Below are 144,179 nucleotides of genomic sequence, written 5' to 3'. Positions count from 1 at the left end.
AGACATAAATTGGAACTATGTGTGGTGACAGATGTTAACTAGATGTACTGTGGTGATCATTTAGTGATATAAACAAATACTGAATCAACATGCTGAATGCATGTAACTCATATGTTGTTATATGTCAGAGAAAGGAAGTGAAAGTCTCTCAGTTGTGTCTGACTCTTTGAGAACCCATGAACAGACAGTAGCCCTCCAGGCTCCTCTGTCCATGGAACTCTCCAGGCAAGAATACTGAGTGAATTGCCATTTCCTTCTCCAGGGGGTTTTCCCTTCCTAGTGATGGAACTCTGGTCTCCTGCATTGCAGGCAGATTCATTACCAACTGAGCCACAGTGTCAAATTACCCAAATTCTTTCTGAAAAGTGATGAAGAGAATGCTATATTTGACAGATTTGACTGAAATAATTTATGAATGCTTATACAATCCCCACAGATATATCTATACATATATAAAAGCACTAAATGATGTTCAGTTTTTTTTTTTTTCTTTTTTTTTTAATGCTGCTTCATTCTGGTTTTTTTTTTTTTGCTTTTATTTATGTATTCTTTTTTTTTTTTTTTTTTTACTTTACGCTATTGTATTGGTTTTGCCATACATCAACACAGTTTTTTGTTTAAAAAGCTATTCTTTGTTTCAAAGAATTAAATTTTAAAAAGGAATAATAGTACTCTGATACCGCTACGTAAAACAAAAGTTACAGAGATATTTTTCAGTAGAGAAACACTCAACGCCTAACAAATCCACAAATATATTCAGCCTCACAGGTAATAAAATAATTGAAAAGTAAACCTCTTGACATACATCTTTTCACCTATGTAACTATGTTTTTTTTTTCTTATGTGAATACCCACTGTGAGAGAAGATACTGTAATATGTAGATTTCATTCACAGGTGTTGCAAGGGTATATTTGCAAACAGTCTTCAGTTTAGATCTTTCTCCTCCATGTGAAAACAGAATCTAATATATCCCATCTTACAATAAAAAGAAGTGTCCTTACCTCACTGTCTGACCCTCCAGGTAATACCCTATTTGTCCTGGTAATCAACAAGATTCCTGGACTCATGTTCTACTTTTACTGGTAGCAGTTTAGGACTCCCATTCCTTCTTCTATCGGGCTTCCACTAGCATGATTTAATTGTTAAAAGTGACACTCATGTTTCCAAGCACAACGTTTACTTGGAAAGCCAGCAAACAGCCACAATGATCTCTGACCTCTGGGCTATGCTACATTGGTCCTCAGGTGACCTCAGGTACACATTCCTGGCTTCCCTCTTCTCTGATCCTCTCCCAGAGTATCTGTGGGGCTCGCAGACTCACCTGCTTGGAAACTCTGCATGGAAGTTTTCCCTGTGAAGGTCAAAATCCCCCACCCCCTAAATAATTGGTGATGGAGACCAAAGTTTGTCCCTAAACAAGACAACAACATTGGTCTCTCAGCCAGATTTAGGACTGTATAAGCGAGGACCATGTGCTATCCAACCACAGTGGCACAGGCTGAGGGACTGCAGCAGAGGAGATATTTACAGCTTCCTCTGGCAGCTCATTAGGCATGTTTCTTCTTGTCACTCCAACCTCTATATACATGATTTTCCTGGGAGATATTGGTCTGGACAGAATGGATTTTTTTCCTGCTGATTCTCTGTTCCTAGGAGACTGCATTATAAGTTAGGTGAATTCAATTTTTATCACTCCTTCTCACTTAACTCTTCTGCTTCCAAAAGGCTAGGCCTCCCAGAACCTCATTACATCCCTGAGTTCAAATTTTCTCATATGGGCATATGTCTTGACTAGGTCCTTAGGGTCTTCAGTGCTTTGATTAGTGGTTGCAATACAACTCCTGAAATATCTGAGAATTACTATTTCTCTCTTCAAAATGGGGGCTAACTCCACTTCTTTAATGTAAAACTTGGATATTAAAATCTTTGGTTTCAAGAAAGTTTTACAAAGGCAATAAGGATTTATTACTGATAGTAACATCTGTCATTTGCCCTCATTATAAAACATTAAAATTATAAAATATATATTTAGATGTTGTTCTGTAGCACTGATCTGATCTGATCTGTAGCACTAGTTTAGAAAATTACAGGGACTGTCAAGTTTAATCTTGACAACTGTGTGTTCTATGAGTTAGAATGTATAAGCACTCCATTCAACACTGCAGAAATGGTACTCAGAGGGATTTAATGTTCTGCTTAAAGGTATAAACCAAGTAAAGGATGGAATCTTGATTGGAATTGGTCAAGATACTTTCAGTTCTCAAACTCTGGGCAGTGATTCTCAATCAGAGATGATTTTGTCCCTGGGGATATTTGACAATGCCTAAAGGATGCTACAATCCAACCCACTCCAGTATTCTTGCCTAGAGAATCCCAGATATGGGGGAGCCTGGTGGGCTGCCATCTATGGGGCTGCACAGAGTCAGACACGACTGAAGTGGCTTAGCAGCAGCAGCAGCACCAGTAGCAAAGCATGTTTCTAATCCCCAGTATACAGCAGGATAGCACCCTGTACCTTTCCTGCCTCAAATGCCAACAGTGAGAATGTGTGCGTGTTTAGTTGCTCAGTTGTGTCTGACTCTTTGCGATGCTATGGACTGTAGCCTGCCAGGCTCCTCTGTCGGTGGGATTTCCCAGGTAAGAATACTGGAGTTGATTGCTATTTGCTTCTCCAGGGGATTTTCTCCACCCAGGGATCAAAGGGTCACCTGCGTTGCAGGTGGATTCCATACTATCTGAATCACCAGGGCAGCCTGTGAGTAGGTAGGGAAATCTATCTTTAGACCAGAACTTCTATAGGTTCTTTGTGTACACAAATCACCAAGGTTTGTGGTTCAAATGCACATCGTGACTCATCAGGTCTCTAGAGGGCCCAGGGACTGCCTTTGCAGCAAAATTTTATGTGTTGAAGCTGCAGGTCTTTTCTGTGGACCACAGTTTGGATATCATTGCAGTGGTCCTGTGTTAGAGTCAAGTACACTTAGCTTTAGTCTTCTCCATGAAGGAAGGGTCATTTGAAAGAATCATTTTCACTCACTTCATAGGTGATGATAATTGTGTCCAGATCTCTAAAATATTATAGCTCTTGAGTGACATCAAATACAATATATATTAAAAAGACTTTAGGTCCTCCCTGGTGGCCCAGTGGCTAAGATTCCACATTCCCAATACATGGAGCCAGAAATCAATCCCTAGTTGCGGAACTAGATCCCATATGCTACTTAGAGTTCTCATGCCACATCAAAAAGATCCTGCATGCCTCAACTAAGACATGCCACAGCCAAATAGTTTTTAAAAGGGAAAAAAAAAGAAGATTTTAGGGTAGGCAGCATAAGGGATTCCAAAAGATTTCATATCCTAGACCAAAGAACTTTGGAATATATTTATTACACAACAAGGTAATTGAGACAGTAGATGTGATTCCCTGGTGGCTCAGAGGTTAAAGCGTCTGTCTGCAATGTGGGAGACCTGGGTTCAATCCCTGGGTCGGGAAGATTCCCTGGAGAAGGAAATGGCAACCCACTCCAGTATTCTTGCCCAGAGAATCCCGTGGATGGAGGAGCCTGATGGGCTACAGTCCACGGGGTGTCAGACACAACTGAGTGACTTCACTTTCACTTTACTTTCATATTTAAGATAAGAAGATTATCCCAGATTATCCACCTTGAAAGTGAAAGTAGCTCAGTCCTGTCTGACTCTTTGTGACCAATTCTCCAGGCCAGAATTCTGGAATCGGTAGCCTTTCCCTTCTCCAGGGATCTTCCCAACCCAGGGATCAAACCCAAGTCTCCTACATTGCAGGCAGATCCTTTGCCAACTGAGCTATCAGGAATGTAAACACAATGATCCTCTAAATGTGGAAGACAGAGGAAAAATTGGGGTCAGAGATTTGAAGATGCTGTGCTGCTGGCACTGCAGATGGAGGAAGGATCATAAGCCAATATATGAAGATGTCCTCTGGAGACTGGAATAGAAGAAGGAATTCATTCTCACCTGGAACATCTTAAAAGATCCAAACTCTCCAGATGTCTTGATTTAAACCCATTAAAAACCTATTTTAGGCTTCTGACTTCTAGAGGTTTAAGATAGAATGTTTATTTAAGTCACAGTCTGTTAATTTCTTACAGCAGCAGGAGGCATCTAATACAGATACTTAACCAAGAAAATATTGTTGCCAGGAAATGAGTTTAAGCTTCTCAAATCATTCACCCTTGGCATGTCATTCTATATTGAAATCCCTTTTCAATAAAAGAAATTAGAGTTAATTTGGAGATACTCAATACCATTACCTGGTATAGAGAATTTCTTGTTACATAATGTAAATGTGGTTCTGACTTCAAAGGCTTTGGGAATTTAAGGTAGTAAAAAAGCAATCCCTTATTCAAATTAAAGTAATATATTCTACTTTAAATCTTCTAGGTTGTGTTTATTCAAATGTCATACCCTTCAATCTCTCTCTCAGGTTTTCTTTCAACATGGTAGATGAGATGATGAATGAATCTATGTATATATGCATATGTGTGAGTGTGTTTAATTGAAAGAACAATATGTACAAATGCACACACATACATACATTCACACATTAGCTATTCTTGAACGCTTTCTTTGGACTCATCAAAATAAATCAATATATATCTAACATTCATTTATTCCTTACAGCATGCACCTGAATTAAGTTTTACTATTAAGCTTGTTCACATTTTGAACTCTAAAAAATGAACCATGTAGTGTGTACTGCTAATTTTTGAAATTTAACAAATTGTATAGTTTAAAACTTGCAGTTTATTGTATGTAATTATACTCCAATGAATTAGTTAGAATTTAAAACTTCTGGTTTTGCATGATTCAAGGTAGTAAATAAATCCCATGTAGTTGATTCACACCTAAGATTGGGAGATATCTCTTCTACTAAGGAAGAAAACAAAGTGTCCTATATGGATATAAGAACAGTCAAATTAAAATAAAGCAGTTAACATTTGATAAACCACTTTTTTTTCTGTAAATTAAAGACTAACCTACAAAGGTCCATATAGTCAAAGCTATGGGTTTTCCAGTAACCATGGATGGATGTGAGAGTGAACCATAAGGAAGGGTGAACCACAAAGAAAGTTCAACCATGAAGAATGCTGAAGAATTGGTGCTTTCAATCTGTGGTGCTGGGGAAAACTCTTGAGAGTCACTTGGACTGCAAGGAGATCAAACCAGTCAATCCTAAAGGAAATCAACCCTGAGTGTTCATTGGAAGGACAGATGCTGAAGCTGAATTTCCAATACTCTGGCCACCTGATGTGAAGAGCCAACTCATTGGTAAAGACCCTGATTTTGGGAAAGACTGAAGGCAGGAAGAGTAGGGGTCAACAGAGGATGAGATGGTTGGATGGCATCAACAGCTCAATGGACATGACTTTGAGCAAACTTCAGGAGCTAATCAAGGATAGGGAAACCTGCACACTGCAGTCCATGGGGTCACAAAGAGTCAGACACGACTGAGTGACTCAACAACTACTACATATATAAAAGGAAGAAATTGGCATAAAGTGGCTCAAGAGAGAAGAGCACTACAACCACACACAACATCATGGAGGCGCCCTTAAAACACGAAATAGAGCCTGACAGTAGACCCATGAAGAAGAGATAACCTGTCTCAGAACTTCACCCCATCATATATTCCTATGTGATAATAAGTGCGTTAATAACCATTTGCTCTTAGGACAACTTGTTATGCAGCAACAAACTGATATAATAATCCAAGTGAAGAGAACTGAGGAAATTAAATTAATATATTGCTTCTCATTCTAGGCAGTTCTGATACTGAATAGCACTCTGGTTTTCCAGTCTATTTTGTATAACTGTGACTCCATTAAAAAGTAACTCCACTGAGATTTTCTTTTTTTTTCTTTTTTTTTTTTTTAGCTTTTTTAAAAAAATTTATTTTATTTAACTTTACAATATTGTATTGGTTTTGCCATATATTAACATGAATCTGCCACAGGTATACATGTGTTCCCCATCCTGAACCCTCCTCCCTCCTCCCTCCCCATACCATCCCTCTGGGTCGTCCCAGTGCACCAGCCCCAAACATCCAGTATCGTGCATCGAACCTTGACTGGCAACTCATTTCATATATGATATTATACATGTTTCAATGCCATTCTCCCACATCATCCCACCCTCTCCCTCTCCCACAGAGTCCATAAGACTGTTCTATACATCAGTGTCTCTTCTGCTGTCTCGTATACAGGGCTATTGTTACCATCTTTCTAAATTCCATATATATGCATTAGTATACTGTATTGGTGTTTTTCTTTCTGGCTTACTTCACTCTGTATAATAGACTCCAGTTTCATCCACCTCATTAGAACTGATTCAAATGTATTCTTTTGAATGGCTGAGTAATACTCCATTGTATATATGTACCACAGCTTTCTTATCCATTCATCTGCTGATGGACATCTAGGTTGCTTCCATGTCTTGGCTATTATAAACAGTGCTGCAATGAACATTGGGGTACACGTGTCTCTTTCAATTCTAGTTTCCTCAGTGTGTATGCCCAGCAGTGGGATTGCTGGGTTGTATGGCAGTTCTATTTCCAGTTTTTTAAGGAATCTCCACACTGTTCTCCATAGTGGCTGTACTAGTTTGCATTCCCACCAACAGTGTAAGAGGGTTCCCTTTTCTCCACACCCTCTCTAGCATTTATTGCTTGTAGACTTTTGGATAGCAGTCATTCTGACTGGCGTGAAATGGTACATCATTGTGGTTTTGATTTGCATTTCTCTTCTAATAAGTGATGTTGAGCATCTTTTCATGTTTTGTTTTGTGTTTGCTTTTTTTGTTTGTTTGTTTTTGTTTTGTTTTGTTTTCCTTTGCCTTAGGAGACACATTGAAAGTAAAAAAAGAAATATTGCTATGATTTATGTCAAAGAGTCTTCTAAGTTCTCACCCAGGAGATCCATGATTTGTCTGATGTTTGGATCTTTATACCATTTTGACTTTATTTTTGTACATGATATTGGAAAGTATTCTAATTTCGTGTTTTTGCAGATCATTATTCGGTTTTCCCAGCATCACTTATTGAAGAGATTGCCTATTCTCCATTGTATATTTTCAATGTCTGTCTCATATATTAATTGAACAAAAGTATTTGGGTATATTGCTAGCCCTTCTGTTCTGTTCCACTGGTCTATATGTCTGTTTTAGTGGTGGTACCATGATGTTTTGTTTCCTGTAGCTTCCAACTATAGTCTGAAGTCAAGGAGAGACTTGATATTTCTACCTGTATTTGGAGAAAGAGAGAATGAAAGAAAATGGAGAGAGAGTGAGATGGAGGAAGAATGAGGATTTCTTTAATGTATAATAGAAAATATAGTACAGGTAGCTCTTCAGTTTTACAAATCTATTTGATTTGCTAAATTATGGAAAGCAAAGCAAGAATAATTTGAGTTCAGAAAAAAACTATAATTTTCATAAATCATTATATTATTATTCTATGAATTAGTAATCAAATCAGTGGAGAAAAGATGAAAGTACCTATGCATATATGTTTAAATATCTTTATAGTTTAAGGCTTTAGTTTTTATTCTGAATATTTTATTTCCATTTGTACATCACATGAAGATACATACTTGAACAAGTGTATATCCTATGGTGTAAATTTAGCTGATGTGTGCATGCTCAGTCACTCAGTTGTGTCTGACTCCTTATGATTCCATGGGCTGTAGCCTACCAGGCTCTTCTGTCCATGGGATTCTCCAGACAAGAATACTGGAGTGGATTGCCATTTCCTCTTACAGAGGATTTTCCTGACCCAGGGATGGAAAATGTGTCTCTTGTGTCTCCTGCGTTGCAGGTGGATTCTTTACCACCTAGCCACTACAGAAGCCTATTTAGCTGGTATAGCAATATTAATTAATGCAAAACATCATGTAAAGGGTTGTAGTAGTCAGATTTTCTGTGATAACAAATAACTTTTCAAATCACAACACCTTAAAATAGCAAGTTTATTTATTATCACTTTAGATGCAGCATAATATAAGATATCTATGACTCTGACCTGACCATGCTAGGCTACATGCACATCTTCATTCTGGGAGCCATGCAAATGGATTTTATATTAGAGGTCCTTATGTGGGAGGTGCCCATTCTCATGATGGAGGGGGACAGTAATACAAAGGGTGTAATCTCATAAAGCTTTCCCAGGCGGCTCAGTAGTAAAGAATCCTGCCAATGAAGAAGATACAGGAGACACAGTTCCAATCCATTAATCAGGAAGATTCCATGGAGGAGGAAATGGCAACCCTCTCCAATATTGTTGGCTGGAAAATCCCATGGACAGAAGAGTCTGGTGGGTACAGTCTACAAGGTCGCAAAGAGTCAGACATGACTTAGCAACTGAGCATGCATGGACTCCTACAAAGCTTCTTACAGCTTATCCTTAGACACTGAGCATGTCAACTCTGCCCACATTCCACAGACTCAAGGGTGTCACATGTCCAAGTTCTAAGCTGAAGAGTGGTGACATGCACTCCTCCCACACTTTCAAATCTCAAAGGAATGGATGCGTGAGTAAGATATCCTAAGGTAATGAGGAGGTGAATCACAAATGGTGAAGAATAAGACAAATTCAACTTGCAGAAGAAAAAAACAAGCAAGCATTTCATACTCCTATTGGTATCAAATGTTTATGAATTCTATACTATAAACTTGCAACAAAGGAAGATAAGAAGGGCTGGTGGAAACTATAATTCACCAAGGAATATGAGCTTTACACACATTGTTGTTCAGTTGCCTAGTCGTGTCCAACTCTTTGTGATCCCATGGACGACAGCACACCAGGCCTCCCTCACCATCTCCCAAAGTTTGCCCAAGTTCGTATCCATTGCATCACTAATGCCAATCAGCCATCTCATCCTCTGATGCCCTCTTATCCTTCTGCCCTCAATCTTTGCAAGCATCAGGGACTTTTTCAATGGGTTAGCTATTTGAATCAGGTGACTGAAACACTGGAGCTTAGTTTCAGCATCAGTCCTTCCAGTGAGTATTCAGGGTTGATTTCCCTTCAGATTGACGGATTTGATCTCCTTGCTGTTCAAGCAACTCTCAAGAGTCTTCTCCAGCAACACAGTTAGAAGGCATTAATTCTTTGGCATTCTGCCTTCCTTAAGGTCCAGCTCTCACAACTGTACATGACAGCTGGGGCAATTATAGCCTTGACACATATGAGTAAATTATAGAAGCAAAGTAAAAAAGCTTAAAAGAGTCTAATTTTTTTTTTTTTAACTGAACTGGTACAGAGTCGGTGTGAGGGGCTCTGATTTTATGTCCCCACATGGAAAAAGGCATGTAATTGTGGCTCTTAAAACTCTCTGCTCCCTGCATGGGACCCTGGGAGATCTTTAAGATGGTGACTCTGTCTCCTATATCAGATAATCCTGGGCTCACTTCTTAGCCCAGAAGATTTTCTGGAGTCCAAGTGATCTTAGTAAATGTGGAGCTCAGTCATAGTTATTACAGCTGCTTGTTGATCTGTACCTGCTCTGTGTCAGGTAATTTCCTGTGAGCTCTACAATATTATCAAGCTCTCAACTCCTTAAGCAGCATTTCCCAGTTTATAGATAAGGAAACAAATGTCTGAAAGGTTTATTTCCTGTTAAGAGGGAAATACTCAAGAAGCTCATGTAAACTTGTGTATGCAGAAGCTGAATGATTGAGTCCACCATTTACATCAGACACGAGGTGGGGAGGAAAATTCTTGATGGAAGAGCCTAAACTACCTACACCTGACTCTTAACACTGGACCACAGTCTTGATACTCACAGAGTGGTCCACAGAATAGGACCTGCAACATCAACAACATCTGGGAGATTATTATAAATGCAGAGTTTCTGTGACACCCTAGTCTTCTCAAATGAAAATCTGTATTTGAATACTATGCCCTAGTGATTCATATACACATTGATGTTGGAGAACTGCTTGTTTAGAATAGTGTTTCTCACCCTCACCACTATTGACATTTGTGCTGGATAAATCCCTATAATGAGAGCTGTCCTGTGTTTTGCAGTTTGCTGGACTGCATCCCTGGTCTCATCACACCACATGCCAGAGCACTTTCCCAGATGTAACAATCAAAACTTTCTCCAGATATTGCCAAGGGTCTTCTGGAGGCAGAGTCATCTCTGATTTAGAACCACTCACCTAAAGCAAGAGAACTAGAAATAGATTCTTTAATAATCAAAGCACACACCTTAATCAGCTTCTAAACTTGGGCCTTTCAATTGTGGTGCTGGACCCTTGAACAGGAAGGATATTAAACTTTGCTTTAAATCCTAAAACCTTAGGATTAAGTCAATCCTAAAGGAAATCAACCCTGAATATTCATTGGAAGGACTGGTGTTAAAGCTGAAGTTCCAATACTTTGGACACCTGATGGGAAGAGCTGACTCATTGGAAAAGACCCTGATGCTGGGACAGATTGAGGACAGGAGGAGAAGGGGACAACAGAGGATGAGATGGTTGGATGGTATCATCGACTCAATGGACATGAGTTTGAGCAAACTCTAGGAGATAGTAGAGGACAGGGAAGCCTGGCGTGCTACAGTCTGTGGGGTTGCAAAGAATCAGACACTACTGAGCAACTGAACAACAATAGTAACAACTCTGGGCCAGTCACCTAATTCTGAAAATTGAGAAGGAAGGTCAGAATTGCAGAGCCCTCATAGGATGGGCCTTTGCAAAAAATAAATGGGACAATATGTGTAAGATTCTAAGCCCAGCCCACCATATATTAAGTGATCTAAACTTTTCTCTTATAATTTTTCATAAATAAGAGAAAATGCCAGCTTTTCATTTGTAATAAAAGGATGAAACTCCTAACTGATGTGTCAAAAGCATTATGAAATCAATTATTTTTACCTATGGTTTTTAAAGCAAAGGAACACAGCTCACTCATTTATTAAAGAAGAAATAGTAAATTTCTGGTGGTATTGGGGGCTGTGTTCCCACCACAAGTCAATCCTTTTGAGATGCAAGTGAATTAGTCAGGTTCCTCAGCCTTAGATTTGGAGAAAACTTGGTCTAAGGGTTTTGTAAAAAGTTTAAATGTTAACTGGAAACCAGAAGTGTTGATGGAATAGTATGATAATAAGAATTAAATACACTTGATGTTTAAGCTCATCTCTTGGGAACTGCAAATCAATAGGAAAATTTTCCTGTTTTATCAGACCAGTTCCCATGGGCAAATGTGCTCAGAGGTCAGAGTAACAGTGGAAATGTGTTAGTGAGCAGATGTGGTGAGCAGATAAAGAATATATAGAGCTGTAAATGTCTCCACTGTTGTAATGTCTGAGCAGTTCCACCTTGAGCTGGAGCGGTCATGGTTTTTGCATCTGGATTCCTAGGTCTGGCTCTGTTTAACTCCTTCCTGGTCTCTTGCTGAGACAGAACTTCAATCTCCATCATCAACTATCCAGTGAGGAATTTGAACTTCCACACAGAGGTCTAACTCTGAGTTACCATCCAGGTGGTTACAAGACACACATGTACACCCATGGCTGATTCATGTCAGTTCAGTTCAGTTCAGTCAGTCATGTCTGACTCTTTGCGACCCCATGAATCGCAGCACGCCAGGCCTCCCTGTCCATCACCAATACCCGGAGTTCACTCAAACTCATGTCCATTGAGTTGGTGATGCCATCCAGCCATCTCATCCTCTGTCATCCCCTTCTCTCCTGCCCCCAATCCTCCCCAACATCAGGGTCTTTTCCAATGAGTCAACACTTCACATGAGGTGGCCAAAGTATTGGAGATTCAGCTTTAGCATCATTCCTTCCAAAGAAATCCCAGGGCTGATCTCCTTCAGATGGACTGGTTGGATCTCCTTGCAGCCCAAGGGACTTTCAAGAGTCTTCTCCAACACCACAGTTCAAAAGCATCAATTCTTCGACGCTCAGCCTTCTTCACAGTCCAACTCTCACATCCATACATGCCCATGGGAAAAACTATATCCTTGACTAGATGCACCTTTGTTGGCAAAGTAATATCTCTGCTTTTGAATATGCTATCTAGGTTGGTCATAACTTTCCTTCCAAGCAGTAAGTGTCTTTTAATTTCATGGCTGCAAGCACCATTTGCAGTGATTTTGGAGCCCCAAAAAATAAAGTCTGACACTGTTTCCCTATCTATCTGCCATGAAGTGATGGGACCAGATGCCATGATCTTCGTTTTTTGAATGTTGAGCTTTAAGCCAACTTTTTCACTCTCCACTTTCACTTTCATCAAGAGGCTTTTTAGTCCCTCTTCACTTTCTGCCATAAGGGTGGTGTCATGTGCATATCTGAGGTTATTGATATTTCTCCCAGAAATCTTGATTCCAGCTTGTGCTTCTTCCAGCCCAGCATTTCTCATGATGTACTCTGTATAGAAGTTAAATAAGCAGGGTGACAATATACAGCCTTGACATACTCCTTTTCCTTTTTGGAACCCGTCTCTTGTTCCATGTCCAGTTCTAACTGTTGCTTCCTGACCTGCATACATATTTCTCAAGAGGCAGGTCAGGTGGTCTGGTATGCCCACCTCTTTCAGAATTTTCCACAGTATACTGTGGTCCACACAGTCAAAGGCTTTGGCATAGTCAATAAAGCAGAAATAGATGTTTTTCTGGAACTCTCTTGCTTTTTTGATGATCCAGTGGATGTTGGCAATTTGATCTCTGGTTCCTCTGCCTTTTCTAAAACCAGATGAACATCTGGAAGTTCATGGTTCACGTACTGCTGAAGCCTTGCTTGCAGAATTTTGAGCATTATGTCAATGTATGGCAAAAACCACCACAATACTGTGAAGTAATTAGCCTCCAATTAAAATAAATTAATTAATTTTTAAATACCCCAATTGATGCTGCAGAAGAAAGAGAGACTAAAACCCAAGAATAAGTACTTGAGTTTACCTGAAAACCCAAACACCTGGCTCAGAATGGAGAGACCTTCATGTTTGTTTACTTGATAAAATATTTAATTCAGAATCAATATATTTAATAAGTTGAATAGAGAAGTGTCTATTGGATTCAGAAATTCAAGGACTATTGTTGACAGTTAAGTTTGGGAATGAAAATTTAGTTGAATGAGACTCAAATGGGAAACGTAGTGTTGTCAGTAAAATTTGAACATTTCCGAGATGAGCAATTAGGGAAGCAGAAAAATAATTAGGTCAGAAACATTTTTCAGTGAAGTGATTATATTTTATTTGTATACTTTTTATTTTAAGATGTATATGAGCATCAAATCAATGGACATAGCTGCTGCCTTGTAACTACAGTTCTTGAGATACATATTTCACAGAATCATCTCTAACACTGCATATTTACTTGAAAAATAGTATTTCATATGCAAGCAGGTATATGGTACAGGGCTTAACTTTGCAATTATTTTATTATGTGAGAGGCCAAATATATTTTGGGGTTTATTAGCCATTTTTCAATACTTTGCTGCAAACTGTCTATGCACATTTTTTGCTTTATATACTGCGATCCGAGTGCTTTTATTTATTTTCTTTTTTGTCCATATCATTTCCTTCATAGTTTATTTCAATCTCCAGCTCTCAGAGAAAAAGCCAGGAACTTCAATCCAACATATGGAGCAAGGGGAGGATGAGACATATTTTTAATGCTTTGACAAGATTTCTATGCTAAAACTAGAGAAATGTGCTCAGATGCTCAGTCATCTCCAACTTTTTGTGATCCCACAAAAAGTAGCCCACCAGACTCCTCCGTCTATAGGATTCTGCCAACAAGGATACTGGAGTGGACTGCCATTTCCTCCTCCAGGGGATCTTCCTGATCCAAGGATCAAACTCACGTCTCTTATGTCTCATGCATTGGCAAGTGGATTTTTACCACTAGCAAAGGGCTTCCTTGGTGGCTCAGAGGGTAAAGCAGCTACGTGCAAGGTGGGAGACCTTGGTTCAATCCCTGGGTGGGGAAGATCCCTTGGTAAAGGAAATGGCAACCCACTCCAGTATTTTTGCCTGGAGAATCCCATGGATGGAGGAGTCTGGTAGACTACACTCCACGGGGTTGCAATGAGTCAGACACGACTGAGTGACTTCATTTTCACTTTTCACCTGGGAAGCCCTAGAGAAATATGTCAGATATCATTTCTATGACACCATTTCACCTCAAACTTCTCTAAGCTGTAACCACTTCCCTTTGCATCTCTAAATTCTATATCCAAGTTTCTCTTTATTCTTATTTTTATTGCATTCTTTCAAACAAAAATTACAGTTTTTCAAAGGAATTTGCTATTTGACATTTAATTTTTATATGTGTGTATTTTTGTTTAATGTATTTGTTGGGGTGTGTGAGAGTTTTTATGGGTATGGTCAGATCTAATATTTGGTTATATTTTGTTCTCCCTCCCATCGCATTTTAAACATAGAATGTTCTCCTTATCTGTAGCAGTAATAAATTACCTTTTAATATGAATTGTTGTCTTATTTCATATGTTTTAGCAGTAATGCAAACTTTTGCCTTTAGTGGTTAGATCTATTTTTAAAACTTCCATCATTTGCTGACATCTTGTGGAATATATGCTTTTGCTTTCAACTGAAGATAACTTACATCTTCTTCATAGTCAAGTTAAGCCTATATATGTTTATTTAGGTTAAAATTAAAATATTAGTTACTGCTTCTCACACAATTTTACAATTACATTTCATATTCTTTGTTACTTTTTTATATTAAATTTGTATTTGAAGCCTGTGTTAATGTGACTATTGTTATTTTATATTTTCCCTTCAGATATTCATCTTGCTATTTCATTCAGTTTTGTTTAACCGACTTGTTTTCAATCAGGTGTATTTAACCTGGTTTTATCCCTCATGCTAGTATTTTTATTTATAAATTCCACTTCCTAAAAATTTATTTTTATATTAAGGCCCATATTGATGAAACCACAGAGTGAATAAAGCATATGGGGTCCCCGCCCATCCGGGCTCACATTTTAATGGAGAAAGAAGATGTGGTCTCTTGCGTCTGAACATCTTGCTGCCTGTTCTCTCTGTAACCTGCCTGTTCTGCTGAACTCAGTTCACATTTCTTTTCCCTCAGCAGATACTGGTCTTTTGTGAAAACTATTCTTGCAATTAAGCAACTCATTAGAAAGATTTCTGGACTGTGTCCCATAGCAAAACATACCTTTTACCTGTGATCCAGCATGTGTGCACGCAAGCAATACATGTTTGCACATGCCAACATACACACATGTGTGTGCGCACACACACACAGCTGAACAAAGAATACCAAAATACCCTGATGTGATATGCTGCACTCTGGATTATCACTGAACTGGTATGGGAAACAGATACCGGAAGTCCTATTCAGAGATGGCATGGATGATCCCTTGACATGGAAATTTCATTGAAAAATAGGGATACTGAGTTTTTGAGTGCAAAATATAAATTGTAGAATTTCAGCTGTGTTTGCAATGCCAATTTTTGAGAAAACTGTACTATTTTGTCACACTCACCACATGAAACCAGGGAATGATACGCAAATAGCAAAATTTCTTCTCCTGGGATTATAAAAGAAACCAGAGCTGCAACCTCTCATATTTGGGCTTTTTCTCCACATGTACCTAATCACTGTGTTGGGAAAACTGCTCTCATCATCCGGGCTGTCAGCTCAGACCCCCACCTCCACATACCCATGTACTTCTTCCTCTCCAACCTGTCCTTTGTAGACATCTGTTTCACCTCCACCTCCATTCCAAAGATGCTGAATAATATACAGACAAAGGACAAAATTATAAGCTAAGAAGGCTGCATCATCCAGCTAAACTTTTTCCTACTCTTTGTTGGACTGGACAATTTTCTCCTTGTTGTGATGACCTAAGTGATGGCTTTTGTGGGCATCTGCCATCCTGTGCACTACACAGTCATCATGAACCCATGGCTCTTTGAACTGCTGGTGCTGATGTCCTGGATGATGAGTGTCCTGAATTCCTTGTTACAAAGTTTAATGGTGTTGTGGCTGTCCTTCTGTATAGACTTGGAAATCTACCACTTTTTCTGTGAAATTAATCATGTGGTTCAATTTGCCTGTTCAGACACATTTCTTAATGTTTTGGTGATGTATTTTGCAGCTGTGATGTTGGGTGGTGGTTCTGTCATTGGGATTCTTTATTAAAATTCTAAGATCAGTCAGTTCAGTCACTCAGTCGTGTCCAACCCTTTGTGACCCTATGAATCGCAGCATGCCAGGCCTCCCTTGTCCATCACCAACCCCTGGAGTTCACTCAAACTCATGTCCATCAAGTCGGTGATGCCATCCAGCCATCTCATCCTCTGTCATCCCCTTCTCCTCCTGCCCCCAATCCCTCCCAGCATCAGAGTCTTTTCCAATGGAGTAAACTCTTCGCATGAGGTGGCCAAAGTATTGGAGTTTCAGCTTTAGCATCAGTCCTTCCAATTCTAAGATAGTTTCCTCCATAAGAGGAATCTCATCAGCTCAGGGGAAATATAAAGCATTTTCCACCTGTGCATCTCACCTCTCAGTTGTCTCCTTATTTTATTGTACATGCCTAGGAGTGTACCTTGTCTCAGCAGCTAGTCACAACTCACACTCAAGTGCAACGGCCTCAGTGATGAACACTTTGGTCACATCCATATCCTTCATCTATAGTCTGAGGAACAAAGATATAAAGAGGGTTCTGAGAAGAATCAATGAGATGGCAGTTTTATAAAAGCCAGTTGTCCTGGGGCTGATGAAATACCCATGATTTAAGGGCTCTAAGACTCAGAGCCATAAATTGCTATTTTTTTTAATCAGATTGTTGAAATACAACTTGCTGTTTCTGCTTACTTTCTGGAATTTCCCTTTGTTTGTATTCAAGTCCTCTACACAATTTGCCCCTCCCTTACATACATAGTCTTGCCCTATGTCCATAGAAATAACACATTTAGATATTCCCAAAATTTTTCCATGACTGGATTAAAACTATTTGAAAATTTAATATCTTACCTGGGGAAACAGATTTCCTAAAACTTACTTCTTCTCAGATGACATATATATGTCAAATAATTTCCCTGAAAGAATAATCTTGTTTTCCTCATGCAGAAAACAAACAAACTAGCCTGGCAATTAAGGCCATTTGTATAATTTCATTGTAGAGGAAGGCATGAAGCTACAGATTTGACTTCAGACCATCATTTTTGTCATTGCTACCATATCTTCTATTCATCATAGTATAGACATTAACTTGTCCGTTTAAGTTTCAGCCTCTTAGTAGATATGCTCTTGGCTAACTATGTTTGAGGCACTTAACTGGCCTGCATTATGTACTGCAAGACTACACAGCCATTTTCCTCCCAAGTCTATAATGTGGTTGGATAGACCCTTGTGGTATTTATTACGATTGTAGTATGACCCTCAGCAATATGAGTGCCGAAGAACTGATCCTTTTGAACTGTGGTACTGGAGAAAACTGGAAAATTCTGAAAGAGATGGGCATACCAGAGAAACCTGTATGCAGGTCAGGAAGCAACAGTTAGAACCAGACATGGAACAACAGACTGGTTCCAAATAGGAAAAGGAGTATGTCAAGACTGTATATTGTCACCCTGCTTATTTAACTTCTATGCAGAGTACATCATGAGAAACGCTGGGCTGGAAGAAGCACAAGCTGGAATCAAGATTGCTAGGAGAAATATCAATAACCTCAGATATGCAGATGACACCACCCTTATGACAGAAAGTGAAGAAGAACTAAAGAGACTCTTGATGAAAGTTAAAGAATAGAGTGAAAAAGTTGGCCTAAAGCTCAACATTCAGAAAACGAAGACCATGGCATCCGGTCCCATCACTTCATCAGAAATAGGTGGGGAAACAGTGGAAACAGTGGCTGTCTTTATTTTTGGGGGCTCCCAAATCACTGCAGATAGTGATTATAGCCATGAAATTAAAAGACACTTACTCCTTGGAAGGAAAGTTATAACCAACCTAGACATGATATTAAAAAGCAGAGACATTACTTTGTCAACAAAGGTCCATCTAGTCAAGGCTATGGTTTTTCCAGTAGTCATGTATGGATGTGGGAGTTGGACTATAAAGAAAGCTAAGCCCAGAAGAATAAATGCTTTTGAACTGTGGTGTTGGAGAAGACTCTCGAGAGTCCCTTGGACTGCAAGGAGATCCAACTAGTCCCTCCTAAAAGAGATCAGTCCTGGGCGTTCATTGGAAGAACTGATGAAGCTGAAACTCCAATACTTTGGCCAACTCATGTGAAGAGCTGACTCATTTGAAAAGACCCTGATGCTGGCAAAGATTGAGGACAGGAGGAGAAGGGGACAACAGAGGATGAGATGGTTGGATGGCATCACCAACTGAATGGACGTGAGTTTAGGTGAACTCCAAGAGTTGGTGATGGACAGGGAGGCCTGGCATGAGGTGGTTCGTGGGGTCTCAAACAGTCAGACACGACTGAGTGACTGAACTGACTGACTGGAGAAGACCCTTGAGACTCCCTTGGACTGCAAGGTGATCAAACCAATCACTCCTAAAGGAAATCAACCCTGAATATTCACTGGAAGGACTGATAGTGAAGCTCCAACCCTTTGGTCACCTGATGTGAAGAGCCAAATCATTGGAAAAGACTATAATGCTGGGAAAGGAACACAATTGAGAAACTAAGCCCAAGCACAAGAGGAGAAGGGGGAGACAGAGGATGAGATGGTTGGATGGCATCACTGACTCCATAGACATGAGTTTGAGCAAACTCTGGGAGATAGTGAAAGACAGGGGAGCCTGGTGTGCTGCAGTTCATGGGGTTGCAAAGAGTTGGACTCAGCGACTGAACAAAACCTCAGCAATATCTATTGGCGAACTGAAAAAAAATTACAGTAATAACAAATCCTGGAAGGTACACAGCATGACCAAGATCGATGTACTTAAGTATTATGTAGAGAGACAGATGGAGAGAGAGAAAGATCCAGCTGGGGGCTGTGCTTTATTGAGTTCTGAGGGTAAAGTGGCTAGGATTCTGCTAGTTCATTATTTAATGATGAATACCTAAGGCGGAATGAGGGCATAACCAAGGAAAAGCAGGCACTCTTGAGTTCATTTATCTATTTACTCAGGGTTTTCTAAAGGGATACCTTATAGGCTTGGGTCTTCTGGGTGCTTGTCTAGTAGATGCTGTCATACAGCTGGCAATATATTTATTTAATGTATTATCTTTTAAAAGGATGCCTCAGCAATCCAAAGCTGAATTACTGGCTCTTAAATTGTAGTTGAAACCTTAATGCCAGATATTTAAACTGCAAACTTGCTAGTGTCTCATAACTGCACTTCTAGTTTCATTCAATTATTCACCTTGGTGATCACAAGTGTTCTCAGTCAGTCAGTCATGTCTGACTCTTTGTGACTCCATGGACTGTAGCCTGCCAGGCTCCTCTGTCCATGGGATTCTCCCAACAAGAATACTAGAGTGGGTAGTCATTCCTTTCTCCAGGGGATCTTCTCAACTCAGGGATTGAACCAGGGTTTCCTCCACTTCAGGAGGATTATTTATTATTCAAGCCACTGGGGAAGGTAGCTGCTGGAAAAAAATTTTTTTTGATTTTTAGACACACATATATATACCTCCCAGTGAAATCTACATGGAAAGACAAACTGGAATAAATTTACCTGATACTATCTTTGTGTCACAGATGACCATAAATGTGAGGAAAAAATGTTAAATCACACATTTCATTATGATGCAAAATGTTTATTTTTCATGCCACACATCTATTAATTAAAGCATGGAAGATAGGTGCCTACAAGTGAAGGGGTTTATTCATTGAAGTGGGGATAGGATACCGTATTTTATTAATAAATTATTATCCTCTTTCTCCTTGAAAACTTCTAATGCTACCTACTTATATGACTCTTCTTATTGTTCTAAAACTAACTCCCCTTTCCTAATATTTGTAATAAACACTAAAAGGGATAGCGATTGAACAGTGTTAGTTCATCCATTTCCGATCTCCTTTATGTTCAGAAATCAGTCCATTCTTTGTGATCAGAGGATGATCCACACAAAAGAGCTTGATATCCTGCCCAGACATTGATATCTAGCCCAGGTCACCAGTTTTTCTCCACAAACATGCATGTCTATCTACCTTTCCTAGTTACCTAGAAGAGAACCTCAAGGTAGTCACTTGTTACTACACTGATCTGAAATATATTTGCATAACAGAATGATCATGAATGTTCTTCTCAAATATCAGAATATATGCCAAAAATAAAACTACATACTATTAAAATTGCCCTCAGTTCTATTCATTTTCATTATTGTGTCAGTTAGCTATTGATGCCTAACAAGTCATTCTATAGCAAAGGGATATTTAATAGTACATTTCTTTTAACCAAAAGAAATCACATAATGTAGAGTTGTACTGATTTTTTTATGCACCACATGAGTGTATAAGTAAGATCTCAATCTCTACATTGTATTTGTCAGGCTCATCCATGATGTTGAGTAGGACTGTATTGATCTTCTCTCTTGAATCAATTTATTATCAGTTTACTGCATTTCTATATCTAGGTTAAGCTTTTATTTACAGATAAAAATGTTTATCACTTGAATTACTTAAATTTAATAACACCCATTCTACATCCATAACTGAGACTTGGCTTCTTTCCCAGTTAGAAGATATATCTTCCACCCTTTTTAAGTGAGAAACTGCTGCCTTTGTTCTAGATTCAAATCTTACTCATGCACCTTTAGATTTTTTACTATTTAGTTAAATTAGTGGAGTACAGTTGTATTCAATAAACTGAGTATTTAAAGTGAGCAACTTGATGAATTACAAGGTCTCTACAAAAATTAAGAGAACATTTGTTGTTGTTGTTCAGTGGCTAAGTTGTGTCTGACTCTTTGAAACCCCATGGACTACAGCACACCAGTCTCTTCTGTCCTTCACTATCTCCCAGAGTTTGCTTGAATTCATATCTTTTGAGTTGGTGATGATATTTAACAATCACATGCTCTGCTGTCCTCTACTCCTTTTATCTTTGATCTTTCCCAGCATCTGGCTCTTTTCCAGTGAGTTGGCTCTTCACGTCAGGTGACCAAAATATTGGAACTTCAGCTTCACCATCAGTTTCTTCCAATGAATATTCAGGGTTGATTTCCTTTAGAATTGACTAGTTTGATCTCTTTGCAGTCCAAGGGACTCTCAAGAGTCATCTCCAGCACCAAAATTTGAAGCAATTCTTTGGTGCTCAGTTTTCTGTATAAGAGAATATACTGCATGTTTATGTGTATGTATAATTTGACAGTGATACTAGTTTTAAATGCTTTGTTATGTAGTTGCAAACAAATTATGCTCTCTGAACTTCTTGTCTCCTTATTTCTGAAGGCAATGGGGGATACTAAATGTAACTTCGTATAGATGATTTGAGAAATAAACAAAATTAATATAGAAATTCATGAATTTCTATATTCATTTTTTAGTCTAAAGAAAACACTCAAGTGCAAATGTTCTGTTTCTATGTGTGCATGTTTGGCTACAATTTTCTTTCAGATAAGCACAATCTTATACATAAATGTAAGGGCTTCCCTGGTGGCTCAGTGAAAAAAATCTGCCTGCCAATAAAAGAGTCCATACTTCAATCCCTCGGTAAGAAGATACCCTGGAGAAGGAAATGACAACCTAACCCAATATTTTCATCTGGGAAATCCAATGGACAGAGGAGCCTGCTAGCTACAGTCCATGGGGTAGCCAAAGAGTTGGACATGATCTAGTGACTAAAACAACAACAAACAATACACATGTGTACATACATTGATAGGATTAGGATTCCATCTTTTCTTTTTAAAGGAAACTAAAGAGAGAAGTAGAGAGAATAGAATCAAAATGAATGCATATTTCAATTAATATAAAATAAAAGAATATAGAAATATAGACACAAAAATTTTAAATACAATGGGTGACCTCTATCTTCATACTGGATTACATTTCCTGCCTCAATGTCACAAGGCATCATAGTCAGGCAACTTTTACAGTTATGTAATGCATAGATAATTGTATCAGCTAATGGTATGAAATAACGTCATACTGATTTAAAAGGTTTTTTCTACTTAATGTGGGTTTTCAACATAAAATGCTCTTATTAAAGTAACTAATGAATGAGTTGAGAATGTTAAACTCAGTTTTTGCCAACAAATTTTATTGAATGAACATCTATATTAGGTTTCTGTTCCTGTTGTAAAATATCCCCAAACTATTGGTTACAATAAACAAATATGTGCTGTTACGGTTCTGGATATCAGAAGTGTAAAATGAATGAATCTCATTGGATCAATATCAAATGTTAGAAGGTGGTTCAAGTTGGCAGCGCAGGAAGATCAGACACTGACCTCAATCCACAGACACACAAAATGTGCAGCTACATATCTTCTGAAATTGTCTGGTTCTGAACCAGTACCATACTGTTTTGTTTACTGTAGCTTTGTAATATATGTTGATATTAGAGACTGTGGCAACTCCAGCTTATCCTTTCTCAAAATTGCTTTGGCCATTTTCAGTCTATTGTTTTTATCCATATGACTTTTAGAATTATTTTTCCTAGTTCTGTAAAAAAGAAAGTGCCTTTGTTATTTTGATAGGGATTCCATTGAGTCTGGAGATTGCTTTGGGTGGTATGGTCATTTTAACAATATTAATTATTTCATTGTATATCTTTCTGCTTTTTGTGTCATCTTCAGTTTCTTTCATGAAAGTTTTCAATTTTCAAAGTTCAAGTTTTTTGCCCCTTTATTAAATTACTCTTCAGTTATTTATTCTTTGATGTGACAGTAAATTACATTTTCCCATCTTTCTTATAGTTCATTATTGACAAATAGAAACTTAACAGATTTCTGTATATTAATTTTGTACTATGCAACTTTACTGAAAACATGTGTTATTACTGGTGGTGTCTTTAGGATTTTCTATATACAGCATCAGGCTTCGTGGTGGCTCAGTGGTAAAGAATCTGCCTGCCAATGCAGGAGACATGAGTTTCATCCCTGGGTCAAGAAGATCCTAAGGAGAAGGAAATGGAAACCCACTTTCATACCTGGGAAATCCCATGGATAGAGCAGCCTAGTGAGCAGCCTAGTTTGCTACATGAGGTTGCAAAAGAGTCAGACACGACTTAGTGACTGAACATGTACACATAAAATAGCATCATGTCTGTTGCAAACAGTAACAGTTCATCCTTTCCAGTTGGATTATTTTCATATCTCTTTCTTATTTGATTGCTCTGCCTAGGACTTCTAATATTATGTTGAATAAAATTGTCAAAAGTGGGTATCTTTGCCTTGTTCCTGATTTTAGGAGAAATATTGTTAATTTTTCACCAGTGAGCATAATATTGGCTATTGTTTGGTCATAAATGGCCTTTTTTATGTTGAGGTATTTTCCTTTATACCCACTTTGTTGAGAGTTTTTATTATAAATACATATTGAATTTTGTCAAAATGTTTTTTTGTATCTATTCAGATGATACTACAAATTTTATTCTTCATATGTTAATTAGAAGTACCACACTGTTCAGTCTATTGGTATTTAACCATCCTTGCATCCCTGGGGTAAATCTCAATTGTTCTTGGTGTGTGACTCTTTTAACATATTGCTGAATTTGGTTTGTTAATATTTTGTTGAGCATTTTTGCATCTATATTCATTGGTGGAATCAACCTGTCATTATCTTTGTTGTGGTATGCCTGGCTTGTTGGACAATGAAATTATAAAAGCCTCTGGAATGAGTGAATACAATATGCATTCAAAATAACATGCAAACATGAATTGTCATTCAGAATAGCTAAAACTACCTACACCTGAGTTGCATAGGCCCACAGCCTGGCTACTCAGAGTGGTCCACAATCTGAATATCTGGGCCCTTCAGGACCTAATGAATCAGAACCTGTATTACAACTACAACCATAGGTGATACCTATGCACACTGAAGTTGGGGAAATGATGGTCTAGAAGAGGTTTTTCTCATCTTCTTATGATGACAGTTGAAACAGGACAATTATTTGTATTGATAATTGCAGGTGTTTAGCAGCATTCCTTCAGACATTGACAAATATTCCCAGGGGCAAAATGATCTTGGGCTGATCAGTCTACAGTTTGATAGCTGGATGCATCCTGGCAGAATTCTGATTAAGGTCTTTTCTATACTCAGTTTGAACCTTTAGGCATATCATTAAATTCCTTTAAACATATTTCTGCCATGTGGAATGGTGCTCATAGTAATACTACCTCATAATATAAAGTTTTCTAAAAGGTAATTTGGACAATGCCTAAGAGATGCCAACCTCAGGTGAATAGTAGTGAAATATCTACACATAACATCTACAATTAACAAAATATTTTATAGTGAGGGGCTAAGTATCAGCTCTTAGCTTGTGATGAAATTTGAAATCCCTAATTCTTGGACAAGTGTTTTAAGAAGCCAGAGATTGTGGTGCCCCAAATTGCATTTCAGTTCTCCCCTTTGCTGAATAGAGGAATAACAATTTTCTGAGGACAACAAGGCTGTGTGCTGACTATAAAGCAACCTTTTAGGGATCAAATGTACCTAGTCCTGACAAGTTCCTTCATGTCAGACTTTGAAGAAAATATTAATTCCAGGTTGGGATAATGTGATTGAGGTTAGATCTCTAAAAATCAGGAAAGATTGAGGACAAGTATAATAAAAGACTGGATTCACTTGACTTCTAACCTGATCTCTAGGGAACAGAGAGCCATTAGGAGAAATTGCCTTTGTGTTTACTCCAGATGCCCAAAGGGAAATCATGTGCTTAGCGATTGGAATAATGGGAAGGAAATGTGCCTAATGAGCAAGTATAGAGAGTTATTAATATCTTCCCTGCTGAAGTCCCTTAGTGTTTGTATCCCTAACCTGGACAGGACACGACAGGTGTTTTGGAATCATAAGTCTGGATCAGGAGCCAATGTTTTACCACTACTCTCTGCTGTCTTGTCTGGTGACAGAGCTTCAGTTACCACCATCAACAATTCAGAGTAATGCAGATTTCAACCAGAAAACTCCCTCTCTGAGACCCCATCTAGGTAAGTCTGAGAACCCAGCAGATGCTCCAGGAAAGATTCAGAGAAAATGGAACCTGAGAACTTTTATCTTAAATCATCTGAGAACCTAATCAGTCTAGCCCAGAAATGAGAGCTCACTGAGTTTGTATTCTTGATTAACTAGTGAAGTATAATTGATTTATGTACTATGTTAATATGAATGTGTCTGTTTGAATCTGCAGTGCAAGCTGACAAGGAAGTGATAGGAATGGAGGTTCAATATGATGACGTTGTAAAATAAGTGAGATAAAAATATGGTTCCAATAAAGTTAAAACATACGTGAGATTTGCTCTTCAGAGGAGTAGGAAAGTACAGTATTACATGTGGAGGACTATGCAGGAAATAAAGAATATTTTTTAAATTTCTAAGTTGCAGTATATTTGAGCATATTCTGCATTCATTAAGAAAGTCCAGGTCAAAGGAGGTAGACATTACCTTCCAACAGCAGTTTTGTTCGGTTGCTAAGTCATGTCCAGCTCTTTGCGACCCATTAACTACAGCATGTCAGGTCCCTGTCCTTCACTATCTCCCAGAGTTTGCTCAAACTCAAGTCCATTCAGTTGGTGATGCTATAAAACTGTCTCATCCTCTGTCGTCTTTTCTCCTCCTTCCTCAATCTTTCCCAGGACCAGGGTCTTCCCAGGTGGCTCAGACAGTAAAGAATCTGACTGCAATGTGGAAAACTTGGGTTCAATCCCTGGGTCAGGAAGATCCCTGGAGAAGGGTGTCAAACTACTCCAGTATTCTTGTCTGGAGAATTCCATGGACAGAGAAGCTTGGGGGGCTACAGTCCATGGTGGGCAAAGAGTCGGATATAACTGAGCAAGTGACAGGTTTACATTCTCTATTGCAAATTGATTGTAAAAATTATTAACACAGTTTATGTATAAGGGTCTAAATGGCTCAGTGGTAAAAAATCTGCCTGCCAATGCAGGAGATTCAGGAGACTTAGTTTTGATCTTTGTCTAGGGAAGATCCTCTGGAGCAGGAAATGGCAAACCATTACAGTATTCTTGCCTGGAAAATCTCATAGACTAGAGGATCCTGGAGGGTTATAATCCATAAGCGGACAAAGAGTCAGACACAACTGAGCACCCACCTTTGCAAGTTTTTTGAATATTTTTTTCATGTTTTCAGAAAAAAGTGATTTTTCCCATTAAGTTTATTGTTTGACATAAATTATTTTAAATATAAATTTAGATCTATGTGGGAAGTGTGTGAAAATGTACACATTTTGTATGATCAGTTCTATTAGTTAATCATGTCACACTCTTACATATAATTACATTTTATATGGAGAAAAATTTTCTGCATCCCTGATAATAATAGCAGATTTTTATGTGCATTGTGTTCTTATTTCACATCTGTACTTCCTTAATGGTAGCTTTTTTGCCTTTTGTAGTTAGATTTGTTTTTAAGAATAGTAATCATCTTCTCCCCTCTTGTGGAAGACATTTTTGGCATTCAACTGGCTACTGCTCTTTTTAATAAGCATATTGGAATCTGTTTATGTTTTTATTGATAGAAAGTTTAACTTAATATAGTTTCTTTTTCTACTTTTCAAAAATGTATCTTTATATTTCGTATATAATCTTTAATTAAGAGACCCATGTGGGTGTGATTAAGTTTTTACTTTATATGTCTTAATTCATAATCAGTCTTAGATTTTTATTAAATGCCATTTTATACAATTGTTTGAATCCACTAGTTTTCACATGGCTTTATTTTCCTTACCATATTTTTTATTTTGTGAATTCTCATTTTTTTAATTATTTTCTATATAAATGCATTTATTTTGTAAACACAAAAGTGAACAAAATATGAAGTCTCTGTTTCTTTGGACCTTAAATCATAATGGGAAAGGCCTATTACATAATATAAATGCATGGATATGACATACTGTCCTCAGAGATAAATCATGTTAAAAGACAAACTTTATAGCCTATGCAGTATTTTATGGAGTATGGTGTAGAGAAGCCTCTGCATGTTAAGCCTAGGAACAGAACCAGGTCTAGAGCATGCCCATCGGATGTATCAAAAATGACCAAAGCCAAAGCTAAAAAAAAAAAAAAAAAACACAGAAAGGAATACCACAAAGAAAAAAATGAAAGAAGGGCCAGCACATCCACAGCTGCATGATTTTTTTTTAAAGTGCTGTCAAATAAACAAAGATAGGTATAAAAATCTCAGTAAGACCAGTGTCATGAGATGGATTCCATGGTGAAGCAAGTGGAGCAATAAAGGTCCAGTCAGTCTTTGGTCCCTCGAGACTGAGGTGACGTCAGCACCCACACTGTTGCCTGTTCTATCTGAAACCTGGCTCCTCTGTTGGGCTCTTCATTTATGTTGCTTTCCCCTCATTATTAGAACATCTCTTCTTAAACTTTTCTTGCCTTTAATGCATTGGATTCTAGATGTTTTGGGCTATGTATCAAATCCATTCCTTTATTTTGTGATCCTGCATGCTTGCTCACAAAAACTTCAAAAAGTGAACATATGCACATACACACAGAACAGGACAAAGAGAACCATGGAGCAATTTTTCAGGGATTATGAATGATACTCCCCAAGTATTTGATTGTATGTTAAGTGTGTGTCTGCAACACTAGTGAAGTGAAGTTGCTCAGTCGTGTCTGACTCTTTGCGACTCCATGGACTGTAGCCTATCAGGCTCCTCCGTCCATGGGATTTTCCAGGCATGAGTGCTGGAGTAGATTGCCATTTCCTTCTCCAGGGGATCTTCCCGACCCAGGAATCGAACGCGGGTCTCCCTCATTGCAGGCAGACGCTTTACCATCTGAGCCACCAGGGAAGCCCTAATGGGTCTCAATCTTAGAATATGGGAAACATTTTTCTGGCATATCCTACCCTCTTACATTAGTTCATTTGGTTCTCTGAATTTGTGGGTTCCACTTCTATGGATTCACCCAACAATAGATAAGAAATATTCCAGGAAATCCCAGAGAGTTCAAAAAAAAAGCAAGATATGAATTTGAAACTCACCAATGTTCTTAATTATAGGTACCACATTTTCTTCATCCATTCTTCTGTTGATGGACATTTAGATGACTTCCATGACTTGACTATTTTAGATATTCTACAATAAAAATTGAGGTGTATGTGTCTTTTGAATTATGGCTTTCTCTGGATATATCCCCAGTAGTGGGATTGCTGGGTATTGCATGCGTGCATATTCAGTTGCTTCAGTCTTGTCCAACTCTTTGTGACACTATGGACTGTAACCTGCAAGTCTCCTCGGTCCATGGGATTCTCCAGGCAAGAATACTGGAGTGGGTTGCCATGTGCTCCTCCAGGGGATCTTCCCAACCCAGGAATCCAATGAGCATCTCATTCATCTCCTGCATTGCAGGCAGATTGTTTACTGCTAAGCCACTGAGGAAGCCCCTTGCTGGGTCATATGGTAGTTCTATTTTTTTATTTTTTAAGGAGCTTCCTTACTGTTCTCATAGTGTCTGTATCAACTTACATTCCCACCAACAGTGCAAGAAGTTTCCCTTTTCTTCACATCCCCTCCAGCATTTATTGTTTGTAGATTTTTTTGATAATGTTCATTCTGACAGGTGTGAAGTGATAACTTATTAGTTTTGAGTGCTCTGTGGTGACAGAAATGGGAAGGAAATCTAAAAAAGAAAAATATATATGTATAAATACAATTGCTTCACTTTGAAGTACATTAGAAACTAACACAACATTGTAAGGGAAATATACTCCAATAAAAATTAATTAAAGATAAAAATCTCAAAATGCAACTAAATAAACTATGGAGTCATTACATCCCAATGACAATTTATATAACTGGAAGTTTGCATATTTTTACTTCTTTTACCCATTTTACTCATCTTTCTCTGGAAACCACCAATTTTTCTCTTTTCTATGAGCTCATTTTTTGTTAGGGTTAGGTTTTTTTGTTGTTGTTATTTTAGAAACTGTCATGGTCTGTGTGCAGGTTGGAAAAGAATTTCCAGACATGAGGCACAATGAGAGGAGAATAAAGTTTATTAGAGTGGGAGATGCTGTTAGAACTGTGGGCCAGCTCAAGGGAGAACCAATGTTGAACAGGGGTACTTAGTCCATTTTTATACCAAGGGTACAATGAGCAGGATAGGGGTCTTATGGGTCATTTGCTGGTTGGATGAGGTGGGGGAAGAGTAAGGCAAACGCCTTCTCCCTATGGGTAGGAGGGGAGACAGGTTATACTGCTCAGGAGCACCTGAAATTCTTTAATAGTTACAACATGGGGGAGGAAGGGACAATAAGAGTCTGTTTTTTCCTGTTCCTGCATTCCAAGGCCCTCCTTGTTTTTCTTCTGTTCTTTTTTCCTTGGGACACCTCAGAATCCACACATGAGATTATATAGTATTAGTATTTTTCTTAGTCCATTTAACATAAAACAGTCAAAGTCTATCCATGCTATCACAAATAGCAATATTTCATTACTTTTTATGGCTAAATTAAAAAGACATAGCTTATTTTTTCATTTATTCATTGATGGAAATTGTATTGAATCTATAGATTTCTTTGGGTAGTATGGGCATCTTAACGACAGTAATTCTTGTGGGAGAAGGCAGCGTGGGACGAATTGAGAGAATAGCATTGAAACATGTATATTACCATATGTGAAATAGATCATCAGTCCAAGTTTGGTGCATGAAACAAGGCAGCACTCAAAGCCGGTGCACTGGGACAACCTTGAGGGATGGGATGGGGAGGGAGGCGGGAAAGGGGTTCAGGATGGGGGACACATGTACACCCATGGCTGATTTATGTCAATGTATGGCAAAAACCACCACAATATTGTAAAGTAATTAGCCTTCAATTAAAATACATTAATTAATTTAAAAATAATATTAATTCTCTTCGTTATGAGTAGGGTGTATCTTTCCATATATTTGTGTCCTCAATTTCTTTCACCAATGTCTTATACTTTTCAGTGCACAGGTCTTACACCTGCTTGATTATTCCTAGGTATATTATTCTTTTTGATGCAGTTGGAAAATGTGCTATTTCCTAATTTCTATTTTTGATAGTTCATGATTAATGTAGAGAATGCAACAGATTTGCAACTGATATTCATAGCAGCATTGTTCACAAAAGCCAAGATATGGAAATGACCTAAGGTTCAATGGATGGATGAGTGGATAAAGAGGTTATGGTGAATGTACACAATGAAATAACACTTAGCCATAAAAAAATGACACACAGAGGAAATCCTCTGGCTTATGGCAGCATGAATGAAATATGGAGGCATTATACTAACTGAAAGATGTAAAACAAACAAAAAAAATCAAATACTATATGATCTCACTTATATGCTGAACTTTAAATAAACAAAAACAACAGAAAACTCATAGAAAAATCAGACTTGTGTCTATCAGAAGCAGAGTATTGAGGCTTAAGAAAATAGAAAAAAGTTACCAAGATACAAAAACTTCCAGATATAATTACTAGATGTAGATGCAATGTAAAAAATGATAAGTATAGCTAATGTTGGACTTCGCTGATGGGTCAGTGGTAAAGAATCCACCTGCCAATGTTGGAGACGTGAGTTTGCTCCCTGGGTCAGGAAGATACCCTGGAGGAGGAAATGGCAACCCACTCCAGTATTCTTGCCTGGTAAATCCCATGGACAGAGGATTTTGGTGGGCTATTGTCCATGGGGTCACAAAAGAGTTGGACACGACTTAGCAACTAAACAACAACCTAACTAACATTGCTGTACAATATATAGGAAAATTGTTAAGAGAGTAAATATAAGAATTCTAATCACTAGGAGGGGCTTACCTCATGGCTCAGATGGTAAAGAATCTGCCTGCCAGTGCTGGAGACCCCAGTTCGTTCCTGAGGTGAGACTTTTTTTATTTTCTTTTTTATTTCTTAGTTTATTTTTTTGTATCTATATAAGAAGATGGATGTTAGCTTAACCCACTGTGATAATCATTTCAAAATATATGCAAATTAAACCTTCATGCTATATTCCAAGAACTTACATAGTGGTGTATATCAATTATTTTTTAAATGAAACTGGAAAATAAACAGCTGACTTTTGTCTTGCTCCTGTTCAAAGAGGTAAAGCTTTTCTTCATTGAATATAATGTTAGCTCTGTGCTTGTGATACATGGCCTTTATTATTTTGAGCTCTGTTCCTGCTTTATCCAATTTGTTGAGAGCTTTTAATCATAAAGATATGTTGGATTTTGTCAAGAGGTTTTTCTGCATCTGTTGAAAAGATTATACAAGTTTTTTCCTTCATTTTGTTAATGTATTATATCACATTGATTGATCACGACATTGAACCATTCTTGCATGCCTGAAATAAATTCACTTGATCAGGATACATGATCCTTTTTATGCATTATTTAGTTTTGCTAATGTTTTGTTGAGAATGTTTGCACTGGGAATATTGGTCTTTAATTTTCTTTGCTTGTAGAGTCCTTGTCTGATTTTGGTATAAGGGTAATGCTGCCTTTATAAAATGAGTTTGGAACAGTCTCTGTTCCTTATAGTTTGCAAATACTTTCTGAAGATTGATATTAATTCCTTTTTGAAAGTGTGGTAGAATTCACCAGTGAAGGTATCTCATCCTAGACATCTGTTTGTTGGGAGGTTATTTATTATTGATTCAACCTCCTTACTAGTGATTTGTTTCTTCACAGTTTCTGTTTTATAATGATTTAATCTTGGGAGGTTGTATTTTTCTAGACATTTTTCCATTTTTTCTAGATTATCCAACTTGACATATGATTGCTCATAAAAGTCTCTCATATCCTTACATTTCTCTAGTATCAGTTGTAAAATCTCCTCTTTCATTTTTGAATTTATTTATGTGAGTTCTGGACATTCCTTCTGCCAGGTACACACTTCCACACACAGCCTTTCATTTCTCTCCTCTTACATGAAATTACGGCTCAAATGTCACCTTGTTTTCAGGTCTTGCCTAAATACCCATGACAAAGTGAATGCACTATTCACTGTCTCCTTTATAGCTGCTCTAGATTTATTTATACCACTTGTTGCCATCTGTAAGTATTGTATAATGGTATTAATGGCTTACATATTTTTATCCATCATTGAACTGTAGGTACTTTTGCTCTTCAGGACCTTTGAAGAAATTGCCTAGATAGTAACTATTAATGAATCATGGTCAGACCTCAATTTACATTCCTGAAATCATGAAGAATTTTTCATTAAAAGTGTAGAATACATAACTTCTTGGGGGTAAAGTTGATTGGAACAAAAATTTCAAGTCACAGGTTGCAGAGGGAAAACACTAAATCAGATCTGCACACAGAATATTAAAATTAGTTTCTTGATGGCCAAGCATAAGGCCAATTTTAATTATATATTCCATTCAAGTTTGTGTGAATATTTGTAATATCATTTTTTTCTTTCCTAGTGGTTACTTCAAACACATGGAAGCAGGCAATGATACAAAAATTTCAGAATTTATTCTCCTGGGATTCTCAGAGGAGCCAGAGCTACAGCCCCTCATATTTGGACTTTTCCTCTCCATGTACCTGATCACCGTCTTTGGAAACCTGCTCATCATCCTGGCTATCAGCTCAGACTCTCACCTCCACACCCCCATGTATTTCTTCCTCTCCAACCTGTCCTTTGTAGACATCTGTTTCATCTCTACCACTGTCCCAAAGATGTTGTGGAACATCCAGACCCAGAGCAAAGTTATAACCTATGAAGGCTGCATCACACAAATTTATTTTTTCCTACTCTCTGCAGTGTTGGACATCTTCCTCCTGACAGTGATGGCCTATGACTGCTTTGTGGCCATCTGTCACCTGCTGCACTACACAATCATCATGAATCCCCGGATCTGTGGACTACTGGTTTTGGTGTCTTGGATCATGTGTATTCTGAATTCCTTGTTACAAAGTTTAATGATGTTGCAGCTTTCCTTTTGCACTAATGTGGAAATCCCCCACTTTTTTGTGACCTTAGTCAGATGACCCAACTTGCCTGTTCTGACAACTTTCTTAATTACATGGTGATTTATTTTACAACTGTCCTGCTAGATAGTGGTGCCCTGACTGGTATCCTTTACTCTTACTCAAAGATTGTTTCCTCCATACGTAGAATCACATCAACTCAAGAGAAGTATAAAGCATTTTCCACCTGTGCATCTCACCTCTCAGTTGTCTCCTTATTTTTTTCTACAAGCCTAAGAGTGACTTTAGCTCTGCTGCTACCCACAGCTCACACTCAAGTGCAACAGCCGCGGTGATGTACACTGTGGTCACACCCATGCTGAATCCCTTCATCTACAGTCTGAGAAATAAAGACATAAAAGGGGCTCTGAAAAGACTCTTTGTGATGGTGAGTCCAAAAAGACAAATAATTCTAGGTCTGGAGAAATGCCCATCATTGCAAGGCTCAACGCCTCAAGGTCAGTTGTTGTGATTCTTTAATCAGACTGTGGAAGTGAAAGTTGCTCTTTTATTTATTTCCTGAATTTTTATTTTTTCAACTATCTGGTACAGTGGAATTACCTCATTTATTAATGAGGATATGCAATGGCTTTCTTCTCTTTTTTTTCTTCCTGTTTCCTTACTTTTTTTCTCAAATTTTGATATGAAAAAGTTGAAAAATCCTATGTATTGCAAGGAACTGCCTTAATTTACTAAGAATCAGTTCAGTTCAATCCTTTGAAACCCCATGGACTGCAGCACACCAGGCTTCCCTGGCCATCACCAACTACCAGACTTTGCTCAAATTCATGTACATTGAGTCGGTGATGCCATCCAACCATCTCATTCTCTTTTGCCCCTTCTCCTCCTGCCTTCAGTCTTTCCCAGTGCAGTCTTTTCCAATGAGTCAGTTCTTTGCATCAGCTGGTCAAAGAATTGGAATTTCAGCTTCAGCATCAGTCTTTCCAATGAGTATTCAGGACTGATTTCCTTTAGGATTGACTGAGTTGATCTCCTTGCAGTCCAAGTGACCCTCAAGAGTCTTCTCCAGCACCAGAATCCAAAAGCATCAATTCTTCAGTGTTCAGCTTTCCTTATGGTCCAACTCTCACATCCATACATAGCTAGTAGAAAACCACAGCTCTGACTAGACAAGCATTTGTTAGCAAAGTAATGTCTCAGCTTTTTAATATGCTGTCTGGGTTGGTCATATCTTTTCTTCCAAGGAGCAAGCATCTTTTTACTTCATGGCTGAACTCACCATCTGCAGTGATTTTGGAGCCCCAAAAAATAAAGTCTCTATTTTCATTGTTTCCCCATCTATTTGCCATGAAGTGATGGGACCAGATGTCATGATCTTAGTTTTTTGAATGTTGAGTTTTAAGCAAGATTTTTCACTCTCTTCTTTTGCTTTAATCAAGAGGCTCTTTAGCTTCTCTTCACTTTCTGCCATAAGGGTGGTGTCATCTGCATATCTGAGGTTATTGCTATTTCTCCCAGCAATTGTGATTCTAGCTTGTGCTTCATCCAGCTGGCATTTTGCATGATGTACTTTGCATAAAAGTTAAATAAGCAGGTGAAAATATAAAGCCATGATGTACTACTTTCCCAATTTGGAACCAGTCTGTTGTTCCATGTCCAGTTCTAACTGTTGCTTCCTGACTTGAATACAAATTTCTCAGAAGGCAGGTAAGGTCATCTGATATTCCCTTCTCTTTCAGAAGTTTCCACAGTTTGTTGTGATCTACACAGTCAAAGGCTCTGGTATATTGATAAAGCAGAAGGAAATGTTTTTCTGGAACTCTCTTGCTTTTTCAGTGATCCAGCAGATGTTGGCAATTTGATCTCTGGCTCCTCTGTTGAACATCTGGAAGTTCACAGTTCACATACTGTTGAAGCCTGGCTTGGAGAATTTTGAGTATTACTTTTCTAGCATGTGATTTGAGTATTACTTTGCTAGCACGATTGTGTGGTTTGAGCATTCTTTAGCATTGCCTTTCTTTGGGACTTGAGTGAAAACTGACCTTTTCCAGTCCCGTGGCCACTGTTGAGTTTTCCAAATTTGCTGGCATATTGAGTGCAGCACTTTCACAGCATCATCTTTTAGGATTTGAAATAGCTCACCTGGAATTCCATCACCTCCATTAGCTTTGTTAAGGCCCATTTGACTTCACATTCCAGGATGTCTGGCTCTAGGTGAGTGATCACATCATCATGGTTATCTGGGTCATTAGGTTTTTGTTTTTTTTTTTGTGTAGTTATTCTGTGTATTCTTGCCACCTCTTCTTAATATCTTCTGCTTCTTTTAGGTCCATACTGTTTCTGTCCTTTATTAAGAAACATTTCTTCTCAAATGACAAATATCACCCTAGTTTACTCTGTCACTTGTTTTACTAAAAGAATCATCCATTGGAAAAATTAATTTGGAAGCTAGGCCACATTTATAATATTATAGAAGAGGAAAAACCAGAGAGTACAGTTTTTCACTTCTATGTCCATCATCCCTTTTTATATCATTCCTGAACTGGTGTTCTTGATGGTCTAGACCTTTATATAATTATGTGTTCTATAACAGTCCATTGAGTTTATTCTCCTAATGAGGATTTTGTTCTCTCATCCACATTGGCTACCAAAGTTGCTGGCAAATCTGATTATCAAATACATATCTGCCCTTATAGTCTACACAGAAGCGTGAGTGAAAGGAAAGTCACTCAGTCTTGTCTGATTCTTTGCACTCCCATGGACTATCAGGCCAGAATACTTGAGTGGGTAGCCTTTCCCTTCTCCAGAGGATCTCCCCAACCCAGGGATCAAACGCAGGGATCCCACATTGCAGGCAGATTCTTTACCATCTAAGCTACAAGGAATTGACTTAGTATGACCTTCAAGTCAGAGATGATATTGAATATAATAATGTAAACTTTATACTTTATAATATTATGCATGGCATTCATTTTCAGTCTGTACATATACCCATTAAAGTAACAAATACCTCCTTACCCATAGGTAGAGACAGTAAGGAATAGAGGTATTAGCATAATATATAGGTGGTGCTAGTGGTAAAGAACCTGCCTGCCAATGCAGGAGACAGAAGAGACCTGAGTTTGATCCCTGGATCAGGAAGATCCCCTGGACGAGGGCATGGCAACCCACTCCAGTATTCTTGACTGCAGAATCCCCGTGGACAGAGGAGCCTGGTGCCTACAATCCATAGGATTGCAAAAAATCAGACACGACTGAAGTGACTTAGCACACATGCACACATAGGAAGCATAGACTACTGAGAAGGGAGTATACAAGAATCCCATAGACTAATAAACAGGCAGTTCCTCTCCTAGACTATATGCTGGGAATCAAACAGAGACATTCACAACATCCAGCAATATCACATTTATGAATGAAATTTACACACTGCAAATGAAAATAAATGTTTCAGGGTCTATATTTCAGATTCAGTTACAATTTTCTGTCTAGATAATTAATTAAAAATTAAAACATGTTTTTAATGAATCTGGCTAAAGGCTTGTCAATTTTGTTTATCTTCTTAAAGAGCAAGCTTTTAGTTTTATTAATCTTTACTATCGTTTCTTTCATTTCTTTTTCATTTTATTCCTGCTTGGATATAAAATGGTATGCATTTGAGTCAGTTCTGATGAGGTGCATGAACCTAGAACCTATTATACAGAGTGCAGTAAGTCAGAAAGAGAAAGATAAATATCATATTCTAACTGAATATAGGATATATAGAATATAGAAAAATGGTACTGAAGAATTTATTTACAGGGCAGCAATGGAGAAACAGATATAGAGAGTAGACTTATAGACATAGGGAGAGGGGAGAAGAGGGTGAGATGTATGGAAAGAGTAACATGAAACTTACACTACCATATGTAAAATTGATAGCCAAAGGGAATTTGCTGTATAGCTCAGGAAACTCAAACAGGGGCTCTGTATCAACCTAGATGGGTAGGACGGGGAGGGAGATGGAAGGGAGGTTCAAAAGGGAGGGAATATATGTATACCTATGGCTGATTCATGTTGAGGTTTGACATAAAACAACAAAATTCTGTAAAGCAATTATCCTTCAATAAAAAAAATTAAAAATATGCTTTTAAATTATAAAAGAAAAACTTTTAAATAGTGTGGAACACTGGTTTCATTGCAAAGGGCAATTTATTCATTAAGGTGAAAGACTGATGAAACTGTTTTTTTGTTTTCTTATTGAATTATCTTACAATTTCTGCTTGAAAACTTTCAGCAATGCCTACAACTATGATTTTTCCCATTTTTCTAAATAAAAAATCTCATTCATTCTAAATGTTGCCATAAAATGAGCAGTGAACAAGTGATAGCATGCACTGTATATCTCCCATATGATGTGGTAGAATTTCCTCAACTTTCATGATTAAAACTGACTCATAAAAGAACTTGAATTTCTGCCTACTTATAAGGTTCAGAGTCAACAGTTTTTGTGTACAATTATGTATGCGCTTGCAAGCTCTCCTTGGAACATCAATTAAGTCACTTTTTTTTTTTTTTTATTCTTCCAATTTTATTTTATTTTTAAACTTTACATAATTGTATTAGTTTTGCCAAATATCAAAATGAATCCGCCACAGGTATACATGTGTTCCCCATCCCGAACCCTCCTCCCTCCTCCCTCCCCATACCATCCCTCTGGGCCGTCCCAGTGCACCAGCCCCAAGCATCCAGCATCATGCATCGAACCTGGACTGGCAACTCGTTTCCTACATGATATTTTACATGTTTCATTGCCATTCTCCCAAATCTTCCCACCCTCTCCCTCTCCCACAGAGTCCATAAGACTGTTCTATACATCAGTGTCTCTTTTGCTGTCTCATAATCGGGTTATTGTTACCATCTTTCTAAATTCCATATATATGCGTTAGTATACTGTATTTATGTTTTTCCTTCTGGCTTACTTCACTCTGTATAATAGGCTCCAGTTTCATCCACCTCATTAGAACTGATTCAAATGTATTCTTTTTAATGGCTGAGTAATACTCCATTGTGTATATGTACCACTGCTTTCTTATCCATTCATCTGCTGATGGACATCTAGGTTGCTTCCATGTCTTGGCTATTATAAACAGTGCTGCGATGAACATTGGGGTACACGTGTCTCTTTCCCTTCTGGTTTCCTCAGTGTGTATGCACAGCAGTGGGGTTGCTGGATCATAAGGCAGTTCTATTTCCAGTTTTTAAGGAATCTCCACACTGTTCTCCATAGTGGCTGTACTAGTTTGCATTCCCACCAACAGTGTAAGAGAGTTCCCTTTTCTCCACCCTCTCCAGCATTTATTATTTGTAGACTTTTGGATCGCAGCCATTCTGACTGGTGTGAAATGGTACCTCATAGTGGTTTTGATTTGCATTTCTCTGATAATGAGTGATGTTGAGCATCTTTTCATGTGTTTGTTAGCCATCTGTATGTCTTTTTTTGGAGAAATGTCTATTTAGTTCTTTGGCCCATTTTTTGATTGGGTCGTTTATTTTTCTGGAGTTGAGCTGTAGGAGTTGCTTGTATATTTTTGAGATTAGTTGTTTGTCGGTTGCTTCATTTGCTATTATTTTCTCCCATTCTGAAGGCTGTCTTTTCACCTTGCTAATAGTTTCCTTTGATGTGCAGAAGCTTTTAAGGTTAATTAGGTCCCATTTGTTTATTTTTGCTTTTATTTCCAATATTCTGGGAGGTGGGTCATAGAGGATCCTGCTGTGATGTATGTCGGAGAGTGTTTTGCCTATGTTCTCCTCTAGGAGTTTTATAGTTTCTGGTCTTACGTTTAGATCTTTAATCCATTTTGAGTTTATTTTTGTGTATGGTGTTAGAAAGTGGTCCAGTTTCATTCTTTTACAAGTGGTTGACCAGATTTCCCAGCACCACTTGTTAAAGAGATTGTCTTTAATCCATTGTATATTCTTGCCTCCTTTGTCAAAGATAAGGTGTCCATATGTGCGTGGATTTATCTCTGGGCTTTCTATTTTATTCCATTGATCAATAATTCTGTCTTTGTGCCAGTACCATACTGTCTTGATAACTGTGGCTTTGTAGTAGAGCCTGAAGTCAGGTAGGTTGATTCCTCCAGTTCCATTCTTCTTTCTCAAGATCGCTTTGGCTATTCGAGGTTTTTTATATTTCCATACAAATTGTGAAATTATTTGTTCTAGCTCTGTGAAGAATACTGTTGGTAGCTTGATAGGGATTGCGTTGAATCTATAAATTGCTTTGGGTAGTATACTCATTTTCACTATATTGATTCTTCCAATCCATGAACATGGTATATTTCTCCATCTATTAGTGTCCTCTTTGATTTCTTTCACCAGTGTTTTATAGTTTTCTATATATAGGTCTTTAGTTTCTTTAGGTAGATATATTCCTAAGTATTTTATTCTTTCCGTTGCAATGGTGAATGGAATTGTTTCCTTAATTTCTCTTTCTGTTTTCTCATTATTAGTGTATAGGAATGCCAGGGATTTCTGTGTGTTGATTTTATATCCTGCAACTTTACTGTAGTCATTGATTATTTCTAGTAATTTTCTGGTGGAGTCTTTAGGGTTTTCTATGTAGAGGATCATGTCATCTGCAAATAGTGAGAGTTTTACTTCTTCTTTCCAATTTGATTCCTTTTATTTCTTTTTCTGCTCTGATTGCTGTGGCCAAAACTTCCAAAAGTATGTTGAATAGTAATGGTGAAAGTGGGCACCCTTGTCTTGTTCCTGACTTTAGAGGAAATGCTTTCAATTTTCACCATTGAGGATAATGTTTGCAGTGGGTTTGTCATATATAGCTTTTATTATGTTGAGGTATGTTCCTTCTATTCCTGCTTTCTGTAGTTTTTATCATAAATGGATGTTGAATTTTGTCAAAGGCTTTCTCTGCATCTATTGAGATAATCATATGGTTTTTATTTTTCAATTTGTTAATGTGGTGTATTACATTGATTGATTTGCAGATATTGAAGAATCCTTGCATCCCTGGGATAAAGCCCACTTGATCATGGTGTATGATCTTTTTTTAATGTGTTGTTGGATTCTGATTGCTAGAATTTTGTTAAGGATTTTTGCATCTATGTTCATCAGTGATATTGGCCTGTAGTTTTCTTTTTTTTTGTGGATCTTTGTCAGGTTTTGGTATTAGGGTGATGGTGGCCTCATAGAATGAGTTTGGAAGTTTACCTTCCTCTGCAATTTTCTGGAAGAGTTTGAGCAGGATAGGTGTTAGCTCTTCTCTAAATTTTTGGTAGAATTCAGCTGTGAAAGCCGTCTGGACCTGGGCTTTTGTTTGCTGGAAGATTTTTAATTACAGTTTCAATTTCCATGCTTGTGATGGGTCTGTTAAGATTTTCTATTTCTTCCTGGTCCAGTTTTGGAAAGTTGTACTTTTCTAAGAATTTGTCCATTTCTTCCACGTTGTCCATTTTATTGGCATATAATTGTTGATAGTAGTCTCTTATGATCCTTTGTATTTCTGTGTTGTCTGTTGTGATCTCTCCATTTTCGTTTCTAATTTTGTTGATTTGATTTTTCTCCCTTTGTTTCTTGATGAGTCTGGCTAATGGTTTGTCAATTTTATTTATCCTTTCAAAGAACCAGCTTTTGGTTTTGTTGATTTTTGCTATGGTCTCTTTTTGTTTCTTTTGCATTTTTTCTGCTCTAATTTTTAAGATTTCTTTCCTTCTACTAACCCTGGGGTTCTTCCTTTCTTCCTTTTCTAGTTGCTTTAGGTGTAGAGTTAGGTTATTTATTTGACTTTTTCTTGTTTCTTGAGGTGTGCCTGTATTGCTATGAACTTTCCCCTTAGGACTGCTTTTACCGTGTCCCACAGGTTTTGGGTTGTTGTATTTTCATTTTCATTCGTTTCTATGCAAATTTTGATTTCTTTTTGATTTCTTCTGTGATTTGTTGGTTATTCAGCAGCGTGTTGTTCAGCCTCCATATGTTGGAGTTTTTAATAGTTTTTCTCCTGTAATTGAGATCTAATCTTACTGCATTGTGGTCAGAAAAAATGCTTGGAATGATTTCTATCTTTTTGAATTTACCAAGGCTAGCTTTTTATGGCCCAGGATGTGATCTATCCTGGAGAAGGTTCCATGTGCGCTTGAGAAAAAGGTGAAATTCATTATTTTGGGATGAAATGACCTATAGATATCAATTAGGTCTAACTGGTCTATTGTATCGTTTTAAAGTTTGTGTTTCCTTGTTAATTTTCTGTTTAGTTGATCTATCCATAGGTGTAAGTGGGGTATTAAAGTCTCCCACTATTATTGTGTTATTGTTAATTTCTCCTTTCATACTTGTTAGCATTTGTCTTACGTACTGTGGTGCTCCCGTGTTGGGTGCATATATATTTATAATTGTTATATCTTCTTCTTGGATTGATCCTTTGATCATTATGTAGTGACCTTCTTTGTCTCTTTTCACAGCCTTTGTTTTAAAGTCTATTTTATCTGATATGAGTATTGCTACTCCTGCTTTCTTTTGGTCCCTATTTGCATGGAAAATCTTTTTCCAGCCCTTCACTTTCAGTCTGTATGTGTCCCCTGTTTTGAGGTGGGTCTCTTGTAGACAACATATGTAGGGGTCTTGTTTTTGTATCCATTCAGCCAGTCTTTGTCTTTTGGTTGGGGCATTCAACCCATTTACATTTAAGGTAATTACTGATAAGTATGTTCCGTTGCCATTTACTTTATTGTTTTGGGTTGAGTTTATACACCGTTTTTGTGTTTCCTGTCTAGAGAATATCCTTTAGTATTTGTTGGAGAGCTGGTTTGGTGGTGCAGAATTCTCTCAGCTTTTGCTTGTCTGAAGAGCTTTTGATTTCTCCTTCATACTTGAATGAGATCCTTGCTGGGTACAATAATCTGGGCTGTAGGTTATTTTCTTTCATCATTTTAAGTATGTCTTGCCATTCCCTCCTGGCTTGAAGAGTTTCTATTGAAAGATCAGCTGTTATCCTTATGGGAATTCCCTTGTGTGTTATTTGTTGTTTTCCCTTGCTGCTTTTAATATTTGTTCTTTGTGTTTGATCTTTGTTAATTTGATTAATATGTGTCTTGGGGTGTTTCTCCTTGGGTTTATCCTGTTTGGTACTCTCTGGGTTTCTTGGACTTGGGTGATTATTTCCTTCCCCATTTTAGGAAGTTTTCCACTATTATCTCCTCAAGTATTTTCACATGGTCTTTCTTTTTGTCTTCTTCTTCTGGAACCCCTATGATTGAATGTTGTAGCGTTTAATATTGTCCTAGAGGTCTCTGAGATTGTCCTCATTTCTTTTAATTCGTTTTTCTTTTATCCTCTCTGATTCATTTATTTCTACCATTCTATCTTCTAATTCACTAATCCTGTCTTCTGCCTCTGTTATTCTACTATTTGTTGCCTCCAGAGTGTTTTTAATTTCACTTATTGCATTATTCATTATATATTGACTCTTTTTATTTCTTCTAGGTCCTTGTTAAACCTTTCTTGCATCTTCTCAATCCTTGTCTCCAGGCTATTTATCTGTGATTCCATTTTAGTTTCAAGATTTTGGATCAATTTCACTATCATTATTCGGAATTCTTTATCAGGTAGATTCCCTATCTCTTCCTCTTTTGTTTGGTTTGGTGGGCATTTATCCTGTTCCTTTATCTGCTGAGTATTCCTCTGTCTCTTCATCTTGTTTAAATTGCTGAGTTTGGGGTGTCCTTTCTGTATTCTGGCAGTTTGTGGAGTTCTCTTTATTATGGCGTTTCCTCACTGTGTGTGGGTTTGTACAGGTGGCTTGTCAAGGTTTCCTGGTTAGGGAAGCTTGTGTCGGTGTTCTGGTGGGTGGAGCTGTATTTCTTCTCTCTGGAGTGCAATGAAATGTCCAGTAATGAGTTATGAGATGTCTATAGTTTTGGGGTGACTTTGGGCAGCCTGTATCTTGAAGCTCAGGGCTGTGTTCCTTTGTTGCTGGAGAATTTGCTTGGTATGTCTTGCCCTGAACTTATTGGCCCTTGTGTGGTGCTAGGTTTCAGTGTCGGTATGGAGGCATTTGATGAGCTCCTGTCAGTGAATGTTCCTTGGAGTCAGGAGTTCCCTGGAGTCAGGGTTTGGACTTAAGTCTCCTGCTTCCGATTATCAGTCTTATTTTTACAGTAGTTTCAAAACTTCTCCTTCTATACAGCACCATTGATAAAACATCTACATTAAAGATGATAAGTTTCTCTACAGTGAGGGTCACTCAGAGAGGTTCACAGGGTTACATGGAGAAGAGAAGAGAGGGAGGAGGGAGTTAGAGGTGACCCAAATGAGATGAGGTGAATCAATAGTGGAGAGAGTGGGCTAGCCAGTAGTCACTTCCTTATGTGCACTCCACAACTGGACCACTCAGAGATGTTCACGGGTTATACAGAGAAGAGAAGAAGGAGGAAGGTAACAGAGGTGGCCAGAAGGATAAAGGGGGAATGAAAAGGAGGGAGACAGATCCAGCCAGTAATCAGTTCCTAAGTGTTCTCCACCATCTGGAACACACAGAAATTCACAGAGTTGGGTAGAGTAGAGAGGGGTTAGGGAGGAGACACAGGCGACCTGGTGGAGAAAAAAAGGAGGGTCCAAAGGGAGAGAGAGCAGTCAAGCCAGTAATCTCACTCCCTAGTGAAAATGGGTCCTGAAGATTGGGTCCTTAAAGGTACAAAATTGGTAACAAATACATAAAAGCAAAAATCAAAAATCTAGAGTAGAGTTTGGAATTTCAAAAAATACGATGTTAAAGAAAAAAGAAGAAGGAAAAGAAAGAGAGAAAGAACGAACAAACAAAAACAAACAAGGTCATGAAAATTATAAAGAAAGTACAGGTACAAAATTGATAACTAATACCAGAAAGTTTAAAATTAAAAATCTAGAGTAGAGTTTGGAATTTCAAAAATACAATGTTAAAGAAAAAGAAGAAGGAAAAGAAAGAGAGAAAAACGAACAAACAAAAACAAACAGGGTCATGAAAATTATAAAGAAAGTACAGGTACAAAATTGATAACTAATACCAGAAAGTTTAAAATTAAAAATCTAGAGTAGAGTTTGGAATTTCAAAATACAATGTTAAAAAAAAAAAGAAGAAGAAGAAGAAGAAGAAAGAGAGAAAACAAACAAACAAATATGAACAATGTCACAAAAATTATAAAGAAAATACAGGTACAAAATTGATATCAAATACCAAAAAGCATAAATTAAAAATCTAGAGTAAAGTTTGGAATTTCAGATATACAATGTTATATAAAAGAAGAAGAGAAAGAAACAGAGAAGAAGAAAAAAAAAAAAAAAAAAGTCACAGAAATTATATAAAAAAACTATAGGTACAAAATTGATAACATATACCAAAAAGCGAAAATTAAAAATCTAGAGTAGAGTTTGGAATTTCAAAAATACAATGTTAAAGAAAAGAAGAAAAAAACAAAAACAAAAACAACCAAACAAAAAAAACCAAGGTCAAAAAATTATAAAATATATATATGTGAAGTTTGCTGAAGAAGAAAAAATAGGGTCTTTTTTTTTTTTTTTTTTTTTTTTGCAAAGTAATAGGTTATAAAAGTGAAAATTAAAGGAACAATAGAGGACTTAAAAAATTTTTTTTTTAGTTAAAAAAAAAAAGAAAGAAAGAATGATCGTAAAAATAATAAAAATATATCTAGGACTTTTTTTTTTTTTTTTTTTTTGTGGGTGTTGTGGGTTCAGTTCATTTTTGGCTAGTTCCTTGGTCAGATTTATATTTCTCAAGATCTATAGGCCCCTTCCTATGTAGTCCGTAGTAACCACAGGGTTTTGATCTATTGCCTGTAGCTTCCAAGGCGTTTCCCTCTGTTATATCTTCTTCTGTTTGCTAGTCTCTTCAGTATCTGGTTTCCGCCCTGACTCAAAGGGCACGGTGGAGGACACTTTTTTTTTTTTTTTTTAGGCTTACTTGTTCAGTCGCGCTGTGGGGATGGAGGGAGGGATGCTGCAAACAAATAACACTGGCGTGGGCTTGCAGTGCCTCAGCCACCCTGGGTCTGCCCCCGCCACGGCACGTGTAGCCTCCCTGTCCACACTGCTCGGACTCTAGGTTGTTCTGCCGGGAACAATCCGAGGCTGGCCCTGGGCTGCATGCACCTCCCAGGTCCAAGCCGCTCAGGTTCAGGCACTCGGGTAGTCCTCAGAGGCGCAGACTCAGTTGGGCCTGCGTTTTGTGCTCTTCCCAGGTCCGAGCGCCAATTTGCTCTTCCCAGGCGAGCGCCAATGCTGCGACTTATCGCCTCCCCGCCACTCGGTTATCTGGATGTAAAACCGGCGCACCTTCTCAGGCAGATGTTGACCGTCCAGACCCCCAAGAAGTTTTAGTTAGCAAAGAAGCCTGCTTACAGTTTTATAGATAATGTCTCTCTGGGGCTGCGATTGCCCCCTTCCGGCTCTGGCTGCCTGTCACCGGGGGAAGGTCTGCAGCCGGCTATCTCTGTTCAGTCTTTTGTTCCGTGTGCGGGCCTGGCGGTCTTAGGTTAGGGCTGGCACCGCGTGGTAGGTATCCCACAGTCTGGTTTGCTAGCCCAAATTATTTCGCTCAGATAGCGCTCCAGGTATTCAGGCCAGATTCTTACTCTCAGCGATGCAGCCCACGCCGCGCCTCCCTGCCCAGCCCCGGTTTGCTAATGGCGGATGCAGGCGTCTGCGCTGCTTCTCTGCTGGGGAGTTACCGTAGGGGCTCACAATCTGCGAGTTTTAAATTGTTTATTTATTTTTTCTCCCTGTTATGTTGCCTCTGTGCTTCCAAAGCTCGGCACAGATTCGGCAGTGAGAAGGTTTCCTGATGTTTGGAAACTTCTCTCTTTTTAAGATTCCCTTCCCGGGACGGAACTCCGTCCCTCCCTCTTTTGTCTCTTTTTTTTTGTTTGTTTTTAATATTTTTTCCTACCTCCTTTCGAAGAGTTGGGTTGCTTTTCTGGGTGCCTGATGTCCTCTGCCGGCATTCAGAAGTTGTTTTGTGGAATTTACTCGACGTTTAAATGCTCTTTTGATGAATTTGTGGGGGAGAAAGTGTTCTCCCCGTCCTACTCCTCCGCCATCTTGGCTCCTCCTCCCCTTAAGTCACTTTTTAACACAGTTCTGTGAGCAGTCAGAATAGCCAAGTGGTCTAAGACACCAGACTTAAGCTAACATATTTCTGTGAAGAAAAACTTTTAAAAAAAGAAACTTGAGTAACAAAATAATCAGAAATGCTGTCCCCAGGTGTCAGAATATGATCAAACAGGGAAAATAATCCAAGAAAGAGTGAATTATGTATATGTATAACTGACTCACCTTGTTGTACACCCAAAGCTAACACAACATTGTAAATCATCTGTACCTCAATATTTTTTGAAAGAAGCAGTAGATTATTATTGCCCACATCATTCATTTTGATTATTGCAATTTTAGTGGGTTGCATTATCAACCACTCTAAAATAAAATGTAAAACATAATGTGTGTGCATGTGTGCTAGGTCTTTTCAGTCATATCCAATCTGTGAGACCTCATAGACTGTAGTCCACCAGGCTCTTCTGTTTTCTCCAGGCAAGAATACTGAAGTGGTCTGCCCCATTCCGGGGGAATCTTTCCAACCCAGGGATTGAATCCACGTCTCTTATGTCTCCTACTTGGCAGCTGGGTTCTTTACCACTAGTGCCACCTGGAAAGCCCAAAACATAATGTATTTCTTTTCAGAGAGATGGTATGATTTGGAATTGTTCAAGCTGTTAGGTTCCTCATGATGCCAGATCCTGGCATCAACAACATCTGGGAGTTTGTTACAAATGCAGAATCTCTGAACCACCCTAGTTCTCCCAAATTAGAATCTCTATTTAAAGAAGATCCCCTAGTGATTCACATACACTTTCATATTGGGGAAGTTCTGGTCAAAAACACCATGAAGCCAAAATCAGAGCATCCATGATTTTATAGGAAAGAAACACATCTCTTTTCCAAGTTGAAGAGAGGAACAATAATTTTCTAGAGACACTGACAGGCATTCACTGTCACAAGGCAGTACCTTGGAGATCCATGGGACCTAGAAAACACAGGTTAGCAGTCTCAGATTTGGTAAAAATATTAACTCAAGCGTGGGAGAAAGTATAAGCAGATGAGACCTTTGGAAGGCAGAAGAGTTCATGGAAATGGAAAATAAAGACTGAATTCACCTGACTGGACTCTAATCTTGTCTCTAGGATACAAAGACTCAATAGGAATCATTTTTCTTTGTATTCAGACAGGGAAATATGAGCTTACAAGTTGGGGTAACAGTGCAAACAGTGCATAAGTAACAGTCTAGGGAGTTGTAACTATCTCCTCTATGTGCCTCAGTGTGTGCATCCCAGGTGCCGGACATGATTTGGGTGGTGCCTTGAATCCTTCTCATAGCTCAGGAACCAAAGTTGTACTCTTCCTTCTGGCCTAATCTGGGAGCAGAGCTTCTGTCTCCATCATCAACCCTCCAGGGAGTAATTCAGACTTCCACACAGAAAATTTCCTCTTAGAGCCAGGTAAGTCTGAGAGTTCAGTATGTACATGAGGAAAAGTCTAGAGGAAATTGAACCTGAGATCTTCTACCTGAAGTCACTGAGTGAAAGAACACCTAGCCCAGAATCAAGAGACTGTCAGGTTTCTATGACAGACTGACTAATTAGTCTATAATTAATTTATTTAATATGTTGAAAAGAAAGTGTCTTTTGAACTCAGACATACAAGGATCATTCAGCTAATTGATGGCAAAGGAAATTCAGATTAATGAGAATTAAGAAAGAAAAAGAGGCATAAAGTGGTTCCACTAAAATTAGAACATAGCTGAGGAGATTTACATTTAAGAGACCTAGTAAGCTAGAATATTAAGTTTGGAGGCTTATAAAGAGAACTGAAGCCATTTTTTTAACGTTTAAGATGGGTTGTATTTATTGAAAAATAAAAACCATATGATTATCTCGATAGATGCAGAGAAACCCTTTGACAAAATTCAACATTCATTTATGATAAAAACTCTCCAGAAAGTAGGAATACAAGGAACATACCTCAACATAATAAAAGCTATATGTGACAAACCCACAGCAAACATTATCCTCAATGGTGAAAATTGACAGCATTTCCCCTAAAGTCAGGAACAAGACAAGGGTGCCCACTTTCACCATTACTATTCAGCATACTTTTGGAAGTTTTGGCCACAGCCATCAGAGCAGAAAAAGAAATAAAAGGAATCCAAATTGGAAAAGAAGAAGTAAAACTCTCACTGTTTGCAGATGACATGATCCTCTACATAGAAAACCCTAAAAACTCTGCCAGAAAATTACTAGAGCTAATCAATGAATATAATAAAGTTGAAGGATATAAAATCAACACACAGAAATACTTTGCATTCCTATACACTAATAAAGAGAAATTAAGGAAACAATTCCATTCACCATTGCAATGAAAAGAATAAAATACTTAGGAATACATCTACCTAAAGAAGCTAAAGACCTATATATAGAAAACTATGAAACACTGGTGAAAGAAATCAAAGAGGACACTAATAGACGGAGAAACATACAATGTTCATGAATTGGAAGAATCAATACAGTGAAAATGAGTATACTACCCAAAGCAATCCATAGATTCAATGCAATCCCTATCAAGCTACCAACGGTATTCTTCACAGAGCTAGCACAAATAATTACACAATTTGTATCGAAATACAAAAAAACTCGAATAGCCAAAGCAATCTTGAGAAAGAAGAATGGAACTGGAGGAATCAACCTGCCTGACTTCAGGCTCTACTACAAAGCCACAGTCATCAAGATGGTATGGTACTGGCACAAAGACAGAAATATAGATCAATGGAACAAAATAGAAAGCCCAGAGATAAATCCACACACCTATGGTCACCTTATCTTTGACAAAGGAGGCAAGAATATACAATGGACTAAAAACAATCTCTTTAACAAGTGGTACTGGGAAAACTGGTCAACCACTTGTAAAAGAATGAAACTAGAACACTTTCTAACACCATACACAAAAATAAATTCAAAATGGATTAAAGACCTAAACATAAGACCAGAAACTATAAAACTCCTAGAGGAGAACATAGGCAAAACACTCTCCGACATACATCACAGCAGGACCCTCTATGACCCAACTCCCAGAATATTGGAAATAAAAGCAAAAATAAACAAATGAGACCTAATAAAACTTAAATGCTTCTTCACAACAAAGGAAACTATAAGCAAGGTGAAAAGACAGCCTTCAGAATGGGAGAAAATAATAGCAAATGAAGCAACGGACAAACAACTAATCTCAAAAATATACAAGCAACTCCTACAGCTCAATTCCAGAAAAATAAATGACCCAATCAAAAAATGGGCCAAAGAACTAAATAGACATTTCTCCAAAGAAGACATACAGATGGTTAACAAACACATGAAAAGATGCTCAACATTACTCATTATCAGAGAAATGCAAATCAAAACCACTATGAGGTACCATTTCACACCAGTCAGAATGGCTGCGATCCATAAGTCTACAAGCAATAAATGCTGGAGAGGGTGTGGAGAAAAGGGAACCCTCTTACACTGTTGGTGGGAATGCAAACTAGTACAGCCACTATGGAGAACAGTGTGGAGATTCCTTAAAAAACTGGAAATAGAACTGCCTTATGATCCAGCAATCCCACTGCTGGGCATACACACTGAGGAAACCAGAAGGGAAAGAGACACGTGTACCCCAATGTTCATCGCAGCACTGTTTATAATAGCCAGAACATGGAAGCAACCTAGATGTCCATCAGCAGATGAATGGATAAGAAAGCAGTGGTACATATACACAATGGAGTATTATTCAGCCATTAAAAAGAACACATTTGAGTCAGTTCTAATGAGGTGGAGGAAACTGGAACCTATTATACAGAGTGAAGTAGGCCAGAAAGAAAAACACCAATACAGTATATTAACGCATATATATGGAATTTAGAAAGATGGTAACAGTAGCCCTGTATACGAGACAGCAAAAGAGACACTGATGTATAGAACAGTCTTTTGGACTCTGTGGGAGAGGGAGAGGGTGGGATGATTTGGGAGAATGGCATTAAACATGTATAATATTATATATGAAATGAATCTCCAGTCCAGGTTCAATGCACGATACTGGATGCTTGGGGCTGGTGCACTGGGACGACCCAGAGGGATGGTACGGGGAGGGAGGAGGGTTCAGGATGGGGAACACGTGTATACCTGTGCCGAATTCATGTTGATATATGGCAAAACCAATACAATATTGTAAAGTTAAAAAATAAAATAAAAGAAAGTAAATGCTTTGCCAAAATCCTTCTGGGAGCTCTGGGTTTTTCTGTGGCCTGAGCCACCTGCCTCCTTGCATGGTCCTTCAATAAACCTTTCTCTGCTCAAAAAAAAAAGGGGGGGGGGTGTATTTGAGCAAATCTGTGTGTTTTTTAGAAAGACTCATTTTTTGATTGGGTTATTGTTTCATGGTATTGAGTTACACAGCTATTTGTAAATTTTAGAGATGGACCCTATGTTGGTTACATATTTCACAAGTATTTTCATGTTTGTGTATGTATCACATGCACATATTTTCATGTTTGAGAATGTTTATTAGAAATCCTCAGACTAAGGGAAACAGATATTAGCTTGCAACATCAGTTCCCAAGACAAAGAATTCACAGATACCCTCATGTTGGGTAGTCATACGAAAAACAAATTGTACTTAATAAGAAAAAGGATTAAGCTAACAGGCTTTACTTTACAACTATTTCATTATCTAGAGGTGGGGAAGCAACAGCGACTTTTCAAACGGAGAAGAAGCAAAAATCAGCCACATTTCATCAACAGTGATAACCACTAATCTATTAACAGAAAGAAACTATTCTAAGCTTTTTACACACATTGAATAAATCTGTCAAGCATCTCCAAAGAGTGGATACTACTGCCCTTACTACTTCAAAGAGAATATTAGCATTTACAGTGTTACATAAACAACTATGAATAACAGGTGGTAGATCTAAGATTCAAAACTTAGTTTTCTGATGCCCAAAGTTTTGCATGCAATAGTTTTTTTTAAAGATATCTCACTTTTCAACTCTAAAAAATATTCCAACACTATTGTACCTTGTATATTTTCTATTATAAACTATAAGTTTATTTCCTAATACCTTTTATCTAATGGAATGTATAATCAGTAAAAGCCACAACATAAGATATTATTTGTTTCTCTGGAGAGAAAAAAAAATGTGTGTTTTTCCCCTGCTTTATTAGGTATTCTGGGATTTAAGAGGATATAACTAGGGTTGGAATGCTGCCAGAACAAAAAAAGATTTCTCATCACAATCTTCCAGGAACCATCTGAGCATTCTAGATCTTTTTGCCCACTGATGTGTAGGTCTCTCCTCTCACTCCCTGTTTTTGAATTGCCTTTTTTTTTTTAAATTTTCTTAAATACCAGATATAAAATGAGTGTATAAATATGGATCTCCTTGCTTACATGTCCTTGAGAGACTTATTAACTGGAATTTGTGTATTATTTCTGCATTCTTTTTGTAATGAGGTGACATCGGTTTATAACATTACATAAGCTTTAGGTATACAAGACATTTTGACTTCCACTACAACATGCTCACCATCAAAATGTTAGTTTCCAACCATCACAACATAGTTGTCCATCTTTACCCATTTTTTCAGCCCTCTTTTCTCCCCTTCGACAGCTATTCTGTTTTCTGTATCTGTTTGTTTTTATTGGAACTTTTCATTTAATGTTTTTATTTATTTAATGTATTTATTTATTTTTAATGTATTTTTTAAATTTTTATATTACAGGCATGAGTGAAATCATACGATGTTTGTCTTTTTCCATTTGACATCTCCTTCCATTATTCCCTCAAGATCCAAATGGACATTTGTTACAAGTGGCAAGATTTCTTCTTTTATTATGACTCAGTACTTCTCCACTGTAGACCCACACCACATTTTCTTTATCCATTCACTTATCAATAGACACTTAGGCTACTTCTATACCTTGGCTATTATAAGTAATGCCACAATAAACACTAGTATGCAAATTAGTGCTTCAAGTCAGTACTTTGGGCCTTTTTTCTGAGGAGCCTAAATACCCAGAAGTTGAGTTGTTGGATTCTCCTGGAGAACAGAATGGCTACCTACTCCAGTATTCTTGCCTGGAGAATTTCATGGATAGAGAAGCCTGGCGGGCTACCGTCCATGGATTCACAGAGTTGGACACACCTGAGTGACTAACACTTTCACTACACTTTTTGTGGTAATTCTGAGGCTTCCTTGGTGGGTCAGCTTGTAAAGAACCCACCTGCCAATGCAGGGGATGCAAGAGACATGGTTTCAATCCCGAGTCAGGAAGATCCCCTGGAGAAAGAAATGGGAACCCTCCCCAGTACTCTTGCCTGGAAATTTCCATGGACAGAGGAAACTAGTGGGCTACAGTCCATGGGTTTGCAGACTCTGGCATGACTGAGCACATGTGCACAACATGATAGTTTTATTTTTTTTTAATTTGATTTTATTTTTAAACTTTACAATATTGTATTAGTTTTGCCAAATATCGAAATGAATCCTCCCCAGGTATACCCGTGTTCCCCATCCTGAACCCTCCTCCCTCCTCCCTCCCCTACCCTCCCTCTGGGTCGTTCCAGTGCACCAGCCCCAAGCATCCAATACCGTGCATCGAACCCGGACTGGCAACTCGTTTCATACATATTATACATGTTTCAATGCTATTCTCCCAAATCTCCCCACCCTCTCCCTCTCCTACAGAGTCCATAAGACTGATCTATACATCGGTGTCTCTTTTGCTGTCTCGTACACAGGGTTATTGTTACCATCTTTCTAAATTCCATATATATGCGTTAGTATGCTGTATTGGTGTTTTTCCTTCTGGCTTACTTCACTCTGTATAATAGGTTCCAGTTTCATCCACCTCATTAGAACTGATTCAAATGTATTCTTTTTAATGGCTGAGTAATACTCCATTGTGTATATGTACCACAGCTTTCTTATCCATTCATCTGCTGATGGGCATCTCAAATAGCCAAAGCGATCTTGAGAAAGAAAAATGGAACGGGAGGAATCAACCTACCTGACTTCAGGCTCTATTACAAAGCCACAGTTATCAAGACAGTATGGTACTGGCACAAAGACAGAAATATTGATCAATGGAACAAAATAGAAAGCCCAGAGGTAAATCCACGCACATATGGACACCTTATCTTTGACAAAGGAGGCAAGAATATACAATGGATTAAAGACAATCTCTTTAACAAGTGGTGCTGGGAAAGCTGGTCAACCACTTGTAAAAGAATGAAACTAGAACACTTTCTAACACTATACACAAAAATAAACTCAAAATGGATTAAAGATCTAAACGCAAGACCAGAAACTATAAAACTCCTAGAGGAGAACATAGGCAAAACACTCTCCGACATACATCACAGCAGGATCCTCTATGACCCACCTCCCAGAATATTGGAAATAAAAGCAAAAATAAACAAATGGGACCTAATTAACCTTAAAAGCTTCTGCACAACAAAGGAAACTATAAGCAAGGTGAAAAGGCAGCCTTCAGAATGGGAGAAAATAATAGAAAATGAAGCAACGGACAAACAACTAATCTCAAAAATATACAAGCAACTCCTACAGCTCAACTCCAGAAAAATAAATGACCCAATCAAAAAATGGGCCAAAGAACTAAATAGACATTTCTCCAAAGAAGACATACAGATGGCTAACAAACACATGAAAAGATGCTCAACATCACTCATTATCAGAGAAATGCAAATCAAAACCACTATGAGGTACCATTTCACGCCAGTCAGAATGGCTGCAATCCATAAGTCTACAAGCAATAAATGCTGGAGAGAGTGTGGAGAAAAGGGAACTCTCTTACACTGTTGGTGGGAATGCAAACTAGTACAGCCACTATGGAGAACAGTGTGGAGATTCCTTAAAAAACTGGAAATAGAACTGCCTTATGATCCAGCAATTCCACTGCTGGGCATACACACTGAGGAAACCAGAAGGGAAAGAGACACGTGTACCCCAATGTTCATCGCAGCACTGTTTATAATAGCCAGGACATGGAAGCAACCTAGATATTTTTATTTTTAAAATTTGAGGAACCATCACACTGTTTTCCATAGTGTGTCTAATAATTTACATTCCCATCCACAGTGAATGAGGGTTACCTTTTTTCTCCAACTGTTTCCAACATGTGTCATTTCTTGTCTTTGGGATAATAGCCATTCTATTTTTACTGGAATATAGTTGATGTACTTTCTAGTATGTGAGATGAGTGCAATTGTGTGGTAGTTTAAGCACTCTTTGGCATTGCATTTCTTTGAGATTGGAGTGAAAACTGACCTTTTCCAGTCCTGTGGCCACTGCTGAGTTTTCCAAATTTGCTGGCATATTGAGGGCAGCATTTTCACAACATCATCTTTTAGGATTTGAAATAACTCAACTGGAATTCCATCACCTCCACTAGCTCTGTTCATAGTGATGATTACTAAGGCCCACTTGACTTCACATTCCAGGATACCTGGCTCTAGGTGAGTGATCACACCATCATGATTATCTGAGTCTTGAAGATGTTTTTTGTACAGTTCTGTGTATTCTTGCCACCTCTTCCCAATATCTTCTGCTTCTGTTAGGTCCATACAATTTCCATTCTTTATTGAGCCCATTTTTGCATGAAATATTGCCTTGGTATCTCTAATTTTCTTGAAGAGATCTCCAGTCTTTCCCATTCTATTGTTTCCCACTGTTTCTTTACATTGATCGCTGAGGAAGGCTTTCTATCTCTCCTTGTTATTCTTTGGAACTCTGCATTCAAATGGGTATATATTTCCTTTTCTCCTTTGCTTTTGACTTCTCTTCTTTTCACAGCTGTTTGTAAGGTGTCCTCAGACAGCCATTTTGCTTTTTTGCATTTCTTTTTCTTGGGGATGGTCTTGATTCCTATCTCCTGTACAACGTCACGAACCTCCATTCATAGTTCATCAGGCACTCTGTCTATCAGATCTAGGCCCTTAAATGTATTTCTCACTTCCACTGTATAGTCATAGGGATTTGATTTAGGTCATACCTGAATGGTCTAGTAGTTTTCCCCACTTTCTTCAATATAAGTCTGAATTTGGTAATAAGGAGTTCATGATCTGAGCCATAGTCAGCTCCTGGTCTTGTTTTTGCTGACTGTATAGAGCTTCTCCATCTTTGGCTGCAAAGAATATAATCAATCTGATTTCAGTGTTGACCATCTGGTGATGTCCATGTGTAGAGTCTTCTCTTGTGTTGTTGGAAGAGGGTGTTTGTTATGACCAGTGCATTTTCTTGGCAAAACTCTATTAGTCTTTGTGCTGCTTCATTCTGTATTCCAAGGCCAAATTTGCCTGTAACTCCAGGTGTTTCTTGACTTCCTACTTTTGCTTTCCAGTCACCTATAATGAAAAGGACATCTTTTTTAGGTGTTAGTTCTAAAAGGTCAAAGATTAAGTGTCTGTAATTATGTGGGTTTATTTCTGGGCTCTCTATTCTGTTACATTGTTCCACTTGTCTGTTTTTGTGCTAATACCACACTGTTTTTATTGCTGTAGCTTTGCAGTATTGTCTGAAGTTTGGGAGAATTATTCCTCCTGATTTGTTCTTTTGTTCTCAGGATGAGTTTGTCAATTGTGTTTCATTTATGGTTCAATTACCAAATTCAGACTTAAATTGAAGTAGGGAAAACCACTAGACCATTCAGGTATGACTTAAATTAAATCCTTTATAATTATACATTGGCAGTGAGAAACAGATTTAAGGGACTAGATCTGATAGATAGAGTGCCTGATGAACTATGGAATGAGGTTTGTGACTTTGTACAGGAGACAGGGATCAAGACCATCCCCATGGAAAAGAAATGCAAAAAAGCAAAATGGCTGTCTGGGGAGGCCTTATAATAGCTTGAAAAGAAGAGAAGTGAAAAGCAAAGAAGAAAAGGAAAGATATAAGCATCTGAATGCAGAGTTCAAAGAATAGCAAGAAGAGAGAAGAAGGCCTTCTTCAGCGATCAATGCAAAGAAATAGAAAAAAACAACAGAATGGAAAGACTAGAGATCTCTTCAAGAAAATTAGAGATTCCAAGGGAACATTTCATGCAAAGCTGGGCTTGATAAAGGACAGAAATGGTATGGACCTAACTGAAGCAGAAGATATTGAGAAGAGATGGGAAGAATACACAGAATAACTGTACAAAAAAAGATCTTCACAACCAAGATAATCATGAAGGTGTGATCACTCACCTAGAGCCAGACATCCTGGAATGTAAAGTTAAGTGGGCCTTAGAAAGCATCACTACGAACAAAGCTAGTGGAAGTGATTCCAGTTGAGCTCTTTAAATCCTGAAAGATGATGCTGTGAAAGTGCTACACTCAATATGCCAGCAAATTTGGAAAACTCAGCAGTGGCCACAGGACTGGAAAAGGTCAGTTTTCATTCCAATCTCAAAGAAAGGCAATGCCAAAGAATGTTCAAACTACTACACAATTGCACTCATCTCACATGCTAGTAAAGTAATGCTCAAAGTTCTCCAAGCCAGGCTTCAGCAATACATGAACTGTGAACTTCTGATGTTCAAGCTGGTTTTAGAAAAGGCAGAGGAACCAGAGATCAAATTGCCAACATCTGCTGGATCATGGAAAAAGCAAGAGAGTTCCAGAAAAACATCTATTTCTGCTTTATTGACTATGCCAAAGCCTTTGACTGTGTGGATCACAATAAACTGTGGAAAATTCTTCAAGATATGGGAATACCAGACCACCTGATCTGCCTTTTGAGAAATCTATACGCAGGTCAGGAAGCAACAGTTAGAACTGGACATGGAACAACAGACTGGTTCCAAATAGGAAAAGGAGTACATCAAGGCTGTATATTGTCACCCTGTTTATTTAACTTATATGCAGAGTACATCATGAGAAACGCTGGAGTGTAAGAAGCACAAGCTGGAATCAAGATTGCTGGGAGAAATATCAATAACCTCAGATATGCAGATGACCCCACCCTTATGGCAGAAAGTGAAGAGGAACTAAAAAGCCTCTTGATGAAAGTGAAAGTGGAGAGTGAAAAAGTTGGCTTAAAGCTCAACATTCAGAAAATGAAGATCATGGCATCTGGTCCCATCACTGCAAGGGAAATAGATGAAGAAACAAGAAACAGTGTCAGACTTTATTTTTGGGGGCTCCCAAATCACTGCAGATGGTGACTGCAGCCATGAAATTAAAAGATGCTTTCTCCTTGGAAGGAAAGTTATGACCAACCAAGATAGCATATTGAAAAGCAGAGACATTACTTTGTCAACAAAGGTCCATCTAGTCAAGGCTATGGTTTTTCCTGTGGTCATGTATGGATGTGAGAGTTTGACTGTGAAGAAGGCTGAGCACCGAAGAATTGATGCTTTTGAACAGTGGTGTTGTAGAAGACTCTTTAGAGTCCCTTGTACTGCAAGGAGATCCAACCAGTCCATTCTGAGGGAGATCAGCCCTGGGATTTCTTTGGTAGGAATGATGCTAAAGCTGAAACTCCAGTACTTTGGCCGTGTCATGGGAAGAGTTAACTCATTGGTAAAGACTCTGATGCTGGGAGGGATTGGGGGCAGGAGGAGAAGGGAACAACAGAGGATGAGATGGCTGGATGGAATCACCGTCTCGATGGACGTGAGTCTGAGTGAACTCTGGGAGTTGGTGATGGACAGAAAGGCCTGGCGTGCTGTGATTCATGGGGTCGCAAAGAGTCGGACACTACTGAGCGACTGAACTGAACTGAACTGATAAATTGTAGGATAATTTTTTTCTATACCTGTGACAAATCTCATGTAGATTGCTTTGGGTAGTATGGGCACTTTAACAATATTAATTCTTCCAACCCAAGAGCATGGGATATCTTTCAATTTAACTTCTTTTATTAATGTTTTGTACTTCCCAGTGTATAAGTCTTTTGTTTCCCTGAAAGTGAAAGTCAGTCAGTCATGTCTGAATCTTTGTGACCCCATGGACTATGCAGTCCATTAAATTCCCTACTCCACTGGATCTTCCTGACCCATTAATCCAACCAAGGTCTCCTGCATTGCAGGCAGATTCTTTATCAGCTGAGCTATCAGGGAAGCCCTTTGCTTCCTTGTTGAGATTTATTCTGAAGTGTTTTTATTGAGATTTAGGTGAGTTTTTTGTTTGCATTCCATTTCTGATATTTCACTGTTAATATAAAGAAATGCAAGTGGTGTCTGTATGTCAATCTTATATCCTGCTACCTTGATGAATTTATCTGTTCTACTAGCTTTTGTCTGGGATCTTTAGGGTTTTCTATATAGATAGAATCATGTTATCCATGTTTAATAACAGTATTACCACTTCCTTACCAATTTGAATACTTATTAATTTCTTTTTCTTGTCTGATTACTGTAGGTAAGAATTCCAATACTATATTAAAGAGAAGTGGTGAGAGTGGGAATCCTTATCTTGTTGCAGATTTAGTGGAGGCTTTCAGCTTTGCAATGTTGAATATTATATCAACTGTGCATTTATCATAAATAGTCTTATTATGTCCAGACGTGTTCCTTCCATACCTACTTTCGTAAGAGTTTTTATCACAAAAGGATGTTGAATTTTATTAAACAACTTTTCATTATTTCTGCACTGATTTTTATTATAGCATTCTTTTATTATTTTCTTCCTTCCTTCCAACATTAGTCTGTTTCCTTTTCTTTTACTACCTCCTTTAGATATAAATATAAATTCTTTGTTAGAGATTTTCCTTGTTACTTGAGGTAGGCATGTAATAATACTATAAACTTCTCCCTTATTACACTGATTTAAATATATCATATTTTCATTTTCATTTGTCTTCTGGGTTTCTTAGTCACTCCATTTATTTATTTATTTATTATTTTAAATTTGTTTACTTTTTCATTAAAGGATAATTGATTTACAGAATTGTGTTGGTTTCTGCCAAACATCAACATGAATCAGCCATAGGTTGACCCAATATTGTTCAGTAACATGATGTCTGGCTTGCATATATATGTGATTTTCCACCTTTTTTCTTATAGTTGATTTGTAGAGGGTGGGATGATTTGGGAGAATGGCATTGAAACATGTATAGTAGCATATAAGAAATAAATCACCAGTCCAGGTTCGATGCAGGATACAGGATGCTTGGGGCTGGTGCACTGGGATGACCCAGAGGGATAGTACGGGAAGGAGGTGGGAGGGGTTTCAGATGGGGAGCACGTGTACAACCATGGCAGATTCATGTTTATGTATGGCAAAACCAATACAATATTGTAAAGTAATTAACCTCCAATTAAAATAAATAAATTTAAATTTAAAAATAATGCAAAAAAAAAAAGATTTGTAGTTTCATACCATTATAATGGAAAATGCTTGACATAATTTCAGTATTCTAAACTTATTGAGACTTGTATTACATCCTGGCATATGGTCTATTCTTGAGAATTTTACATGTGCACTTTAGAAGAATGCATATTTTACTGCATTTGGATGGAATGTTGCTACTCTAAATATGTTCCCCAGAATAAGACCTGTAAAATCAACTTTACCCAGCAGGCTTTTTTTTTTTTTTTTCCCAGAATCTCTGTGCCCACCAGAACCTGATGAAATCTTATCTGTATCAGAGCTACAATCCTGCATGATTCCTACACGCAATTAAGTTGGGGAAATGCAAATCTGGAACAGGTTTTCTCACCATCTCTGGTTGACAAATGAGGCTGGATAATTACTTGTATTGAGTACTGTAAGTGTGTAGCAGTATTGCTTCATATATAGACAAATATCTCAAGGGCAAAATTATCTCTGGTTGGGAACCAATGACTCACAGTTGAAACATGGAAGTATCCTGACAGAATTCTGGTCAAAGCCCTTTCCTGCCTCAGTTTGAGCCTTTCAACAAATCATTTAACTGCTTCAGGCATACTTATTTCTGCAGTGGGAAATAGAGCACAACATATGCCATGAAGTGCCTAAAAGCTATTAGTCTCAGGTTAAATAACATTAAAACATCTAATTTTTAAAAAACAATTAACAAATATTTTATGTGAGGGAATAAATGACAGTTTTTAACTTGAAATAAAGGAGGACACTCTTAAATTTTTGGACAAATGTTATAAGAAGTCATCAAATGTGGTTACATATCAAAGGAACACTTTCTTCTTGTTGAAGAAAAAAAGCAATTTTATGAAAATTAAAGGACTTCGTGCTCACCACAAATTAATCTTTTCAGGATCAAAGGGACCTAGTCCTAACAATTCCCTTAGTCTCAGGGTTTGGAAAAAATTAATTTAGGATTAGGCTACAGCTGTCCAGGTTAGACCTCTGAAAAACAGACAAGATCAAGCACAAGGAGTAATAAAGACTGGATTTACTTTACTTTGAAGCTGATCTCTTGGGATCAGAGAATCATTAGGAAAATATTTCTTTCATTTTATTGCAGTAGCCCAGAGAGAAATCATATATGAAGAGGTATAACTAACTGGAGGGAAATATGCCTAATGAACAGGTATAGAGAGCTATTAATATCTCCCTTGCTGAGGTCCCTTAGTGTTTGCATCCTTAAGCTGGACAGGACACAGAGTTGCTTTCAGAGTCAAAAGTCTGGATCAGGGGCCAATGCTTTACTACAGTCTGCTATCTTGTCTGGTGACAGAGCTTCAGTCTTCATCATCAGCCACCCAGTGACTCAGATCCCACAAGAGACCTCCTTCTAAGAAACTCCATCTAGGTAAGTCTGAGAGCAGAGGAGTTACTTCAGGAAAGATTCCAGTATATTAAACCTGAGAACTTTTATCTGAATTCAGCTAAGAGCCTAAACAGCCTAGCCAGGAGATGAGAGAAGACTGTGTTTATATTCTTAGTTAACTAATAATGTACCATTTATTTACTTACTCTGTTAATTATAATGTGTTTTTTTTTTTGAATCTGCAATGCAAGTTGACAATTAAGTGATGGGAATGAAGGTCTAGTTTGATGACAATGTAACATAAGTGAGATAAATAACATATTTCCAGTAAAATAAAAATATATATGAGTCTTGCTGTTCAGCAGAATAAGAACATATATAGTATTATATGTGGAGGCCTATGCAGCAATTTGAATATTTGTTTTAATTCTTAGAGGTTTTATTTTCTGTAGTTATTTAAAATTGTTTTAAGATGACAACTTTTTATTTTGAAATTGGAATAAGATTAGAAATTATGATTACCACTAGTAGAAAAAAATCAATTATTTTGGAATATGCTTAATTGGGGAATACAGTATTTTCTTGTTATCCTCGTACACTTAGAGTTCCTTTTCAGTTTTAATAGATTGAAGATGTACATTAAAATAATGTCACATCAGTTAAATCCTAGTTTTTGTAATGTTTTTAAATTTGAGCATATTCTGTATTCATTTTAAAAACATCCAAATCAAAGGAGGTAAATATTACCTGCAACATCAGTTTGTGAGACATCTATTTCACAATGTCTTCTCTTATGCTGTGTGCTCACATGAAAAAAAATGCATTTAATAAATCTGAAGAAGAATACTGAATACTTTTTCTTTGCAGTTATTTCATTACTGATGAGTCCACATATATTGATATTTGGGGGATTTTTATACATTTTTTTCTATTATACATTGAATATGAAAGTTTTTTCCACAGTTTATATACAGTTGCCTGAGTTTTCAAATATTGTTTCTGTTCCATATTTTCAGGAAAAATGGAATTTTTGCACTAACTGCTCTTTGACATTAATATATATATCTGTGTATGTGTGTGTGTGTATGTGTGTGTGTGTGTGCTGACATATGGTCTATTCTATACTATTTCCCAGCACAAAATTTCCTAAACTTAAGTCACGCAGTGCCTATAAGATGTTAATCTCAGGTTAAATAATATTAAAATATCTAAATTTTTAAAAATAGTTGACAGATACTTTATATGAGAGCATAAATGACAGCTCTTACTTTGCAATAAAGGAAGGCATTCCTAAATTTTTGAACAAATGTTTTAAGAAGCCAAAAAATGTGGTGCCCATGATTACATAATATGTATATGTTTTAGAGCGAAATCTGTAAAAATATATACATTTTTAGTGGTTCACTCAATCAGTTCAGTTGCTAGTCGTGTCTGACCCTTTGTGACCCCGTCGACTGCCACAGGCCAGGTTTCCCTGTCCATCACCAACTCCCAGAGCTTGCTTTATTGAGTGGTTGCTGCTGCTGCTGCTGCTAAGTCGCTTCAGTCGTGTCTGACTCTGTGCGACCCCATAGACGGCAGCCCACCAGGTTTTTCGGTCCCTGGGGTTCTTCAGGCAAGAACACTGGAGTGGGTTGTCATTTCCTTCTCCAATGCATCAAAGTGAAAAGTGAAAGTGAAGTTATTCAGTCGTGTCCGACTCTTAGCGACCCCATGGACTGCAACATACCGGGTTCCTCCGTCCATGGGATTTGCAAGGCAAGAGTACTGTAGTTGGGTGCCATTGCCTTCTCCAATTGAGTGGTTAGTTCTATTATTTAATCATGTCACGTCCTCTCATATTATATTTTATATATTTGGAATTTTTTTCTGTATCCTTGGCAGTAATAACAGTCCTTTATATGTATAGTGTTCTTATTTCACATTTGCATTTCTTTAATGGTAGTTTTTTGCCTTTATGCTTAGATTCGTTTTTAAAAATAGAAGTCATTTTCTTCCTTCTGTGGAAGGCATTTTTTTTTTCATTCAATTAACTACTGCTTCTTTTTCATAAGCATTCTGGAATCTTTTTATTGTTATATTGATAGAAGTAAAATTTTAGATAGTTTCTTTTTTACTTTTCAAGTATTGAGTCTTTACATTTTTCATTAATAGGCCTTTGCCATTTTGAACTATAATTAAAGACTCAAGTAATACAATTAAAATTTTATTCTATATGTCTTATATCATATCAGTCTTATTCAGTTCAGTTCAGTTCAGTCGCTCAGTCGTGTCCAACTCTTTGTGACCCCATGAATCGCAGCACGCTAGGCCTCCCTGTCCATCACAAACTCTCAGAGTTCACTCAAACTCACATCCATCGAGTCAGTGATGCCATCCAGCCATCTCATCCTCTGTCGTCCCCTTCTCCTCCTGCCCCCAATCCCTCCCAGCATCAGAGTCTTTTCCAATGAGTCAGCTCTTTGCATGAGGTAGCCAAAGTATTGAAGTTTCAGCTTCAGCATCAGTCCTTCCAAAGAACACCCAGGGTTGATCTCCTTCAGAATGGACTGGTTGGATCTCCTTGCAGTCCAAGGGACTCAGTCTTATTAAATGTCATTTAATACAATTAAATGAAACCACTAGTCTTCACATGTTTTTTTTTTTCCTTTGCACCATTTTTATTTTATGAATTGTCATTTCCTCAATATTTTTCTTTTTTTTATTTTTTAACTTTATAATATTGTATTGGTTTTGCCATATATCAAAATGAATCCACCACAGGTATACATGTGTTCCCCATCCTGAACCCTCCTCCCTCCCCATACCATCCCTCTGGGTAGTCCCAGTGCACCAGTCCCAAGCATCCAGTATCATGCATCAAACATGGACTGGTGACTTGTTTCATATATGATATTATACATGTTTCAATGCCATTCTCCCAAATCATCCCACCCTCTCCCTCTCCCACAGAGTCCAAAAGACTGTTCTATACATCAGTGTCTTTTTTGCTGTCTCATATACAGGGTTATTGTTATCATCTTTCTAAATTCCATGTATATGCGTTAGTATACTGTATTGGTGTTTTTCCTTCTGGCTTACTTCACTCTGTATAATAGGCTCCAGTTTCATCCACCTCATTAGAACTGATTCAAATGTATTATTTTTAATGGCTGAGTAATACTCCATTGTGTATATGTACCATAGCTTTCTTATCCATTCATCTGCTGATGAACATCTAGGTTGCTTCCATGTCCTGGCTATTATAAACAGTACTGCGATGAACATTGGGGTACATGTGTCTCTTTCCCTTCTGGTTTCCTCAGTGTGTATGCCCAGCAGTGGGATTGCTGGATCATAAGGCAGTTCTATTTCCAGTTTTTTAAGGAATCTCCACACTGTTCTCTATAGTGGCTGTACTAGTTTGCATTCCCACCAACAGTGTAAGAGGGTTCCCTTTTCTCCACACCCTCTCCAGCATTTATTGCTTGTAGACGTTTGGATTGCAGCCATTCTGACTGGCATGAAATGGTACCTCATAGTGGTTTTGATTTGCATTTCTTTGATACTGAGTGACGTTGAGCATCTTTTCATGTGTTTGTTAGCCATCTGTATGTCTTCTTTGGAGAAATGTCTATTTAGTTCTTTGGCCCATTTTTTGATTGGGTCATTTATTTTTCTGGAGTTGAGCTGTAGGAGTTGCTTGTATATTTTTGAGATTAGTTGTTTGTCAGTTGCTTCATTTGCTATTATTTTCTTCCATTCTGAAGGCTGCCTTTTCACCTTGCTTATAGTTTCTTTTGTTGTGAAGAAGCGTTTAAGTTTTATTAGGTCCCATTTGTTTATTTTTGCTTTTATTTCCAATATTCTGGGAGGTGGGTCATAGAGGATCCTGCTGTGATGTATGTCGGAGAGTGTTTTGCCTATGTTCTCCTCTAGGAGTTTTATAGTTTCTGGTCGTATGTTTAGATCTTTAATCCATTTTGAGTTTATTTTTGTGTATGGTGTTACAAAGTGTTCCAGTTTCATTCTTTTACAAGTGGTTGACCAGCTTTCCCAGCACCACTTGTGAAAGAGATTGTCTTTAATCCATTGTATATTCTTGCCTCCTTTGTCAAAGATAAGGTGTCCATAGGTGCGTGGATTTATCTGTGGGCTTTCTATTTTGTTCCATTGATCTATCTTTCTGTCTTTGTGCCAGTACCATACTGTCTTGATGACTGTGGCTTTGTAATAGAGCCCGAAGTCAGGCAGATTTATTCCTCCAGTTCCATTCTTCTTTCTCAAGATTGCTTTGGCTATTCGAGGTGGTTTTTTTTTTTTTTTTTTTTGTATTTCCATATAAATTGTGAAATTATTTGTTCTAGCTCTGTGAAAAATACCGTTGGTAGCTTGATAGGGATTGCATTGAATCTATAGATTGCTTTGAGTAGTATACTCATTTTCACTATATTGATTCTTTCGATCCATGAATATGTTATATTTCTCGGTCTATTAGTGTCCTCTTTGATTTCTTTCAGCAGTGTTTTATAGTTTTCTATATATAGGTCTTTAGTTTCTTTAGGTAGATATATTTTTAAGTATTTTATTATTTTCGTTGCAATGGTGAATGGAATTGTTTCCTTAATTTCTCTTTCTATTTTCTCATTATTAGTGTATAGGAATGCAAGGGATTTCTGTGTGTTGATATTATATCCTGCAACTTTACTATATTCATTGATTAGCTCTAGTAATTTTCTGGTGGAGTCTTTAGGGTTTTCTGTGTAGAGGATCGTTTCATCTGCAAACTGTGAGAGTTTTACTTCCTCTTTTCCAATTTGGATTCCTTTTATTTCTTTTTCTGCTCTGATTGCTGTGGCCACAACTTCTAAAACTATGTTTAATAGTAGTGGTGAAAGTGGGCACCCTTGTCTTGTTCCTGACTTTAGAGGAAATGCTTCCAATTTTTCACCATTGAGGATAATGTTTGCTGTGGGTTTGTCATATATAGCTTTTATTATGTTGAGGTATGTTCCTTCTATTCCTGCTTTCTGGAGAGTTTTTTTTTTTTTATCATAAATGGATGTTGAATTTTGTCAAAGGCTTTCTCTGCATCTATTGAGATAATCATATGGTTTTTATTTTTCAATTTGTTAATGTGGTGTATTACATTTATTGATTTGCGGTTATTGAGGAATCCTTGCATCCCTGGGATAAAGCCCACTTGGTCACGGTGTATGATCTTTTTAATGTGTTTTTGGATTCTGATTGCTAGAATTTTGTTAAGGATTTTTGCGTCTATGTTCATCAGTGATATTGGCCTGTAGTTTTCTTTTTTTGTGGGATCTTTGTCAGGTTTTGGTATTAGGGTGATGGTGGCCTCATAGAATGAGTTTGGAAGTTTACCTTCCTCTGCAATTTTCTGGAAGAGTTTGAGTAGGATAGGTGTTAGCTCTTCTCTAAATTTGTGGTAGAATTCAGCTGTGAAGGCTTCTGGACCTGGGCTTTTGTTTGCTGGAAAATTTCTGTTTACAGTTTCCATTTCCGTGCTTGTCATGGGTCTGTTAAGATTTTCTATTTCTTCCTGGTTCAGTTTTGGAAAGTTGTACTTTTCTAAGAATTTGTCAATTTCTTCCACGTTGTCCATTTTATTGGCATATAATTGCTGATAGTAGTCTCTTATGCTCCTTTGTATTATTGTGTTGTCTGTTGTGATCTGTCCATTTTAATTTCTAATTTTCTTGATTTGACTTTTCTCCCTTTGTTTCTTGATGAGTCGGGCTAATGGTTTGTCAATTTTATTTATCCTTTCAAAGAACCAGGTTTTGGCTTTGTTGATTTTTGCTCTAGTATCTTTTGTTTCTTTTGCATTTATTTCTGCCCTAATTTTTAAGATTTTTTTCCTTCTACTAACCCTGGAGTTCTTCATTTCTTCCTTTTCTAGTTGCTTTAGGTATAGAGTTAGGTTATTTATTTGACTTTTTTCTTGTTTTTGAGATATGCCTATATTGATATGAACTTTTCCCTTAGGACTGCTTTTACAGTGTCCCACAGGTTTTGAGTTGTTGTGTTTTCATTTTCATTCGTTTCTATGCAAATTTTGATTTCTTTTTTGATTTCTTCTATGATTTGTTGGTTATTCAGCAGCGTGTTGTTCAGCCTCCATATGTTGTAATTTTTAATAGTATTTCTCCTGTAATTGAGATCTAATCTTACTGCATTGTGGTCAGAAAAGATGCTTGGAATTATTTCAATTTTTTTGAATTTACCAAGGCTAGACTTATGGCCCAGGATGTGATCTATCCTGGAGAAGGTTCCGTGTGTGCTTGAGAAAAAGGTGAAATTCATTGTTTTGTGATGAAATGACATGTAGATATCAGTTAGGTAACTGGTCTATTGTATCATTTAAAGTTTGTATTTCCTTGTTAATTTTCTGTTTAGTTGATCTATCCATAGGTGTGAGTTGGGTATTAAAGTCTCCCACTATTATTGTGTTATTGTTAATTTCTCCTTTCATATTTGTTAGCATTTGTCTTACATATTGTGGTGCTCCTATGTTGGGTGCATATATATTTATCATTGTTATATCTTCTTCTTGGATTGATCCTTTGATCATTATGTAGTGACCTTCTTTGTCTCTTTTCACAGCCTTTGTTTTAAAGTCTATTTTATCTGATATGAGTATTGCTACTCCTGCTTTCTTTTGGTCTCTATTTGCATGGAAAGTCTTTTTCCAACCCTTCACTTTCAGCCTGTATGTGTTCCCTATTTTGAGGTGGGTCTCTTGTAGACAACATATGTAGGGGTCTTGTTTTTGTATCCATTCAGCCAGTCTTTTTCTTTTGGTTGGGGCATTCAACCCATTTACGTTTAAGGTAATTATTGATAAGCATGATCCTGTTGCCATTTACTCTATTGTTTTGGGTTCAAATTTATATACCCTTTTTGTGTTTCCTGTCTAGAGAATATATTTTAGTATTTGTTGGAGAGCTGGTTTGGTGGTGTTGAGTTCTCTCAGCTTTTGCTTGTCTGTAAAGCTTTTGATTTCTCCTTCATATTTGAATGAGATCCTTGCTGGGTACATTAATCTGGGCTGTAGGTTATTTTCTTTCATCACTTTAAGTATGTCTTGCCATTCCCTCCTGGCTTGGACAGTTTCTATTTAAAGATCAGCTGTTATCCTTATGGGAATTCTTTGTGTATTATTGTTGTTTTTTCTTGATGCTTTTAGTATTTGTTCTTTGTATTTGATCTTTGTTAATTTGATTAATATGTGTCTTGGGGTGTTTCGCCTTGGGTTCATCCTGTTTGGGACTCTCTGGGTTTCTTGGACTTGAGTGATTATTTCCTTCCCCATTTTAGGAAAGTTTTCAACTATTATCTCCTCAAGTATTTTCTCATGGTCTTTCTTTTTGTCTTCTACTTCTGGGACTCCTATGAATCGAATGTTGGAGTGTTTAATATTGTCCTGGAGATCTCTGAGATTGTCCTCATTTCTTTTAATTAGTTTTTCTTTTTTCCTCTCTGATTCATTTATTTCTACCATTCTGCCTTCTAATTCACTAATCCTATCTTCTGCCTCTGTTATTCTACTATTTGTTGCCACCAGAGTGTTTTTGATCTCATTTACTGCATTATTCATTATATATTGACTCTTTTTTAATTTCTTCTAGGTCCTTGTTAAACCTTTCTTGCATCTTCTCAATCCTTGTCTCCAGGCTATTTATCTGTGATTCCATTTTGATTTCAAGAGTTTGGATCAATTTCACTATCATTATTCAGAATTCTTTATCAGGTAGATTCCCTATCTCTTCCTCTTTTGTTTGATTTGTGGGCATTTATCCTGTTCCTTTACCTGCTGGGTATTCCTCTGTCTCTTCTCCTTGTTTATATTGCTAAGTTTGGGGTATCCTTTCTGTATTCTGGCAGTTTGTGGAGTTCTCTTTATTGTGGAGTTTCCTCACTGTGTGTGGGTTTGTACAGGTGGCTTGTCAAGGTTTCTTGGTTAAGAAAGCTTGTGTCGGTGTTCTGGTGGGTAAAGCTGGATTTCTTCTCTGTGGAGTGCATTGAAGTGTCCAGTAATGAGTTGTGAGATCTTTATGGTTTTGGAGTAACTTTGGGCAGCCTGTGTATTGAAGCTCAGGGCTGGGTTCCTGTGTTGCTGGACAATTTGCTTGGTATGTCTTGCCCTGGAACTTGTTGGCCCTTGTGTGGTGCTTGTTTTCAATGTAGGTATGGAGGCGTTTGATGAGCTCCTGTAAGTTAATGTTCCCTGGAGTCAGGAGTTCCCTGGAGTCAGGGTTTGGACTTAAGCCTCCTGCTTCCAGTTATCAGTCTTATTTTTACAGTAGTCTCAAAACTTCTGCTTCTATACAGCACCATCAATAAAACCTCCAGGTTAAAGATGAAAAGTTTCTCCACCATGAGGGTCACCCAGAGAGGTTCACAGTGTTACATGGAGAAGAGAAGAGGGAGGAGGGAGTTAGAGGTGACCCGAATGAGATGAGGTGGAATCAGTAGAGGAGTAAGTGGGCTAGCCAGTAATCACTTCCTTATGTGCATTCCACAACTGGACCACTCAGAGATGTTCACGGAGTTATACAGAGAAAAGAAGAGGAAGGAAGGAGACTGAGATGGCCAGGAGGATAAAAGGGGGGAATGAAAAGTAGAGAGACAGATCAGCCAGTAATCAGTTCCCTAAGTGTTCTCCGCCGTCTGGAACACACAGAAATTCACAGAGTTGGGTAGAGTAGAGAGGGAGGAGACACAGGCGACCTGGTGGAGAAAGAGGACAGTCCAAAGGGGGAGAGAGCAGTCAAGCCAGTAATCTCACTCACTAGTGAAAAATGGGTACTGAAGATTGGATTCTTAAAGGTACAAAATTGGTAACAAATACCTAAAAGCAAAAATTAAAAATCTAGAGTAGAGTTTGGAATTTCAAAAATACAATGTTAAAGAAAAGAAGAAGAGAAAGAAAGAAAAAAAAGTCACAAAAATTATTTAAAAAGAATATAGGTACAAAATTGATAATAAATACCAAAAAGCATAAATTAAAAATCTAGAGTAGAGTTTGGAATTTCAGAAATACAGTGTTAAAGAAAAGAAGAAGAGAAAGAAAGAAAGAAAAAAAAAAGTCACAAAAATTATTTAAAAAATATGTATAGGTACAAAATTGATAACAAATGCCAAAAAGCTAAAATTAAAAATCTAGAGTAGAGTTTGGAATTTCAGAAATACAATGTTAAAGTAAAGAAGAAAAAAAAAAAAACAAGAAAAAGAAAAAAAAAAAAAAAAACAAGGTTACAAAAATTATAAAGAATATATATATGAAGTTTGCTTTAAAAAAATAGCGTCTTTTTTTTTTTTTTTGCAAAGTAATAGTAGGTTATAAAAGTGAAAATTAAAGGAGTAATAGAGGTCTTAAAATTTTTTAAAAATTAAAGAAAGAAAGAAAGAATGATCGTAAAAATAGTAAAAATATATCTAGGACTTTCTCTGGTGTTGTGGGGTCAGTTCATTTTCGGCTAGTTCCTTGGTCCGGCTTATATTTCTCAAGATCTATAGGCCCCTTCCTATGTAGTCCGTACTAACGACAGGGTTTTAATCTATTGCCTGTCGCTTCCAAGGCGGTTCCCTCTGTTATAGATTCTTCTGTTTGCTGGTCTCTTCAGTGTCTGATTTCCGCCCTGATACAAAGGGGGCGGTGGTGGACACTTTTTTTTTTTAGGCTCACTTGTTCAGTCGCGCTGTGGGGAGGGAGGGATGCTGCAAACAAATAACACTGGCATGTGCTCGCAGTGCCTCAGCCACACTGGGCCTGCCCCCGCTCACGGCGCGTGTAGCCTCCCTGCCCACACTGCTCAGGCTCTAGGTTGCTCCGCCGGGAACCATCGAGGCTGGCCCTGGGCTGCTGCGTCTCCCAGGTCTAAGCTGCTCAGGTTGAGGCACTCGGGTAGTCCTCAGAGGTGCAGAGTCGGTTGGGCCTGCGTTTTGTGCCCTTCCCAGGTCCGAGCAGCTCAGGTGATGAGGTGTTTGGCAAGCATGCTTCCTGCGACTTATCACTTCCCCACCGCTCGGTTTTCTGGGTGTACAACTGGCACACCTTCTCAGGTGGATGTTGACCGTCCAGAACCCCAAGAAGTCTTAGTTAGCAAAGAAGCCTGCTTACTGTTTTTTTTTTTTTTTTTTTAAACTTTACAATATTGTATTAGTTTTGTCAAATATAGAAATGAATCCGCCACAGGTATACCTGTGTTCCCCATCCTGAACCCTCCTCCCTCCTCCCTCCCCATACCATCCCTCTGGGTCGTCCCAGTGCACCAGCCCCAAGCATCCAGTATCGTGCATGGAACCTGGACTGGCGACTAGTTTCTGGCTGCCTGTCACCAGAGGGGGATGATCTGCAGCTGGCTATCTCTGTTCAGTCCTTTGTTCTTTGCATGGGCCTGGCAGTGTCTTAGGTTAGTGCTGGCTTTTCGCGTAGTAGTTAACCCACAGTCTGGTTTGGTAGCCCAAATTAGTTTGCTCAGGTAGCGCTCGGGGCATTCCGGCCAGATCCTTACTCTAAGCAATGCATCCCGCGCCTCCCTGCCCAGCCCCCACTTGCTAGTGGCGGGTACTGGCATCCGTGCTGCTTCTCCACTGCGGGAGTAACTGTTGGGCTCATAATCTGTGGGTTTTAATTGTTTATTTATTTTTCCTCCCTGTTATATAGCCCTCTGTGCTTCCAAGGCTCAGCACAGGCTCGGCAGTGAGAGTGTTTCCTGGTGTTTGGAAACTTCTCTTTTTAAGACTCCCTTCCCGGGATAGACCTCTGTCCCTCCCTCTTTTGTCTCTTTTTTTGTCCTTTATATTTTTTCCTACTTCCTTTCAAAGACAATGGGTTGCTTTTCTGGGTGCCTGATGTCCTCTGCTGGCATTCAGAAGTTGTTTTGTGGAATTTACTTGGCGTTTAAATGTTCTTTTGATGAATTTGTGGGGGAGAAAATGGTCTCCCCGTCCTATTCCTCTGCCATCTTAGCTCCTCCCCCAATATTTTTCTATATAAGTGTACACACTTTAAAACACAAATCTTAATAAAATATGAGGCCTCTGTTCATTTGAATAATAAATCATAAAAGAAAAAGTTTATTGCAATCATATAGATGCATAAATGTGATATACTGTCCTCAGAGATAAATCATATGTTAAAAGGATATATTATCTTGGCCTCTGTAGGATTTTATGGAATCTGGTGTGGGGAAACCTCTGCATGTTGGACTAGCAATAGAATCAGGTCTAGACTGTGCCCATAGCTATTGTAAATAGTGCTGCTATAAACATTGGAGTACACTGTCTTCTTAAATTACGGTTTTCTCAGGGCATATGCCCAGTAGTGGGATTGTTGGGTCAACTGGTAATGTTATTCTTAGTTTGTAAGCAATCTCCATACTGTTTCCCATCACAATATTATAAAGCAATTATACTCCAATTCAAATAACTTAAAAAAATAAAAATAAACAAAAATAGAAACACTTCCATACTGCCATGTATTTATTTTGACTATGTGGAGAAGAACACATGCCTCATACATTGTTTTACATGCCTTTTACATTGCATATTGCAGTATTTGCAAATATAGAAATAAACACATAGGTACATACACAGACAGATATACTAACATACAAAGGACTGAACAAAGAGACCCTGATATGATTTTGTCTGTATCCTTTCTCTGAAGGATGCTCTTTGGTAAGTTATTTTGTGTTTTATTTAATCTATTATATTTAATTCTTAGGAAAGATAGTTTAATTCCCTAGTAGGTCCTCCCCTCAGAATATGGAAAATATTCGTTTTGTGTGTCCTCCATACCTATTTTAGCATTTCCCTGCCTCTATTCATCCTTTCATCATCTTTCAGCCTTGGCAATTTTGTGGGACCATAATCTTTCAAGTTCAAGTGATTTATATTTATTCATCTGCCATTTCCAACTAAGTCTGATGTGGGTGGGGTCAGAATGGCAGTGAGTAGCATCATTACATGTGTCAAGATATTCACAGCATAGGAAAATAACAAGGAATTAGAAGTAGACATTGATGGCTTATACAATTAAATTAAGTGTGTGAGGAAATGTCCCTTTCCTTTAGAATTATTAATTTTAAAAATGGTTCGTGAAAGAGCTTCCTATAAGCAATGTGAAAGCATAGATGAAGATTTTGAAGACAAAGGAGGCGTGAACATTTCCCAGTAAGAAAGCGACTGAGACTCAAAAAAAGGGAAGAAGTATTATAGTGACTCTGAGCATTAAAGCTTTCACATCTGTGAAACAGTCAAGTTCAATGCTTACTAGATCTATGTGGCCGAGAGCAGGGCAATGTGAATGTGAAGTTTATAGAAAGTACACAAGATGAGCATCCTTTTAAGCTACAGAATTTTGGCTTCATTCTCCAGTGGTGATTCGCTATTCTGAATTATATGTTTATTCATTTTACTCATTTTCCTACTTCATTCAGTAAACTATCTTTGCATCATAAGGATATCAGTCCTTTTCTTTTGAATAAATTGATATTTTTCTGCTTTACTGGTTATTCTGGGCATCACGGGGCTTCTTTGGTGGCTTGGTGGTAAAAATCCTCCTGTAAGGCAGGAGATGCAGGAAACACTGACTCAACCCCTGGGTGGGGAAGATCCCCAGAGAAGGAAATGGCAACCCGCTCCAGTATTCTGGAAAACCCCATGGACAGGGCAATAACAGAAGTTGCAGCACTCCCCAAACTAAAGAAGATTTCTCCTCATCTCCTTCTCTCAGAGACCACCTAATTTTATTAGGTTATTTTTCTCCCTCATGTCTATTTCTTTCTTACAACTATGCTTTTTGAACTTTTTAAATGTTTCATCAAATAAAGAGGGAAAATAGTCATATTAAAATGGAGAGCCATGTTTCACTGTCCATAGAAAACTTAATAACTGGAATTTGGGTACCACTTCCCCATAATTGAGGTTATAGATAATCTGGTTTTGACAGCTCATCTTGTATTATTTCTGTTCTAATTTTGCAGCTGAAGTTGAGAGTGTGTGTGTGTTTGTGTGTGTGTCTGTGTGTGTGTTGTGAGGTATGAGAGTTCTTATGGCAAGAGGAGCTGAACTCATATACACAAATTATTCTCCTTAAAATACAGACAGCAGAGAGTAACATGGAAACTTACACTGCCGTATGTAAAATAGACAGCCAATGGGAATTTGCTATATGACTCAGGGAAATCAAACAAGGCCTTTGTAACAATCTAGAGGGGTAGGATAGGGAGGGAGATGGGAGGGAGGTTCAAGAAGGAGGGGACATATGTATATGTATGGCATCATGTTATTTGGCAGAAAACAACAAAATTCTATAAAGCAATTACCCTTCAATTAAATACAAAATCAGAATGATGGCCATCATAAGATTAGAGCAAAAATATATTAAATAAAATAAATAAAATTTATAATGCACAAGAACAACATGTGAATGATGGACTCCCTGTATCTTCATTCCTTAGCACTCTGCCCTATTTCTCATCACTCTCCCTCTTGGTCATTTCCCCTTGACATGCAAACTTCCACTTGAACCTTGACTATCAGAAACTTCCAATTGAGCCTTGACTATCAGACCCTTCCTCAGGGTCTTTGCACTGGCCCTTCATCCTTCCAGGCCCACATTTCCTGAGATAACCTTGACACCCCAGACCCTCTTCCTTGATATCTCTGTTCAAATGTTACGTTGTTTGCCAGCCTAGCTGGACACCCAGTAAAATATAACACCTTTACTACTACCTTCTATATACCTTCTCTACTTTTCTTCATTTGACATCTTATTATATTTCTACTTGTTTACATTCTTTCTCCATCATTAAACTGTAGGGACTTGTGACTCTCAGCATACTCTGCTTATTCAGGAGATGGTGAGTACTCAATATATAGCCTCAATACTTTGTCAGAATCCCTCATTCAAAGTTTACAATACATGACCTCTTGGTGAAAAGACAGAGATGAACAGGAATTTGTAATCAGAGGATGTCCCAAAAGGGAAAAGTTTCACACCAAAACTGTAGGTGTGGATTTCTTGACCACAAAATATAAATTGTACATTTTAAATTATACCAGTAAGGTCTGTTTTTGTTAAATCAGTCTTATTATTATTTTTATTGCTAGGTAGAGCCCTGCACTACATGGAATCGGGAAACGATACACAAATTTCAGAATTTCTTCTTCTGGGATTTTCAGAGGAACCAGAACTGCAGCCCTTTATATTTGGGCTTTTCCTCTTCATGTACCTGATCACTGTGTTTGGAAACCTGCTCATCTTTCTGGCTGTGAGCTCAGACCCCAAACTCCACACCCCCATGTACTTCTTCCTTTCTAACCTGTCCTTTGTAGACATCTGCTTCACTTCCACCACCATCCCAAAGATGCTGTGGAACATCCAGAGGCAGAGCAAACATATAAGTTATGCAGGCTGTATTAGCCAGATACACTTTTTCCTACTCTTCGCAGGGCTGGATAACTTTCTCTTGACTGTGATGGCCTATGACCGCTACCTGGCCATATGTTACCCTCTGCACTACACAGTCATGATGAACCCCTGGCACTGTGGACTGCTGGTTCTGGTGTCCTGGGTGATGAGTGCTCTGAATTCCCTGTTACAAAGCTTAATGATACTGCGGTTGTCCTTCTGCACAGGCTTGGAAATCCCTCACTTTTTCTGTGAACTCAATCAGGTTGTCCAATGTGCCTGTTCTGACACCTTTCTTAATGACATAGTAATATATTTTGCAGCTGCAATCCTGGGTGGTGGTGCATTCACTGGAATCATTTATTCATACTCTAAGATAATCTCCTGCATACGAAGAATTTCATCAACTCAGGGGAAATATAAAGCATTTTCCACCTGTGCATCTCACCTCTCGGTTGTTGCCTTATTTTATTGTACAGTCTTATCTGTGTATCTTAGCCCTGCTTCTACCCACAGCTCACAGTCAAATATAACAGCTTCAGTGATGTATACAGTGGTCACACCCATGCTGAACCCTTTCATCTACAGTCTGCGGAATAAAGACATAAAGAGGGCTCTGAGAAGATTCATTGGGGTGTCATCTTTAAAAATGCCAACTTACCTCTGGTTGAAGAAGTGTAAATGATTGCCATGCTAAAGAAACTGGAGTAAGAAATCACTATTTTTTTGACCAGATTGTAGGTGTAGATGATGCTTTTTCTATTATTTCCTGGTATTTCCTTTGCTTTGACCTTAACTTCTATCTACACTTAAGAGATTCAATTTTTTAAGATTTCCACTCTAACATATAAAATATTTTTCTGCTTTCACACAGTCAGAGAATAATAAATAAATGATCATGATATCTGGCTATTAGTCATTTATTAATGATATAGACAGGTGCAGATTAGTTTGCATTAATGGTGGAAGTTAGATTGGGCAAAAAAATAGATAAGGACTTTTTTCCAAGCAGAGAAAGTGCCCAGGGGTTTATAAAACATGGCAGATTCATGTTGATATATGGCAAAACCAATACAATATTGTAAAGTAATTAGCCTCCAATTAAATAATTTATTTAATTTTAATTAATTTAAAGAATTTAACTTAATTTATTTATCTATAAAAATAAATAAAGATGACCTGAAAAAATTCAAATCCACCACATGTAGAAGAAAAACTAGTTCTTTCTTAACAAGAAAATGAAGCAAAATTTAGCAGACATGCAGGACCATACGTATGGAGAAAAATTTGGTTGCCAACTAACTGAGTGCATCAACTAGGTAAGAATGGGCTAATTTGAAGTAATTGATAGGACAAGGAGTAGAATTGTGATGGATGCCGGATCAAAAGTGTGTGGTCTTGGTGGGAAGGAAATGAAACTGGGAGGTGACTAATGAATTGAGAATGAAAGGAAGACTTGAAAGCCCTGAATTTTTGCTGGGCATATGGTTGGATGGCATCACCAACTCAATGTACATACATTTGAGCAAAATGACCTTCCTTTCAAAATCTTTTCATACACTAGGATTGTAATGCCTCCTTCCCTTCATCCCTCCCTCCCTTTCTTCCTTCCTTCTTTCCTGAGTTCTTTTCTTCCCACCATTCTCCTGTTTTTTTTTTAACCCCACAATGACTATTTCTTGTCTTCTGTATTGTCATACCTTAAACACCATCTTCCCCCATCCATATGTAAACTGATACCCTTGACCCCTAACTACTCACTGAGAAATCAGAAGAACTTAGAAACAATTTTCCAAAGGGATGCACCTCCATAACAATCCACCCACCAACTCTACCACTAAAATCTCTGCCTTCCTACCTGTCACTCTAAACACTGCTGCTATGAAAGCCAGTATATATATATGTAGAATCTCATCAGCTCAAGGGAAGTATGAAGCATTTTCCACCAATGCATCTCACCTCTCAATTGTCTCCTTATTCTTTTGTACAAGCCTAGTAGTGTACCTTAGCTCTGCTGCTACTCCCAGCTCAAGTATACTGCCTTGGTGATGCACACTCTGGTCACACCCATGCTGAAACCTTTCATCTACAGTCTGAGAAACAAAGACATAAAGGGGGCTCTGCAAACACTCTTTGTGATGGTGAGTCCAAAAAAGCCATTTATACTGGATTTGAAGAAATGCCCATGACTACAGAGCTCAAAGTTTGAGAGTCAGTAGTTGTGATTCTTTAATCAGATTGTAGATGTAGAAGTTGCCTTTTTATTTGTTTCCTGGAATTTTTTATTGTTTTCACCTGCTCTGTACAATGTAATTACCTCATTATCATGAAAATATCCAAAGGCTTTCTCTTCTTTTTCTTTCCTCCTGTGTCCCTTCTTTTTTCTCAAACTTTGATATGAAATGTTGGAAATTCCCATGTATCTCATGGAACTGCCATAATTTATTAAGAATCATTTCTTATTAAATGACAAATATCACCCCATGTAATATGTCTTCAGTTTTACTAAAAAGACTAGTCATGAGTTACCACTCTATTGGGAAAAAAAAAAAACACCTAAGCTTGGAAACTTGGTCGTGTTTATAACATTACAGAGAGGAAAAACCTGAGACTACAGTTGTTTTATGTCTATGTCCATTGTTCCTTTTTAATATCACTTTCTGAATAGGTGTTCCTGATAATGAGGACTTTAATGTACTAGTGTCTTTTTTTTATAATAAGCCATTGAGTTTTATTCTCCTAAATAGGATTCTGTTCTCTTAGCAGGCTCTATATCCACACTGAATACCATAGTTACTGGAAAAAAACTTATTATCAAATACATGTCTGACAGTTTCAGTCTATACAGAAACAGAAACCACAGTAAACAGATTGACTTCATATGACCTTCAAGTCAGAGAAGACATTGAAAATCATGAAACAAACTTGAAATTATATTTTGTAATATTATGCATGTCATTCCTTTTCAAACTATACATCTACTCAATAAATTAAGGAAAATGTCCTTACCCGTAGGTAAAGACAGTACAGAAATAGAGGTATTAGCATAATATATAGGAAGCAGAGAATACTGAGAAGTTAATATACAAGAATTTCACAAACTAATAAACAGGCAGTTCATCTCCTAGACTATATGTGGAGACATTCACAACATCCATAGTTTTATCCATTTATGAATGGAATTTACATACCAGAAATGAATGTATGTTTCAGGGTCTATATTTCAGATTCAGTTGTAATTTTTTGTCTAGATAGTTCATTAAAGATTAAAAATGTTTTTAAATTGTAAGAAAAATTTTGAAAATAGTATGGAACATCAGTGTCAATGTATAAGATGATTTCTTCATTGAAGTGAAGGACTGATGAAACTGTTTTATATTTTCTTATTGAGTCATCTTATTCTTCCTGCTTGAAAACTTGTAGTGATGCCTACAACCATTATTTTCCCCATTGTTCTACATAAAAAACCTGAATCATTCTAAATACTGTCATAAACAAAATGAGCAGTAAATGATATTATCCACTTCATATCTCCCATATGATACAATAGAATTCCTTCAGTTTGCATAATCAGGATTCATGAAAGAACTCGAATTTCTGCCTACTCAAATCATTCAGGGTCAACAGATTTTGTGTACAAATATGTATGTCCTTGCAAGCTGTCCTTGGTATCTGGACAGAAATATCAATGAAGTCACTTTTTAATGCAGTTCTGTGGGCTATCAGGATGCCCAAGTGGTCTAAGGCATCAGACTCAAGCTAATACAATTTTGTGAAGAAAAATTTAAAAAAAAAACAAAACTTGAGTAACAAAGTAATCAGAAATGCTGTCTCCAAATGTCAGAACATGGTCTAACGTGGGGCCAGTAATCCAAAAAAGACTGGATATGTGTATGTATAACTGATTCACTTTGCTGCACACCTGAAACTAACCCAATATTGTAAATTAACTGTATTCCAATAAAACATTTTTTAAAAGAAATAGTAGATTCCCACTTCATTCACTTTGATTATTATATCTTTAGTGGGTTGCTTTATCAGCCATCCTAAAATAAAATGGTAAAACATAATGTGCGTGCATGCTAAGTCACTTCAGTCGTGTCTGACTCTTTGTGACCCCATGGACTGTAGCCCACCAGGCTCCTCTGTACATGGAATTCTCCAGGGAAGAATACTGGAGTGAGTTGCCATGCCTTCCTCCAGGGCATCTTCCTGACCCAGGGATTAAACTGGTGTCTCTTATGTCTCCTGCATTGGCAGCCAAGTTCTTTACCACTAGCACCACCTGGGAAGCCCCAAAATATAATGTATTTATTATTTAATGGGATGGTATGGTTTGGAATTTTTCCAAGCACTGTTAGTTTCCTCATGAGCCTGTAATTAGCTGTCTATCTCTACATAGGGTTTCTAAGACTCATCTGTGCCTGGCTATAGTGCTCTTCCATCTTAAAATAAATTATAGTTAGTTTGTTCATTTCTATATCTAGTTAATCTAGTTTACAGGAAAAAAATATTTTATCATATGTACATTGCCTTAATTTATTCCACTGCTGCTATGGTCATACATAACACTTTACTTTCTTCCCAGTTAGAAGACATATCATCCACACTTGTTCAGTGTGGCTCAGCTACCTGTATTCAATCTTACCCTGAGTCATGCATCTTTAGATTTTTTTTCCCCTTTAACTAATTACAGTATGCCATGGATGGCATCACTGACTCGATGGACATGAGTCTGGGTGAACTCCAGGAGTTGGTGATGGACAGGGAGGCCTGGCGTGCTGCGATTCATGGGGTCACAAAGAGTCGGAGACGACTGAGCAACTGAACTGAACTGAACTGATGTGATAAACTGGAGAAGGAAATGGCAACCCACTCCAGTTCTCTTGCCTGGAAAATCCCATGGATGGAGGAGCCTGGTAGGCAGCAGTCCATGGTGTCGCAAAGAGTCGGACAGGACTGAGCAACTTCACTTTCACTTTTCACTTTCATGCATTGGAGAAGGAAATGGCAACCCACTCCAGTGTTCTTGCCTGGAGAATCCCAGGGATGGTGGAGCCTGGTGGGCTGCCGTCTATGGGGTCACACAGAGTCAGACACTACTGAAGCGACTTAGCAGCAGCAGCAGCATGCGATAAGCTGAATATATTTAACATGTACTAGTAATAGAGGTGGAGAAGGAAATGGCACCCCCACTCCAGTATGCTTGCCTGGAAAATCCCATGGACAGAGGAGCCTGGGTAGGCTGCAGTCCATAGCATCGCTAAGAGTCGGACACGACTGAGCGACTTCACTTTCACTTTTCACTTTCATGCATTGGAGAAGGAAATGGCAACCCACTCCAGTATTCTTGCCTAGAGAATCCCAGGGATGGGGGATCCTGGTGGGCTCCCATCTATGGGATCGCACAGAGTCGGACACGACTGAAGCAACTTAGCAGCAGCAGCAGTAATAGAGGAAGTAGAGGGACATTCTCAGGGTGACATCGAAACAAGATGGCAGTGTAGGAAATCCTATACCTGTCCCCTCCCAGAAACATCAAATTGGATAACTATCCATTCACCAGAATACCTTCATACAAGCAAAGCATTTCTGGTGAGGCTTTACAGCACCTTGATGAAGGAAACTACTTTTTTTAAAGATGCATTGAATAGAATAGGAAGGACAATTTCATATTATCCTTGCCACTCCTACCCCAAATCTAGGCATCTCAGGACCAAGACAGAAACATCCAAGTGGGGAAAGACAAGTGAAGGAGGTATTTGACTTCACTTCATATTCCAGTGCCATGTCTTTAGTAGTGTCAGTCTAGCCCTTGTGGTCTAGACCCCAAACAAGTTCCTGCAAACACAAGATCTGAACTCACTGCAGCACCAGGCTATTCCTCATGCTTTCAGTGTCCATGCAAGCTCCAGCAGACAGCTTATGCTGTCTCCTTCAGACACAGGCTTGTGGCTCATCTAAGCATCAAGGCTGGCCCCTGAGACCCAACATCCAGGCTTGACATGGAACCAACCCAGCATATGGTCCCCATTCTCTAGGAAATCTCCCTCAAACTAAAGATCTCAGCCTTCACCAGAACAAAACCAAACTCTACCAATTGAAATGTCAAGCCCATAGCAGGGGTCCCTGACACATGGTTGGCAACTTTGGACAAAAATTTCATTCCTGATCATAGAACTACATGTCATGCTCACCACCACAGACTCAAGCAGGTGATTTCAAGATCCAGCCCTTGCTTGTATGGTCTCAGACATTGGACAGGCCACAGGGACCTGAGAATTAGGCAACTTGATTACTCAGACCCCAGGCCTGCCCACCCAAGGACTCCAGAAGCACTTCCACCTGTGGACATCATCAGGGAACTCACTCAGTATCTTTTGTAGGATGACTGCAGAAGGACTTGGGCTACTATCAGGAAGAAATTTTTTAAAATCTGTTTTCAGATTTTACTGTTTTCTACAGCAGATGCACCAATTTACATTACCACTAACAGTGTAAAGAGGGTTCCCTTTCCTCCAGACCCTCTCCAGAATTTATTAGCTGACTTTTTAAAGATGACATTTCTGACCAGTTTGATGTTGTACCTCATTGTTGTTGATTTGCACTTCTCTAATACATAGAGATGATGAGCATCTTTGCATGTGCCTATTGGCCATCCTCTGGAGACATGTGGATTTATGTCTTCTGTGCATTTTTCAATTGAGTTTTTTTTATTTAATTTGAATGTTTTTGAAATGAACCCCTTGTTAGTCACATCTTTTGCAAATATCTTATCCCTGTCCATAGGCTGTCTTTTCTATTTATTTATGGTTGCCTTTGGAAGCAAAAGCTTATAAGTTTGATTAAGTCACACTGGTTTATTTTTGCTTTTATATCTATTGTCTTGGAAGACTGACCTAAGAAAACACTGCTATGATTTATGTTGGAAAATGTTTTGCCTGTGATCTTTTTTAGAAGGTTCATATAAGTGTATTCACTTATATTTAACTCTCTAAGCCATTTTGAGTTTATTTTTGTGTATAGAGTAAAGATATGCTCTCACTTCATTGATTTACATGTGGTTGTTCCAGATATCTCAACACCACTTGCCAAAGAGACTGTCTTTTTCCCATTGTTTCTGTTTTCAAAATTTAAGTGTACATAGGTCTGTGGGTTTATTTCTGGGCTCTCTACTGTATTATATTGATCCACATGTCTGATTTTTGCCAACAGCACAGTTTTGATAACTATAGCTTTATAGTATTGTCTGAATGTGGGAGGGTTCTGCCTTCTGCTTTGTTCTTTTGTCCTCAGGATTTCTTTGTCAACTGTTGGTCTTTCATGGTTCCATATATATTGTTGGATTATTTTTTCTAGATCTATGAAAAATGTCATGGGTATGTTGATAGGGATTACCTTAAAACTGTAGATTGCTTTGGGTAGTATGTCCATTTAACAATATTAATTCTTCCATTCCAAGAGCATGAAATAATTTTCAATTTCTTTAAATCATTTTTGTTGTTGTTCAGTTACCTGGTCATGTTTGATTCTTCATGACCCATGAACTGCAGCACACCAGGTTTCCCTGTCCCTCACCATCTCTGGTTGTTTGCTCAAGTTCATGTCCATAAAATTAGTGATACTATCCAACCGTCTCATTCTCTGTCACCCTCTTCTCCTCCTGCCTACAATCTTTGCCAGCATCAGGGTCTTTTCCAATATTGAATCATTTTGAATTTTCTTTCTTAATGTTTTGTAGTTTTCAGTATATAAGTCTTTTTCCTCTTTGGTGAGGTATTTTCCTGAGTATTTTTTAGATGCAATTTTAAATGAAATTGCTTGTTTACATTCCCTTTCTGAGATTTCATTGTTAGTGTAAAGAAATGCGACTGATTTGTGTATGATAATTTTGTATCCTGTTACCTTGATGAATCTGTTCATCAGTTCTACTACTTTTTGTATGGAATATTTAGAGTTTCATGTGTATATAGAGCATCATGTTGTCTGTGTTTAATGACAACATTACCTTTTACTTGAAAATCTGAATAAATTTTATTTCTTTTTCTTGTCTTCCAGTTCTATATTAAAGAGAAATGGTGAGAGTGGGAATCATAGTCTCGGTCTAGATTCTAGTGGAAAGTCATTCCGCTTTTCAATGTTGAGTATCATATCAGTTTTCAATTATCATAAGTAGTTTTTATTATGTTGAGATATGTTACTTATATGGCATTCCTACTGATTTAGATGGTAAAAAATCTGCCTGAAATGCAGGAGACCCAGGTTTGATCCCTGGATCAGGAAGATGCCCTGGAAAAAGGAATGGCTATCTGTTCTAGTGTTCTTGCCTAGAGAATTTCATTGACAGAGGAGTCCCGTGGGCTACAGTCCATGGAATTGCAAAGAGTTGGACATGACTAAGCACTAACATTTTCCCTATATATTTACTTTAATAAAGGTTTTTATTATGAAAAGATGATGAATTTTATCAGTACTTTTTCATTTTCCTATTATGATTTTTATTATTTCCTTCCTTTTATTATTTTTTTCCTTCCTTCCAACTTTGGGCTCTTTGCTCTTCTTTTGCTACTTCCTTTAGATGTAAAGTTAAATAGTTTGTTAGATATCTTTCTTGTTTCTTGAGTAGGTATGCATTACTATGAACTTTCCTCTTGTTAACACTATTGCTTTATCTCAGAGGTTAATATATGTCATATTTTGATTTTCATTTGTCTTCAGGGTTTTTTATGACTCCTTTGATTTCCTAAATGACTCAGTATTGTTCAGTAGATCATGTTTAGCTTGCAGATATTTGTGATTTTCCAGCTTTTTTCTTATAGTCCATTTGTAGTTTCATGCCATTACAATCAGAAAAATGCTTAATATAATTTAAGTCTTCTAAATTTATTAAGATTTGTATTGTGTCCCAACATATGGTCTATTCTTGAGAATGTTACACATGCACTTATGAAGAATGTGTATTCTGCTGCATTCCATTTGGATGGAATCTTGCTACTCAAAGAGTGGTCCACACACTAAGACCTGTAGTATCAACACGAGCAGAAGGTTTCTTTGATTTTCAGAATCTCTGGGCCTATCAGAACCTGATGAATCCCAATCTACATCAGAACTACAAACCCACATGATTCTTATGCACAATGAAGTTGGGGAAATGCTGGTCTGGAACTGGTTTTCTCATCATCTCAAGTTAACAATTGGACTGCATAATTATTTGTATTGAGTACTGTAGTTGTCTAGTAGTATTGTTTCAGACATTGACAAATATCTCCCAAGGGAAAATTATCTTTGTTTGAGAACCAGTGGCCTATGGTTGAAACATGGTGCATCCTGACAGAATTCTGACCAAAACCCTTTCCTTCCTCAGTCTGAGCCTTTAAACAGATAATTTAACTGCTTAAAACGCATTCCTGCAATGGAAAATTGAGCTCACAATACTACTTCTGAGCACAAACTTTTCTTAAACTTAAATCAAGTAGTGCCTATAAGATGCTAATCTCAGGTTCAGTTCAGTTCAGTTCAGTCACTCAGTGGTGTCCAACTCTTTGCGACCCCATGAATTGCAGCACACCAGGCCTCCCTGTCCATCACCATCTCCCGGAGTTCACTCAAACTCACATCCATCGAGTTGGTGATGCCATCCAGCCATCTCATCCTCTGTTGTCCCCTTCTCCTCCTGCCCCCAATCCCTCCCAGCATCAAAGTCTTTTCCAATGAGCCAACTCTTTGCATGAGGTGGCCAAAGTTCTGGAGTTTCAGCTTTAGCATCATTCCTTCCAAAGAACATCCAGGACTGATCTTTAGAATGGACTGGTTGGATCTGCTTGCAGTCCAAGGGACTCTCAAGAGTTTTCTCCAACACCACAGTTCAAAAGCATCAATTCTTTGGTGCTCAGCTTTCTTCACAGTCCAACTCTCACATCCATACATGACCACAGGAAAAACCATAGCCTTGACTAGACAGACCTTTGTTGGCAAAGTAATGTCTCTGCTTCTGATTATGCTATCTAGGTTGGTAATAACTTCCCTTCCAAGGAGTAAGCATCTTTTATTTTTATTTTTAAAATTTATTTATTTTAATTGGAGGCTAATTACTTTACAATATTGTATTGGTTTTGCCATACATCGACATGAATCTGCCATGGGTATACACGTGTTCCCCATCCTGAACCCCCTTCCCACCTCCTTCCCCATACCATCCCTCTGGGAGTCTTAATTTCATGGCTGCATTCACCATCTGCAGTGATTTTGGAGCCCCCCAAAATAAAGTCGCATTAAAATATATAAATGTGCTCTTTAATAATTAACAAATATTTTATAGTAAGGGACTAAGTATCAGATCTTAACTTGTGACATTCCTAAATTTTGGGGCAAACGTGTCAAGATGCCAAAGAATGTACCATCCATAAAAAGTGTAAAAGTTAGTCACTCATTGTGTCCAACTAATTGTGACCCCATGGGCTTTAGCCGACCTGGATCCTCTGTCCACAGAACTTTTCAGGCAAGAATACTGGAGTGGGTTACCACTTCCCAGGAGATCTTCCTGACCCAGGGATCGAACCCAGTTCTCCTGCATTGCAGGCAGATTCTTTACCATCTGAGCCACCAGGGAAGCCACTTTTTTGGGCAATTGTATCAAGAAGCCAAAGAATATGGCATCCATAACTATATATCAAAGAACACTGTCTTCCCTCTAGTTGAAGGAAGAAAGAACAGTTTTCTGACAATAAAGTCCAGTGTGCTCACCATAAATTAATCTTTTAAGGTTCAAAGGGACTTCAATCTGAGAGTTCCCTTAGTCTCAGCCTTTGGAAAAATATTAAACCAAATTCTCCAAAGAAGACATACAGATGGCTAACAAACACATGAAAAGATGCTCAACATCACTCATTATCAGAGAAATGCAAATCATAACCACTATGAGGTACCATTTCACACCAGTCAGAATGGCTGCGATCCAAAAGTCTACAAGCAATAAATGCTGGAGAGGGTGTGGAGAAAAGGGAACCCTCTTACACTGTTGGTGGGAATGCAAACTAGTACAGCCACTATGGAGAACAGTGTGGAGATTCCTTTAAAAACTGGAAATAGAACTGCCTTATGATCCAGCAATCCCACTGCTAGGCATACACACTGAGGAAACCAGAAGGGAAAGAGACACGTGTACCCCAATGTTCATCACAGCACTGTTTATAATAGCCAGGATATGGAAGCAACCTAGATGTTCATCAGCAGATGAATGGATAAGAAAGCTGTGGTACATATACACAATGGAGTATTACTCAGCCATTAAAAAGAATACATTTGAATCAGTTCTAATGAGGTGGATGAAACTGGAGCCTATTATACAGAGTGAAGTAAGCCAGAAGGAAAAACATCAATACAGCATACTAACGTATATACATGGAATTTAGAAAGATGGTATCAATAACCCGGTGTACGAGACAGCAAAAGAGACACTGATGTATAGAACAGTCTTATGGACTCTGTGGGAGAGGGAGAGTGTGGGAAGATTTGGGAGAACGCCATTGAAACATGTAAAATATCACGTAAGAAACTAGTTGCCAGTCCAGGTTCGATGCACGATACTGGATGCTTGGGGCTAGTGCACTGGGACGACCCAGAGGGATGGTATGGGGAGGGAGGAGGGAGGAGGGTTCAGGATGTGGAACACATGTATACCTGTGGTGGATTCATTTTGATATTTGGCAAAATTAATACAATTATGTAAAGTTTAAAAATAAAATAAAATTTTAAAAAAAGCGTTAAGATAAGGTGGTCCAAGTTAGACCCCCGAAAAACATACATGATTGCATTCAAAGAGTAATAAAGACTGGATTCACTTGACTTTGAACCTGTTCTCTTGAGAGCAGAGCATCATTAGGAGAATTTTTCTTTCATTTTATTCCAATTACACATTAAGAAATCATGTACATAGAAGTAGAAATAGTGAGAGGGAAAGGTGCCTAATAAGAAGGTTCAGTTCAGTTGCTCAGTCATGTCCAACTCTTTGCAACCCCATGAACCGCAGTATGCCAAGCCTGCCTGTCCAACATCAACTCCCAGACTCCACCCAAACCCATGTCTATCCAACCATCTCATCCTCTGTTGTCCCCTTCTCCTCCTGCCCTCAATCTTTCCCAGAATCACAGTTTTTCCAATGAGTCAGCTCTCTGCATCTGCTGGCCAAAGTATTGGAGTTTCAGCTTCAGCATCAGTCCCTCCAATGAACACCCAGGACTGATCTCCTTTAGGATGGACTGGTTGGATCTCCTTGCAGTCCAAGGGACTCTCAAGAGTCTTCTCCAACACCACAGTTCAAAAGCATCAATTCTTCTGGGCTCAGCTTTTTTTACAGTCCAAGTCTCACATCCATACATGACTACTGGAAAAACCATAGCCTTGACTAGACGGACCTTTGTTGGCAAAGTAATGTCTCTGCTTTTGAATATGCTGTCTAGGTTGGTCATACGTTTCCTTCCAAGGAGCAAGCATCTTTTAATTTTAATAAGCAGGTATAGAAAGCTATTAGTATGTCCCCTGCTGAGGTCCCTTAGTGTTTGCAGCCTTAAGCTGGACACGACACAGAGTTGCTTTTGGAGTCATAAGTCTGGATCAGGGGCCAGTGTTTTACTACACTCTGCTGTCTTGTCTGGTGACAGATTCAGTCTTCATCATCAGTCACCCAAGGAGTGACTCACATTCCACAAGAGACCTCCTTCTACGAAACTCCATCTAGGTAAGTCTGAGAGCACAGGAATTACTCTAGGAAAGATTTAGAGAAAATAAAACCTGAGAAGCTTTACCTGAAATAAGCTAAGTGCCTGAACAGTTTAGTCCAGAGATAACTGTTTGTATTCTTGGTTAACTAGTAATGTATAATTTGTTTATTTAATATAATAATAAGATGTGTCTGTTTGAGTCTGCAACACAAGCTGACAATTAAGTGATGGGAATAAAGGTCCAATTAGAGGACACTGTAAAATAAGTGAAATAAATTACATGGTTCTGTGAAAATTAAAACATATGTGAGTTATGCTGTTCAGAAGAACAGAAACATGTATTATGTGTGAGGGACTATGCAGAACATCAAGTATTTTTTTAATTTCAAATTTGGGGTGTATTTGAGCATGCTCTGTATTCATTGAAAAGATCCAAATCAAAGGAGGTAGCTATTACTTTGCAACAACAGTTATTGAGATATCTATTTCACAGTATCTTTTCTCATGCTGTGTGCTCATATGAAAAAAAATGCAATTAATAAATCTGAAGAAGAACACTAGGTACTTTTTCTTTGCAACTATTTCATTATTTGTGAGTTTGCATGTATTGATATTTTTAGTTTTTTTACACATTTACTTTTTATATTTTTATTTTATATTTTTATTTTATAGTATAAAGAGTTCTTGCACAGTATATGTGTGTGTGTGTATATATATATATATATATATATATATATATATATATATATATATATATACACACACACACACACAAAATGGTCTGAGTTTTAAAGATTCTTTTTATTCCATATTTTCAGAAAAATTGATTTTTCCACTACTGCTATTTGACATCAATTCACTTACATATATATATATATATATATATATAGAGAGAGAGAGAGAGAGAGATGTGAGAAACTGTATATATTTTGCATTGTTAGTTATAAAAATGTGAGAAACTGTATATATTTTGCATTGTTAGTTATATTAATTTTGTCATGTCTTACCATGTTACATTTTATGCAGAGAAAGTTTTCCTCTATGCTTGGTAGTAATAACAGCCTTTTATATGTATAACACTCTTCTTGTATGTCTATATTTCTTTAATGATAATTTTTTTTCCTTTTTCGATTAGATTTGCTTTTATAAATATCAATGCAGGGGACCTGGTTTCAATCCCTAGGAAGATTCCCCAGAGAAGGAAATGGCTACCCACTCCTGTATTCTTGCCTGGAAAAATCCATAGACAGAGGAGCCTGGTGGGCTACAGTCCATGGGGTCACAAAGAGCTGGATACGGCTGAGCGACTAAGCATAGCACAGCAAGCAACTAACACTTTCACTTTCCTCTAATTTAGGGTATAGATTATCTGCTTTTGAGAGCATGCTTTGTATTATTTCCATCCTAATTTTGCATCTGGAGGTGAAATGATGGTGTGTGTGTGTGTGTGTGTGTGTGTGTGTGTGTGTGGTGTGTGTGTGTGTATGTTGTGAGGCATAAGAGTCCTTACAACAGAAGGACCTGAACTCATTTAAGCAAATTATTCCCCTTGAAATGCAGACACCGGAATGTTAGCATAGTATTAAAATTAAAAGTGGATCCAGTCCCATGTACAGAATTCCTTGGGAATAAAATCAATAAAGTGTAAGAACAGCACGTGAATGAGGGACTCCCTGTATCTTCATTTCTTAGCATTGTCTGTCCAATCTCTCCCTCTTGCTCATTCCCCTTGACACTCAAACTTCCACTTGAGCCTTAGTATTAGAAACAATTGCTTTCTTCAAGGTCTTTGCACTACCCATTCTTCCTGCCAGGTCAACATTTACTGAGATAACTTTGACATCCCAACCTCTCTTCCTTGAGGTCTCTGTTCAAATGTTACCTTGTTTGACAGCCTAGCTATATACCCAGGAAAGAATATCACCTCATCCACCACTTCCTATATATCTTCTCTGTTTTTCTTAATTTTATTTATCAGTATTTGACATGTTATAAGATTTCTATTGTTTATATTCTTTCTCCATCATTGAACTGTGAGGACTTTTGTCTCTCAGCACACTCTACTTCTTGCTTAGGAGATGGTGAGTACTCAATATACACCTTCAATGTTTTGTCAGAATTTCTCATTCAAAGTTTACAATGCATAATCTCTTGAGGGAAAGACAGAGATGAACAGGAATTTACAGTCAGAGGATGACTGAAGGGAACAAGATTCACACAAAAATTATAGGTATTGATCTCATGACTGCAAAATACAAATTGTAGAATTTCAACTATGTCAGTAAGGCCCAGTTTTGTTAAATCTATTTTTTTTTTATTTCTAGGTAGTGCCCTTCAGCACATGGAATTAGAAACTGGAGCCTATTATACAGAGTGAAGTAAGCCAGAAAGAAAAATACCAATACAGTATACTAACGCATATATATGGAATTTAGAAAGTTGGTAACAATAACCCTGTATGGTTTTTGGACTCTGTGGGAGAGGGAGAGGGTGGGATGATTTGGGAGAATGGCATTGAAACATGTATAATACCATATATGAAATGAGTCTCCAGTCCAGGTTCGATGCACAATACTGGATGCTTGGGGCTGGTGCACTGGGATGACCCAGAGGGATGGTATGGGGAGGGACGAGGGTTCAGGATGGGGAACACATGTATACCTGTGGCGGATTCATTTTGATATATGGCAAAACCAATACAATATTGTAAAGTTAAAAAGTTAAATTAAATATAAAAAAAAAGAAAGGAAATGATGCACAAATTTCAAAATTTCTTCTTCTTGGATTTTCAGAGGAACCAGAACTGCAGTCCCTCATATTTGTGATTTTCCTCTCTATGTACCTGATCACTGTGTTTGGAAACCTGCTCATAATCCTGGCTGTCAGTTCAGATCCCCACCTCCACACCCTACGAACTTCTTCCTCTCCAACCTGTCCTTTGCAGACATCTGTTTCATCTCGACCACCATCCAAAATATGCTCTGGAACATCCAGACAGAACAAAGGTATAACGTATGAAGGCTACATCAGCCAGATAAGTTTTTTCCTGCTCTTCGCAGGGCTGGATAACTTTCTCCTGACTGTGATGGTCTATGCCTGCTACCGGCCATATGTCACCTTCTGCGTGACATAGTCATCATGAACACCAGAATCTGTGGACTGCTGGCGCTAATGTCCTAGATCTTGGGTGCCCTGAATTCCTTGTTACAAAGCTTAATGATGCTTCAGTTGTCCTTCTTCACAGACTTGGAATTCCCTCACTTTTTCTGTGAACTCAATCAGGTTGTCCAATATGCCTCTTTTGACACTTTTCTTAGTGACACAGTAATATATTTTGCAGCCGCAATCCTGGGTGGCAGTCCATTCACTAGAATCATTTATTCAAACTCTAAGATAGTTTCCTCCATATGACACAATTCATCAACTCAGGGAATGTATAAAGCATTTTCCACCTGTGCATCTCACCTCTTGGTTGCTACCTTATTTTACTGTACAGTCCTATCAGTGTACCTCCTACCCACAGTTCACAGTTAAATATAATGGACTCAGTGATGTACACAATGGTTACACCCATGCTGAACCTCTTCATCTACAGTCTGTGGAATAAACACATAAAGAGTGCTCTAGAGAAGGCAATGGCACCCCACTCCAGCACTCCTGCCTGGAAAATCCCATGGACGGAGGAGCCTGGTAGGCTGCAGTCCATGGGGTCGCGAAGAGTCAGACACAACTGAGCGAATTCACCTTCACTTTTCACTTTCATGCATTGGAGAAGGAAATGGCAATCCACTCCAGTACTCTTGCCTGGAGAATCCCAGGGATGGGGGAGCCTGGTGGGCTGCCGTCTGTGGGGTCGCACAGAGTCGGACACGACTGAAGCGATCTAGCAGCAGCAGCAGGAAGATTCATTGAGGTAGCATCTCTAAAAATGCCAACTTATCTGTGGTTGAAGAAGTGAACATGATTGCAGGGCTCAGAAAATCAGAGCCAGAAATCGTTATTCTTTTATCAAATTGTAGGTGTAGACTATGTTTTATCTATTTTTCCTGATATTTTCTTTTTTTGTATATTTTTTGCTTCACACAGTCAGAGAATAATTAACACATGATCATGAGGTCTGGTTATTAGTAAATCATTAGTGGGATATGTATCGGAGAAGGCAATAGCACCCCACCCCAGTACTCTTGCCTGGAAAATCCCATGGACAGAGGAGCCTGGTAGGCTGCAGTCCATGGGGTCGCTAAGAGTCGGACACGACTGAGCGACTTCACCTTCATTTTTCACTTTCATGCATTGGAGAAGGAAATGGCAAGCCACTCCAGTGTTCTTGCCTGGAGAATCCCAGGGACGGGGGAGCCTGGTGGGCTGCCGTCTCTGGGGTCGCACAGCGTCGGACACGACTGAAGCAACTTAGCAGCAGCAGCAGCAGTGAGATATGTATGTATATATATATATACATGCTAATACACCTTTATATACATACATATACAGGTGCAAATTCAGTTCAGTTCAGTTCAGTCTCTCAGTCATGTCTGACTCTTTGCAACCCCATGAACTTCAGCATGCCAGGCTTCCCTGTCCATTACCAACTCCCAGATCTTACTCAAACTCATGTCCATCGAGGGGCAAATTAGTTGAGATTAAATGTAGAAGCCAGATTGGGGGAGAAATAGATGAGGACATATTACCAAGCAGAGGAAGTTCACAGGAATTTATAAAGCATCAGAATTCAAATCCACAACTATAGAAGAAAAACTAGCTCTTACGCAATGAGAAAATGAAGTAAAATCTCCCAACATGTAGTCCTGCACTTATGGAGAAGAATGGTTTGCAGCAAATTGAGTGTATCAGCTGGGTAAGAATGCACTGATGTGAAGTAATTGATAAAACAAGGAGTCGAAAATGTGATGGATGTCTGACCAAAAGTGTGTGGTCTGGGTGGGAAAGAAATGAAACTGGGAGGTGACTAATGAAATGAGAATAAAAGGAAGAGTTGAAATCTAAATTTTGCTGGGCAGATGATTCGATGACATCACAGACTTAATGGGCAAGAGTTTGAGCAAATTCTGGGAGATAGTGAAGGATAGGGAAGCCTGGTGTTCTGCAGTTCATGTGGTGTCAGAGAGCTCAACATGACTTAGTGAGTGAACAACAACAACAATCAGAAGAAGAGAAACAAGAACAGATAGGAAGCTGTGATAAGAGTACAATATAGGAAGTTATTCATAGGATTGAAGAAGATGCTAAGACCCAGGGGATTTTCCTTCCAAAATCTTTCCACACACTAAGATTATAATGCCTCCCTCCCCTCATCTCTACCTCCATCTCTGCCTCTCTCTCTTTCTTCCTTCATTCTTTCCTTCTTCCTTTTCCCTTTCCTCTTCTTCCCACCATTCCCTTCTTTTTTTTTAACTCTTGATGACTATTTCTTGTCTTCTGTATTCTCATACCTTAAACACCATCTACCCCATCCTTATTTTAAACTGATACCATTGGCTCCAAACTTGCTGAGAAATCATAATAATTCAGAAGCAATTTTCCAAAGTGATCTGCCTCCATAACAATCCACCCACCACCTCTATCACTAAAATCTCTGCCTTCCTCCTATTACTAAAAACACTGTTCCTATGAAAGCCAATATCTACACAGATTCTCTTCCCCTACTAAAGAAAATCTTCAGAAAATCTCCTGTCTTTTGAGCATCAAATTTGCTGTCACCAGTAGATTACACACCAAATTATCCAAACACTCTGCCACTTTCTCCATATTTCTTGATGAAGTTTATAATATGTGATTTGTGTGTTAATAAAATTGTGTTATGGTACCTCATAGTGGTTTTGATTTGCATTTCTCTGATAATGAGTGATGTTGAGCATCTTTTCATGTGTTTGTTAGCCATCTGTATGTCTTCTTTGGAGAAATGTCTATTTAGTTCTTTGGCCCATTTTTTGATTGGGTCATTTATTTTTCTGGAGTTGAGCTGTAGGAGTTGCTTGTATATTTTTGAGATTAGTTGTTTGTCAGTTGCTTCATTTGCTATTATTTTCTCCCATTCTGAAGGCTGTCTTTTCACCTTGCTAATAGTTTCCTTTGATGTGCAGAAGCTTTTAAGGTTAATTAGGTCCCATTTGTTTATTTTTGCTTTTATATCCAATATTCTGGGAGGTGGGTCATAGAGGATCCTGCTGTGATGTATGTCAGAGAGTGTTTTGCCTATGTTCTCCTCTAGGAGTTTTATAGTTTCTGGTCTTACCTTTAGACCTTTAATCCATTTTGAGTTTATTAGAACAGTCTTATGGACTCTGTGGGAGAGGGAGAGGGTGGGAAGATTTGGGAGAATGACATTGAAACATGTAAAATATCATATAAGAAACAAGTTGCCAGTCCAGGTTCGATGCACGATACTGGATGCTTGGGGCTAGTGCACTGGGACGACCCAGAGGGATGGTATGAGGAGGGAGGAGGGAGGAGGGCTCAGGATGGGGAACACATGTATACCTGTGGCGGATTCATTTTGATATTTGGCAAAACTAATACAATTATGTAAAGTTTAAAAATAAAATAAAATTTAAAAAAAGAAGCATCTAAAAAAAAAAAAAAGAAAATTGTGTTATTTTGACCCCACATTCCCCTCCAGATACTGCCCCTGTATCTCTGGTCTCCACTTCATGAAAATTTCTCCAGAGAGCATTCCAAAAGTACTAGCTCCTCTTTCTCTCCTCTATATAACAGAATGTGAACAGAGAACTGCAAGATGTACAATCTGGATTAAAAAAAAAAAAAAAGCAGAGGAACCAGAGGTCAAATTGCCAAGCTCCATTGGATCATTGAAAAAACAAGAGAATTCCAGAAAAAAAATTTACTTCTGCTTCATTGACTATACTAATGCCTTTGACTGTGTAGTTCATAACAAAACTGTGGAAGCTTCTTAAATGATGGGAATACCAGACCATCTTTCTTGCCTTCTGAGAAAACTATATGCAGATCAAGAAGCAACAGTTAGAACTAGACATGGAACAACAGACTGGCTCAAAACTGGGAAGGGAGAAGGTCAAGGCTGTGTGTTATCATCCTGCTATTTAACTTACATGCAGAGTACATTATGCAAAATGCCAGATTGGATGAAGCACAAGTTGGAATCGAGATTTCCAGAAGAAATATCAATGACCTCAGATATGCAGATGAAAACACCTGTATCATAGGAAGTGAAGAGGAATTAAAGAGCCTCTTGATGAAGGTGAAAGAGGACAGTGAAAAACCTGGCTTAAAACTCAGCATTCAGAAAACAAAGGTCATGACACTCAGTCCCATCACTTCATGGCAACTAGATGGGGAAACAATGGAAACAGTGACAAAATTTATTTTTGGGGGCTCCAGAATCACTGTGAATTATTACTGCAGCCATGAAATTAAAAGATGCTTGTTCCTTGAAAGAAAAGCTATGACCAACCTAGACAGCATATTAAAAAGCAAAGACATTGCTTTGCTTACAAAGGTCCATCTAGTCAAAGCTATGGTTTTTCCAGTAGCCATGTACAGATGTGAGAGATTGACAATAAAAAGGGTGAGCACTGAAGAACTGATTAATTTGAACTGTGGTGCCACAGAAGACTCTTGAGAGTCCCTTGGACTGCAAGGAGATCAAACCAGCCAATCCTAAAGGAAATCAATCCGAATATTCATAGGAAGGACTAATGCTGAAGTTGAAACTCCAATACTTTGGCCACCTGATGAGAAGAACTGACTCATTGAAAAAGACCCTGATTCTGGGAAAGTTTGAAGGCAGGAGATGGGGACAACAGAGGATGAGATGGTTGGATGGCATCACTGACTCAACGGACAGGAGTTTGAGCAAGCTCTGGGAGTTGGTGATGGAAAGGAAAGCTGGGCGTGCTTCAGTCCATGGAGTCAGACTCGTGCACAATGAGCAACTGAACTGAGCTCAGATCATTTATGATTAGATATCTATTTGCACAAAAGGACAGAAATGGTATGGACCTAACAGAAGCAGAAGATATTAAGAAGAGGTGGCAAGAATACACAGAAGAACTGTACAACAAAGATCTTCACAACCCAGATAATCACGATGGTGTGATCACTCACCTAGAGCCAGACATCCTGGAATGTGAAGTCAAGTGGGCCTTAGAAACCGTCACTACGAACAAAGCTAGTGGAGGTGATGGAATTCCAGTTGAGCTATTTCAAATCCTGAAAGATGATGCTGTGAAAGTGCTACACTCAATATGCCAGCAAATTTGGAAAACTCAGCAGTGGCCACAGGACTGGAAAAGGTCAGTTTTCATTCCCATCCCAAAGAAAGGCAATGCCAAAGAATGCTCAATCTAGCACACAATTGCACTCATCTCACATGCTAGTAAAGTAATGCTCAAAATTCTCCAAGCGAGGCTTCAGCAATACATGGACCATGAACTTCCAGATGTTCAAGCTGGTTTTAAAAAAAGACAGAGGAACCAGAGATCAAATTGCCAACATCTGTTGGATCATGGAAAAAGCAAGAGAGTTCCAGAAAAACATCTATTTCTGCTTTATTGACTATGCCAAAGCCTTTGACTGCATGGATCACAATAAACCATGGAAAATTCTGAAAGAGATGGGAATACCAGACCATCTGACCTGCCTCTTGAGAAATCTGTATGCAGGTCAGGAAACAACAGTTAGAACTGGACATGGAACAACAGACTGATTCCAAATAGGAAAAAACAGTATGTCAAGGCTGTATATTGTCACCCTGCTTATTTAACTTCTATGCAGAGTACATCATGAGAAACACTGGACTGGAAGAAGCACAAGCTGGAATCAAGATTGTCAGGAGAAATATCAATAATCTCAGATATGCAGATGACACCACCCATATGGCAGAGAGTGAAGAGGAACTAAAAAGTGATGAGAGTGAAAGAGGAAAGTGAAAAAGTTAGCTTAAACTCAACATTCAGAAAACGAAGATCATGGCATCTGGTCCCACCACTTCATGGGAAATAGATGGGGAAACAATGGAAGCAGTGTCAGACTTTATTTTTGGGGGCTCCAAAATCACTGCAGATGGTGACTGCAGCCATGAAATTAAAAGACGCTTACTCCTTGGGAAAAAAAAAAAAAGTTATGAGCAACCTAGATAGCATATTGAAAAGCAGAGACATTACTTTACCAACAAAGTTCCGTCTAGTCAAGGCTATGGTTTTCCAGTGGTCATGTATGGATGTGAGAGTTGGACTGTGAAGAAGGCTGAATGCCGAAGAATTGATGCTTTTGAACTGTGGTGTTGGAGAAGACTCTTGAGATTCCCTTGGGCTGCAAGATCCAACCAGTCCATTCTGAAGGAGATCAGCCCTGGGATTTCTTTGGAAGGAATGATGCTAAAGCTGAAACTCTAGTACTCTGGCCACCTCATGCGAAGAGTCGACTCATTGGAAAAGACTCTGATGTTGGGAGGGATTGGGGGCAGAAGGAGAAGGGGATGACAGAGGATGAGATCGCTGGATGGCATCACAGACTCGATGGACTTGAGTCTGAGTGAACTCCGGGAGTTGGTGATGGACAGGGAGGCCTGGCATGCTATGATTCATGGGGTCGCAGAGTCAGACACGACTGAGCGAATGAACTGAACTGAACTGAACTGAAGGGGAAATGACCTATATTCTGGTCTACAATAAGATAGAACAGAAGAAGGACATGGATCATCTTTGAGCAGTAATATGAATCCTTATTTTTAGGTTCATTTTACTCTACTTTATCTTTCCAGCACTACAAATAAACACACAGATAATATATCCTTAAGAAACAAACATTTTAAGATTTGAAGATGTTGTAAATTAAAGTTTTACAAAACAAAACTATTAAAGGAAAAAATTAAGCTAAAATCATAGTTAAATGATTAAAAAGAAAAAAGTATTTAATTGAGAAATGTTTCAGAGCTAATTCTTTGACAAAAGTCAAATAGAAAAAATCAGATATTTAAGAAAAGCAATAAAAAGAAAGATTAGGGAAAAAATAGGAAAGATAAAAATGGACGCATGCATAAGAAAATGCTTAAGTTTGCAAGATATTATAACTGTAAGTCAAATTTTTGAAAACCTCTAAGAAATGAATTTATTGATTAATTTATTGGTTGATTCAGGATGGAGGATAATATATCAATAGTTAAGAAAAGAATGAAATGAACATCACAACTTACCTGAGAATGCCATGGAAATGTGTGACATGAATATTGGATGAAATTCCCTTTAAGTCTTAAAGAAAAAAGAAAGTCTACCATCACTAATACTGTTTAATAATCCCTTCAATACATACCTAAGGGCTTCCCTGGTGGCTCAGACAGTAAAGAATCTTCCTGCAATGCCGAAATCTGGGTTGAATCCTGGGTCATGGAGATCCCCTGGAGAAGGGAAGGGCTACCCACTCTGGTATTCTTGCCTTGAGAATTCCATGGACAGAGAAGCCTGGTAGGTCTGTGGGTCACACAGAGTCAGACACAGCTGAGTGAATCACTCCAGTATTCTTGCCTTGAGAATTCCATGGACAGAGAAGCCTGGCAGGTCTGTGGGTCACACAGAGTCAGACACAGCTGAGTGAATCACTTCAGTTTGAGATCTAAATATCATTGTTTGAGGATAATAGATTGGTGGCTAATAATGAATTGACAACTGAAAACCTCTTTTCAATGAATATGATTTTAGTAAGGCAACTGATATAAAACAAACATGTAAAAACCAATAACCATTTTAAGGTGACATTCAGTAGCACATAGTACATTCATAGTGTTTTGCAAAATCACTTCTGTTGTCTGACTCTTTTGTGACCCCATGGAGTGTGGCCCACCAGGCTCCTTTGTCCATGGGATTTTCCAGGCAAGAATACTGAAGTGGTTGCCATTTTCTTTTCCAGGGTATATTCCTGAGCCAGGGATCAAACCTGTGTCTCCTGCATTGACAGGTGGATTCTTTACCACTGAGCCACCAGGGAAGTCCTAAAATAAAATAAAATAAAATAATCACTTCTATCTAGTTCAAAACATTTCATCACTATGGGTGCTTCTTGTACAAATTTTTAAATTTATCTGTAAATCTCAAATTGTTCAAAAATTAAAACTTCCCCAAAAAAGAGAGTGCAAGGAAAAAAAAATTAGTGTTCATCAGTATAGTTAAAATTCTTTGAAAAAAATAATAACAAAAATAGAAATATCTTGGATCAGGGAACAGAAACTTGCAAATACACAAAGAGTAGTAAACTTACTCAGTAAGCTAAAATTTTTTGAGGACTACCATGATAAACATGTATTGCAAAAATAAGTTTTAACATTCTAACATGAAAGCAGATAATGCTGATAGATCCTTAGCATTTGGTTTCAGAAGAGAAATAAAGGAAGCTGACAGGAAGTAAGATTGAAAAGAACTCCGGAATTGAATTGTGTAGAATGTTTTAGTAAACAAACTTTACCATTACATTTTCCCCACTTGTTAATACTCTGAGAGATCTGCCTGCCTTCACACCTGTTTCCAACAGCACACACTCTACTGCCATCACTGAGCCTAGTCCCCTGGATACTTTCTTTCCTGGGTGATGGATGTTCAACTCAACTCCAAGGAAGTGCAGGCAGGTGACATCAGGAGTCACTTCTCAGAAAGAGCACAGCTGAACTTCCTCCTTCCTGACAATGGAGCTGTAGTGAGAGAAGTAAAGGGCATATTTACTATTTCTGGGGCTTCAGAGATTGAATTCTCACAACTACTCATTAAGTTAATTGTTCCATTGTTACTCTATTTTCAGAGAAATTTGGTTCCCATGAGTGAGGAAGCCAAAATACAAAGGGGCTTCTTTCTAGTTTCCTACCCATGGGAGCATCTTAAATGTGAGGTAGGCATATCCCCTCCTCTTGCACCTTAGTCACAATGCTGTTTTCTCCATGGATCTAATATCCACGTTCTTTCCCATGAACATTTCTTTAACATTTAAGATTGAATTTTTTTGACTATCTAAGACACGCTGGCAAATTGTTCATAACTAAGCAAGTCCCACGCACCTGGACTTGGAGTTGCCAACGAAGAATTGGGACATGCTCATCTCTCAACAAAACCATTTCCAATGACTTCCATTCATGCCATAATGTTGGAATCTACAGGAATTTCTAGGCATACAGTGAAAGAAATATGAGAAGAGGTGGATGGTTGGCAGTAGAGGCAGGACTTTGCAGGTATCTGTAGCTTCATAAGGTCAAAACAAGTCCATTGGACACTCCTCATTATTCCAGCCAGAAGAACAAACCATTTTTATTAACACACAAGGGACTGACTTTAAAGTTATAATCAACATTAACAATCTGTAAGAAAATAAAAACCAGGAAGCACTTTGGACGATTGTTTTGAGTGACTATTTTCATCTTGAACAAAGACATCAACAGGATGAGATCCTTTCTGTTGGTTTCTGCCACACAACAACATAAACCAGCTGTAAGTTTACAATTATCCCTTCTGTCTTGAGCCTCTCTCCCAACTCCCCCATCCCACCACTCTAGATTGTCATAGAACACTAGGCTGAGTTTCCTGTATTACACAGAAACTTTCTACTAGCTGTTTTACACATTGCAGGTGTGTAAAACCTATCTATCTTAATGCTTTTCTCTCAATTCATCCCACCCTCTTATTACCCTCACTGTGTCCACAAGTCCATTGGCTACACCTGTGTCTCTCTATTCCTACCCTGAAAATTAGTTCATCAGTGACTTTTTAAAAATTGAAATATAGTTGACATATTATATTACTTTCACGTGGAGTATATACTGATTTGGCATTTGAATACATTGAAAATGATAACAGAGATAAATCTAGTAAACACTTGTCCCCATGCAAGATTATAACAATATTACTGACCATATTGTCAATGTGCCATATTACTTTCCCATGATGTATGTATTTTATCACTGGAGATTTTTCCTCTTGATCCCATTCCCCTGTTTTGTTCCCCCCACACCCTGCCTACAAGCAAACACTCACTTGTTTACCAAATCTATGATTCTGTTTTCAGTTTACTTTGTATGCTTGTGTGTTCTGATTCTTAGATTCTACATGTAAGTGACATCACGTGGTCTTTGCCTTTGTCTAATTTATATCACTTAGCATGATATCCCTAGGTTTTGCAACTGGCAAAATTTCGTTTTTATATGGCTGAGTAATCAGCTCAGTTCAGTCATTCAGTTGTGTCCGACTCTTTGCAACCCCTTGAACTGCAGCACACCAGGCTTCCCTGTCCATTATGAGCTTCCAGAGCTTGCTCAAACTCACATGCATCAAGTCGGTGATGCCATCCAACCATCTCATCCTCTGGCATCCTCTTCTCCTCCTGTCTTCAATCTTTCCCAGCATCAGGGTCTTTCCCAGTGAGTTAGTTCTTTGTATCGGGTGGCCAAAGTATTGGAGTTTCAGCTTCAGCATCAGTCCTTCCAATGAACAGTCAGGACTGATTTACTGTAGGTTTGACTAGTTTGATCTGCTTGCTGTCCAAAGGACTCTCAAGAGTTTTATCCAACACAACAGTTCAAAAGTATTGATTCTTCAATGCTCAGCTTTCTTTATAATCCAACTCTCACATCCATACATGACTACTGGAAACACCATAGCTTTGACTGGATGGACATTTGTCAGCAAAGTAATGTCTCAGCTTTTTAATATGCTGTCTAGGTTTTGAATGTTGAGTTTTAAGCCAACTTTTTCACTCTACTCTTTCACTTTCATCAAGAGGCTCTTTAGTTCTTCACCCTCTGCTATAAAGATGGTGTCATCTGCATATCTGAGGTTATTGATATTTCTTCCTACAATCTTGATTCCAGTTTGTGCTTCATCCATCCTGACATTTTGCATGATGTACTCTGTATATAAGTTAAATAGGCAGGGTGACAATATACAACCTTGTTGTACTCCTTTCCTAATTTTGAACCAGTCCATTGTTCCATGTATGGTTCTAACTGTTGCTTCTTGACCTACATACAAGTTTATCAGGAGGCAGGTAAGGTGGTCTGGTATTCCCATTTCTAAGAATTTTCCACAGTTTGTCATGATCCATGCAGTCAAACGCTTTAGTGTAGTCAATGAAGCAGAGGTAGATGTTTATCTGAAATTTTCTAGCTTTCTCTATGATCCAATGGATGTTGGCAATTTGATCATTTGATCCTCTGCCTTTTCTTAATACAGCTTGAACATCTGGAAATTCTAGGTTCATGTACTGTCAAAGCCTAGCTTGGAGAATTTTGAGCATTACTTTGCTAGCAATGGAGCCTGAAGGTCTACCGTCCACAGGATCACAGAGTCAAACATGACTGAGCACACACACACACACACACACACACACACACACACAAATAAAACTTAGGCAAAGACTGAGAGGCTAACAGAAATTTGTAAACAGACATGGCAGAGGGGAAGCTTTAATGGGGACAAATTTAACACCGAAATTATAGCTATTGGTTTCATGACTGCAAAATACAAATCGCAGAATTTCAACTATAGTGATGCTTTATGAAAATTGTTCATATTATTTTTGCGCTGTTTCCAGGTAACCCTGCTACATGAAACCAAGAAATGGTACACAGATATAAGAAATTCTTCTTCTTATATTATCAAGGAAACCATAACTACAACCCCTAATATTTGGGCTTTCCTCTCCATGTACCTGATCACTGTGTTTGGAAACCTACTCATCATCCTGGTTGTCAGCTCTGACTCCCACCCCCACCCCCAAATACTTCTTCCTCTCCAGTCTGTCCTTTGTAGACATCTGTTTCATTTCCATCACCATCCCAAAGATGCTGTGGAACATCCAGACACAGAGCAAAATTATAACATTTGCACATTGCTCCACATCAGTCAAGTATATTTTTAATATAAATTTATTTATTTTAAATGGACAAGTATTTTTTTTTACTATCTTTGCAGGATCGGATGGCTTCCTCCTGGCTGTGATGGCTGATGACTGCTTTGTGACCATCTGTCACCCCCTGCACTACACAGTCATCATGAATCCCCAGTTCTGTGGACTGCTGGTGCTGGTGTCCTAGATAATGAGTGCTTTGATTTCCTTGTTACAAAACTTAGTGATGTTGTGGGTGTCCTGTAGAGTCTTGTTAATCCCCCACTTCTTCTGTGAACATTATCAGGTGATCCAACGTGCCTGTTGTGACACCTTTCTGAATGACATCATGATGTATTCTTCAGCTGGATTACTAGGTGGGGGTCCCCTCATTGGAATATTTTACTCTTACTCTAAGATAGTTTCCTCCATAAGAGGAGTTTCAGCTCAGGGGAAGTATAGAGCATTTTTGCCTGTGCATCTCACCTTTCAATTGCTGCCTTTTTTTTTTTTTTTTTTTTTTTTTTTTGCCTTATTTTATGGTATGCTTCTAGGAGTGTATCTTAGCCCTGCTGATATTCACTGGTTAAACTCAAGTTTAGCAGCCTCAGTGATGTACACTGCAGTCACACTCATGCTGAACCCCTTCATCTACAGTCTGTAAAATAAAGACATAAAGAGATCTCTGAAAAGATTCATTTGGATGGTTTCTACAAAAAGGCCAACTATTCTAGGACTGAGGAAGTACCCATGATTGCAGGGCTAAAATCAATGGACCCTGAAACTACCTTTATTGGATCAAATTGTGGAAGTAGAAATTTCTCTTTCTGTTGTGTCTTGAAATTTCCATGTCTGTGACTTCAAGTTCTCTCTACACTTAAGTACTCAATTTATCAACTTTTCTGCTCGGATACCCATACAGTTTTTCCATTTGTCTATTCTCCTGTTTTCACAGAGCTTTCCCAAACTTACAACAAATAGTTGCAAAGTTCTGGTTCTTGAGAATATGAATGTCTTAAGAACAATCTCTTCTCAGGTGAAATATTATCACAAGTTTTTTTTTTTTTTCTTTTGTTTTACTAAGAATAGTCGTGAGTTGTATTACTCATATGGAATAAACTCTACTTGGCACCTTCTCTGTGAAATGTATGTAGCTCACCTTATTAGACTTTTTTTCCTGTCTCATATATAGATAGTTTGCCATTTGCTTTCCTACTGTTGCAAAATTTTCCCCAATCTTGTATCAGAAATATTTGGAAATTCCTGTTTTTACCCCCCATAGGGCAGCCTGAATGTCTTACAAATAATTTCTTCTCAAACTATATTTATCATCCCAAGTTTTTTTTTTTTTCCCTTTTTATACTGGAGTTATTAGTTGTATTTCTCATGTGAATAAAAACTACACTTGAAAACCCAGACAATGTATATTTTATAACAGAGGAACATCTGAGACCACAGTATGCCATATTTGCATACATCATTTATTTATATATAACTACCTTAACTGTTCTTCCTGATAATGTAGAGTTTAACTAATAATGTGCTTTATAGATGGGCTTCCCAGGTGGCAGTAGTGGTAAAGAAGCTGCCTGCCAATGCAGAAGCTGCCCGTTCAATCCTTGAGTCAGGAAGATATGCTGGAGAAGGGAATGGCAACCTACTCCAGTATTCTTGCTTGATGAATCCCATGGACAGAGGAGCTTGGTGGGCTACAGTCCATAGGGTCTCAAAGAGTCAGACACTACTGAAGTGACTTAGCATACATGTTCATGCTTTAGAGGTGGTGACTGAGTTTTAGTCTCCTCCTTAACATTCTGTATTTTTATTCAGTCATGTCCACATCCCTGACATAGCGACTGGCAAAATGTTTATCAAATATGTATCTCCATGTGAAGTCTACACAGAAACATAAATTTGAATAGATAGGTTGACTTAATATGGTCTTTGAGTCAAGGAAGACCTTAACTATATATGATGAAGCAAAATTTTAAATTAGATTTTATATTACTAAGCAATAAATTTCATTCTCATGCTGTATTGAAGTGTGGAAGACTGGTGCCCAGGCAAAAGCTTTTCTTTTTTTTTCTTTTTTGGTTTGTTCCATTTGGATGTAGAATTATTTGAAATATTTATCTTTATTATTCAATTAGCTTTTTTCTGCTTAAAAATGTACATTTCTCCCTACAAATGTGAATCCTCTACTGATCTTAATGAAATATTTCCTCTTTCATAAATTTTGTCATATTCGCTAATTTTTTTTTTTTTGGTTAGTCTAGCTAAAGTTTTGTCAATTTTAACTTTTCAAAGAACCAGCTCAGTTTTTTTAAAAACAATATTTGATATTGCTTTCCTCACCATTATTATATTTCTCTGACTCAATCTTTGTTTCCTTTCTTCTTCTAATTTTGGACTCAGTTTCTTCTCCCTTTTCTAATACCTAGTCATAATTTTTCTTTTATTTTACTAAGAGTAGTAATCAAAATAGCATGGTGCTGGCATAATAAGAGACATGTTAAGACCAGTATACCACAGTGGAGAGCCTGGAAGTAAACCCATGCATACATGATCACTTAATATTTGACAAACCAGACAAGAATGCTCAGTGGAGAAGAGACTGTCTCTTTAATAAATGGTCCTTGAAAACTGGGTATTCACACTTAGAAAGATGAAACTAGACTCTGCTTATACCTCTCACAGTTCTACAGTCTTAGCACTTTCAATTATACAACTCAGTATTTTCAACTGTATTCATCATGCTATTTATGAGATCTTCAACCTAATTATCTTGTATCTAAAAATTTGGACTCTCTTGCCAATCACTCCTCAATCCCCATGCCCAGCACCTTACAATAGCCATTCTACTTTTCTTCTATATGTTTATTTTTTATATTAAACATAAGCAATATCATATAATTTTTATCTTTTTCTGACTTACTTCACTTAGCATAATGCTTTCAAGGTCTAGCCATATTGTTGCAAATGACAGGGTTTCCTTCTATTTAAATTTAAATTTCCTTGTCGATTTCTACCACATTTTATCCATCAGCAGTTTGTCTCCATACAATGACTGTTGTGAATGAACGTAGGCCTGCAGATGTCCTTTAAGATAATGTTTTTCACTTCCTCTGAATATATCCTAGAAGTGGAATTGCTGGATTATATTGTAGTTCTATTTTAATTTCTTGAGGAGCTTCCATGCAGTTTTGCATGATGGCTGTACTAGTTTACTATCCCACCAAGAGTACTAAAGTGTTTCCTTTTCTCCACATCTTCTCCAGTATTTATTAGCTGTTGTCTTTTCAATAAAATACATTCTAATGGTGTGAAGTTATATCCCAGCATAGTTTTGATATACATTTACCTGAATAGTCATGGTAATTGAACACCTTTTCATGTATTTGTTGGACAACTGTATATCTTTGTCCTTTGGAAAAATGAAAAAATGTCCAAAGGAAAAATGTCCTTTGCCCTTCTTTTTCTTCCAGTATTCTTTAGATATAATTGACATGTAGCACTGTGTAAACTGGGGCTTCCCTGGTGGCTCAGGCAATAAAGAATTTGCCTGCAATGCAGGAGATCCAGGTTCAATCCTTGGGCAGAGGAGATACTCTGGAGAAAGAGAAGACAACTCACTCTGGTATTCTTGCCTGGAAAATCACATGGATAGAGGGGCTTGGCAGGTTACAGTCCATAGGGTCACAAAGAGTTGGATATGACTGAGTGACTAACAATTTACTGCTGTATATATAAGGTAGTAGTCAGTCAGCTTGCTTGGTAAGAAGCTACTCCTCAAATCACAATGGCTTACAATAATGAAAGTGTATTTTTATCATATTAGACACATCCTGCAAGGTGTCTATGGCTGTGACCTGACTGTGCTAGTTTGCACGCATATCTTCATTTTGGGAGTCATGCCGATAGACCAGCTCCTATGTGAAAGGTGCTCTTTCTCATTATAGAGAGGGACAGTAGTAGAAAGGGTAGACTTTCCTAAAGCCTCTTTGAGCTTCTCCTTTGGCACTGAGCACCTCATGTCTGCCCTCATTCTATCCAGCAAAGTATGTGACACATCCAAGTTCAAAGCCAATCATTGGGGACATGCACTCCTTCCACCTGAGGCACATTCAAGACTCAAAGCAATGGGTGAGGATGTGCAGTCCTCCTAAGAGTAAGAAGTAAGAGTAAACCAATACTTGTGAAGAATTTAAAAGGTCCACCTGGGGAAGAAACAACCACACAGATAGTCTATACTTCTATTAGCAGCAAATCTTTTTCAATTATATGCTATAGACTTGCAACAAAGGAAGATAAGAAGAGTTGGAGAAAGGTATGATTTAAGAAACAGCAGTTTTACACACATACTTAGTAAGGTATTTGTTGCTGTTTAGTCTCCAAATCCTGTCCAACTCCTTCTGAGCACATGGACTGTAGCCCACCAGTCTCCTCTCTCCATGGGATTTCCCAGGTAGGAATACTGTAGTGGGTTGACATTTCCTACCGCTGGGGATCTTCCCAACCCAGGGATGGAACCTGCGTCTTCTGCATTGCAGGTGGATTCTTTACCACTGAGACACCAGGAAGCCCTAGTAGATCATAGAAACATGGTAAAATAGACAGAGAGAATAAAAATTCTTCCTGAGGCTATATAGAGCCAACATGAGGGTGTCACAGTTTATGTCCTGTGTAGAACAACTGATGTGATGTGTCCTCACAATCACTCTGCTTCCTGTGTGGGGCCCTCAGAGCAGATATGCCTTCAAGATCACATCTCACTCTCTCCCAAGAGCAGTCATCCTGGACTCATTTCTATTCAGTAAATTCTCTGAAGTCCAAACGATCTTAGTAATTTTGGAACTTGGACAAAATCATAACAGGTGCTATGGATTGAGCATCTGTTTGTGACACGTAATTTTCTGTGACTCTAAAATATCATCAACTTCTCACATCAGCTCCTTAGGTGGAAATTCCCCAGTTTATAGATAAGGAAATAAAGGTTAAAAGTCTATTTCCTGTCAAGAGAGAAATACTCAAGAAGCACATGTAAACTTAGGTATTCAGATATTAAATGACCAGATCCAACATCTGACCACCTTTCATCAGACCTGAGGTGGGAAGGAAGAATCCTAATGGGAAAATCTAAAATACATACACCTGACTGTAACACTGGCCCACAGTCTTGATACTCATGAGAGTGGTCCACAGAACAGGACCTGACCTGCAACATCAACAACATCTGGGAACTTTAAATTTAAATTTAAAAAAAAAAGAAATACTGAATCTCTAGAACACTCTATTCTTGTCAAATCAAAGCCTGTATTTGAAAAATATTCCGTAGTTATTCACACACTCATTGATGTTGGGAGAAGCGCTTATTTAGTGAACATTGTTTCTCAACATTGACATTGTGATGGGTAATTCCTTGTGTTAGGGGATGTCCTGTGCATTTTAGTTTTGTTAAATTGTATCACTTGCCTCAGCATACTTTGTTTCAATTGTACTTCCCCAGATATGACAATCAAATATTTCTCCAGATATTTCCAAGTGTCCTCTGGAGCCAAAATCATCTCTGATTGAGAACCACTGAGCCAGAGCAAAAGAACTAGGAAATAGTCTGTGTTGTAATCAAAGCACATGCCTTACTCAGTTCATAACTTTGAGCCAATCACCTCATAATTCTGAAAATTTAGAAGAAGATTCAAAATAGTATAGTCCTCATAGGATGGCCTGTTGTAAAATTTAAATGAGACAATATATTTATGATTCTAAGCTCTGCCTATGGTGTGTCAAAAAATCTAAGTGTATCTCTTATAATTCCCAAACATTTTATAAGTAAAGGGTGAAAAAACAGTTTAACACTTCTATTAAAAACCAATACAATATTGTAAAGTTAAAAAATAAAATAAAATATTAAAAAAATACAAAATTCCTAATTGATGTGAGGAAAGCATTATGAATCCAAGGGTTATTTTACCCATGATTTTATAGCAAAGGGACACACTTCTCTCCCTTATTGAAGACATAATACTAATTTTCTGGATATATCAAGAGCTGCCTTCTCACCATAAACCAGTGCCTTCAAGACCCAAGATACCGAGTCAAGACAGGTTCCTCAGGATTAGACTTGGAGGAAATTATGATTGAAGTTTATAAAACATTTTAGTGTCAGACCTCTGGAAGCCAGGAGAGAATCTGGAGTAGTAATAAGAACTGAATATACTTGACTTCTCACCTGGTCACTTGGGATCAACAAATCAGTGGGGAAAAAATCCATTCTGTCCAGACAAATTCCCCTGAGGAAACGATGTGATCAAGGTTGGAGTAACAAGGGAAAATGTGCTGAGCACGTATAATGAGCAGGTACAGGAACTATAAGGAGCTATGACCATCTCCGTGGCTGCAATGTCTGAGCAGCTCCACCTTGAGCTGGAGTGGGCATGGTTTTTGCATTTGCACTCCCTAGTCCTATTCTGCTTCACTCCTTCCTGCTCTCTTGTTGGAAGACAGAACTTCAGTCTCCATCATCAGCCATCCAGGGAGGAATTTGGATTTCCACATAAAGACCTTCCTCTCAACTGTTCCAGCCAGGTGAGTAAAAGACTCCAGTGGGCACTGCAGGAGAAAGTTAGAAAGAGTGAAACCTATGAAACCTATGAACATTTACCTGAGGTCATTTGAAAAGACAAACAGCTGGCCTGGAGCATAGAGGTCTCCGTGATTGTTTGTTTGATTGACTAATTTATAATACATTTATTTAGTATGTTAAAAAATAAATGTCTATCAGATTCAGCAAATCAAGGATTGTTGTTAACAGTTATGGGATGGGAATGAAAATCTAGTTGGATGAGACTCAAGAAGAAATGGTGGGGGGCTTGTTCAGTTGCTCAGTAGTGTCCAACTCTTTGCAACCCCAGCATGCCAGGCTTCCTTGTCCTTCACTATCTCCTGGGGTTTACACAAACTCCCACTGAATTGGTAATGCCATCTCATCCTCTATCATCCCCTTTCCTCCTGCCTTCAATCTTTCCCAGAAGTTTTACTGTTTAAGGGAGTAGGAAAATAAACTATTAGATTAGGAATGGTTTGCAGTGAAATGTGGACATTTCATTATTTGTTTTAATTTTTAAGATGGGGTGTATTTGAGCAACTTCTATATTCATTAGGATCCCAGGTGGCATAGTGGTAAAGGATCTACCTGCCGATGCAGGAAACATGAGACACAGGTTTGATTCCTGGGTCAGGAAGATTCCCTAGGAATCTTCCCCTGGAGAATCTTCCTTGGAAAATTCACTTTGGTATTCTTGCCTGGGAAATCCCATGGATAGAGGAGACTGGCGGCTTCAGTCAACTGGGTCACAAAGAGTCAGACATGACCGAGCATGCGCTGAGCACACACAGATCAATGGAGTAGTTATTGCCTGATAGCCACAGTTCTTGAGATACACATTTCACGGAAGCTCCACTCACCCTGAATATTCACTTGACAAAGAAGTTGCATTTAATATATAAACAGGCATATGTTAAAGGGATTAACTTTGCAATTAGTTCACCAGCTGAGAGACTGAACATAGTTTTAGATTTATTAGCCATTTACTCTCTCTACTGCTAATTGTCTGTGTAAGCTTTTTATTTTATATACTGGTGTTTGAGTGATTTTATTCCTTTTTTGGCTATTTTATTTCCTTTATAAATCATTTCATCACCAACTTAGAAAATGCCAGGAACTGCACTCCAACATGTGGAAGAAGGATAGAATTAGACATATTTTTAATACTTTGAAAAGTCTTACTGCTGAAAATAGAGATACATGTAGTGTTTCTCTCCCCACCCTTCCCCTTCCCTGCAGTGGTGTGTTAGGTGTCTTTTTGTGACACCATTTCACCCAAAACTGGTCTAAGCTGCAACCAGTTCCCTTACCACAGATTCCCTATTCCTCTCTTCCTTTATTCTTTTTTTTTATTGCATTCTTTCAAACAAAAAGTTATGATTTTTAAAAGAAGCTTACTATTTACCATTTAAATATTATGTATGTATATATATATATATATATATATATATGCTTGCTATATATATATAGTTTCTATATATAATTGCTCAAATATACCCCACCATATATATATATGCTTTCCAGGTGGTTCAGTGTGTAAAGAATCCACCTGCAATGCAGAAGATGCAGGCAGACACGAGTTTGATCCCCAGGTCAGGACAATCCCCTGGAGGTGGGCATGGCAACTCATTCCAGTATTCTTGCCTGGGAAATCTCATGGTGAGAGGAGCCTGGTGGGCTACAGTCCGTGGGGTTGCAAAGAGTCAGACATGACTGAAGTGACTGAGCATGCAGGCACCCACGCACATGTATGTATGTATGATGTATTTGTTGGGTTGTGTGAGAGTTTATAAATTGTGAGTTGTCCAGTACATCAGTTGGCTATATTTTGTCCTCCCACCCATTGCTTTTTAAACATAGTAGTCATCCTTTGCTGCCACCTTGTCGAAAACATGTTTGTATTCAGCTTAAGATTGCTTACATCTTTTTTAAAAGCATGTTTGAATCCATTTATGTTTATACATTTGGAATTTGTAGTGTTAGATACTGCTTCCTTCACTGTTTTTAAAAATTATATTTCCAATCCTTTTCATAAGATTACACCTATTTCATTTATATTTAAACTTATGTTAACTTGAGTGTTGTTATTTTGTATATTTTCTTTTAGATTCATCTTACTCTTTTCCTAATATTCAATATTGTTTAGTAAAATTGTTTGAATCAGCTACATTTAATCTGCTTTTATTTCCCCTGATATTCTTTGTGTTTTATAAAATGTATTTCTGCATAAATGCACACCTTTCTGAAACCTCAAGAGTGAACACTGAACAAATCAGGTGAGGTCCCTGTCTGTTAGGGTCTCACATTCTGATGGAGAAAGAATATTACAATAAAATAAATGCATATGTGACAAAAAGTCCTCAGGCATAAACCAAATGAAGAAAGGGGAAGATTTTTGTAGAATGTGGAAGGTTTGTAGCATGTGAACTTTATCTTTGGAATAGGAATCAGAAACAAAAGTAGAATGTGACCAACAGGTTTGTCAAAAAGAGATCAGAATACAAAGCCAAAGAATAACAAAGAAAGATGCAACAGAAAAAAAAAGAGAGAGAGAGAGAAAAGGGCCAGCTTCATCCAATATTGGACCATATCAAAAATGGTGGTGTTTCAGTCCCTATGTCGCGTCTGACTTTTGTGACCTCATGGACTGTAACTGATCAGACTCCTCTGTCCATGGGATTTCCCAGGCAAGAATACTGGAGCGGGTTGCTATTTTGTTCTCCAAGGGATCTTCCTGACTCAAGGATAAAATCTGGGTTTCCTGAATTGCAGGAGGATACTTTACTAACTGAGCCACATAGAAAGCTCATAATTTTAAAAAGTAATAAATGCACTCAAACACAGAAAAGACAGGAATAACTAATTCCTACACCTCAGAGGAATGAGATGGATACTGTAATAAGACAGTGGAGGAATAAAGATGTAGTGAGTGTGTGGTTCCTTGGGTCTGAGGTCACTTTAGCATGCGTACTGCTTCACGTTCTCTCTGCAAACTGATTCTTCTGTTGAGCTCTTTATTTTTATTGTTTCTCTCTTAGCAGGAACTAGGCTTCTTTCAAAACTATTCTTGTGTTTACTGCAATGGATAAGAAATGTTTTTGACTGAGTCCTAGAGTAAACAGGTGACCCAAGTGGTAAAGAACCCACCTGCCAATGCAGGAGATGTAAGAGGCATGGGTTCAATCCTGGGTCAGGAAGATCCCCCGGAGGACGGCATGGCTACCCAGTTCAGTATTTTTGCTTGGAGAATCCCGTGTACAGAGGAGAGTGGCAGGCTACAGTCCAAAGGATGGCAGAGTCAGACACGACTGAAGTGACTTCACACCCTCGCAGGCACAGTGAAACAGGAAATTTACATATGATCTAGTATGTGTGCACAGACAAGGAATAAATACACATGTATGCACCTGTGCAAACACACAGAAACACAAGGAAGCTAAACAAAGAAAACCAAAAACATTTACTACATATGACACATCCTGATATTTTCATGTTTTACTGTATTCTATTTTGGTCTTACAAACTGCATAGACTGTAGCTGTAACAGGTCTGAACCTCTAATAGAATATAAAAAACATTCCTCCAGCATGTCTTCCAAATCTATTTACTGTTTCCCAGCTTCATTTTGTTTTCTAATCATAGGCAATTTCTTTGAGAACACATTCTTTCATTCCTTTATGCAATATATATCTATTCAGCTACTGTTTCCAACTAAAGTATGGGGTGTTAAGGATTATGTATGACATTGATACCTGGCTCATGACATTCACAGACTAGCAGAGAATATAAATATGGAATTAAATTAAAATTGCACACTGATTACCTTATTGTGTAAATTATTGTAAGAGAGTATCTTTTGTGGAAATGTTTAAAAAAAGAAGATTCATATAGATGATATGAGTTCAGTTCAGTTCAGTAGTACATTCTTGTCCGACTCTTTGCAACCCCATGCACTGCAGCACGCCAGTCCATCACCAACTCCCAGAGTTTACTCAAACTCATGTCCATTGAGTCAGTGATGCCATTCAACCATCTCATCCTCTGTCAACCCTTCTCCTCCTGCCTTCAATCTTTCTCAGCATCAGCGTCTTTTCCAGTGAGTCAGCTCTTCGCATCAGGTGGCTAAAGTATTTTAGTTTCAACTTCAACATCAGCCGTTCCAATGAACACTCAGGACTGATCTCCTTTAGGATTGACTGGTTTGATCTCCTTGAAGTCCAAGGGACTCTCAAAAGTCTTCACCAAATCACAGTTCAAAAGCATCAATTTCTGGTGCTCAGCTTTCTTTATAGTCCAACTCTCAGATCCATACATGACCACTGGAAACACTGTAGCTTTGACTAGAGGGATCTTTGTTGGCAAAGTAATGTCTCTGCTTTTTATTGAAGAATTTTTTTTTTTTTTAACTTTACAATATTGTATTGGTTTTGCCATACATCAACATGAATCCACAAGTGTACACGTGGTCCCCATCCTGAACCCCCCTTCCACCTCCCTCCCTGTACCATCCCTCTCGGTCAACCCAGTGCACCAGCCCCGAGTATCCTGTATCAGGCATGTCTCTGCTTTTTAATATGTTGTCTAGGTTGGTCATAGCTTTTCTTCCAAGTAGTAAGCATCTTTTAATTTCATGCTTGAAGTCACCATCTGCAGTGATTTTGGAGCCCCCAAAAATAAAATCTGTCACTGTTTCCATTTTTTCCACGTTTATTTGGGATGAAGTGATGGGACTGGATTCTATTATCTTAGTTTTAAGCCAACTTTTTCCCTATGGACAGAGCTTCAAGACATTGTACAGGAGACAGGGATCAAGACCATCCCCATGGAAAAGAAAAGCAAAAAAGCAAAACAGCTGTCTGGGGAGGCCTTACAAATAGATGTGAAAAGAAGAGAAACAAAAAGCAAAGGAGAAAAGGAAAGATATTCCTATTTGAATGCAGAGTTACAAAGAATAGCAAGGAGAGATAAGAAAGTCTTCCTCAGCAATCAATGCAAAGAAAGAGAGGAAAACAACAGAATGGGAAAGACTAGAGATCCCTTCAAGAAAATTAGAGATACCAAGGGAATATTTCATGCAAAAAAAGGCTCGATAAAGGACAGAAATGGTATGGATATAACAGAAGTAGAAGATATTAAGAAGAGGTGGCAAGAATACACAGAAGAACTGAACAAAAAAGATCTTCATGACCAAGATAACCACGATGGTGTGATCACTCACCTAGAGCCAGACATCCAGGAGTGCAAAGTCAAGTGGGCCTTAGAAAGCATCACTACGAACAAAGCTAGTGAAGGTGATGGAATTCCAGTTGAGCTATTCCACATCCTAAAGGATGATGCTGTGAAAGTGCTGCACTCATTATGCCAGCTAATTTGGAAAATTCAGCAGTGGCCACAGGACTGGAAAAGGTCAGTTTTCATTCCAATCCCAAAGAAAGGCAATGCCAAAGAATGCTCAAACTACCACACAATTGCACTCATCTCACATGTTAGTAAAGTAATGCTCAAATTCTCCAAGCGAGGCTTCAGCAATTCGTGAACCATGAACTTCCAGATGTTCAAGCTGGTTTTAGAAAAGGCAGAGGAACCAGAGATCAAATTGCCAGCATCCACTGGATCATCGAGAAAGCAAGAGAGTTCCAGAAAAACATCTATTTCTGCTTCATTGACTATGCCAAAGCCTTTGACTGTGTCGATCACAATAAACTGTGGAAAATTCTGAAAGAGATGGGAATACCAGACCAACTGACCTGCCTTTTGAGAAACCTGTATGCAGGTCAGGAAGCAACAGTTAGAACTGGACATGGAACAACAGACTGGTTCCAAATAGGAAAAGGAGTATGTCAAGGCTGTATATTGTCACCCTGCTTATTTAACTTTTATGCAGAGTACATCATGAGAAATGCTGGGCTGGAAGAAGCACAAGCTGGAATCAAGATTGCCCAGGGGAAATATCAATAACCTTAGATATGCAGATGACACCACCCTTATGGCAGAAAGTGAAGAGAAACTCAAAAGACTCTTGATGAAAGTGAAAGAAGAGAGTGAAAAAGTTGGCTTAAAGCTCAACATTCAGAAAACAAAGATCATGGCATCGGGTCCCATCACTTCATGGGAAATAGATGGGGAAACAGTGGAAACAGTGTCAGACTTTATTTTTCTGGGTTCCAAAATCACTGCAGATGATGAGTGCAGCCATGAAATTAAAAGACGCTTACTCCTTGGAAGGAAAGTTATGACCAACCTAGATAGCACATTCAAAAGCAGAGATATTACTTTGCCAACTAAGGTCCAGCTAGTCAAGGCTATGGTTTTTCTAGTGATCATGTGTGGATGTAAGAGTTGGACTGTGAAGAAAGCTGAGTGCTGAAGAATTGATGCTTTTGAACTGTGGTGTTGGAGAAGACTCTTGAGAGTCCCTTGGACTGCAAGGAGATCCAACCAGTCCATCCTAAAGGAGATCAGTCCTGGGTGTTCATTGGAAGGACTGATGCTGAGGCTGAAACTCCAGTACTTTGGCCACCTCATGAGAAGAGTTGACTCATTGGAAAAGATCCTGATGCTGGGAGGGATTTGGGGCAGGAGGAGAAGGGGACAACAGAGAATGAGATGACTGGATGGTATCACCAACTCAATGGATATAAGTTTGGGTGAACTCCAGGAGTTGGTGCTGGACAGGGAGGCCTAGAGTGCTGCGATTCATGGGGTTGCAAAGAGTCAGACACAACTGAGCAACTGAAATGAAATATTTCACTCTCCTCTTTCACTTTCATCAAAAGGCTCTTTAGTTCTTCTTGTTTTCCACCACAAGGGTGGTGTCATCTGCATATCTGAGGTTATTGATATTTCTCCCAGCAATTTAATTCCACCTCGTGCTTTATCCAAACCAGCATTTCTCATGACGTACTCTGCATACAAGTTAAATAAGCAGGGATTCAATATACAGCGTTGATGTGCTCCTTGGAAGCAGTCTGTTTTTCCATGTCCAATTCTAATTGATGCTTCCTGACCGGCATATAGGTTTCTGAAGAGGCAGGTCAGGTGGTCTGGAATTCCCATCTGTTTTGGAATTTTTCACAGTTTATTGTGATCCACACAGTCAAAGGTCTTGCTGTAGTCGATAAAGCAGAAGTAGATGTTTTTCTGGAACTCTCTTGCTTTTTTGATGATCCATCAGATGTTGGCAATTTTATCTGTCTTCTCTGGCTTTTCTAAATCGAGTTTGAACATCTGGAAGTTCATGTTCATGTACTGTTGAAGCCTGGCTTGGAGAATTTTGAGCATTCCTTTGTTAGCGTGTGAGATGAGTGCAATTGTGTGGTAGTTTGAGCATTTTTTGGCATTGCCTTTCTTTGGGATTGGAATGAAAACTGACCTTTTCCAGTCCCATGGCCACTGCTGAGTTTTCCAAATTAGCTGGCTTATTGAGTACAGCACTTTCACAGCATCATCCTTTAGGATGTGGAATAGCTCAACTGGAATTCCATCACCTCCACTAGCTTTGTTCATGGTGATTCTTCCTAAGGTCCACTTGACTTCACATTCCAGGATATCTGGCTCTAGGTGAGTGATCACACCATTGTGGTTATCTGAGTCATGAAGATCTTTTTTGTTCAATTCTTCTGTGTATTCTTGCCACCTCTTCTTAATATCTTCTGCTTCTGATAGGTTCATACCACTCTGTCCTTTATTGTGCCCATCTTTGCATGAAAAGTTTCCTTGGCATCTCTAATTTTCTTGAAGAAATCCCTAGCCTTCCCATTCTATTGTTTTCCTCTCTTTCTTTGCATTGATCACTGAGGAAGACTTTCTTATCTCTCCTTGCTATTCTTTGGAACTCTGCATTTAAATGGGTATATCTTTCCTTTTCTCCTTTGGCTTTTAATTGTCTTCTTTTCATAGCTGTTTGTAAGGCCTCCTTAGACAACCATTTTGCCTTTTGTCACTTCTTTTTTCTTGGGGATGGTCTTGATCACTGCCTCTTCTACAATGTCAAGAACCTTCATCCATAGTTCTTCAGGCACTCTATCAGATCTAATCCCTTGAAATTTTTGTCACTTTCACTCTATGATCATAAGAGGTTTGAGTCATACATGAATGGTTAGTGGTTTTCCCTACTTGCTTCAATTTAAATCTGAGTTTGGAAATAGGGAGTTCATGATCTGAGCCACAATCAGCTCCTGGTCTTTTTTTTCTGACTGTATAGGGCTTCTCCATCTTTGGCTGCAAAGAATATAATCAATCTGATTTCAGTGTTGACTGTCTGGTGATGTCCATGTGCAGAGTCTTCTCTTGTGTTGTTGGAAGAGGGTGCTTGCTATGACCAGTGTGTTCTCTTGTAAAAACTCTATTAGCTTCATTCTGTACTCCAAGGCCAAATTTGCCTGTTACTCCAGGTATTTTTTGACTTTCTACTTTTGCATTCCAGTCCCCTATAGTGTTTTAAAAGGACATCTTTTTTGGGTGTTAGTTCTAGAAGGTCTTGTAGGTCTTAATAGAATCATTCAACTTCAGCTTTTACAGCTTTACTGATTGGGGCATAGACTTGGATTACTGTGATATTGAATGGTTTGGCTTGGAAGTGAGCAGAGATCATTCTCTCATTTTTGTGATTGCACCCAAGTACTACATTTCAGACTCTTTTATTGACTATGATGGCTACTTCATTTCTTCTAAGGAATTCTTTCCTACAGTAGTAGGTCCTCTGTAGTAATGGTCCTCTGAGTTAAATTCACCCATTCCATATGCAGCCTAAAAAAGAAGATGGAGTCTTTTTTTTTAATCAGTGGAAAATTGGCTTACAATGTTGTGTTGGTTTCTGCCAGACAACATCGCAAATCATCCATAATTATATAAGATGGGCTTCCCTGATAGCAGTTGGTAAAGAATCTGCCTGCAATGCAGGAGACCCAGTTCAATTCCTGGGTTGGGAAGATCCACTGGAGAAGGGATAGGCTGCCCACTCCAATATTCTTGGGCCTCTCTTGTGGCTCAGCTGGTAAAGAATCTGCCTGCAATGCAGGACACCTGGGTTTGATCCCTGGGTTGGAAAGATTTTCTGGAGAAGGGAAAGGCTACCCACTCCAGTATTCTGGTATGGAGAGTTCCAGGGACTGTATAGTTCATGGGGTTGCAAAGGGTCAGACACAACTAAGAAACTTTCACTTTCACTTTTCACTTTTATATACATGTGTGTGTGTGTGTGTGTGTGTATCACCTCCCTCTTGAACCACCCTCTCCTACCCCTATCCCACTCCCACAGAAAGCCAGTCTGAATACAAAATTGTCATATTTAAATAGAGCCCTGTTTTATGTGTCCAGGGTATTTAGGTACTACTGAAGCTGAAGCTCCAATCCTTTGGCTATCTGATGCAAAGAGCTGACTCTGCAAAAATAGTACTGGACTTTAGGTACTATTACTACACTTAGGGAAGAAAGATAATCTAATGTTGACAGCTTGGCTTGTGACATTGTTTTTCCTAATTGTGTGCCTGAGATTGAGAATAGCCTGGTCATTGCAAGGAGGCCTCTTGGTACCTCCAAATTTTCTAATACTATATCTTATCACTTTACCTCATGGACTTTCCCATGGATACAAAAGCTTCCTTTCAAACTTGATTTTCTGAAACAAATACCTTTTCAGGTCCTTTCACCTGGGGTTATCTCTGTCCACCTCACACATTTCCTTCAGATAACCTCACATTTCCGGCCCTCACTTCCATGAGGTCTCTGTTCAGATGTTTGGCAGACTATCTGAACACTCCATAAAACATTGTTGTTGTTGTTATTCACTCAGACATGTGCAGCTCTTTGCAACCCCATGGACTGCAGCACACCAGGCTTCCCTGTACTTCACCATTTCTGGAAGTTTGCTCAAACTCATGTCCATTGAGTCAGGTGATGCCATCCAACCATCTCATTCTCTGTGGCCCTCTCCTCCTCCTGCCCTCAGTGTTTCCCACCATCAGGGATTTTTGCAGAGTCAGATCTTTGCATTAGATAGCCAAAGGTTTGGAGCTTCAGCTTCAGCATCAGTCCTTCCAATGAATATTCAGAGATGACTTCCTTTAGGATTGACTGGTTTGATCTTGCAGTCCAAGGGACTCTCAAGAGTCTTCTCTAACACCACAGTTCAAAAACATCAATTCTTTGGCCTTTAGCCTTCTTTATAGTCAAACTCTCACATCTGTACGTGACTACTGGAGAAACCATAGTTTTGACTATAAGGAAACTTTGTCAGCAAAGTGATGTCTCTGCTTTTTGATATGCTATCTAAGTTTGTCATAGCTTTTCTTCCAAGGAGCAAGCATCCTTTAATTCCAGGGTGCAGTCACGATCCGCAGTGATTTTGGAGCCCAAGAAAAAATAAAGCATAATACCCCATTGACTTTCTTCTTCATACTAGATCTCTTTCTTCATAGCAACTATCTCTCAGTACAGTATGCTCTTTATCTAGAAGTAGGTCAGTCCTCAATTTATATTCCCCCAAAACATGGCAGAATTTCTCATCTAAACTCCCCAATACACGACCATTTGGGGAGGAGGCTAGATATGGGCCAGAAGTTGATACTCAGAAATGGCACAGGGGATCTCTTGAAGGAGAAATTTTCATACAAAAATTATGGATTTTAATTTTTGAATGCAAAATTGTAGAATTTCAACATTATTACAATGCCAATTTCAGATAAAACTAGTCATGTCATTTTTTTTTTTTTTTTTTGTCTGTTTGTTTCCAGGCAGTCACCTCTACTACATGGAATTGGGGAATGATACAGAAATTTCAGAGTTTCTTCTTCTGGGATTCTCACAGGAACCAGAACTGCAGGCCCTCATATTTGGACTGTTCCTCTCCATGTACCTGATCACCGTGTTTGGAAACCTGCTTATCATCCTGGCAGTCAGCTCAGACGCCCACCTACACACCCCCATGTACTTCTTTCTCACCAATCTGTCCTTTGTAGACATTTGTTTCACCTCTACCACTATCCCAAAGATGTTGTGGAACGTCCAGACCCAGAGCAAAGTTATAACCTATGAAGGCTGCATCACACAAATGTATTTTTTCCTACTGTCTGCAGTGTTGGACATCTTCCTCCTCACAGTGATGGCCTATGACCGCTTTGTGGCCATCTGTCACCCACTGCACTATATGGTCATTATGAACCCTAGGCTCTGCTTTCTGCTGGTTCTGGTGTCCTGGACCATCAGTATCCTGAATTCCTTGTTACAAAGTTTAATTTTGTTACAGCTTTCTTTTTGCACTGTTGTGGAAATCCCTGACTTTTTTTGTGACCTCAGTCAGATAACCCAACTTGCCTGTTCTGACACCTTTCTTAATAATATGGTAATGTATCTTACAGTTGTGCTTCTGGGTGGTGGTCCCCTGGCTGGTATCCTTTATTCTTACTCAAAGATAGTTTCCTGTATATGCAGAATCTCATCAGTTCAGGGGAAGTATAAAGCGTTTTCCACCTGTGCATCTCACCTCTCAGTCGTCTCCTTATTCTTTTGTACGAGCCTAGGAGTGTACCTTAGCTCTCCTGCTACCCACAGCTCACACTCAAGTGCAACAGCCTCGGTGATGTACACTGTGGTCACACCCATGCTGAATCCCTTTATCTACAGTCTGAGAAACAAAGACATAAAGGGGGCTCTGAAAAGATTCTTTGTGATGGCAAGTCTAAAAAGGTCAGTTATTCTAGATTTGGAGAAGTGCCCAAGATTGCAGATCTCAAAGTCTCAGAATAAGTAGTTGTGATTTTTTAAATCAGACTTTGGAAGTATAAGTTGCCCTGTTATTTATTTCCTAGAATTCTCATTTTTTTCCAACTACTCTACACAATTTAATTACTCACTTAATTACTCTGTCAGATATCCAACCATTTTTATTTTCTTCTGTTCTTTCTTCCTATTTTTCCTACTTCATCCCCAAACTTTGATATCAAAAAGTTGGAAATTCTCATTTATCTCATGAAACTGCTTGGGTTTATTAAGAACAATTTCTTTTAAAATGACAAATACCATACCAGGTGATGCATCTTAGTTTTGCTAAAAGAATACTCATGAGTTACCACTTCATCAGAAAAAAAAAAAAAAAAAACTACAGAGTTCAATTTTATAACATTGTGGGAGAGGAAAAACCTGAGACTACAATTTTTCACTTCTGGGTCCATCATTCCTTTTTGGCCTGAACTGGTGTTCCTGATAATGCAGACCTTAACATAACAGTCTATTTTATAAAAGGTCATTAGGTTTTATTCTCCTGAATAGGATTCTATTCTCTTGTAAGACTCTATGTACACATTCCCTACCATAGTCATTAGCAAAGCTGATTATCAAATACAGATCTGCCAGTGTAGTCTACACAGAAACAGAAACTGAAATAAATCAATTGACTTAATATGATCTTTAGCCATATTATAACTATGTCAGAGTCATATGATTTAATATGAATCAGAGATGGCATTGTATATAATTAAACAAATTTTAAATGATACTTTGTATTATTACATATGCCATTTATTTTTAAGCTGTATGTACATTCATTAAAGTATGGAATATCAGTGTAAATATATAAGATGATTGATGAACCTGTTTTCATTTTTTCTTATTGACTTATCTCACTCACACTACTTAAAAATTTCAGGTGATGCCTACAGCTATCACTTTTTCCATTGTTCTAAATAAAACTTAGCATCTATCCTAAATGTTGTCAGAAACAAAATAAGCAGTGAATGGGAAGTATCATCCACTATTTATCTCACATACACAAAGCAATTCCTTCGACTATCATGATCAAAACTGAATCATAAGAATGTGCTTTCCTGTATAGACATAAGACCTAGGGTCAGCCTGTTTTGTACACAAACATGCATGTTCTTGCAAGCTCTCCTATCAGGAAAGGAACATCAGTGAAGTCACTTTTTAAAAAAATTTTTATTATTATTATTTTTTACTTTACAATTTTGTATTGGTTTTGCCATACATCAACATGCATCCCCACGGGTGTACAGGTGTTCCCCATCCTGAACCCCCCTCCCACCTCCCTCCCCATACCATCCCTCTGGGTCATCCCAGTGCACCAGCCCCAAGCACTGAAGTCACTTTTTAATAGAGTTGTGTGGGGGAAAAACGTTGGATGAGAGTAATTGAAAATGCCATTTGCAAATGTTAGAACACAGTGAAATATAACAAGCAATAGATTATTATCTTTGCTCTAAATATCGTTCCACTGATGATTATATTTGTTAGCAGGCTGAGTAACCATCCATCATAAAATAAAATATTAAAACATAATGTATTTATTATCAAATGGGATGGTATGGTTTGGAGTTGTTCCAAGTTATACTAGATTTCTTGTGAGTCTGTAATTAGCTGCCAGTTTCTGTAATTAGCTTGCAGTCTCTATATAGTTGGAGAAGGAAATGGCAACCCACTCCAGTATTCTTGCCTGGAGAATCCCAGGGACAGAGGAGCCTGGTGGGCTGCCATCAATGGGGTTGCACAGAATCAGACACGACTGAAGGAACTTAGTAGCAGCAGCAGCAACAGCTCTATACAGTACTTCTAAGGCTCACCCATGATCCTGTGCCTGGGTGTAGTGCTCATCTCTCTAAAACCAAACTATGGACAGTTCATCCATTTCTATATCTAGGTTAACATAATTTACAGAAAAAAATGAGTTGTCATAAGTAAGTTGTCTTAAATGAGATTGAGGACCAAAGAATTGATGCTTTTGAACTGTGGTACTGGAGAAGACTCTTTTTTTTTTTTTTTATGTTGTTTTATTTGAGAGTCCCTTGGACTGCAAGGAGATCAAACCAGTCCATCCTAAAGAAAATCAGCCCTGAATATTCATGGGAGGACTGATGCTAAAGGTCCAATACTTGGTCACCTGATGTGAAGAGCTGACTCATTGGAAAAGCCCCTGATGCTGAGAAAGATTGAGGGCAGGAGGAGAAGAGGTCAATAGAGGATGAAGTGGTTGGATGGCGTCACTGACTCAGTGATGGGAGTCCGACTCTTTGTGGCACCCATGGACTGTAGACTGCTAGGCTTCTCTGTCCATGGGATTCTCCAGTCAAGAATACTGGAGTGTGTTGCCATGCCCTCCTCCAGGGAATCTTCCCGACTCAGAGATTGAACCCGGTGTCCCTTGTGTCTCCTGCATTGACAGTGGGTTCTTTACCACTAGCGACATGTGGGAGTGAAAGTGAAAGTTGCTCAGTGTGTCTGACTCTTTGAGACCCCGTGGACTGTAGGCAGCCAGGCTCCCCTATCCATGGGAATTCTGCAGGTCAGAATACTGGGCTCTGTATCCATTCCACTCTCAGGGGATCTTCCCAACCAGGGAATGAATCCAGGTCTCCTGCATTGCAGGCAGATTCTTACCTTTTTAACCACCAAAGAAATCAGTGCCACCTGGGAATCCCATTGAACAGGGTAAGGAAAGAAAATTTCGTATGACTCCCATCTCCTCTACCTCAAGTGAGAAGGGAGACACCTCAAAGTGGGGAAAGAAGAGTGAAGTGAACATCTGTACTTATAATCTGGAGTAACAGGAGGAATATGTGCCCAACAAACAGATATAGGGAGCAAAATTCTTCATAGTTGCAAATTCAGGGCTTAATGGGACACCATTGTTTCTTTTGGGTGTTCAAAGCCTGTCTCAGAGACTGGCATTTCACTCCTTCCTGTCATCTTTCCAGGGGGAAGATTTCAATCTCTACCATCAACCATCCAGCGGGAATTTGTGATTCTTCCTGGAGACTGCTCTCTCAGAGATCACAATCCTTGAGTCTGAAAGCCCGTAAACATTTTAGGAGTGAATCAGAGAGAAGGAAAACCAAGAATACTTACCTGAGCCAATCCTCCCTGAACTATGGCCCCCAATCACTGTGATTGGTTGCTTGTTTGCCTCATTCATTAATTAATTTACTTATGATGCCTAAAAATGAAGTGAATACTGTACTCAGCAAAGCAAGGTCAATGTTGAAAATTAAATTGAAGTGTGTGTTAAGTCACTTCAGTCGTGTCTGACTCTTTTGACCCTGCAGAATGTAGCCCGCCAGGCTCCTCTGTCCAAGAGAATGCTGGAGTGGGTTGCCATGCCCTCCCCAGGAGATCTTCCCGACCTAAGTATCGAACCTGCATCTCTTACAACTCCTGCATTGGCAGGAGGCTTTTTTACCACTAGCGCCACCTTGGAAGCCCAACTAGAGGATAGATTGGGAGATGTAAAGTGCTTCTGGTAAAAGTGGAAAATAAGTCCAAGGATCTTTGTAATTAACTGGTGTAGAGAAATATCCTTATTAGAAGAGGAGGGAATGCACAGTGAAGTGATGGCATTCTTTTTATTTTAAAAGATGGTGCATACTTGACTGTATATTAATGAGAAACACAGACCAAAGAATTCTTGAAAGGATTCTCTTGCAATAACATTTCATTAGATATATTTCTCATGGTATCCTCTCAGTGTGGGTATTCACATGAAAGAAAATTATATAATATATCAAACCAGACATGGTAATGACCTTTACTTTCAAATTATTTCATTATCTGTGAAGGTGAATATATTTGTGAGTTTGTTAGATATGTACTTTCTCCATCATAATTTGTCTATGGGAGTCCTTTCCTTTTGTATAATGATGTCATAGTATTTCTATTGCCATTTTTCTTCACACTCATTAAAAAAGCAAAAGGGATTTTGTGTGTGTGTGTGTGTGTGTGTGTGTGTGTTAACCAACTAGCTGTTTTACATTTGGTTCATTTATGTATGTATAGATTTTTTGTTGAAGAGGGGACTACTAATTTTCTAGAGTTGTTGGGAAACATCCCCTCACAAGTCAATGCTTTGAAACTCCATGGGACCTAGTAAACACAGGTTATCATCCTCAGATTTGGAGAAAATGTTAGATCAAGTTTGAGATAAGATGTAATGAGGTGAGACTTCTGGAAGGCAGAAGAGTTCATGGAGAACTAAGAATAGACTGGATTCACCTGATTTCTACTAATCTGGTCTCTTGGGAACAGAGACTCAATAGGAATAATTTTCTTTTTGTTCAGATCAGTGTCCCACAGGGAAATTATAAACTCAGAAGTTGGGGCAACAATGGAAACGGTGCCTAAGGAGCAGCCTAGGGAGCTATAACTGTCTCCTCTGCTGTAATTACTTAGTGTGTGCATTCCTGGTGCTGGAGAGTACTTGATTGTTGCTTTTGGAGTCTTATCATAGCTCAGGAACCAACGCTTTGCTCCTTCCTGCTGGCTTGTCTGAAAAAGAGCTTCTATCTCCATTGCTGATCATCCAGACAGCAATTCAGACATCCACATAGAGATTTTTCTCTTAGAGACATTATCCAGGTACATCTGAGAACTCAATAAGTAGGTGAGAAAAAGGTTCAGAGAGAAATGAACCCAAAAAATTTTACCTAAGCTCACACAAGAACCAGACCACTCTAGCCCTGAGACAAGAGCTTGCCATGTGACTATACTAGAGAGACTAATTAACCTATAATTAATTCACTTAATGTAGTAAAAAGAAAAGTGTCTTCTGAACTTAGAAATACAAGGAGTATTGTTGCAGCTAACTCATGGAATATAAAGTTCAGCTTAATGAGAATGAAGAAGGAATTCAAGGCATAGTGTAGTTCCCGTAAAATTAGAACATGGCTGAGGATATTTACGGTTAAGGGGAGTTGTATTATAGAATATTAGGTTCAGAGTCTTGTGCAGTGAACTAAAGGCAGTTTTTAAATGCTTAAGATGGGATGTATTTGAGCATTTATTTACTAGAAAGACTCATTTTTTATTAGATAGTTTGTTTTATGATATTGAGCCACACGAACTGTTATCAAATTTTGTAGACTACTCCTTTGTTGGTTGCATATTTTGTAAATATTTTCATGTTTTGCATCTTTTATTTTCATGTTTGTCCATGTATCCTGTTTATGTTTGAGTATGTTTGTGTGTTGATTAGAAACAGACTAAGGGAGGTGAATATTTGTTTGCATAGATGTCCCTCATGTTGGATATCCATATGGATTACAAATTGTACCTAATATGAAAAAGAGTTATGCTAACAAGCTCTACTTTACAACTATTTCATTACTGAGAGGTGGGGAAGCAACAGTGACACTTGAAACGTAGGGAAAAAATCTAATTCATCTCATTGGCAGTGATAACCATTCATTTGTTAACAGGAAGGAATTACTCTATTTACTTATTGAATAAATCTGTCGAGCACCTCCAGACAGTGTATACTACTCTTTTACTATGTAAAAGAGAACGTTAGCATTTATAATGGTTCCATTGACCACCCATGACAAAAAAACTAATATGTGGTACATCAGAGATTCAAAACTCAGTTTTCAAGTGCCCAGAGTCTTTTCATATGGTATCATTTTAAAAAATATTTCACCATTTCAATTTTTTAAATGTACAATGGTTGTTGTACCCTGTATATTTTCTGTTTTAAATTGAGAATTTATTTCCTATGATCATTATTATAATGGAATATTTAATCAGTAAAGGATCATAACATTGTAAAATGTTGTTTGTTTTTCTGGAGACTAAATTGTGTGTATGTTTTTCCTGTTTTATTAGATATTCTGGGCATTGATGAGATATAACTAGGGTTCAAATATTGCCAGAACCAATAAAATTTTTTTTCTCATCACAATTTCTCAGGAACCACGTGAGTATTCTAGATCTTTTCACCTACTGATGTGTAGGTCTCTCCTCTGTTTTTAAATTGACTTTTATATTTTCTTAAATACAGGACACAAAATGGTCATATAAATATGGATCTTCGTGTTTACATATCCACGGGAGGCTTAACAACTGGAATTTGGGTATTATTTCTACATTCTTTTACTTACTGAGGTAACATTGGTTTAAAACTTTGCATAAGTTTCATGTGAATATTATATTTTGACTTCTACTACAGTGTGCTCACCACCAAAAGTTCAGTTTCCATCCTTCACTACACAGTTGTCACTATTTACCCATTTTGTCTGCCCCCAATGCTCCCTGCGACAACTACTGTGTTCTCTGTATCTAAGTGTTTGTTAGAGCTATTTCCTTCCATCATACCTCCTAGTTTAGATGAACATTTGTCAAAAACGGTAAGACTTATTTTGCCTGAATAGCATTCCATGGTGGACACCTACCACGTCTTCTTTATCCATTCATCTATAAATGGCTGCTTCCATATTTTAGTTGTTTTCAATAATACTGCAATGACCATTGGTGTGCATACCTCTTTTCAAATTAGTGGGACTTTTGGGAGGTGTGGGTAAAATATTCAAAAGTGGAATTTTTGGATGATATGTCAGTTTTATTTTTAAATTTTGAGGAACTTCCACACTGTTTTTCAATAGTGACACCACTAATTTATATTCCTACCAACAGTGCATAAGGGTTACCTATGGTCTTCATCCTCTTTAACACATTATTTCTAGACTTTTTGATTAATAGTCCTCCTAATGGGCCAGAGGTGATATCTCATTTTGGTTTTGCTTTGCATTTCACTAAAAATTAGTGAGGTTGGACATCTTTTCCTGTGCCTGCTGGTCATTTGTATGTCTTCTTTGGAGAAAACGTCTATTCAGCTCTTCTGCCCACTTTTGAATTAGGTTGTTTATAGTTTGATTGCTGACTTATATGAGTTCTTTATAAACATTGGGTATGAACCCCTTATCTGATACATTATTGGTGATGATTATCTCCCATTTAGTAAGTTGTCTTTTCATTTTATTAATGTTTTGCCTTGCTAAGCAGATTAATTAATGTAATCCCATTAGATTATTTTTGTTTTTTTCTGCCTTGGAATTATTTAACAGTATATTGCAAAAGAGTGTATTGCCTTTGTCTTCTTCTAGATTTCTCAGGTCTTGCATTCATTAGTTTAACCCATTTTAAGTTGATTGTTTTGTTGTTGTTAGGAATTAAATTTTTATTCTCTTGTTGCAATTGTAAGTGGGTTTATATTTGACTTTATTTTTTCCTGCTATTTCATCATTATTGTTTATAAACATTGTAGTTTTTTATATTGATTTTATACCTGTAACTTCATAGTATTCATTTGTTATTTCTAATAGTATTTAGTGGGATCTTTAGAGTTTCCTACACAAAAATTTATGTCATCTGCGATTTATGATAGATTTACTTCCTTTCCAATTCCAAAAAATAAATGTATTTTATTTATTTTCTTGCCCCATTACACTGGCTAAGACTCCAATACTATATTGAATAATAATAGGAAGAGTGGGTACCTTTGTCATGTTTCTAATCTTAAAGAGATAGCATCAAGTTTTTCAACATTGATTATGATGTTAGCAGTGAGTTTGTCATGTATGGGTTTTATTATGTTGAGATAAATTCCCTCTATACCCACTTTATTGAGAATTTATATGGTTAAAGTTTTTATGAATCTTTTGAACTCTCTTTCAACATCAGCATCTTTTTCTGGATCTACTGATCACATGATATTTATTCTTCATTATTGCTGTATTTTCCATGTTAATTTACAGATGTTAAAACATCCTTGCATTCCAGAAACATAAACCACTTGACTACACTTTTTTATGGTGTGTGGTCCTTTTAAGAATTGTTGTATTCTTTTGTTAATATTTCATTGAGGCTTTTTGCTCTATGCCCTTCAGATCTATTGCACTACATTTTTTTGCTCTTGTTGTTGTTCTAGTTTGGTTTGGGAATCAGGGTAAATTTGGTCTCATGAAGTTATTAAGGATGGTTTTTTCTCTTTTAATTTTTGGAAGAGTTTGGGAAGATAAGCAGTGTTTCAGAGAATTCACCCCTGAAGCTGTCTGGTCCAGAACTTTCAATTTGGGAGAGCTTTTTGGTTACTGTTTTAATATCTGTACTTTCTTTTTAATATAATTATTTTACTTTACAATATTGTATTGGTTTTGCCACACATTGACTTGAATGTCTGTACTAAATGATAAGTCTATTCAAATGTTCTATCCTCTAATGATTCAGTTATGAAATGTCATATAATTCTAAGATTCTGTTCATGTTTTCTAGGTTGTCCAATTTGTTGACTTATAGTTGTACATAATCTTTTGTATTTCTCAGGTATTCATTGCTATTTCTCCTTTTTCATTTCTGATTTTATTAATCAAAGACTTCTGCCTTTCTATTTTTTTAGTGAATCTAGTAAAGGTTTGCCAATTTTGTTTGTCTTTTCAAAGAACCAGCTGTTAGTATGACTGATCATTCCTATTTTTATAGTTTTTATTTCATTAATTTCTTCTCTGGTTTTTATTATTTCATTCTTTCTACTGAATTTGAGCTGTATCTTCTTCTTTTTCTGCTTCCTTTAGATATAAAGTTAGATTGTTTGTTGAGAGCATTCTTGTATCTTGAGGTAGGTCTGTGTTCTTATAAATTTCCCTCTCATTCTTTTGCTCATCTCAGAGATTTAGACATGCCACATTTTCATTTTTATTTGTCTTCAGATATTTTTCTTAATGACTCCTTTGATTTCTCAATTGACCAATAGTTGCTCAGTAGCATGTTGTTTAGCCTGCATATAGTCTTGATTTTTTTCAGTTCTCTTCTATAGTTGATTTGTAGTTTCATACCATTGTGATCAGAAAATGACTCATGAAATTTCAGTCTTCTGAATTTATTGAGACCTATTGTTTCCCAACATATGGGAAACAATACTCTTGAGAAAGTTCCATGTGCACTTGAGAAGAATGTATATTTTTCTGTATTTGGATGGAATGTTCTGTGCAAATCTATAATGTCCATCTGGCCTAATGAAAACATAAGGCTGTTGTTTCTTGTTGATTTTCTGTCTCAATGAGCTATGCAGTGATGTAACTTCAGTTCAGTTCAGTCATTCAGTCATGTCTGACTCTTTGCCATCCCATGTATCGCAGCACACCAGGCCTTCCTGTCCATCACCATCTCCCAGAGTTCACTCACACTCATGTCCATCGAGTCAGTGATGTCATACTCTGTCGTCCCCTTCTCCTCTTGCCCCCAATCCCTCCCAGCATTAGAGTCTTTTCCAATGAGTCAACTCTTCGCATGAGGTGGCCAAAGTACTGGAGTTTCAGCTTTAGCATCATTCCTTCCAAAGAACACCCAGGGCTGATCTCTTTCAGAATGGACTGGTTGGATCTCCTTGCAGTCCAAGGGACTCTCAAGAGTCTTCTCCAACACCACAGCTCAAAAGCACCATTTCTTTGGTGCTCAGCTTTCTTCACAGTCCAACTCTCACATCCATGCATGACCACTGGAAAAACCATAGTCTTGACTAGACGGACCTTTGTTGGCAAAGTAATGTCTCTGCTTTTCAATATTCTATCTAGGTTGGTCATAACTTTTCTTCCAAGGAGTAAGCATCTTTTAATTTCATGGCTTCAGTCACCATCTGCAGTGATTTTGGAGCCCCCAAAAATAAAGTCTGACACTGTTTCCACTGTTTCCCCATCTATTTCACATGAAGTGATGGGACCAGATGGCATGATCTTCGTTTTCTGATTGTTGAGCTTTAAGCCAACTTTTTCACTCTCCTCTTTCACTCTCATCAAAAGGCTTTTTAGTTCCTCTTCACTTTCTGCCATAAGGGTGGGGCCATCTGCATATCTGAGGTTATTGATATTTCTCCTGGAAATCTTGATTCCAGCTTGTGCTTCTTCCAGCCCAGCGTTTCTCATGATGTACTCTGCATAGAAGTTAAATAAGCAGGGTGACAATATACAGCCTTGACGTACTCCTTTTCCTATTTGGAACCAGTCTGTTATTCCATGTCCAGTTCTAACTGTTGCTTCCTGACCTGCATATAGGTTTCTCAAGAGGCAGGTCAGATCGTCTGGTATTCCCATCTCTTTCAGAATTTTCCACAGTTTATTGTGATCCACACAGTCAAAGGCTTTGGCATAGTCAATAAAGCAGAAATAGATGTTTTTTTGGATGTAAAAGAAGTGTCAAAGTCCTCCTCTATTATTGTGCTGCTGCCAATTTCTCCATTTAGGTCTCCTAATACTTGCTTTATATATTTCAGTTCCTCTATTTTAGATGGATATATCTTAACAACATTTAGTAGAACTTTATGTTCTCCATTTTTAGGTCTTCTTGAACTCTCAGTTTAAAAAAAAAAGTACCCTCATCCACTGTTTTTACACTTTTTTACACTATTCATAGAATCTGTCACCATGTGGCATGACATAAGATATTTATGTGCTTATATTTTTTATTATTATTTTTTGGCTTTTCTTTCTCAGAATTTTAAACCTAGAAAATGGCTAGTATTCAGCATATATTCCTCAAATGGATAAAAATATTTCTCATTAAAACTGTGTAATGCATGATCCTTTGAGAGAAAATCTGAAAGCTTTCTGCACATCATAATCTAACTGGGACTACCTTAGCACTGTAGATCACTGCTCATCATCCTGGCTGTCAATTCAGACTCCCACCTCCACACCCCCATGTACTTCTTCCTCTCCAACCTGTCCTTTGTAGACATCTGTTTCACCACCACAACAATCCTAAAGATGTTAATTAATATACAGAGCCAGAGAAAAGCTATATCCTATGAAGGCTGCATCAGTCAGATGTATTTTTACATGCTCTTTGCAGTGCTGGATGATTTTCTTCTGACCGTGATGGCCTACGACCAGTATGTGGCCATCTGCCACCCCCTGCACTACATAGTCATCATGAACCCTCGACTCTGTGGACTTTTGGTTCTGTTATCCTGGCTCATTAGTACCCTGCTTTCCTTGTTAGAAACCTTGCTTGTGTTATGGCTGTCTTTCTGTACAGATTTGGAAATCCCTCACTTTTTCTGTGAAATCAAGCAGATTGTCCAACTTGCCTGTGATGATACGCTTCTTAATGATACCATTATGTATTTTACAGCAGTGCTGTTTGGTGGTGGTCCCCTGGCTGGTATTCTTTACTCTTACTCTAAGATAATGTTCTCCATACATGGAATCTCATCACCTCAGGGGAAATATAAAGCAGTCTCCATCTGTGCATCTCACCTCTCAGTTGTCTCCTTATATTATTGTTCAAGCCTAGGAGTGTACCTTAGCCCTGCTACTGCTCCCCACAACTATCATTCAAGTGCCACAGCCTCTGTGATGTACACCGTGGTCACACCCATGCTGAACCCCTTCATCTACAGTCTCAGAAACAAAGACATAAAAAGAGCTCTGAAAAGAGTCATTCACATAAAAAGGGAAATTGTTCTGGGTTTGAAGAAGCATCCTTGAAGAAGACCTCAAGCTTTGGAACAAAAACTCCTATTCTTTGATTAGATTGTGGATGTTGAGCTTGCTTTTTCTATTCATTTCCTGGAATTTCTGTTTCTTTGACTTTTACACTTTAAATAAATTGTGCACTCACTTTTTGAAGCTTTTTCCTCTCTCTGATGAAAAGACAGTTATCCCCATTATCCACTTTCCTATTTTCAAAAAGTTTTTCCTAGCCTAAGAGCAGAAAGACTTTGAAAGTCTGGTTAATTTCATGGTGCTACATGGATTATTTATGAATAATTTCATCTCAGATGATATATGCACATGCACGCATGCTCAGTTGCTTCAGCTGTGTCCCACTCTTTGTGACCCCGTGGACCACAATGATGGATTCTCCAGGTGAATATACTGGAGTGGGTTGTCCTGCCCTCCACCAGGGGATCTTCCCAACCCAGGCATTGAACTCACGTCTCCTGCATTGCAGGCAGCTTCTTTACCACTGAGCCATTGGGGAAGCCCCATGACATATGTATTATCTCAAATATTTTCAAAAGAACTACAAATACTGGAAAATGGATAACAAAGTGTCAATAAGCATATATTATCATTAATATTTTAAATGCCAATGAGCTAAATGTTTCAATTAAAGACATAGGGTGGCTGATTGAGTTAAAAAAAAAAAAAAAAACAAGACTCTTCTATCTTCTCTATGCTTTTTATAAGAAACTCACTTCAGAGCTAAAGAACCACAAAGAATGATAGTAAAAGGATGGAAAAGATATTTCATGCATATGGAAAGTAAAAGAAATAGGAGACATGGAGAACATTATCTTGGGGGAAATAGACTTTAAAACAAAGGCTAAAACTTGGTGTTTGTGCTTGGCTGAGGAGCCAATGAGGCCAAGCTACTATCTGTGGGATTATGACTGAATGCCTCTAAGTCAGAATCCCGCCTAGGCTGAAGGATTTGGCAGCGCCACAGGAGCCTCAGATAGCCAGTCCCCTGCCGTCTCCACCAACGGGCCACTGCCCATGACCCTTGGGGCGTGGCATGGCATGCCCTGCCCTACGAACAGACTGGGGTCTAGTGCAGATAACCCTTTGTCTTGGGGCATGGGGAGCTGCCCCTGCCTGTCACGCACCACACATTCATGCGGAACCTGGTGCTAAACCATTCCTAGTCAACCTGCTGCTGGGTGGAGGTTACCTTTGTAGCTGAGCAGCTCCTTCCTGTGATCTATTTTTGACACAAGGGTTTGTAAGGAGGAGGGGAGTAGAAATTTAAAAAGATAAAAGAAAAAAAAAGCCAAAACTAAATATAAATACATTATATAATATTAAAGTCATCAATACAAGAAGAGTGCATAATAGTTGCTAACATATAGGTGTTTAGTACGGGCTTCCCATGTGGTGCTAGTGGTAAAGAACCTGACTGCTAGTGCAGGAGATGTAAGAGTCATGGATCTGATCCCTGGGTTGGGGAAATTCCCTGGAGGAATGCAGGGCTACCCATTTCAGTATTCTTGCCTGGAGAACCCCATGGACAGAGAAGGCTGGCAGGCTACAGTCCATAGGGTCACACAGTGTTGGACACTACTGAAGTGACCTAGCACAACCCACACACATGTAACATAATATAGGAACACCTGGAAAAGACCCCAATGATGGGAAAGATTGAGGGCAGGAAGAGAAGGGAGCGACAGAGGATGAGATGGTTAGATGGCATCACTGACTCAATGGACATGAGTTTGAGCAAATTCCAGGAGATAGTAGAGGACAGGGAAGTCTGACATGCATGCTTCAGTCCATGAGGTGGCAAAGAGTTGGACACAACGCACTGACTGAAAAACAACAGCGGGAAGTTGCTGTTGAGCACAGGGAGCTCAGCTGGGTGCTCTATGAAGACTTATAGGGGAGAGGATAAGAGGGAGACTCAAGAGGAAGGGACGTATATATACTTACGGCTGTCGCATGGCAGAAGCTAATACAATTTAGTTTCGATACAACAATACAATACAGAAACTACACTGTTAAGTAATTATATTCCAATTAAAATTTTGTTTAAAAAGACAATCATAGTCAATCTTAATATATTGAGATCAGGTGGTTAACAACTTCCCTCTATATACCAACTCAATCCCCCTCCTTATATAAAATAATATATTCTAAGGTTCTGTGGATTAGGATGTGGCCATTCTTTGGTGGCCCTTATTCTGATTATTAAAAAGTATCTTTCAGAAGTATAGTATTCAGAGTGACTTAAGTGCCCTTATATAAAAGAAACAAAGCCAAAATTTATCATGGCCTCTGGAATGAGTAAATATCATTCTTTCAAAATTACATGCAAAGGCCTTTTTTGGGTGCAAAAGGCTTAAAACTATCTACTCTAGACTCTAACAAAGGATCATAGACTTAGTACCCAAAGAATGGTCCACAGACCAAATCCTGAATGTATTATCATCACCCAGAAGTTTGTTAGAAATTCAGCATCTCAGGGCCAACCAGGACCTACAGAATCAGAATCTGCATTATAACTACAATCATAGGGGATTCTTATGTACAGTGAGTTTGGAGAAGCATTGGACTAGAATAGGTATTCTCATCTTCTCCCTGTTAACCTTGGGGCATAATAATTATTTGTTTTCTGTTCTATCCCATACATTGTGGGTGTTAGCAGCACTTTTTCAGATATCACCAAATATCCCAAGGGGCAAAAAGATCTCTGGTTGGAAACCAGTGGCCCACAGGAACTGGGAATATCCTGACAGAATTCCAATCAAGGTTCCCATCCCTCACTCAATTTATATCTTGGGCAAGTCACTAAATTCCTCCAAGTCCAATTTCTTCACTGGAGTACATACAGTACGATATCATAGAATTAACTTTCATAAAGATTAATTATAATCTGCAAATATAGGTTATATGGCTTAAAAAGAGATCAAAATGTATCTGTTCTTTTTGATTTTTTTATCTTTATTATTTTTTAAGATTTTTTCCTTTTAATTTAAATTTATTTATTTTAATTAGAGGCTAATTACCTTACAATATTGTGTTGGTTTTGCCATACATCAACTTTTTTTTAGTGAGGGACTAAATGACAACCACTAATTTTACTTACTTAATTTGTGATACAAGTATAAAAATCCTACTTGTTTAAGCAAAAGTTTCATGAAGCCAAAAGGTATGGTGTTCAAAGTTTCATATTAAAGAATCCAATTCTTTACTTTGTTGAAAGGGTAACAGAAATTTTCTGCAGATATAGGGCTCTGTTGCCACCACAAATTAATGCTTTGAAGATCCAAAGGACCTAATCAAGACAGGTTCCTCAGTCTTATTTTTGAGAAAATGTGGACTCATAGTAGAATAAGGTACTAGGACGTTATACCTCTAGATGGCACAAGGGTTTATGGAGAAGGATTGATATTAATAGTATTCACCTGATTTGTGACCTAGTCTCTTGGGAACAGAGAATCATTAAGAGGAACTTCTGTCTAGACCAGTGCACTGGAGGAAATCACATGCTTGAGGCTGGAGTAACAAGAGGGAAATATCCCTAATGACCAGATCTAGGCATCCATAAATATTTCCTGCAGTCCCTCAGCTTCTACATCCTTGAGTCAAAGGAGACATACTTGTTGTGTTGGAGTCCTGTGTCTGTAAAGGAACTGGCACTTCACTCCTTACTGCAGTCTTCTCTGGGAACATAGCTACAGACTACGTCTTCAACCACGCAGGAAGGGATTCAGACTTCCAGAGACCTTCCTATCAGAGTGTGTCTCCACGTAATCCTGGGAACACACAGCTCCTTCAGGAAAGATTCAGAGAGACTGCAAGCTGAGAAATTTTACCTGAAAGTCATAAGAGATTGTAATGAGCATAGCTCAGAGCCAAGACTTGGACATGTGTGTTGGTCAACTAATTTGTAAATACATTATAATATGCTAAAAAGATAAATGTCTTTTAGACTTAGCAATACAGAGATCATTCTTGACAATTAAATGATGAGAATAGAATTAAGTGGGTAAAATTTGGTTTGGAGGCATAAAGTGGTTCCAATAAAATTAGAACATATTCAGTTCAGTTGCTCAGTTAAGTCCGACTCTTTGTGACCCCATGGACACCAGGGGCCTCCCTGGCGTAGCATGCCAGGCCTCCCTGTCCATCACCAATTCCTGAAGCTTACTCAAACTCATGTCCACCGAGTTGGTGATGCCATCCAACCATCTCATCCTCTGTTGTCCCCTTCTCCTCCTACCTTCAATCTTGCCCAGAATCAGGGTCTTTTCCAGTGAGTCAGTTCTTCATATCAAGTGGTCAAAGTATGAAGTTTCAGCTTCAGCATCAGTCCTTCCAATGAATATTCAGGACCGATTTCTTTTAGGATTGACAGCTTTGATCACCTTGCTGTCCAAGGGAATCTCAAAATCTTCTCCTACAACACAGTCATAATAGCCGCAGTGAAGTGAGCAACTGTTTTCTACCAGGTGATTTTCTATAAGCTCTGAAATATTAAAAAACTCCTCAACCTACTCCTTAGGAGGATTTTCCCTAGTCATGTAAGAGGAAACTGGAGAAGGAAATGGCACAAAATCCCACGGACAGGGAACCTGATGGGACATAGTCCATGTGTCACAAAAGAGTCTGACACGACTGAGTGACTAAACAACAACAACATAAGAGGAAACAAGGCCTAAAAGTTTTACCATCTGTCCAGAGGGAAATACTCAAGAGATGTGTGTAAATTTGTTAAGGCAGAAGCAGAATGGTATTTGACCACCACATTTGATATTGGTCCAGCATTTGATCACCTTACATTCGACATGATGTGAGAAAGAAGAGTCTTGATGGAGAAGAACTAAAACATCTATGTGCATGCATGTGCGTGCTGTGTTGCTTCAATCATGTCTGACTCTTTGGGACCCCCTGGACTGTAGTCCACTAGGCTCCTCTGTCTGTGGGATTCTGCAGGCAAGAATACTGGAGTAAGTTGCCATACCCTCCTCCAGGGGATCTTCCTGAGCCAAGGATCAAATCCATGTCTCTTGTGTCTCCTGCACTGACAGGCATGTTGTTTACCACTAGCACCACCTGGGAAAATACCTCCGTCTGACTCTAACACTGGACCACAGTCCTAATACTCAAAGATTCTTCCAAAGAACAAGACCTGCAACATCAACATCTGGGAGATTGATACAGATGCAGAATCTCTGGGCCACTCTAGTCCTGCCAAATCAGAATCTGTATTTAATGATAAGATTCCCAGTGATTCATATACACACTGATTTTGGGAGAATGTCTTGTGAAGAACCATGTTTCTCAACTTCACCACAGTTGACATTGGATGGATACTTCCTTGTGGTAGGGCCTGTCCTGTACTTTGTAGTTTGCTGACCTGCATCCTTGGATTCAACCCACTATGTCCAGGAACTCTTCCCTTGTGGGAAAATTAAATATTTCTCCCCATATTCCCAAGGGTCCTCTGGAGACAAAATCATCTCTGATTGAGACCACTGGCCTGGTGTAAGAGAACTGAGAAGTATTTTGTATTCTAAACTAAGTGCATCCCTTACTCAGTTCATAACTTTGGAACAACCATGTAACACTTCTGAACCACAATTCTGCAAATTTAGAATGAAGCTCGTAATTGTTCCATCCCCATTGATTGGACTTTTGCAAAAAATGATTTAACCATGTCTTTTATGATTATCAATTTTTTAATAAATAGAGGACTTTATTTGCAATACCGAAAATAAATGGCTAATAAACCCCAAAATATATCCAGCATCCCAGGCAGTAAAATCACTACAAAGGAAAACCTTTGCCATCTGCCTGTTTGCATAGTAAATGCAATTCAAATGCCAACTTTTCATTTATATTAAAAGCATGAAACTCTTGACTGATGTATCAAAAGCATGCTTTTTTGTTTTTAAAATCCTTATAAAACAAGGATTATTTTAATGATGATTTCATAGCAAAGGAACACAGTTCTTTTATTGAAAAATAAATACAAATTTTCTGGAGATATCAGGAGCTGTGTTCCTACCACAAGTCAATATTTCAGACTCAAAGGACATAGTCAAGACAGGCTTCTCTGGCTCAGCTTTGGAGAAATCTTTGACTCAAGATTGTAAATCAAGATTGTTAAAAAGGATCCATATTTCACCCTTGGAAGCCAGAAGAGTTCATGGAATAGCAATAAGCATTGGATAGACCTGACATCTAAACTAATCTCTTGGGGACAGCAAATCAGCACAGAAAATTTCCATTCTGTCCAGACATGCTCCCATGGGAAAATGTGCTCAGGGTTGGAGTAATAATGAAAATGAGCAGATACAGTGAATATAAAGAGCTTTTAATCTCTCCACTGCTGCAATGAGTGAGCAAGTTCAACCTTGAGCTGGAGGGAGCATAGTTTTTGCATTTGGATTCCTAAATTAAGCTCAGGTACTCCTTCCTTCTTTATTGTCTGGAGACAGAGTTTTAGCCCCAGATGCTTCATCAAGCACCCAGGGAGAAATTTGGACTTCCATGTGGAGACCTTCTTCTCAGCCTTCCCATCCAGGTCCGTAGACACTACAGGAAAAAGTCAGAGAGGATTAAACCCAATATTATTTACCTGAAGTCACTGGAAAATCCAAACAGCTGGCCCAGAGCCTTGAGATCTCCATGTTTGTTTGCTTGATTGGCAAATTAACCTATTTATTTAGTGATAAGTCTCTATCGGACTCGGCAATACAAGGAATACTGCTCCTTATTAAGTTTGGGGATGAAAATCTGTTGGATGAGACTCAAGAAAAAACAGAAACTCTGAAATTTTCCTGAATTTTGCAACATATAGGTGTAGGAAAATAAACTTAGGTGAGGAGGAATTTGCTGTTAGGTAAGAACATTTTATTCATTTTTTAAAATTTTAACATAGGGTATATTTGATGATGTTCTGTCTTTATTAGAAAGATCCAGATCAATAGAAGTAACTATGAAATTGCAAGTCCAGTTATTGAGATTCATATTTCATAGAGTCTTCTCTCACACTGAGTATTCACTTGGAAAAATTGCATTTACTATGGAAACAGGAAGATGATAAAGAGTTTTACTTTGCAATGATTTTATTACCTTGAAGACTAGATATATCTGAGGGTTTATTAGCCATTTACTTTCTGTACTGAAAATTGTCTATGGATGTTCTTTGCTTTATGTATCGGTATCTGAGTGCTTTTACTTTTTCTGCTTTATTTTTTTCCATATAATTTCCTTCATAACTTATTTCATTTCTATCTCTGAGATATAAGGCCAGGAAGTGTGCTCCAACTTAAGGAAAAATGGAAGAGTGAGATGTATTTTAAATACCTTGACAAGTCGTCATCTTGCTGGAAATAGAGATATGTGCTACTTCTCTCTCTCTTTTTTTTTAAATTAACTTTTTTTTATTGAAGCATAATTGCTTTACAGAATTTTTCTGTTTTCTGTCAAACTTCAAAATGAATCAGCTATAGGTATACATATATCCCCTGTCTTATGAAACTCTCTCCATCTCCTCCCCATCTCATCCCCTCTAGGTTGATACAGAGCCCCTGTTTGAGTTTCCTGAACCATACAGCAAGTTCCCACTGGCCATCTATTTTACATATGATAATGTAAGTTTCCATGTTACTCTTTCATACATCTCACCCTCTCTCCATTCTTCCCTTCCCCCATGCAGGTGTGTCAGGCACCATTTCTGTGACTCCATTTCACCCAAAGCTGCTGTAAGCTGCAACTACTTCCACTACTCAGGATTATCAATCCTAGTCTCCCTTATTCTTATTTTTTTAATTTCATTCCTTCAATTTTTAAAACAAGTGTGCTATCTGACATTTAAATCTTATTTGTGTATACAATGTGTGTGTTGGGTTGGGTGAAACTTGATGAATTTTGAGTAGTCAAATCTATCTATATTTTGTCCTCCTTTCCATGGTTTTTCAAGCATAGAAAGTTGTTCTACATCCATAGATGTAATAAACCACCTTTTAGATGCATTGCCATCTTATTTCACATATTCTTTATTACTGTTACCTTTTGCCTTTAGGGATTAGATCTATTTTTTAAATATCAATCATTTGCAGCCATCTTGTGGAACCCATTCTTTTGAATTCAATCAAAAGTTGCATGGGGACTTCCCAGGTGGTTCAGTGGAAAAGAATCTGCCTGCCAAGGGAGACATGGGTTCAATCCCTGGGTTGAGAAGATTCCCCTGGAGAAGGAAATGGCAACCCACTCCAGTATTCTTATTTGAAAAACCCCATGGATAGAGGAGCCTGGCAGGCTACAGTCCATAGGGTCACAAAGAGTCAGACATGACTGAAGCGACTTAGCAAGCATGCATATATGATGCACTCTGATATTTTGTGTTTTATTTATTCAATTCTACTTTATTCTTTTTTATTGAAGTATAGTTGATTTACAATATCATGTAGTTGCAGGTGTATAGCACAGTCATTCAATTTTACACACACACACACACACACATATACATATGTGTATACACACACACACACATTCTTTTTCAGATTCTTTTCCTAATAGGTTATTACAAAATATTGAGTATGGTTCTGTTTTTGTTATCCATTTTATATACAGTAGTGTGTATATGTTAATCCCAACCTCCTAATGTACCCCTTCCTCTTTCCAGTTTGGTAATCATAAGATTGTTTTCTGTATCTTTGACTCTATATCTGTTTTGTAAATACATTCATTTGTATTTTTATAAGATTACATGTATGAATAATATCATATGATATGTTTCTTTCTCTGTCTGGTTTACTTCCTTTATAATGATAATCTCCAGGTTCATCCATGTTGCTGCAAATGGTATTATTTATGGCTGAGTAATAGTCCATTGTATATATGGTCCACATCTTTATCTATTCAATTGTCGATGTATATCTAGGTTGCTTCCATGTTTTGTTTTTTGTAAATAGTGCTGCAATGAACATTAAAATGCAGGTATCTTTTCCAATTATAGTTTTCTCCATATATATCCCCAGGAGTGGGGTTGCAGGGTTATATGTTAGCTCTATTTTAGTTGCTGTTGTTATGTTTTGTTTTGTTTTTTAAGAAACCTGCATACAGTTCTCCACAGTGACTGCACCAATTTAATCCCCACTAACATTGTAGAGGGATTCCTTTTTCTATATTCTATCAATATGTATTATTTTTGGACTTTTTGATGATGGCCATTCTGATTGTGAAGAAAGCTGAGAGCCAAAGAATTGATGCTTTTGAACTGTGGTGTTGGAGAAGACTCTTGAGAGTCCCTTGGACTGCAAGGAGATCCAACCAGTCCATTCTGAAGGAGATCAGCCCTGGGATTTCTTTGGAAGGACTGATGCTAAAGCTGAAACTCCAGTACTTTGGCCACCTCATGCGAAGAGTTGACTCATTGGAAAAGACTCTGATACTGGGAGGGATTGGGGGCAAGAGGAGAAGGGGACGACAGAGGATGAGATGGCTGGATGGCATCACCAACTCGATGGACGTGAGTTTGAGTGAACTCCGGGAGTTGGTGATGGACATGCTGCGATTCATGCGGTCACAAAGAGTCAGACGTGACTGAGTGACTGAACTAAACTGAACTGATTCTGACTGGAGTGAGGTGATACCTCATTATAGTTCTGATTTTCATTTCTATATAATTAGTGATGTTGAGCATCTTTTCATGTGATGTTTGGCTATCTACGTGTCTTCTTTGGGGAAATGTCTATTTAGATTTTCTTCCCATTTTTAATTTGGTTTATTTTATTCTTGTTGCTGTCATTCAGTCATCTAGTCAAATCCAAATCTTTGAGACCCATGTACTGTCATGCCAGGCCTCTCTGTCCCTCACCATCTCCCAAAATTTGCCCGAGTTCTTGTCCATTGTATCGGTGATGGCATCCAGAAATTTCGTCCTCTGATACCCTCTTTTCCTCTGCCCTCAATCTTTCCCAGCATCAGGGACCTTTCCAGTGAGTCTAACTGTTCACACCAGATGATCAAAATACTGGAGTTTCAGCTTCAGCATCAGTCCTTTAAATGAGTATTCAGGGTTGATTTTCCTTAACATTGACTGGTTTGATCTCCTTACTCTCCAAGGGATGTTGTTTTACTATTCTGGGCATCATGGGGTTATAACTGGCATTTAAATGTTGCCAGAATCAAGGAAACTTTATCATAAACTATAGGGATCACCTGAGCTTATTTGATCCATTTCCCTCACATTTTTTTTTTTCTGTTTTATTTTTTTTCACATGAGTTTTTATTGTTCTTTAAATGCTGCACACAAAATGGTCATATTAAAATGGAGCCCCATATTTAAATGTCCATGGGTGACTTAACAACAGAAATTTAGGTATTGTTTCTACAGTTTTAGGGGAAAGATAATCTCATATTGAGAGCCTGTCTTGTATCACTGTTCCTAATTATTGTGGCTGAGGGTAAGAATAGCTGGTAGTAGCATTGCCCTTGGAGGCCTGTGTGTGTGTGTTGTGTATTGTGGGGAATGAGCAGTTCTCAAGGCAGGGAAGAGTACCTGAGCACAGAGTTTCCAGTATGGGACTCTTATAACACAGGTGCCAGAATATTAATCAACATTAAAAATAATGAAGGGACTCATTTTTATTCATAGGATTTCTTAGAAACAAAATTAATAAGGTGAAAGTAATACAACATGTATTAGGAAAGACCCTGATGCTGAGAAATGTTGATGGCAAAAGGAGAAGGTGGCAGCAGAGGATGAGATGGTTAGATAGCATCACCAACTCAATGGACATGAGCGTCAGCAAACTCCAAGAGACAGTGAAGGACAGGGAAGCCTGGCATGCTCCAGTCCATGGGATTGCAAAGAGTCAGATATGACTTAGTGACCGAACAATAATACAACATGTGAGTAGGCATTCCCCGGGACTTGAAGTTTCAGCTGTAACAAGGAGCCCAGCTCTTCCTTCCAAGTTCTGACACCATCTCTCATCACTTGCCTTTTTATACATTCCCCTGCATATGCAACTGCTTCATTTTGAGCCTCAGTATTCTGAAACAAGTGCCTTTTCAAGACCTTTCTTCTGGCCGTTGTCTCTGTCCAGCCCACAGTTCCCTAGAAGAAATGACATCTCTAGCCCTCTCTTCTGTGAGATCTATGTTCAAATAGTTGCAAATCTATCTCAACACCATTTAAAAGTAAATGCTCTTCTTTATATCTGATTTATTTTTCTTCACAGCACCTGACTTCATCTCATTAAAAAAAAAAACATGAATTTTTATTTGCTTGTATTATTTCTCCATCATTGAACTATAGGGACTATTGTGTCTCAGCACTGTATGCTCTTTGTTCAGAAGTCAGTCAATTCTCAACTGTACTTAGCAAATGCTTGACAAAATTACTCATTAAAAATGTAAATGGTTAGTCTGAATGTGGGATGGGAATTGTTAGTTAGGGATGGCATAGTAAATCACTTGAAGGGGAAACTTCCATACCAAAATCATGGATATAAGTTTTTGAAT

General features: G+C 38.2%; 3 protein-coding genes and 4 pseudogenes across 3 annotated transcripts; all 7 read left to right on the top strand.

Annotated features, from left to right (window-relative positions):
- Nucleotides 1-15,618: 15,618 nt before the first annotated feature.
- On the top strand, nucleotides 15,619-16,731 carry LOC102272935 (olfactory receptor 7A10-like; annotated as a pseudogene).
- Nucleotides 16,732-32,544: 15,813 nt separating this feature from the next.
- On the top strand, nucleotides 32,545-33,547 carry LOC106701604 (putative olfactory receptor 7A2; annotated as a pseudogene).
- A 41,418-nt stretch (nucleotides 33,548-74,965) lies between these two features.
- LOC102283034 (olfactory receptor 7A10) lies at nucleotides 74,966-76,682 on the top strand. Its single transcript, XM_005901236.3, has 2 exons — nucleotides 74,966-75,885; nucleotides 76,601-76,682. Exons 1-2 carry the CDS (start codon nucleotides 74,966-74,968, stop codon nucleotides 76,680-76,682), a joined length of 1,002 nt encoding a protein of 333 aa, XP_005901298.2.
- Nucleotides 76,683-77,297: 615 nt separating this feature from the next.
- LOC102283323 (olfactory receptor 1571-like) lies at nucleotides 77,298-91,993 on the top strand (annotated as a pseudogene).
- Nucleotides 91,994-95,070: 3,077 nt separating this feature from the next.
- Nucleotides 95,071-103,488, top strand: LOC102283608 (olfactory receptor 1571-like; annotated as a pseudogene).
- A 16,789-nt stretch (nucleotides 103,489-120,277) lies between these two features.
- LOC102283885 (olfactory receptor-like protein OLF4) lies at nucleotides 120,278-121,177 on the top strand. Its single transcript, XM_070374684.1, has 2 exons — nucleotides 120,278-120,632; nucleotides 120,918-121,177. The coding sequence occupies exons 1-2, from the start codon at nucleotides 120,278-120,280 to the stop codon at nucleotides 121,175-121,177; spliced, it is 615 nt and encodes a 204-aa protein (XP_070230785.1).
- A 6,271-nt stretch (nucleotides 121,178-127,448) lies between these two features.
- LOC102286081 (olfactory receptor-like protein OLF4) lies at nucleotides 127,449-132,683 on the top strand. Its single transcript, XM_070374683.1, has 3 exons — nucleotides 127,449-127,550; nucleotides 131,835-132,174; nucleotides 132,460-132,683. Exons 1-3 carry the CDS (start codon nucleotides 127,449-127,451, stop codon nucleotides 132,681-132,683), a joined length of 666 nt encoding a protein of 221 aa, XP_070230784.1.
- The last annotated feature ends 11,496 nt before the right edge of the window (nucleotides 132,684-144,179 follow it).

Source organism: Bos mutus, chromosome 7 (assembly GCF_027580195.1).
Source record: "Bos mutus isolate GX-2022 chromosome 7, NWIPB_WYAK_1.1, whole genome shotgun sequence".
NCBI classification, from domain to species: domain Eukaryota; kingdom Metazoa; phylum Chordata; class Mammalia; order Artiodactyla; family Bovidae; genus Bos; species Bos mutus.
Note: the sequence above shows the minus strand (reverse complement) of the source record. Positions and strands in the feature narration are given on the sequence as shown.

Coding starts and splice junctions, on each gene's coding strand:
- LOC102286081 (XM_070374683.1), top strand. CDS start 127,449: ATGCTCCCTGCGACAACTACTGTGTTCTCTGTATCTAAGTGTTTGTTA. Junction 127,551..131,834: donor ATGAACATTTGTCAAAAACG/GTAAGACTTATT, acceptor GGACTACCTTAG/CACTGTAGATCACTGCTCAT. Junction 132,175..132,459: donor TCTGTTATCCTGGCTCATTA/GTACCCTGCTTT, acceptor CTCACCTCTCAG/TTGTCTCCTTATATTATTGT.
- LOC102283885 (XM_070374684.1), top strand. CDS start 120,278: ATGTACCTGATCACCGTGTTTGGAAACCTGCTTATCATCCTGGCAGTC. Junction 120,633..120,917: donor TCTGGTGTCCTGGACCATCA/GTATCCTGAATT, acceptor CTCACCTCTCAG/TCGTCTCCTTATTCTTTTGT.
- LOC102283034 (XM_005901236.3), top strand. CDS start 74,966: ATGGAATCGGGAAACGATACACAAATTTCAGAATTTCTTCTTCTGGGA. Junction 75,886..76,600: donor CTGAGAAGATTCATTGGGGT/GTCATCTTTAAA, acceptor AGTAATTGATAG/GACAAGGAGTAGAATTGTGA.